At 44.3% G+C, this 144,179-nt stretch overlaps 2 protein-coding genes across 4 annotated transcripts; one reads left to right on the top strand and one right to left on the bottom strand.

The window, feature by feature from the left end:
- Window positions 1-38,962: 38,962 nt before the first annotated feature.
- On the bottom strand, window positions 38,963-103,948 carry UFL1 (UFM1 specific ligase 1). 3 transcript variants are annotated; one of them, XM_044288845.1, is made up of 20 exons: window positions 103,828-103,948; window positions 96,226-96,390; window positions 88,517-88,662; window positions 88,403-88,431; window positions 84,433-84,530; window positions 81,842-81,956; window positions 79,328-79,458; window positions 78,169-78,227; window positions 72,275-72,421; window positions 66,583-66,758; window positions 63,299-63,478; window positions 61,495-61,612; window positions 60,242-60,367; window positions 59,727-59,847; window positions 58,528-58,694; window positions 57,792-57,922; window positions 54,972-55,052; window positions 46,732-46,817; window positions 45,848-46,028; window positions 38,963-40,798 (listed from the first exon to the last, which is right to left on the bottom strand). In XM_044288845.1, exons 2-20 carry the CDS (start codon window positions 96,300-96,302, stop codon window positions 40,580-40,582), a joined length of 2,388 nt encoding a protein of 795 aa, XP_044144780.1. In that variant the 5' UTR covers window positions 96,303-96,390; window positions 103,828-103,948; the 3' UTR covers window positions 38,963-40,579. The 3 variants fall into 3 exon arrangements, with proteins under 3 accessions (XP_044144780.1, XP_044144781.1, XP_044144782.1); XM_044288846.1 differs by lacking the exon at window positions 103,828-103,948 and adding an exon at window positions 96,479-96,551; XM_044288847.1 differs by lacking the exon at window positions 45,848-46,028 and having other exon boundaries at window positions 40,612-40,798.
- A 117-nt stretch (window positions 103,949-104,065) lies between these two features.
- Window positions 104,066-115,640, top strand: LOC122933811 (cystatin-like). The gene is made up of 3 exons (XM_044288848.1): window positions 104,066-104,324; window positions 106,755-106,868; window positions 115,386-115,640. The coding sequence occupies exons 1-3, from the start codon at window positions 104,118-104,120 to the stop codon at window positions 115,461-115,463; spliced, it is 399 nt and encodes a 132-aa protein (XP_044144783.1). The 5' UTR covers window positions 104,066-104,117; the 3' UTR covers window positions 115,464-115,640.
- Window positions 115,641-144,179: the final 28,539 nt, after the last annotated feature.

Here is a 144,179-nt window from a genome sequence, read left to right as displayed (position 1 = left end):
CTAATTCATTAAAGATTTTGCAGATGTATTTAATGAGGTTGCTAGGGAGTTGATTCTGCCCCATAAACCATAGGACAGGACTGTGCTATTGAGCGTCTTCCGATGCTAAGTAGCCCAAGAAGTGGATTTATAATCTTTCTGTTCCAGAAAGAGAGACCACGAAAATGATAACAAGGTTAGCCTTCGTAAGGGTCGTTTTTGACCACTTGTTTCCCTGGTGTGTTTGTTTGTTTTTTCCGTAGGAAAGAAAAATAGTGGCTTAAGAACCTGCATAGATTATTGATATTAAAATTCTCCTCCTTCCTGTACCGATGGTATGGCTTTACATACAGGGCAGGAAATCAGAACAGAGGGCACAGTGAGGGAACCGAACAGAGTATAGGATAAAAAAGCTATATCACATGTGATCAATATGTCCTACACTGCCAGGTATTTATATGGTAATGTCAGAACCCTCTTTAAGCACAGTTTAGTATCATCAACAGACATTTATATTTTACTATGCAAGCATACAAGATCATTTATAAATATATTGAAAAGAATAGGGCCCAATACTGACCCCTGCGGTACCCCATTAGTGATCAGTACTAGGTCATACTCTCTAATATATCTACCGTATTTTTCGCCGTATAAGACGCACTTTTCCCCCCCCAAAAGTGGGGGGAAAATAGCAGTGTGTCTTATACGGCGAATGCTGCTGATTTTGCCTTGTTTTCAATGATACACCCACCGCGATGCCGCGCGGCGGGTGTATCAGCTGTGAGGGAGGAGGGGCTGGGGGCCTGCATCTGCTTTTATAATGACAGCGGGGCCCGTGCAATGACTATTCTACTACACAGGCCCCGCTCACTGTATAATTGTATCTCTAATAGTTAATGGTTACCATATGTATATAATCGCATAAGGAGCGCTGCGCCGCTGTGTATTACTGGTACTTACAACTACAAGCGCTCACCGAGAGGAGGGACGAGGCAGGAGGCAGGCTGGGACGACAGGCGCTGGCAGTGTGAGTCATACGTCACGCGCCTGCGCCGCCCACTTTATGAATGAAGCAGGCGGCGTGGGCGCATGACGTATGACTCACGCTCCTGTCCTCCCGGCCTGCCTCCTGCCTCCTCCCGGCGAGCGCTTGTAGTTGTAAGTACCGGTAATACATTAACTATTAGAGATACAATTATACAGTGAGCGGGGCCCGTGTAGTAGAATAGTCACTGCACGGGCCTGCTGTCATTATAAAAGCAGATGCCGGCCCCGAGCCCGTGTATTGAGGGTCATTCACTACAGGGACACTGTTATGGAGGGGATCTTTGGATGACACATAGCATAAGATGCTATATATGTGTCATCCACAGATCCCCCCATAACTGTCATACACAGATCCCCCCCATAACTGTCATACACAGATCCCCCCCATAACTGTCACCCACAGAACCCCCATAAGTGTCACCCACAGAACCCCCATAAGTGTCACCCACAGAACCCCCATAAGTGTCACCCACAGATCCCCCATAAGTGTCACCCACAGATCCCCCATAAGTGTCACCCACAGATCCCCCATAAGTGTCACCCACAGATCCCCCATAAGTGTCACCCACAGATCCCCCATAAGTGTCACCCACAGATCCCCCATAAGTGTCACCCACAGATCCCCCATAAGTGTCACCCACAGATCCCCCATAAGTGTCACCCACAGATCCCCCATAAGTGTCACCCACAGATCCCCCATAAGTGTCACCCACAGATCCCCCATAAGTGTCACCCACAGATCCCCCATAAGTGTCACCCACAGATCCCCCATAAGTGTCACCCACAGATCCCCCATAAGTGTCACCCACAGATCCCCCATAAGTGTCACCCACAGATCCCCCATAAGTGTCACCCACAGATCCCCCATAAGTGTCACCCACAGATCCCCCATAAGTGTCACCCACAGATCCCCCATAAGTGTCACCCACAGATCCCCCATAAGTGTCACCCACAGATCCCCCATAAGTGTCACCCACAGATCCCCCATAACAGTGCCACCCACAGACCACAATTAGTTCAAAACCCACCAAAAGCACACCTTTTGGTTCAAAATATTTTTTATTTCTTATTTTCCTCCTCAAAAACCTAGGTGCGTCTTATGGGCCGGTGCGTCTTATAGGGCGAAAAATACGGTAATTATCTTGTAGAGGAGTTGCACAGTAAAATATTTTTTAAATACTTTCTGCTGTCCTTTGACCTTGTGGTTAAGGCTGCAACCTGCAAACTTGCACCTGTTTTCTGTCAGCTTACCTTGCACTGTCTATTATCTGATGTAGACTACTTTATAACTAGTATCTCACACTTCCATAACAATAAGACAATTGGCCAAAGAGTTGCAGCACATACATACAGTGAAATTAATTTATATCATAGTGCAGCCCTATATCAGTAGTGTATTTCTCATTGTCCACAGTGTCGTTCACCTGAAATGTTTATCGCATTCTGCCCAAGGCAACATGACTCCCCTAGAGTAGCAATATGCCATCACTGGCTGCCTGTGACATTTCCCACCAGTATTTAGTTATGCCCAGGGCCTGTGCACACAAGGCATTTCACCCCCTTTAGTGCGATATGTTTTTATTGTACCCTCACTGGTGTTCTCAGCAGTACAAGGCCCATATTAACACACTGTCCTGCTGGTGTCAGCTTAAAGGCATAATACACATGGAGTATTAAACTTTGATGCAGCTTACATGGCACACTGAGGGGGGTTGTGCCAATACAAGAACTTATCCCCTATACAAAGGATAGGGCAAAAGTGTCTGATCAATGGGAGTCCAACTGCGGGGGCCCCACTGGCTATGTTTGAGTTGAGGGCAAGACACATTCTGTATGTGTCCGCCACTCCATTCAACTCTTTGGGACTGCTTGGAGATAGCTGTGCACAAGTGCCCCCCCAGTGCAACCTTCTGATCTGACACCCATTAATCAGACACATCCCCTATCCAGCATGCAATCTGATTAGTTTAGTTAGCTGATAGTCCAACTCGTCTCTGAAGACACACTTAGCAGAGAATGTTAGTTTAGGAGGAGATAGGAGGCATTTTTCTCTGAAAAGATATATTACAAAGTTTTTATATTAACTTGTACTATTGATTTATAGAAACTTTGTTGAATGCACAGTGACCATTTAAGTGTGGGGAAATAGAATGCAATAAGAAAATAGGATACACATTACTGCATATTTGGCATGTTTTAGCCATATAGCAGGTCAACTCGGGTGGAGTGGCAACCGCAACAAGGTCAAAAGTTAACCCATAGCAACAAGTTAACTAGTAAAGGGTACATAGTTTTCTTTAAAGAGGGGTAAGGCTACTTTCACACTAGCGTTCGGGTTTCCGTTCGTGAGCTCCGTTTGAAGGAGCTCACGAGCGGACCCGAACGCAGCCGTCCAGCCCTGATGCAGTCTGAATGGAGGCGGATCCGCTCAGACTGCATCAGTCTGGCGGCGTTCAGCCTCCGCTCCGCTCGCCTCCGCACGGACAGGCGGACAGCTGAACGCTGCTTGCAGCGTTCGGGTGTCCGCCTGGCCGTTCGGAGGCGTGCGGATCCGTGCGGATCCGTCCAGACTTTCAATGTAAGTCAATGGGGACGGATCCGTTTGAAGATGCCACAATGTGGCTCAATCTTCAAGCGGATCCGTCCCCCATTGACTTTACATTGAAAGTCTGAACGGATCCGCGCAGGCTACTTTCGCACTTGCGCACTTGCGAATTTTTTTAAAGTTATTAATGCAGACGGATCCGTACTGAACGGAGCCTCCGTCTGCATTAATATGAGCGGATCCGTTCAGAACGGATCCGCCCGAACGCTAGTGTGAAAGTAGCCTAAGTCTGTTTTCAACCTCTTACAAATTCATCAGATATTAAATATGTTCTGACATGTGACAGTACTTATTCTATTTTCATCATGTGCATCTACTCCTGGTTATATGCAGCACATGTGTGAGAGTAACTGAATAAGTTACCTGATACTCAATACTGTTATTTATCTTACTGTCTCCTAGCATACTTAAATCCTTCCTCATATTAGTTTTCTCCACTTGCCTTCTGGTTAAAGTGTAACTGTTATCACTGGTACATAATCATACTTACTTTACACCTGCAATAAAGGTTACCCTGATGTCCTTGCCCACTTCTTGATTTGGCTACATTCGTCTTCAGCATGGTTCTATAAATCCTCTGGTTTAGTCATTTGGTGTCATGAACACAAATGCATTTTTTGGAATGTTGGAGCTGACAGTATGGGAGAACTGAACACTTGTGTATTTCCAAACCCAAGGACAAGGGTCAAAATTTTGTTTTGTCATTCTTCAGATGGCTTCAACAAGCTCTTAAAGCAGTGATGGCGAACTTTTTACAGACTGAGTGCCCAAACTGTAACCCAAAACCCACATATTCATCGCAAAGTGCCAACACAGCAATTTAACCTGAATACTACAGTCCAATATAGTATATCTCCCATGTACTTTATCATTTAGCTATAATAACCTACCTACATTTAATGTGCCGCCCGTGCATTCATGGTGCACCCTGCGTTAATGAATGGCAGGAAAAGTCTAAGACACATTGGTACGATTTTTTCTATGGCGTGGGTGCCGCCCCTGGCACCCGTGCAATAGGTTCGTCACCACTGTCTTAAAGTATATTGATTAAAATTTGATTTTTTGTCTTTCTCTATTGCTCCTCTTCTGTAAATTGGGGGAGAGGGGTTGTCAATAATACTGTACATGACTGCAAAGTGATTTACATCCTTATTTTAATTTTATAAAATAAATAATTAATTAAAAAAAATAAGGATTATAATAAATGTCCTACAAACATTTAGGGTTTGTTAGGATTTAGCACTAAATAAAGAAAACCTGTCATCAGTCATTCTTAAGCTTGAATGCAAGGCACACTACATTTTCTGTTTTAGTATGTTTTTATCATGGTGGTCAACAGATGAAAAAATGAAACAAAAACACCACAACCAAGGCATGCTGCATCTCTTTTAAAAAAAAATGTAACATGCCTTAAAAACAACTCTAAAATGCATTGTAGAAAAATGTATCATGTGAACAGTCATTTATATTTTTTATTGTAATCACAGTGTGATGGTAGGAATTTCCCATTGCTTTTAACTGCGAATATATCTCCGTAATACAGTGATGTATGGAGGCACCATATGGTGGCATGCAGAGGATGAAAATGCACCATCTCTATGTGTATATACTTTGCAGAATTAAAGGGGTTATGCCATGAAAAATATTTAATGTTTTCCAAACCAGCAACTGGATCTGGATCTTTTATAGTTGCATGTATTTAAAAATTATATAGTCACTGAGCTATTCAATAAAATGTGTGTAGCGCCACCTGCTGTTTGTGCTCTTCCTTATTTCTCAGTTGTGGCACATGCTTAGTTTAAATCTTTAAAAGCAACCAGTCATATCTTCTGTAAGAAGCTGTGGCAGTTACAGAGAAAGAGCTACAGCAGAAAGAACATGCCCTCTGTGTTACCAGCGTGAAATAAATCTAGCAGAATAATTGGAACAATGAATAGGGAGATTTTATTAAATTTTTTACATCATGGCATATTTTTTAACTGCTGATTTTGCTTCTTTTCTAATATATCTGGCTGTTACCGCATGGTGGCTCAGTGGTTAGCACTTGTGCCTTGCAGCGCTGGGGTTCTTAGGTTTGAATCCAACCAAAGACAACATCTGCATGGAGTTTGTATGTTCTCCCCGTGTTTGCATGGGTTTCCTCCGGGTACTCTGGTTTCCTCCCACAATCTAGAAGACATACTGATAGGGACGTTAGATTATGAGCCCCATTGGTGACAGTTGGTTGCTAATGTCTGTAAAGCGCTGCGGAATACATAAGTGCATTAAATAAATAATATTGTGCTAATATAATGGAGAAATGCAAACAGTGGCGTAAATAGAGCAGTAAGGGCCCCATAGCAAGGATCAAACCAGGCCCCCCACACAGGACAGAAGGGTTTCTGCCTAAACCTTTTTCAATGACCCTTAGGCCATCTTTTCACTGCTTTATTTGCTAAAAGTTGTTCCTTTAGAGGGTAGAGTCCTGACCAAGTTTTCACCTCAAGTAGAAGAGGAGATAATCCCCACTAACACTGGGCCCCCTCTTGCCCTGGGCCCCATAGCAGTCGCATGGTCTGCCACTATGCTGCTAGTTACGCCCCTGAATGCAAGGCAACTTATATAGTTTACAGTACATGAAAAATGTAATAAATATTTTTAATGTTACCTTTTTTGAAAGTTATTAATACCTAACGTTATAGGCATAATGCTAAGTCGACCAAGTGCTCTAGTGTCCCCAGAACCATACCTACTGCTCTGTATTTTGAAAATGTATGGTTACTATAAGGACACTGGAGTACATTTATCAAATTGTGTCCGTTGTTACAATTTTGCCATTTTGATTTTGCTCAAAATATCTGATACCTATTGGGAGAATGAGAGTCCATGCTATATAAATGACATGTTACCTTTATTCGGTGAGATGATACCATTACGGTGATACCAAATTTATATTGTTTTTTTTATGGTTCACTACTTTTACACAATATTTGTTTTACGTTTTTGTGTTGCCAAAACACCTACAGGAACTTTTAAGAAACCCATAGGCATTAATAAGCAGTTGGTTCCACACGTACAGCTAACATGGCTTTACCACTCTTCTGGGAAGGCTTTCTACAAGATTTTGGAGTTTCTCTGTAGGAATATTTGTCCTTTTATCCAAAAGAGCATTTTTGTGTGGTCAGACATCGAGGTTGAACTAGAGTGCCTGGCTCATAATCTGTGTTCCAAATGTGTTCTATAAGGTTGTAGTCAGGGCTCTGTGTGGACCAGTCAAGTATTTCCACACCAAATTCATCCAACCATGCCTTTATGGAAACTTGGGCATTGGAGCACAGTCATGCAGGAAACAGAAAAGGGCCTTCTCCAAAATGCTTCCACTAAGTTGGAAACATTTATTTGTCCAAAATGTCTTGGTATGCTGAAGCATTAAGATTTCCCTTCCCTAGAACAAAGTGTTTTAAAGGAGTATTCTGGTTGCTTAAAGTTATTCCCCATCCACATATGCGACCATTCATTTAACGGAGGCTACGCGGGTATAGGGCCACTGTCCTTGTGATCAGTGTGGGTCCCAGTGGTAGGACCCCCTCCAATCTAATAGTTATCCCCTATCCTATAGAATACTTGAACCAACTGGAATACTCCTTTAAGCTACTTTGTACTAGGGAAGGGAAATCTCCACCCATAGTTAACCTAACCAGGCTTGAAGGCAAAACAGTTGCATATCAACTTCTTCACCAAAGCTAATAAATAGATAAACATGAAGCAACAGAGAAATTCCCATTTCTTGTAACGTTATATGGGTATTAGTAATCATTTGCCTGTGCCTAAGTATCCATATACGTTTAAATGAGAGTATTCTTGTGCCTGCCTATCTGTATAAGATTTAGATACCATATGCCTGTCTGACCTTCCATACGAGTGTTAATGACTGTATTCATGTCTTTAAAATGTCCTTGTACCTTCCAAACATTTTTTACATGTCATAGAGACATATCAAAGGCTTTCATCAATTGGGGTCTGAGACCCCTGGTGATGGCTATAAAGAGGAGAAAGAAGTGTTCACACAAAGTGTGCTCTCTTCTCAAAACCTCTGATATGGTGCTAAGACATATCAAATGTTTTTTGAAACTACAGGAATGCTTTAATTATGTGTTAGTCATTGCACTGTATGCCTTTCTCTTACAGTCCGTATAGTACGCTCCCTGCATGTTCTGCTCTAATCAGCCAAGAATAGTGGTGGGGAAACTAGACAGTGCTGGCCTACATGGGTAAGTAAATGACTCTAAGATGTGACCATTAACTCTTTATTACTATAAATCGACAAGGATGTTCCTGTTAACCCCTTTGTACTTCCAACGGCCAACAGAGATATTATCATATGCAGCAGAAAGGAGCCAATGAGCCCTTGGATTTCTGCCATGGTACCACAGTTTGAATGTGGCCAATCTGTTAGGCTAAATGGGCTAATCCACAAGAGTACGTCCACAAGAGGAACTCCCACAAAAAAATGGATAGCAGTCTCTGCATGGGTTTCCTCTGGGTACTGTGGCTTACTCCTACACTCCAAAGAACTGAGCAGGCAACTAATAATAATGTCTGTAAAGCGCAGCAGAATATGTCAGCGCTATAATAGTGAGTACAATAACTAACTTTTTTTTCTACTTATTGTATTAAACACCAGTTTACAACTGTATATTTTTGGAAAACAACTATTAATTGTGTTCTAAAATTTCTGGCAAAATAACAATACCTTTTACAAAGACAGGTGCACTCTGCGGTCTTACTAAACCCTCATACTGATGTAAAATTGAGAGATTAGCCAACATATCCTACTGTGGAGGACATGTCTGATCCTGAGCACCGCGCCAAGGTTTCTCAAGTAGCTCGGGACCTAACGCTAAACCTACCTGTGCTGTATGGGCAATACCAGGAGCCAGTGGACAAAATACAGGAGCGCAAGGTCTGACTCACAGGAAGCTCCCAGTTACCTCCAGCATGCAGCCATGCTTACAATGGGAGGAGGGAGAGAGTTCTGAGCCCCACCCAAGACTGGCTGATATAGCCCAGGCCTCACCCGAGCTACTTGAGAAAACTTGGCATGGTGCTCAGGCTCAGAAATGTCCTCCACAGTAGGATATTTTGGCTAATCTCTCAATTTTACATCATTATGAGGGTTTAGTAAGACCGCAGAGTGCACCTGTCTTTGTAAAAGTTATTGTTCTTTTGTTTTATTGTTTATCACATCCACACATTTGCTATCCTGTGTAGGATGTCTATTGTGGTACTTGTGGTCCGCTGCGGGCATCCTCCATTGTATGCATTTTTGCTGGGGATTGCCATTAGCAGCGGACCACAAGTGCAGGATCTGCCCCCCCTCCTCCCCCGGTATAGATGCGCCACTGCATATGGGGTTCAGCACTTCCTGCTTTTCATTACCACGCCAATTTGTAGTTTATATCTAAAATTTCTGGGCCAAACATTAAATTGTTTCATGACTGGAGATGTTAATATAAAGGTTCTTTTGGGCCAAACAATACATGGAAACTATTTGTATAAACAACAAAGTAAATATCAAAATAATAATATTATCATTAATAAATTTGTTTTTCTAAAATAGATCTCATGCTGATTATTTTCCCTGTGACTTTCGTATCCTTCCTTCCTTCTTTGGCCTTACAAATTCTCAAATGTTCGGGAACTAATTGCATGTCTCTTTTCCTGATCTTTATTTATCTTGAAAGCATTCATGGGAAATGAGTAGGCTCATATTAATCTTTGAAGACGATATATTGTATGGCTGGACTTCTGGGGATCAGGTTGTTCATGGGGCAGGCATTCGCTAAGGACTGCTGCCCAAATGTTTATAGACCATTCTGTGTGCATGGTAACAGGAATTACACTTTGTTCCTTCAATTCTCTTTATACACTGGAACAGCTGTTGAAGAGAGGTCACAGTTTCACAGCTATGGATGGTGATCTCACAGTCTGTTAAATGGAAGTGTACTCATTTGGGAATAATGTTTGTCTCTATTAAATAAGTATGGGCTATTCAATTTCAGTGCACTTGTTTATGCATTTATGAATGCATGTGTCACCCACTATAACAGTTATTCAATATGCAGTTGTAGACCTAAGAATACCAAAGTAGTTGACCTATGACAGTGAAAGTATGTGGCCTAGTAAAATGAAAAGTACAAATGTACAAAGTAAGAGATCATTTCTCATATGCACATTTATCTGAATATAGCACTTCCCATCACCGAATATATTTTAGGTTCTAAATCTGTGAGTCTACATGGAGCTTTTTCAGCACCAAATGTGCAATGTGCAAGTCACAACATACGAAGAAATACCAACCAGGATGCCCCGTGCCCCGACTGGGGATCCCCTGATGAAGTGTTAGGCGAAACGCGCGTCGGGGCGTGGGGCATCCTCGTTGGTATTTTTTCTTATGCTTTGTCTTTGCACATTCGGCTATACTTGTAAACTCTAGATGATTACCTTTTTAGCATGTTTATTGGAAGGCACTTGGACTTTATTTTGAGCTGCTAATTTGATTTTGGAATGATGTGCAGTAATTATGTACACATATACTGAATCCAACTGGGGTTTGCACTGGTCTATTCGTTACTTCAAGACATCCCTGATACTACCATTATCAACTTTTTTAACTGTATGTTATTTTAGAATATTGAATAAAGTTTCAATTATTTGTGATCCCGATGTCAATTGTTTTTTATCATTCTTATATCAGGTTGTTGATTTCTATCTGCACAGTAGAATGTTATAGCCCATGAATCAGTCAGTCTTGTGTAATTCACCCACAACTTAAAGCCAAGTTCACACTTCGGTTATGTGGTCAGTTAATGTGAGCCAAAACACAGAACAGGTGCAAATCTTTCCATTACACCTGATCTCTGAGTAGGCTTCGCTACTGGTTTTGGCTAACAATAACTGATGGAAATAACTGACATGAGAACTCAGCATAAATGAAACATGACATCAGTTAAGGGATATCCCCATAACATTCAGTAAGCAACAGTGTCACATGACATATGTGCTGGGTAAGCACATGGGACACTTCCATGGGATTACTACATAGAACTAATGGTGAAAACCACTGTGGCTATTAAGACTAATTTACTGTATGTGTGTTTACATGGCTGCCTGTTTTCAGGTGATATGTAAAATGGCTGCCTGTCTCTAGGTGATGTCTCGTTGTTAATAAAGTTAACTGTAAAATAAAATTACAAACACAACCAGTACGGGAAAGACAGGGATGTTAGATGCACTTCTGCACTGATACTGAGAGAGATGCTGCTACAGGCAGTAATGCTGTATATACTGTATACATATGTGCGGCATCTCAATAAACTACTATTCACCTATTAGATATGTGGATAGTTAACTGAATGCCAGAGGTCACATGAATGACGCCATCATCAGTTCTATTCAGATCTCTAATTGACGCATTTTACAAGACTAAAATGGGCCGTATTATTTATTTTCTTTAAAGAGAGAGACTAAATGTGCAGATATAATTTTAAAAACACATGTATTAGAAAATTGTATAACTACCTTTTCTCTAAACAAGTAAATGTAATCATTAAAACTGAACTACCGCCTTTATGTAAGGTTATGCATATGGGTTAAAAAAACAAGTTCTACTATTACGTATTAAATAGAAAAATGCCATGCAAAACTGTCACTGAAAAATACATGGTGTTAGGGTACTTTCACAAGACCGCAAATGGGTCCGCAATCCGTTACGCAATTTTGCAGAACGGGTGCGGACCCATGCATTTTATATGGGGACGGAATGAATGCGGACAGCCCACAGTGTGCTGTCCGCATCCGTATTTGCGGAGCGTGGCCCCGATCTTCGGGTCCGCAGCTCCGCAAAAGATAGAACATGTCCTATTCTTGTCCGCAGCTTGCGGACAAGAATAGGCATTTCTATAGGGGTGCCGGGCGGGTGTGTTGCAGATCCACAATTTGGGGGTCCGCAACACACCACGGCCGTGTGAATGTACCCTTACTGGTAGACTGTTGAAAGTAACATTATTGATAGTGAAAAGTGAAACTAATGGTGGGGTTACATTGGCTGAGGAACAGACGATTCTTACCGACAACTGGCTGCTCGTTAATTGGGGGTGAAGTGTTGCATTTACATGCAGTGATCACCTCCACAGCATGGGAATTAGCGATCACTTTTCGATCGCTCGTCCTCATATAGCTGCATTGTTTCTGGAAAGCCAAACACTGTTTAGATAGAATGATATTGTCACGGTGGGCATGCACTCAGACTCACAGATAACCCACCAACCAGGCTCTAGGCGAGAGACAGGGGAAGGGTCACCTCCTAGCTAATCCCTGACATCTTTCCCTGCACTGCTCAGCCCACATGCAGACCTTAAGGGTAGGTATGATGTGTCCCCGTGCCTGGGCTGAAAAAAACCTAAATTCCCTGAGATGGTGAAGAGGGGAAATAGGAGCAGCCTGCTCGCACAGAACCTGGATGGGAGAGATGACACAAAACAACCAAACTTGAAATCACACTTATCTTTCTGAGCTGGAACAGACAACCTTCCTTCCTACCTTCCAAGACCACAATGATTTCTATAATCCGCTCAGAGCACTGGACTGGTGTGCTATTTAAACTAATGACCCCACCCAGTGCACCTGATGAGAGGCGGATCCAGCACGGCTCCAAAACAAACACTAAACTTGTGCTGCTATCCTGGCCGACCTCCGCACATCGTCAGAGTGGGGCATGACAGATATGCTGCCCAGAAACGATAATTTAGGTGCATGCATGAATGACAGTTACACCGGATAGACAAGCGTTTTGCACGTTTATCGGGTGATCGGCTGCACCTTTAGATGGGCAGATTATAAGGAAAGAGCATTTACAGGAATGTAGTTATTTAAGTTTTTGTAACCATATTTTGTATGATTAGTGATGAATGAACATCGGCAAGGTCGATTCGCGAAGGTTGAGTCTAATCAAACCACAAGTTCGCGGCGGGCCTATTCACTTTAATGGCAGGCGAACCTGAAAAACCTTCAGGTCATATTTGCAGCCACCAAATACTAACTAGAAGTGCACAAATAGTCCCACAACATGGACAGTAACATACTAGAGGGGGATCAATGACAAAAATTCCCACAAAAAATATGTATTTTAATCATGGGCCATTTTTATGTGTCTTAAAGAGGACCTTTCACTAGTTTAAAAACTAAAAACGAACTATATCAGTGGGCACTTACTAGTATGTCTGGGCGCCGCTCCGTTCGCACGGTATAGGCTCCGGTGTCTGCATCTCCCTCTGTTATACTGGGCAGAGTTTTTGTATTAGGGTTGTCCCTTGCTGCAGCGCTGGCCAATCGTAGCGCACAGCTCATAGCCTGGGAGTCCCAGTGATATAGTTAGTTTTTAAACTAGTGAAAGGTCCTCTTTAAAGGGAAATTCTCAAAAATGTGCCCTGTTGAAGCCTAGAAATTTTTTATTTTAGGCCACGGGAGTACGGGCCCTAAAAATTAGGCATTCACCTGACAAAAGAAATTGTGATTATGTGGCTCGAGGAACATTATGCGGTCACTGAATAACTATTTTACTGTACCCACTGGAGTACAGGCCCCATACATTAGGCATTTGCTGTACAGAGAATATCAAGTGATTATGTGGCTGGAGGTATATTAGACAGTCATTGGATATCAATTTTACTGCAGGCTATTACAAATACATGTCAAATACATATGTTTAAAAGAACTCAAAATATAAAAAACTGGATTAAAAACATGGCTAACGAAATCCCCCCTCTTGAATAAACCCCAAATAATAATAATAGGTGAAATTCGATAACACATGGTCGTCACAGGTGTTGAATTCCTCTGAGGCCCCAACAATTAGGAATTCACTGTACAGAAAACATCAAGTGATTATGTGGCTGGAGGTACATTAGGCGGTCACCATATAACAATTTTATTGTTGGCCAGTTAGATTACAGGCCCTAAAAATTATGCATTCACCATACAGAAAAGATCAAGTGATTATGTGGCTGGAGGTATATTAGACGGTTATTGGATAACAATTTTACTGCAGGCCAGTGGAGTATAGGGCCCAAACATTAGGCATTCACCGTACAGAAAAGAAAAAGTGATTATGTGGCTGGAGGTACATTAAGCGGTCACCGCATAACAATTTTACTGTTGGCCAGTAATATTATATGCTCCAAAAATTATGCATTCATCGTACAGAAAAGATCAAGTGATTATGTAGCTGGAGGTATATTAGACGGTCATTGGATAACAATTTTACTGTAGGCCAGTACAAATACATGTCAAATACATATGTTTAAAAGAACTAAAAATATAAAAATGGATTAAAAACATTGCTAACGAAATCCCCCTCTTGAATAAACCCCAAATGATAATAAGTGAAATTCGATAACACGTGGTCGTCACAGGTGTTGAATTCCTCCGAGGCCCCAACAATTAGGCATTCACATAAGACACAGACCATTCTTTGTTCTGGGTGGTTGCATATACGGTATGTGTGGGCTGGCATGAGGAAATTCAATTAAACATGGTCGTCACAGGTGTTGAATTCCTCTGAGATCCATGCTTTATTCATTGTTAGAAATGTGAGGTAGTCCACACCGTTGTGAGCTAGGCGAGTGCGCTTATCGGTCACGACCCCCCCCCCCTGCTGTGCTGAACATCCTTTCGGACAGGACGTTCGACGAGGGGCAAGCAAAGAGTTCCATGGCAAATTGTGCCAACTCTGGCCACAGGTCAAGCCTGCACACCCAGTAGTTCAGGTGTTCCTTGCTTCTCAGAGTGTCCACATCGGCGCTCTGAGAAGCGAGGAACACCTTGGTGTACAGACTTGACCTGTGGCCAGAGCTGGCACAATTTGCCATGGAACTCTTGGCTTGCCCCTCGTCAAGTGTCCTGTCTGAAAGGACGTTCTACACGTTCACTTAGGCTGGATCAGGAGGGCACCTGTCGATGGGTTGGCTTCAAGAATGATCTCATATCCAAAGTGACCAACACATCTTCACACCGCCCTCTTCTTGCATGCGCGGTAGGATTGGTACCCGCAACTGTTTCTATGTGGGTGGAAATTCCTCTGCAAGCGTCCACAACAGCAGAATGCAGCATCTCTCGCAGCAAGGCCTGGAAATGCTGCATTCTGACAGCCCTCTGTGATGCTGGTAACATGTCCGCTATTTTGTGTTTGTACCGGGGGTCTGAGTACGTTGCCACCCAGTACTGGTCCTGACCCTTTATGCTTTGTATACGGAGGTCCCTCTTTAACCCCTTAAGGACTCAGCCCTATTTCACCTTAAGGACTTTGTTTTGTTTTTTGCAAATCTGACCAGCGTCACTTTAAGTGCTGATCGCTTTAAAACGTTGTGACTTATCCAGGCCATTCTGAGATAGTTTTTTCGTCACATATTGTACTTCATTACACTGGTAAAATGAAGTAAAAAATTAATAAAAATGTTATTTAAAAAAAAATACCAAATTTACCAAAAAAAATTAAAAATTGCAAATTTCCAAGTTTCAATTTCTCTACTTCTATAATATATAGTAATACCTCCAAAAAGAGTTATTACTTTACATTCCCCATATGTCTACTTCATGTTTGGATCATTTTGGGAATATTTTATTTTTTGGGGATGTTACAAGGCTTAGAAGTTTAGACGCAAATCTTGTAATTTTTCAGAAATTTTCAAAAACCCAATTTTTAGGGACCAGTTCAGGTCTGAAGTCACTTTGCGAGGCTTACATAATAGAAACCACCCAAAAATGACCCCATTTTATAAACTAAACCCCTCAAGGTATATAAAACTGATTTTACAAACTTTGTTAACTCTTTAGGTATTCCACAAGAATTATTGGAAAATAGAGTAAACATTTCACTTTTTTGGCAGATTTTCCATTTTAATAATTTTTTTCCAGTTACAAAGCAAGGGTTAACAGCCAAACCAAAATCAATATTTATGGCCCTGATTCTGTAGTTTACAGAAACACCCCATATGTGGTCATAAACCGCTGTACGGGCACACGGCAGGGCGCAGAAGGAAAGGAACGCCATACGGTTTTTGGAAGGCAGGCTTTGCTGGACTGGTTTTTTGGACACCGTGTCCCATTTGAAGCCCCCCTGATGCACCCCTAAAATAGAAACTCCATAAAAGTGACCCCATCTAAGAAAATACACCCCTCAAGGTATTCAAAACTGATTTTACAAGCATTATTAACCCTTTAGGTGTTCCACAAGAATTAATGGAAAATAGAGATACAATTTCAAAATTTCACTTTTTTGGCAGATTTTCCATTTTAATAATTTTTTTCCAGTTACAAAACAAGGGTTAACAGCCAAACCAAATTCAATATTTATGGCCCTGATTCTGTCATTTACAGAAACACCCCATATGTGGTCATAAACCGCTGTATGGGCACAAGGCAGGGCGCAGAAGGAAAGGAATGCCATACGGTTTTTGGAAGGCAGATTTTGCTGGACTGTTTTCTTTTTACACCATGTCGCATTTGAAGCCCCCCTGATGCAACCCTAGAGTAGAAACTCCAAAAAAGTGGCCCCATTTTAGAAACTACGGGATAGGGTGGCAGTATTGTTGGTACTAGTTTAGGGTACATATGATCTTTGGTTGCTCTATATTACACTTTTTGTAAGGCAAGATAACAAGAAATAGCTGTTTTGGCACCGTTTTTATTTTTTGTTATTTACAACATTCATCTGACAGGTTAGATCATGTGATATTTTCATAGATCAGGTTGTCACGGATGCGGCGATACCTAATTTGTATACTTTTTTTATTTATGTAAGTTTTACACAATGATTACACTTTTTGTGATGTAAGGTGCCAAAAATTGTTTATTTAACACAGTTTTTATTTTTCAAATTTTTGACGGTCTTCATCTGAGGGGTTAGGTAATGTAATATTTTTATAGAGCCGGTCGATACGGATGCGGCGATACCTAATATGTATACTTTTTTTTTATTTATGTAAGTTTTACACAATGATTTCATTTTTTAAGCAAAAAAAATAATGTTTTAGTGTTTCCATAGTCTGAGAGCCATAATTTTTTCAGTTTTTGGGCGATTACCTTGGGTAGGGTATGATTTTTGCAGGATGAGATGACGGTTTTATTGGCACTATTTTTGGGTGCATATGACATTTTGATCGCTTGCTATTACACTTTTTGTGATGGAAGGTGAAAAAAAATGGTTTATTTAGCACAGTTTTTATTTTTTATGGTATTCATCTGAGGGGTTAGTTCATGTGATATTTTTATAGAGCCAGTCGATAAGGACGTGAGATACCTAATATGTATAATTTTTTTTATTTATGTAAGTGTCTCCATATTCTGAGCCATAGTTTTTTTTTTTTTTTTGGGCAATTGTCTCAGGTAGGGGCTCAATTTTTTGCGGGATGAGGTGACGGTTAGATTGGTACTATTTTGGTGGACAAACGCCTTTTTGATCGCTTGCTGTTGTACTTTTTGTGATGTAAGGTGACAAAAAATGGTTTATTTAGCACAGTTTTTATTTTTTATTTTTTACGGTGTTCATCTGAGGGGTTAGATAATGTGATATATTTTTAGAGCCAGTCTATACGGACACGGCGATACCTAATATGTATACTTTTTTTGCCCCCTATTTTTTTCCAATTTTTCTTTTACTTTATTTGGCTAAAATGAAGTTTTTGTTTATTTTTACTTGAAACTTAAAAATTTTTGGGGGGGAAACTTTTTTACAACTTTTTTTTCACTTTATTTTTTGTCCCACTTTGGGACTTGAACTTTTGGGGGTCTAATCCTTTACAAAGCATTCCAATACTTCTGTATTGGAACGAATTGGCTGTATGAGTAATACAGTGAACATTACTCATACAGCTTCCGGCCTGTGAGATCCAGGGGGCTGGATCTCACAGGCTCGTCACCGGATGGCACCGCCGCATGGCACCGCCACACGACGCCGCAAACCGCAGGTAAAGCCGCAAACCGCAGGTCTAAATTGACCTGCAGCTTGCGGCGATTGCCTGATTTGAGCAGGCACCGAGTTACGATCACCGCCCACCGGGCGGCGGTGATTGGAAATAAATACACATGACGTACTGGTACATGACTCGGGAAACATGCCATACCGGTATGTCATAAGTCCTTAAGGGGTTAAACACTGGAGCAGGAAGGCCCCCATTTGCACTAAATTGGAAGCAGTGGAGCCCCCTGGCTCCTGCTCATCGCCCAGGAAAATGCATCCTCAGTCTCATCCACCCATCCACCCATCCACGGACAACACCAGGGATCCCCGAAAAGTTTAAAGCCTGCTCTTCTTGCTCCCCCTCCTCCTCCTTCCCCCCCAGACACCATCCTCCTTTGAACCCTCTTCAGACTCCTGCTGACTTGTCTCAGATGGAGTAGCCCCCCCTTGGAATTCATTCAGCATTGCCACTTTATCTTCCTGCTCCTACTCCTCGACGGCTTGATCAATGACACAACGCAATGCATGCTCCAGAAAGAAAGCGTAAGGTACAATTTCACTGATAACACCCTGGCTGCGACTGACCAGTTTGGTTATCTCATCAAATGGCCGCAGAAGTCTGCATGCGTTGCGCATGAGCAGCCACTGGCGCGGTGAAAAGAAACCAAGCTCCCCAGAACCTGTCCTGCCGCAGAATTTGTACAGGAAGTCATTAACGACACGTTGCTGCTGGAGCAGCCAATCAAGCATATACAAGTTGTAGTTCCAGCGTGTCGGGCTGTCACAAATCAGACGCCTGACGGACAGGTGGTGTCGCAGCTGAACATCAGCAAGGTGAGCTATGGACGTGTCATATCTTCTAAAATGGCCAGATATTTTCCTGCCTGCCGCAAGACGTCTGCAATCTCTGCACGACTAAGTTCAGGACGTGTGCCATGCGCGGCACGTATGTTATTTTGCCCTGTTTCAGTCCGCTCAGAAGATTGGCACCGTTGTCGCACACCACTTTACCAACTGCCGCAGCACAGCATGGTCTCAACTCGCACGTCGAATAAGTTCCGGGGAGCTTGGGGGTGCAGTGGAAGAGGCAGTAGCAGTGGAATAGGAGGAGTCAGTCGAGGAGGAGACGGAGGATGGAGTAGGAGGAGGAGAAGAAGAGGCAAGCCTGCATGCAATCAGTGGCAGTAACACCAAATTCACACGGGTGCCACGGGTTGCATGCTTGACAGCAGTCAGAAGGTTCACCCAGTGGGCAGTAAAAGTTATGTACCTTCCCTGCCCGTGTTTGCTAGACCACGTGTCTGTGGTCAGATGTATCTTGGCACCGACACTGTGTGCCAGAGATACATTCACTTGCCACTGAACGTGGCTATATAGCTCTGGGATGCCCTTCTGGGAGAAATATTTCCTTCTGGGGATCTTCCATTGCGGTGTACAAATGGCCACAAATTTTCTAAAGGCCTCCGAGTCCACTAGTTTATATGGCAGTAGTTAGCGGGCTAGCAGTTCTGACAAGCCAATGGTCAGCCGTTGGGCAAGAGGGTTATCCGGCATCATCAACTTTTTACGTTCGAACATTTGGGCCACCGAAGCCTGCCTTTTGCCAGATGAATGCGACAACGGCATGGTGGAAGGTGGAGGACAAATGGTTGGAGAGAGGAGAAGGAAAAGAGGCAGGACGTGGAGAGTCGGGAGTGTGGCTTTGTGGGTTATGACGGTGTTGCTCCCACTGGGCTCGGTGATGGGAGGCCAGATGCCTTCTTAAGGCGGTCGTCTCTAGGTGAATGTTGGGCTTACCGCGACTTATGCGTTGACAGCACAGGCTGCAGATGGTAACACAATTGTCAGCAGCTGACACGTTAAAAAAAAAAAGCCCACACTGTGGAGCCATGCGCCAGATGTGACCGTGCATGGTGGATGGCTCGCTCCAGATACATCTGCAGTCTGCTTTTTGCCTCCTGTGCACTGCGAGTTCTGCCTGCTTCTACCCCCTATCTGCTGCTCTGTCTTTCCTTCTGAACTCCCCTCCTCTTCCTTTCTTGTGGGCACCTACATCATCATCGTCACCTTCACCACCACTGACATTAGAGATCCCACAGTAGGCAGCAACAGCGGGGACTTCTGTCCTTGGGCTGATCTGGTTACTGTCGTAAGACCACTGGGTGGTGTCCGTTGCTACCTCTCCTCTTCCTGATCCGATGCCAAGAATGGATGCACATCGTTAAGGTCTGGGAATGGATGGGAAAATAATTCCTCTGACTCGAGTGGAGGGACTATGGTGGTGGTGGTGTCTCTGGAGGTGCACACAGCAGAGAGTGAGGAGGGTGCAGAAGCGGAAGGCTGAGTGAGCCACTGAACCAACTCTGGTGCGTCCTTTGACATAATTGCACACACCTTCTCCAACTTCCCACTTAGGCTCCAGCCTGGTGCACCTGCCTGACCCCTACCACCACTGCGGAATGGCCTGCCTCTTCTTCTGCCTGTCATTTTCGAAAGGACCCTGTGACAAAGTCCCTATAGAAGAGCAGTATTTGTTCAAGCAGGTATATTGCAGGCCTCAATCAATATTTGGTGGAAGCCGGTATATCAATCCCCTCTATCAGTATTTTGTGGAACAGGTATATAGAACCCCTTAATAAGTATTTGCTGTAAGCTGGTATATCAAACCCCTTAATCAATATTTTGTGGAAGTCGGTGAATCGCAGGCCTCAATCAATATTTGGTGGAAGCTGGTATATCAATCCCCTCTATCAGTATTTTGTGGAAACAGGTATATAGAACCCAATAATGAGTATTTGCTGGAAGCAGGTATATCACTCCCCTTAATCAGTTTTTTTGGGGGCAACAGGTATATCACAACAGTTGCAATTAATTATTCCAATAGCATTTGTCCCTCCATCTAGCTGCGGTATCTCAGCAGAACCGCACACAACTGCTGCACTATACAAATGCCTATAATATACTTTTTATGTTAGAAGGTATATTATAGGTATATCACACCCCTCAATCAGTTTTTTTTGGGGGGGAAACAGGTATATCACAACAATTACAATTAGTTATTCCAATTCTGTTTGTCCCTCTGTATAGCTGCGGTATCACAGCAGAACCGCATACAACTGCTGCACAATACAAATGCACTATATACTTTCTATGTTAGAAGGTATATTTTAGGTATCTCAAACCCCTTAATAATTTTTTGGGGGAGCAACAGGTATATCACACCAGTTGCAAGTAGTTACTTCACATAGCGTTTGTCCCTCTATCTAGCTGCGGTATCTCAACAGAACCACACACAGCTGCTGCACAATACAAATTCACTATAATATACTTTCTATGTTATCAAGTATATTTTAAGTGTATTACACCCCTCAGTATGTCACACCTATCGATAGCACACCTATACCAGTCCTTAAAAGGACTTTTGTGTTCCTATTAGCTAGCGTTTGGTGTCCCTAACAGTCTGTCCCTGCTCCACACAGCAACCTCTCCCTACACTGGCAAAACACTGAATGTAAAATGGCTGCCAGATCAGGTTTATTTATAGGGTAGGGGGTGTGTCCATGTGCTGAAACGTCTCAATTGGCTTTCCTGTACCACCTGATGGATGTGTCATGGGTCAAAGTTAGGCGCTATGTAAAACAATATGGTGCGTGCGAATATCGCCATATATTCGCATGTTTGGCGAATCATGAACAAGCAAACTTCGCCGAGAAACGACCATCGGGCGAACTGCAAGGCCATCTCTAAGTATGATATCTGGCTTGCATTTGTCATTAACATATTCATGTGTTTTACTTAAAGGGGTATTCCGGTAAAGTAACTTAATTTTTGAAAAACTGAACTACAGCTGCAAGCTGTGACCCAACCAGAACCCATACCCATAAATTTAACCAGAGTTTCCATTTACCTTGCAATCCATTTGTCTAGCTCCTGTGTGAGCCTGCAACACACAGAGTATCATGGTGCCTGATCTTCCCTCACAAAACTTCAAAGACTACAATATCCAAAATCCCTAGCTTTCCTGTTGTGAGTTTAGGGTATATTTCCACTGGACCGGGGGTCGAGTGGAGGGGTGGACCGTAGGCGCAAAAACGCAACCAGAGTATTTTTAAAAAATAATGTTTTTTTATTATTGTTATAGTAACAACGCGTTTTGGGGTTCTGTGGACCCCTTTTTCAAGTCAGTGGATGGAACCGCAGCAGTTCAATCCACCGACTTGAAAAAGGGGTCCGCAGAACCCCGAAATGCGTTGTCACTATAACAATAATAAAAAAAACATTGGTTTTTAAAAATACTCTGGTTGCGTTTTTGCGACTACGGTCCACCCCTCCACTCGACCCCCGGTCCAGTGGAAATATACCCTATTTATCGACCCAGACGGCGGCTTGGCCCCCGCCAAAGGGGAACGCGGACGGAATCGGCAGCATCAACCAGTGAGACGTAATCACTCCTATTCACCTCCAGTTCAGTTGCACCGAACAATAGGTGCATCAACAACAGGTGAGCAGTACCACTCTTCCTGTTACTTTGGAAGCTCGGCTTTTAACTTATTTACCCTATGAGCGCCTTTTTCTCTCCTTGGCCATTTTTCACTGTTGTGAGTTTTTGCTTGTTAACCACTTCCCATCTGGGCCATTTGCCCCCTTTGCCCCCATTTTCCCCATTTGCCCCCATTTTCCCCATTTGCCCCCTTCATGACCAGGCCTAAATTTCTATTTCTCTGCTTTTAAAACAAAGTGATACCTCATAAAATATTTATTACTTAACATTCCCCATATGTCTACTTTATGTTGGCATCATTTTGGAAATGTCATTTTATTTTTTTAGGACGTTAGAAGACTTAGAAGTTTAGAAGCAAGTCTTCAGATTTTTAAGAAAATTGCCAAAACCCACTTTTTAAGGACCAGTTCAGGTGTGAAGTCACTTTGTGGGGCCTACATAGTGGATACCCCCATAAATGACCCCATTGTAGAAACTACACCCCTCAAGTTACTTAAAACCTATTTTACAAACTTTGTTAACCCTTTAGGCGTTCCACAAGAATTAAAGGAAAATGGAGATCAAATTTTTAAATTTCACTTTTTTGGCCGATTTTCCATTTTAATCCTATTTTTTCTTTAACACATCGATGGTTAACAGCCAAACAAAACTCAATATTTATTACCCAGATTCTGTGGTTTACAGAAACACCCCACATGTGGTCATAAACTGCTGTATGGGCACACGGCAGGGCGCAGAAGAAAAGGAACTCTGCATGGTTTTTAGATGCCATGTCCCATTTGAAGCCCCCTGATGCATCCTTACAGTAGAAACTCCCAAGAAGTGACCCCATTTTGGAAACTAGGGGATAAGGTGCCAGTTTTATTGGTATTATTTTGAGGTACATATGATTTTTTGATCATTCATTATAACACTTTATGGGGCAAGGTGACCAAAATTTTTTATTTATTTTTACAGCGTTCACCTGAGGGGTTCAGTCAAGTGACATTTTTAGTAGATTGCTACGGACGTGGCGATACCTAATATGTATACTTTTTCTTATTTATTAAAGTTTTACACAATAATAGCATTTTTGAAACAAAAAAAAAATGTTTTAATGTGTCCATGTTCTGAGAGCTATAGTTTTTTAATTTTTTGAGAGATTTTCTTATGTAGGGGCTCTTTTCTTGCGGGATGAGGTGACTGTTTTATGGGTACCATTTTGTTGGGACATACGCCTTTATGATCACTTGGTGTTGCACTTTTTGTGATGTAAGGTGACAAAAATTGCTTGTTTTGACATTTTTTTTTTTTTGTGTTTATTGGACTGAGTCGATTATGTGATATATTTATAGAGCCAACCGTCACGGACGCAGCAATACCAAATATGTATATTTTATTTTTTCTATTTTTAACTTTTTTTTTTTGCATGTGAAACCTTTTTTTTTTTTTTTAACACTTTATTTTTGTATTTATTATTTTACACTTTTCATCCCCCATAAAGTCCCATACAAAACCTCTGGGGGACATTTACTTCACTTTTTCTTTTTTTTTTTCACTGTTGATTTCTCCTGTAACTGGGGCTGACATAGTAGCCCCAGTTACAGGAGAAATGCACCCCCCAGAGAGGCTGTACAGCGCAATAAAGCGCTGTACAGCCTCAGTGCAGGGCTGATCGAGGTCTCTGAAAGACCTCACACAGCTCCTGCTCCGGTCACATGACCGCCGGGCCGGAACAGGAAGCGCATATGCAGCGATCCAGAAGGCAGGGACACCTAGGCACTGTCCCTGCCTTCTCTCTGGGTTGCCCTGCTGTCACTGACAGCGGGCAACCCGATCAGCAGCTGCACGATTAGTTCCGAGAACTGCCTACTCCTGGTGACCGCATGTGTTTCAGAGCGGCTCACGGCGCAGGCACAGGTAAGGACTTACCTCTGCATCGCCGGACTTGGGAATAAAGATGGCAGATCGCATGTGTTTGTCGGCGAACTGGCCATCACTGTTAATAAGTGTTGATGTTTATTGATTGGCTGCCTGATATACAGTCTGGTCACACCCCCTCTACTCAGTAATCACCAGCACACTGACACTCCCTTTGTTTCACAAGATATTTAGCTACAGAATTGATAGCAGCAAACTGAGCATGCTCGACCTAACAAAGGCTCAGAACTACAGGTCGATGCCATGGTAATTTATAAGGGAAACAGAGGTAGCAGAGGAAGAAAACTACTTTTATAACTACTGAACTGTAAATATGTGAAATTTACATTATATTAGGTAATTATTGATGATGAATTAATCTACAACACAAGCTATATTTATGGTAACCGGAATATCCCTTTAAGTTTGATAGTTGATAACGCACAAACTTCTCCAAACTATACAAACAATGTACAATCTCATGTTAAACCCTCCTATTATGTTGATCCCTTCATTTCCAAAGGAGCCCTGAAAACTGAAAGGTGGAATCCAGCTGGTTGTTATTAGCTGTTTCCTTTGCACCAGTTTTGATAAATCTTCCCCAAAGAGTGACAAAAAGTTTGTGAAAAATGCCCTTTGAGCCAAATTATGTGAGTTTTTTTGGCATAAAAAGTTGCACAAAGTCTTAAAGTCATAAAGTGTGTGTAGAGAATAGAAGAAAAAATAATACAATTTCAACATATTACAAAAAAAAATGTGTGTCACTATTTGGTTCTAATTAGTAGAAACATATGTAGATGACACAGTCCCTTTAAACCTATCAAGATGTTGTGGCATGAGGCTCTTTACTAAAGGAATCCCAAAAATTACCGACCAGTCATAAATTGACCTTTGGTCCGAAGGTCCTTCAAGCTGTGGTCCCTCCCTAATAGATTAATTTGGTAAATCTCCCATGTGCTGTCATAGGGGGACGGCCTGGAAATCAGTAATTAGACTTACCGGTAATAGTTTTTCCAGTAGTAAAACATGACAGGACTCCTATTACCCACCCATGTTATTTGATTTTGCAGTGTGAAGTTAACATTGTAACATGTGACAAAGAATAAATAAATCTAAGTGGCATCTATCCAGTGTAGGGATTTGTAAAACACTGGTGAATGGGGTGGGTGGGGGGGACCTTTTAAACTTGTCTCACTTCTTGTCCCTACAGAGATGGGGATGGACATCCTCCCATGTGCTGTCATGTTGGACTCCTGGAAAAACTATTACCGGTAAGTCTAATTACTGATTTCCAGGCTGTCCCCCTATGACAGCAAATGGGAGATTTACCAAATTAATCTATTAGGGAGGGACCACAGCTTGAAGGACCTTCCGACCAAAGGTCAATTTATGACTGGTTGGTAAGTCCATCCTGTAGTGTCTACAAAAAGTGCCATAGCTAGAGCAAGTTGCTGCTTGGAAAATTTGGTCTACTGTAGCGCATGCCCTTTCTGCCCAGGAGGTAGATATTGCCATGGTAGAATGAGCCCTAATAGAGAACGGACAGGGTTTGTTCTGAAGACGATAGGCCTCTTGAATAGTCTGCTTGATCCATCTGGTTAATGTCCTTTAGGTGACTTTTTTCCCTCTACTGCCTTCTCCAAAGTGGACAAAAAAGTCCTTTCTTTCTGTCTCTGTTTCCTGTAGATATTTAAGAACAGTTCTCCATACGACTAGGCAGTGAAACCGCGCCTCTCGTGGATTTCTAGGGGAGGCACAGAAAGAGGGCAGTATTATTTCTTGTTCCCTATGAAAAGATGTTACCACTTTAGGTAGAAAGGCTGGATCTAGTTTTTAAATTAATCTATCATCCAAAATTCTCAAGTACGGTTCTCCTATATATAGGGCCTGAATCTCCCCTATTCTACGGGCTGAAGTGATTGCTACCAAAAAAGCAGCTTTCCATGATAAGTGTTTTAGGGATATAGAATCTATCGGTTCAAAGGGAGCTTCACAAAGGGCATTTAGTACTAGCAAAAGATCCTAAGGTGGAATAGTCTGTCTCAAGGTGGGCCTCAATCTTCTTATAGCTTTTATGAATCTCTTAATCCACTGATGTTCGGCTAAAGGGTAGTCGAAAAAGGCGGATAAGACTGAAATCTGTGCTTTCAGAGTGCTAGGTCTTAGCTCTAGATCAAATCCCTTCTGTAAAAGGATCCATGCTTTTAGATTCAATTTCTTTAGATCTGGATGAAGTAGAGGTTCCTGGGAAAGAAGGTTCGGTATCAACGGTAGTGATACTGGCTCCTCTAGGGCAATCTTTTTTAGGAGCGGATGCTAACTACTTTTTGGCCATGCTGGTCCTATGAATATGATTTTCCCTGGGCTCTCGTTGATCTTTCGCAGAACCGCCGGGATGAGAGGAATTGGTGGAAAGGCATATTGCATCCACCCCTAACAGGCTTTCTTTGGGGTTTAGAGAAAATAAGTTGTCTGTATTAGTATTCTTCCTGGAAGCAAATAGATCCACCTGAGGATATACCCATTTGTGGCACAGCTACGGAAAAACCTGTTTGTTCAACATTCATTCTCCTGGTAAAAATTTTTTCCTACTTAGGAAATTTGCCGTAATGTATTCACCTCAGGTGAGGTAAGGCCGAGAATGATAGTACATTGTTCTGAGCCCAGATGAAAATCTGATTCGCAAGCCTCATATACTGTGAGGTCATATACTGTGGTCATATCGTCTGACAAGATTTTTAGATGTCTCCCCCTCAGGCTCTGGCTTGCTACTTTTAATGTTTTCAGAACATTAGTTAGTTAGTTCTCTTGCATTCGAGGATCTTTGTTTTCTATCAAGGACCGTTCTCCTTGAAAAAACTGGTCTTCTAACTTAGTCACTACCGTGAAGGGATTTTTGTTCCAGAGTACCCCTTTTTCAAGATTTACTGGATCTATCCACCAGTTTAGGGCATTTTTTTTTTTCGTTGGCATTTAAATCCTCCTGTCTAAGGACTTTGGGTTTCTGTCCTATCTAGAGAGGATCAGATTTTGTAGAGGTCTGGAACAAAACTGAGCCCAAGTAACCATAGGGATACAGGATGTCGTTATTCCTAACACATGCTGTAACAATAGCGGTTGGCAGCCGCCAGCGTGCAGCGCATCCTGCTATGTACCTCAGTCGAACTGCACACAAGGATCCTCCTCTCCGCTGCAGGCTCCGGACCCGCTTTCCTGCACTGTCACAGGCGGTGACAGCTTCAGTTGCACCTTGTAGGAGCAGCATGCATCCTGTTTCTTTAAGGGTTCGTGCACGCCCCTGATTCCGCATTCTCTCCAATCCCGGCCAGGCACCAACTTTATAAGGGTGCTTCCCCCTTCCTTTAATGCCTGAGCAATATTGTAGTTTTCTACAGCGAATGTTCCAGCCCGCAGTTCCTGTGTTATTATCCTGCTTCTCACCTCAGCCTGTATCCTGACCTCGTCTCTGCCTGATCCTCCTGTACCTTGCTGCTCTAAAGTGTATGATTCGGATTGTCGACCACGCCTCTGTCTGCTGTTCAGCTTGTTGCACCTGCTGCACCTGAGCTATTCAGCTCTACTGTTCTAACAGCTCCAGCTTCGCTTAATCACTAACTCAGCTCTGCTTCATCTGACTCTGCTGCTGCGCTTCTTCCATCCAGTGACAGCTCACTCCACCTGCCTGTATCCCCAGTACTTGCACCGGGGCGTTCTGGCCTTCTCGGCCAGCTGCCACTTAACCGGGACCACTCTTGTGGTAGCAACCTGGTGTCTCCCCTGCAGCTAAGACCAGCTTCCGCATCTTGGAGCGGGATAAAGGGTGACGACCAGGGGAACACTTAGATTCCGCTCCCAAGTTTGGCCCAAAGCCAAACCGGTAAGTGGCACAGTGGGTCCACACCCGTTGGAGCGTTACACATGCATCGCCTCCCTGATGGAATAACTTCTTTTCTTTTGGAAGTAGGATATTTCTGTTATGAATGCCTCTCGTTTGGGTGATGGAAGGAAGGAAGCCTGTTTTACAGAATCCAGAAGCGTCCCCAGAAAAAAAAAAATCTGTAATCCATCTGGAGATCTGATTTTTTTTTTTTTTAAGATTGACCAGCCACCCCAGGTCATAAAGTAGATTCAGAGTTGTCTGAAGATATTCTGTCAAGACTTCCTGCAATTTTGCTGCCAAAAGAAAATTATCTAGATGTGGGATAAGAATTATGTTCAGTTATCTCAAATAGGCCATTACTATCTCAGTAAAAATTTGTGGGGCTGATTAAATCCCGAAGGGTAGACACTGAAATTGGTAGCGATATGCTATGTCGTCTATCTTTACTGCAAACCTGAGATATTGATGATAATCCGGATGTATGGGAATGTGGTAGTAAGTGTCCATAAGGTCTATTGTGCCCATTAACTCCCCTGGTGTGATGAGAGGGGCTGCTGTCTGGATTGATTCCATCTTGAACCTGTAGTAACTGATCTACCTGTTTAGAAACGTAAGATTTATGATAGTCCTAAATGATCCATCCGTTTATTTTTATCAGAAATAGTTTTGAGTAATGGCCCTTGAATTGTTGGGACTGTGGAACTGGAATTATGGCTTTCATGCTGGATCATTTTTGTATATCATGTACCATCTGGTATTGCAGCAAGGTTGTTTGAGGTATCGTTACACTAAATTTTTGAGGAGGAAAGGATCTGAACTCTAACTTGTAGCCCTCTTGAATCGTTTGGATTACCCAGGGGTTTTGTGTGATCAGAGTCCATTTGTGACTAAAGAATTACAGCGGTCCTCCTACTGGTCTGGCGTCATTGCTTCTCTGTGTTATTGGAGGTACTCAGATTGAGTAGGAACCCTCTGCATTTTCTACCTTTTAGGGTAGCTCCATCTTCCGGTCTTACCATTTCCTCGTCCAGAAAAATGTTGCGCTTGTCTTGGCGTTCTCTGAAAGGACTGGGTCTTCCTAGGTTTTTCTTCTGGGAAACCTTTTTTCCTGTCAGCCGCCTTTTCTAGAATCGTGTCTAATACTGGCCCGAACACATAGGAACCCAAAAATGGAACATAACTTGTTTTTTGAAGCAATGTCGCCAGACCAGTTTTCTAGCCATAGAGCCCTCCTGGAAGTATTTGCTAATATATCATTTTTGGCTGCGAACTGAATAGACTTGGCTGAGGCATCTGCTAAAAAAGCTGTAGCCATCTTTAAGAGCGGGACAAGAATCTCTTCCCTGGCTGTTTTTAGTCAAAGATGGCCTTCCAACTGATTTAACCACAGCCCCATCGCTCTGGCTACAGATGTAGCCGCAATATTAGTGTTGATCAGAGCTGAAGAACATTCCCAAGCTCTTTTAAGAAGACCTCCGGTTTTCCTATCTATAGGATCCTTTAAATGCGAGGAGTTCTCAAAGGTAATGGATGTCTTTTTTGCCACTTTGGCCACCTGAACATCTATTTTTGGGATGTCGTCCCATAGCTTCGTGTCTGGATTGAATACAAGACGGTCTTTCAATTCTCTTGGGATAATTTTCTTTTTGTATCTTCCCAATCTTCCAAAATCATTTCTTTTAAATTGGAATGAGCAGGGAATAATTTTCTCCTCTTAGCCCTCAAGCCCCTGAACATTTCATCTTGTATTGATTTAGTTTGCTGCACCTCCATAGTCTCTTTTACTACTGATAGCATGGAGTCTAAGTCCTCTAAGGCAAATAAATATTTTTTCAAGTTGTCCAAAGCAACTGAAGGCAGACATTCATCATCTACCTCGCCTTCAGAAAATTACAGCCCTTCCAAATGCTTATCTGAATCTGACTCTATTTGAGGGCCTCAATGGTAGGGTTTGTAGACCTATCTAAGAGCGGTTTCGCCCTTTTTATGTGGCTTACTTTTCTTGCCCAGCCTCTGCAGCAGTGACGCTTCTACCTCTGTATTCAGGGCACTCAACCCCCCAAAGGGGAAAGTCAACCCCGTATGAAAGACCGCATCTGCTGTGTCTCCAGCGTATTAGCTGGGCGCCACCATCTTGTTTCCATGACTTCCAGTACACGTGTCGACGCCAGAAGTGACTTCAGACGCCTCCGTCACTTGTGCCGCCTGGGTAAAGGCGTCCACCGAGCTGAGAACCCCCGGAGGGGATGCGGCCTCAGTCTCTCATCTACCGTGTTTCCGAGCTGTGAGGGGAGACTGGACATCCCCCGACCAGCTTGAGCTCATAATCGTTAATTTCTAACAATAATTTGTTTTCCCTTAGTCCTAACAGCAGCACAGATGGGGTTAACTGCCCCTGTGGACTGGTAGGACCGGCGGAATTTTAATGAGCCCAAGAACCAATAAACGATCTTCAGCTCCCTGAAAGGGAGGAGATCACCCCCCAGCCCACCGTGTTTTTAACAAGCATAATGTATCTAGGGTGGGATATTTGTGTGCTGCTGTTAGGACTAAGGGAAAACAAATTATCGTTAGAAATTAAAGATTCCCTTACGTCCTACCAGCAGCACAGATGGGGAGATAGCAAGAAGAATCCCCTAGGGAGGGTCCTCATGCCTGGCAGAACTAAGAACAGTCTGCCCAAAAGCCGAAAACTCTGCCATCCTAGCATCTATCCTATAATGGGAGATGAAGGTTGACTCAGAGCTCCAGGAGGCCGCCTTGCAGATCAACTCTAAGGGGAGAAGGCTTCTTTCCGCAACCGAGGTGGAGACCGCCCTCGTAGAATGGGCTCTCACAAACTCGGGAGGATCTAAGGATTGGGAGACAAAGGCTTCCCTAATGGCCTCCTTGATCCAGCGACTAATGGTGGCTTTAGACGCTTTACGGCCTTTAGACTTACCGGCAAACAGGATAAGGAGATTCTCATCTATCCTGAACTCTCTGGATCTATCCACATAGATCTGGAGGCATCTTGAAATATCCAGCGGGTCTCTAGCTGGAGTATCAGAGGAGGAGGTTGTAAACAAAACTGGTACAGAGATTACCTGGTTGATGTTTTGAAAGGTAGGCACCTTAGGTCTGAAGTATGGTAAAAACTTCAGGAGCACTCTATCCTGTAGGAAGATGATGTATGGATGAATTGCAGAGAAAGCCTGCAATTCAGAGACTCTTTTGGCTGAAGCTATAGCCAGAAGAAAGACCATCTTTAAAGTTAAAAATTTGAAATCTACCTCCTCCAAAGGCTCGAAGGGGGGAGATGCTAGCCCCCTGAGCACTACTGAAAGATCCCACTGGGGAATAGGTTTCAGTATAGTAGGCTTTAGTCTCTCAGCTCCCTTCAGGAAGCGTTTGATGAGTGGGTCCCGAGAATGTGGCCTGTTCCGGGGGGAGTCTCCAATATTGTCCCCGACTCATCTGAATGAGCTGGGTAAACCAGGATCTCCTGGGCCAAAACGGTATGATGGCTATTACCAAGGCCTGATCCTGACGGATTTTCATCAATACCCTCGGTATCATGGAAAACGGAGGGAAGATGTAAGCCAGCCTGAACCTCCACGGTATCGACAGAGCATCTATCGCCAGGGGGTTGTCTTCCCTGTACAGGGAACAGAACCTCAGCACCTTGGCGTTGAACCTGGTTGCCATGAGATCCACCTCTGGCATACCCCAACTGTGAACTAGCTGCCTGAAGATCTCCGGATGCAGAGACCTCTCCATGGTCGGTAAACCTCGACTTAAGCGGTCCGCTATCATATTGAGGGAGCCTCGAATATGAACGGCAGATAAATGGGAAAGGTTCAACTCTGCCCACCGAAGGATCACCCCGATCTCTGATAGAAGGGGCAATGACCTTGTGCCTCCCTGTTTGTTTATATAGAGAACCGCATTCATATTGTCTGACTGGACTTTCACCGCTTTGCCCCGAATCTGAGGGGCGAAGTGAAGGAGGGCTAGCCGGATAGCTCGCATCTCGCGAAGATTGGAAGAAAGACGCCGATCCAGAGGGGACCAAGATCCCTGTATTGGGGATCCATCCAGGTGAGCGCCCCAGCCTACAAGGGACGCGTCTGTAGTCAATATGACCCAAGCTGGTTGGGTCATAGACTTCCCTGCTGGTAGCCGAAACCACCATCTGAGGAAATTCCGGGTTTGACCGGACAGGGAGCACAGGGAATCTAGCCCCGCAGGGCTGCCGTTCCATAAGTGTAAGACCTCCGACTGAAGAGGACGGAGGTGCCATAGTGCCCAAGGGACTGCGTCCGCAGCCGCTGACATGAGCCCCAGCATCTTCATGAGAGTCCGGATAGAGACTCGACGAGGGACATAAAGGACCTTTGCCAGGTCCTGAATCCGCGTTTTCCTTTCTAGAGTCAACCGGAGGGACATCTCCACAGAGTCGACCACGAATCCTAAATAATGGATTGAAGTCGATGGGCTCACATTCGACTTCTGCCAGTTGATAATCCAGCCCAGGCGGAGGAGAAAGGAAATTGCGATCTGAAGATGGTGGGTAAGGACCGGAACTGAAGAGGCTTTGAAAAGCCAATCGTCCAGATAAGGAATAATGGTCAGTCCTTGAAGTCTCAAGGCTGCCACCACCGACACCACCACCTTGGTGAAGATAAGGGTGGCAGAAGAGATTCCGAAGGGAAGCGCGGCAAACTGAAAGTGCCTGCGGACCCCTGAAATCTGGACCGCGATCCTAAGGAGTTTCCGGGACGCAGAATGGATCGGGATGTGAAGGTACGCATCCTTGAGGTCCAGAGTAGCCATGACGTCCCCAGAGTTGAGGATATGGCTGACTGACCTTATGGTTTCCATGCGAAACCTTGTTTTTCTTATAAATCGATTGAGAAATCTCAAGTCGATAATCATCCGGAGATCTCCCGTCCTTTTGGGAACCAGGAACACTGGTGAATAAATCCCTAGACCCCTCTCCCCTGCCGGCACCTCCTCTAGGGCTCCCTTGGAGATATAGTCCTGAATGTAAGATTCTAGGACCACTTGTTTGGCAGACCCGAAATTTCGTGTGGCGATGAATCTCTCTGGGGGGAGAGAGATGAGATCTACCCGGTACCCGACGGAAACTATGTCCTGGACCCAGGGGTCTGCAATCAACCGGCTCCAAGAGTCTTTGAAATGGGTAAGACGGCCCCCCACGGGAATCTGGGGGAGGGGTACGGGAAAATCTAGAGGAGACACGGCAGGGGCAGCAGGGCTTATCCAAGAGCCTCGAGGAGGCCCATAGTCAGGAGGGTTTTGCATCCCTGGTGGGTTTCCGGGAGCGTCTTGAATATTTACGAGACGGCCCCCCCCCCCAATCTCTGCGCCTAGACTGCTGCCCCGGACGACCTTCGCGCTTCTTCTCCTGTCTGGGGCGTCCCCGAAAGGGCTGCTGGGGGAGGCTCTTCCCCTTTTTATCGGAGAGCCCCTCCATTATCTTGTCCAATTCGGACCCGAACAGCCTATCCGGTTCGAAGGGGAGCCCACAAAGGTTGAACTTGGACGCGTTGTCAGCGATCCATGGTTTCAGCCAAAGTGGCCTGCGGGCAGCTGAAACTAGGGCCATAGTTTTGGCGGCCAGCTTCAACTGCATCTGGGTGGAATCGACCAGAAAGTCCATAGCCAGATTGGCTGACTTGAAGGCTGCCAGAATGTCATCTCTTGATACGCTCTGATCCACGTCCGTCTGGATTTGGTTGAGCCTGGAGCGTAAATAGGCGGCTACCTCCGTGGCCGCAATTGAAGTTGTTGCGGAGGCAGCAGCCGCTGCATAACTCTTTCTAAGGGTGCACTCTGCCCTCCGGTCTAGATCGTTCGTCTGCAGGAAGTAGAGTGCGCCGGGACAACTTGGCTATAGCCATGTCCACCTTGGGAACGGAACCCCATGATTCCACCAAGGGTTTAGCCATCGGGTACATAAGTTTGAATTTTCTGGCGAGTACTGGACCTTTCTCAGGCTTTCTCCACTCTGTGCGCATCACAGAGAGGAGGGTCTCATCCGCTCTAAAGACACGCTGTGTCCGTCCGGCGGGATCGGAAGACTCCCCCATGTCAACATCCTGGTCCCCCGACCTGATGGACTTGAGTAACTTCTGCGTCTTTTCTGGAGGGAAAAAGCAAGAAGTAAATTCTTCTTCCTCGGAAGAAGACCCCACAGAACAGGGGGTAGGTCTTTCGACCGGTGCGACCACCTCCATGGGAGTCTGAGAGGGACCTGGTAGCCTCTCATTAAGCAGCCGTACCACTCCCTTAATGGAATCATCCACGTACTGGGAGTGCAGAATTATTAGGCAAGTTGTATTTTTGAGGAATAATTTTATTATTGAACAACAACCATGTTCTCAATGAACCCAAAAAACTCATTAAAATCAAAAGCTGAATATTTTTGGAAGTAGTTTTTAGTTTTAGCTATTTTAGGGGGATATCTGTGGGTGCAGGTGACTATTACTGTACATAATTATTAGGCAACTTAACAAAAAACAAATATATACCCATTTCAATTATTTATTTTTACCAGTGAAACCAATATAACATCTCAACATTCACAAATATACATTTCTGACATTCAAAAACAAAACAAAAACAAATCAGTGACCAATATAGCCACCTTTCTTTGCAAGGACACTCAAAAGCCTGCCATCCATGGATTCTGTCAGTGTTTTGATCTGTTCACATCAACATTGCGTGCAGCAGCAACCACAGCCTCCCAGACACTGTTCAGAGAGGTGTACTGTTTTCCCTCCTTGTAAATCTCACATTTGATGATGGACCACAGGTTCTCAATGGGGTTCAGATCAGGTGAACAAGGAGGCCATGTCATTAGATTTTCTTCTTTTATACCCTTTCTTGCCAGCCACGTTGTGGAGTACTTGGACGCGTGTGATGGAGCATTGTCCTGCATGAAAATCATGTTTTTCTTACCTTGCAGACTTCTTCCTGTACCACTGCTTGAAGAAGGTGTCTTCCAGAAACTGGCAGTAGGACTGGGAGTTGAGCTTGACTCCATCCTCAACCCAAAAAGGCCCCACAAGCTCATCTTTGATGATACCAGCCCAAACCAGTACTCCACCTCCACCTTGCTGGCATCTGAGTCGGACTGGAGCTCTCTGCCCTTTACCAATCCAGCCATCTGGCCCATCAAGACTCACTCTCATTTCATCAGTCCATAAAACCTTAGAAAAATCAGTCTTGAGATATTTCTTGGCCCAGTCTTGACGTTTCAGCTTGTGTGTCTTGTTCAGTGGTGGTCGTCTTTCAGCCTTTCTTACCTTGGCCATGTCTCTGAGTATTGCACACCTTGTGCTTTTGGGCACTCCAGTGATGTTGCAGCTCTGAAATATGGCCAAACTGGTGGCAAGTGGCATCTTGGCAGCTGCACGCTTGACTTTTCTCAGTTCATGGGCAGTTATATTTCGCTTTGGGTTTTCCACACGCTTCTTGCGACCCTGTTGACTATTTTGAATGAAACGCTTGATTGTTCGATGATCACGCTTCAGAAGCTTTGCAATTTTAAGAGTGCTGCATCCCTCTGCAAGATATCTCACTATTTTTGACTTTTCTGAGCCTGTCAAGTCCTTCTTTTGACCCATTTTGCCAAAGGAAAGGAAGTTGCCTATAGATGCACATCACCTAATATGCTTAATTGGTAGTAGGCTTTCGAGCCTATACAGCTTGGAGTAAGACAACATGCATAAAGAGGATGATGTGGTCAAAATACTAATTTGCCTAATAATTCTGCACGTAGTGTATGTCTTTGTCCACTGGAACATCTCCTGCATCGTGGGTTCCGTGGATGCCGTGCGACAATTCTCACATCTAGAGTAAGGACAGCCGTCATCTAAGGGTGTGTTACATTCGTAACACGCCAAATGCTTCCTCTTGGCCCCAGCCTTCCGCTGATCCGGATCCTTAGGGGAAGCCATAGTCTGTAATTGGAAAGAAAAAAACAGGTCATAACACCTACAATACCTGGAGGTGGAGAAACAAGACCTTAAGGGGGCCCACCAGCACTAGAAGAAATTAGAGCTGTGAAAAAGAGGAACAACAAACCCCAAGCCAAGCAATATAAAAATATCTCAAGGCAAAGGGAACTCTGGAGCTAACTTGTGAAAGCGACGCAACCAGAGCACTAACTGACAGGCTCTTGGGTGCTTTAAAGGAGGAAGCCCCGCCCCCTGGGCGGTTCCTTGATCGTAATTAGCCCAGAAAAATAACAGAGCCTATAATGGCTCAGCTTGTTCTACATGTCTCCCTAGATTAATCCTGGGTCCCAGGATGTCTTTTATAAGGAGACAGTTAATAGAAATGGTGAGTTTTACAACCTCACCGCATCGCTCCGGAAAACCGGAAGTGACGTAGCGCACCCAGTGCGTGTCACTTCCGGAAGATGGTGGCGCCCATAGCGCCACACACATGCGGTTGGAGAGACGGGACACCGCATACTGAGATGAAAGAAGAGGGGAGGGGACACCCCCTTCCCCGATGGTACCCCAGCGACAAAAATCGCAGTGATCAGGCCTAAAATAAAGGCACTGAAAGCAGGAAAAAAGCGATGCTTTAGCTTAAGGAAAAAAAGAGCCCCATAGCACTCTTCAGCTCCCTGAGAGGGAGCGATACGCCAGTCCACCTGTCCAGAGGACAGAAAAAAACACGGTGGGCTGATCTCCTCCCTTTCAGGGAGCTGAAGATCGTTTATTGGTTCTTGGGCTCATTAAAATTCTGCCTGTCCTACCAGTCCACAGTGGCAGTTAATGCCATCTGTGCTGCTGGTAGGACGTAAGGGAACTATGTTTTCTTTATTCTTGTTTCGTCCCCCTGCATGGGAGCTCATTCCCTATCGCTGTAGGGACAGGAAGACACTGGTGAATGGGGGTGGGGGGACCTTTTAAACTTGTCTCACTTCCTGTCCCTACAGAGATGGGGAAGGACATCCTCCCATGTGCTGTCATGGGGTTCGTCCTGGAAATATTGACGAATTAAAACAACTTTGCAGGGTGGAATGGTCCAAAATAGAACGTCTAGGGCAAAATGTAAATGCTCACGTGAGGTCCGATTAGACACTGGGTTTTGGCACAAGAGGATATAAAAGTGCTTCCCAGCTGCCCTAAAAAAAGGGCTCTCATGGGCTACTTTTGGGTAGTGTACCACTTGGTGAGAGATAGTTAACTGGTAGACATGCCTTTACTAAGCACTCAAATACATTTTGCCCATGTCACGCCCTGCCCTGTGAGAGGCCTGAGAAGATCTGACAGACTTGCTGCACGTGAGTCTATCTGACAGATTGTTCTGTTTCTCTTTGTTGTGGTTTTGGGCACGATCCCACCTCCCCACAGGTTCTGCAAATTAGCTATTTATACCCACCTCTCACTATAACCCTTGCGGTTTATATTTGCTTCTGGAGTTCTCAGCTGGTGTTTGGTGGATCTCCTGCTCTCTGTCCGTCTTAGGCTAAGTCCTTCTCTTTTGTTGTGTGTTCTGGCTAGGCCTCAGAAAGATGCTGGTTCCTGCACCTAGCGCTAGGAATCGGTCATCTTATCTCCAGCTCTGTAGCTGAGGGTTTGATAGTTTCAGCTAGGCTTAGGTTCCAGCGCATGAGCACTTCCACCTTAAGGATTTGCTCATGTTGTCAGCAGTCAGGGAAAGGCTAAGGCATTGTCACGTGGTGACCTTTCCCTGTTCCCTAGCTTTTGGGCCTAGCCTGGTGATTTGTTGCTTATATTGTATTTGGTTTGCTTCCCTTCCCTCACCTACCGTGACAGCCCAGTTGCCAGATTTTGAGAGGGGCTGTATAAATGGACTGAGAGAAGCAGGATGGTCATTTCGACAAACTGTCCACCATCTAGACCAGTCTAACTGTTGGGAGGTGTTGGGTGCAGTGGTTAAGTGAAGGCATAGATACATGGTGAACAGACTCCAGAAGGCCCAGACACCAATAGAAGTTCATTTGATATGTCACGCATGAGCTGATCCCAATTGTCCACCAGACACAGGCGAAACCCACATTACACACCTTTGTTTCTTTGCCCGGACCATATGCAAGTGCTTGGCAGAAGGAAATTTGGTGACATGGTGCCCATTACAGGTTCTGCTATTGACAGCCAGCCACCATTGCCTTCTGGAGGGGTATGGCATTGTCTTTAGCAACAAATGCAGGTTCGGTTTCGTATTCAACACTAGAGTAAGGAGGCCTGGTGGTTTGCGCTTGAAATCTGCCTTTGCTGTGGAGTGACATACTGCTTCAAAAGCGGTCGGTCACCCCTAGTAGTGATACGAAGGACATTGAGCACACGTAACAATAAGTACAGGGCATCCTGCAACCACAGGTGTTCCCACCCGTGGTAGGGCTTCCAACTAGTATTTTTCAGCCGGATAATGCTCACTCTCACAGCAAGGGTTCCCTAGAAATGTCTCCACCAGATTGCAACACTTCCCTGGACTACCAAGTCACCACATGTATTGTCAATCAAGCAGATATGGAACCAGATGGGATGCCAGCTTTATCAACCTATGAGTGTGCAGGATCTACAGGCCCAGCTGTAACATCTGGTGGCAAATGTACTGCAGGAAACTATATGGAACCTGTATGCCTGCATGCTCAACTGTATCTCATCTGGTATCCAGGCTAGAGCTGGACCAACAGGCTATGAAGTCTAGTTCGAATATTGTAATCACTGATGTATATCATCATTACATTCACACAAATAAAGTTTCATTCGATTCCAATAACTTCTCAGTGTGTTATTGTTTTGTACCTCCTCAATGTTGTACGATACATATTTGCTGCTAGAGGGGGTGGGGTCTACAATTATTCAGTTCAGGGGTTCAGCAAGTTGTTTTTCCTGCACTGTGGATGTTTACGTGCTCAATACAAGTCATGAATAGTACAACTTTTTGTGTGTTATTAGTTTAGTTAGTTTGTCTATAATTGTGACTAATTTTTGTTAGCACTGCATCGATATCTTAATGTGTTTGCAATCCAAGTGACTAAAAGTATTTCCATTCATCAAAAGATGATATAAGCTTAATTTATTGAAAAACGACCATGGCCAAGAGACAAAAATAAAATACAGAACATGTATTTAGTACTTATTTTTGTAATCATGTTCTACTAAATGGGTTGAAGGGACAACAGAATAAAATTTCTTTAATTTGAGAATATATTTTATACGAATATTTTCTAAATTAAAGAAAACATCTCTTAGAGATAGTTAAATGAAATATGATGCTTGGTAAAGTCAAGCAAGCACTTTTCAATCTGTAGTAATAAGTAGTCAATAAATGGCAATGGTAGCTTATTATGCTAGTTTCACTTTAGCATTAGACATCTTCGGCAGGCTGTACCGGTAGGGAGCAGCATGCCGGGAATGTCTGGATCAGACGTTGCCAGATGCTACCCGATACCCGCTGGGCCCATTAAATATAATTGAGACCGGCCGAGATCCGGCCGAAACGTGTCAAGTATGCCGAGAATTGGCCAGACGAAAACTGCTGCATGGTATGTAGTGCCGGAATGCAGAGAGATCCTAGAAAGCCCTAGTTTGAAATTAACCTTTTGGATTAAGTGTCATTTCAAACTGACAAATTATACAAAATTATTCAAATTTTAAACTCAACTTTGGGTAGCATTGGCTAGAATTTTCCAGATAAGTATATAGCAGTACTAATTAATACTACTGTCGGGCAGTTCCTTCAAACTCGTCAGTGTCAGTATGTGCTTCTTTCAAACTATATGTTGTAGAGAAAGAAGTATTAACCAACCTGTGACTCTCCGACTGTTACAAACCTCCAAATCCGAGCCTGCTGAAGTCAAGGGTCTCCACCTGTTGCAAAACATGCTAATTGTAGTTTTGCAATAGCTTTAGAGCCACAGGTTGCCAAACAGTGCTGAGGATTATTTAGCATACAGTATACCTATTGTATGTGTTCCAGGGTTGATTCCAGTATAAGGCTCTGTGCACACTGCATCTGAGCACTGTTTGGTGTATACGCCATGAAAAGATTGCAAGATATACATCAAACGTATCTATAAGGCTCACTCCACAGAATACTTTAAGCCACTATTTGGCCAGCTTCCTGCACAGCAGACTGCACTAGCATATAAAATTGTCTACCACCAAAGAAAATTATATTGCGTCATATACATATTGTTTGAAAGCTGACAGACTAGGCTTAAAGAGACAAAACCAGAAGGGCAGCATTATCCTCTATAAATTAGGAAGTATAGCTGTTAAAATTCGGATCAGGATTGAAAAAAGCTGAAACCTGCTGGTTAAATTAGCTCCCCCCACCACCCACCCCTACTGCCTGAGCTCTGAGGAACTGTTAGTATCATTTCTCAAAGCCCAAGCACAGTACTGGCAAAACTATTAAGGGGTTAATTTCTTGCTGGAGCATCTGTTAAAACGATTTTGTAATGTTTCGTTGGACATACAAAACTGCACAGACCCGCTCTGCAAAGAGGGTGGCATATATTCTTATTGTTGTATTTAATTACAGGTAGATTTTTCCCCAACATAGCATTTATTTCTTTAGATTCCCATTTGCTGTCATTAAAACAATCTGATAAGTGTTCATTGGAGCTTAGCAGAAATAAAGCTTTTAGGTCTAAAAATGATTCAATCAGTCTGGTTACTCTTCTGATGCTGAGGACTTTCTGGGTCGAAGAACAAGATCTTTGATTGCAGCAGACAGGTCTTGAAGTTCTTTTCTAATACTATCTGAAGCTTTTCCAGATTCATCCGCTACATCTCCAGTCATGTCTACATCATCACCATCCTTCTGCTTTGTCTGACCTATTAACTGTTTCACCACAAGGCTTTGGTACTTAACCAACAAGCTGTACTGTTCCTAAGTAAAAGAAAAACAACATCATGATGAAATTAGTATAAAAAAAGTCTTATACAGCGTGTATATATATGTGTGTGTGTGTGTGATATATATATATATAATTTTTTTTTTTATCACTTTATTTCTGTCCCACTCTGGGACTTTAACTTTTGGGGGTCTGATCCCCTCTGCAATGCATTACAATACATCTGTATTGTAATTCATTGCCTGTTAGTGTATTACACTGAGTAATATACTGACAGTTGCTTAGGAGATGGATCTCCTTAGTTTCTGTAGAAGGCAGGTCCTGATGCCTCAGCAAGGCATCAGGCTGCCTTCTCACCCATTGGGTCCCCGTCACCGCAAAGCGGGGACCCGATGGGATTACTCACTGACTGCAAACACTTTCTATGCCGCGGTCAGCATAGAAGGGGTTAATCCGCCAGCATCGCTGTAAAAGCGGATCACAGCATGGGCTCAGCTATCAGTGACTGCCGGGCCCCTGCAGTGATCGAGCGCGCGTGCAATGTTTCGGTGCCCGCCCAATCACCATGACGTAATAGTACGTCAAATTGCATCAAGTCACCTGCCGCCATGATGTACTAGAACGTCATGTGTCAGGAAGGGGTTAAATGAATAGGTCTCAGACACTTCTTTTCAAAATGTGACAACGGTAGCCATGGCCAGAAAGGTATTTCCCCCTGCAATTGTTATGGAATATAATGGACACTTGCTTGTCACTTACAAAATGGTGTCTGTCCGAGAGACAACCCCCAGTATGCATTCTATGATTTAAACTGCTGCAGGGAAAAATAAGTAGTATATGATGGCGGCTACTCAGATGAATGCCTGTCTTTGTAATAAAAAGATGGCTTGCATCTACCAGAATGTGAGCCTCACATACAGGCCACCTTTTGAATGTGGCTCATAAAGACATAGGGGTATCTCACGTCAGGATAGGGGTTGTCTTCATGAGACAATCCCTTTAACTCAAGGGTGCACAACCTATTTTGGTCGGAGGGCTGCATTGTCACATCGCCCTATTTCAAGGGGCAGCAAATAAAATAAAATAAAAGTATTGGCGCTCACTTGAATCGGCCTATTACACAAGCCAATGCAAAGTGACTGGGGAGGAATGATCACTACCACAGTCATTCCTCCTTCATTTAGTTATATTGAGTATCGATAGCACATCCCTGATTACACAGGGAGATGTACTGACAATAATTGTACATCTTTCATCCTAATAACATATATAAATCAGCCGACAAATGAGTGATTCCTTGTTTATCGGCTGATCAGCAGCACGATTATACAGGCCAGATATCAGGAATGAGAGCTCCTATAAACACATGTTCCCAGTAATTGTCCCGCATGTCATGCAGTGTATTAGAGGCTTAAAGGGATTTCCCAGTAAAAATTATTTTTTTTAACAAGTTCCTGCAGCATGGCCTCCCAAAAAGTTATAAGTACCTGCTCCCGGTCCTCTGCACTGCCCCTACTGCCTACATCTTCCAGTCCAAGCGCTGTTTACATCCGGCTGGCTCTGGGCATGGTCACATGTACTGCTCCAGCCAATGACTGGCTTCAGAGGTGATGTGGCAAAAAGAAGCATGTCAACACTGAAGCCAATCATTAAAGGGGTTCTTCACTTTTATTTAACTGATGATCTATCCTCTGGATAGATCATCAGCTTCTGATCGGCGGGGGTCCGACACCCGGGACCCCCGCCGATCAGCTGTTTGAGAAGGCAGCGGCGTTCCAGCAGCGCCGCGGCCTTCTCACTGTTTACCGCCGGGCCGCCCGCCCACTGACGTCACGACTTGTATCAACTAGAGTGGGCGCGGCTAAGCTCTGTTCACTTGAATGGAGCTTAGCCGCGCCCACTCTAGTTGATACAAGTCGTGACGTCAGTGGGCGGGCGGCCCGGCGGTAAACAGTGAGAAGGCCGCGGCGCTGCTGGAGCGCCGCTGCCTTCTCAAACAGCTGATCGGCAGGGGTCCCGGGTGTCGGACCCCCGCCGATCAGAAGCTGATGATCTATCCAGAGGATAGATCATCAGTTAAATGAAAGTGCAGAACCCCTTTAACTGGTGCGGTGTGACCATGCCCATGCACTGCCCGGTGTAGGCAGCAGGGGCAGTGCAGAGGACTGAAGCGGCGTGGAGCAGGTAAGTATGAATCTTCTATTTCAGGAGCCATGCTGCAGGAACTTGTTAAAGAAAATCATTATTACTGGAAAAAAAAAAAAGAAAAATTGTGACATTTCCTTCTATCCAGCCTCCTATTAATAAATCAGAGCTTTCCTTCAATGCAGAGGACAGTGCTCACTGGTTATTACCACCTCCTGCCAATCCAGTTACAGGCACCTTGCAATAACCAGTGAGCACTTTACCTTACTAGCGGGGAAATCGCTGATTGGTTAACATTTTAATGACCGGACACTTTTTGTGATTTAGTGCACATGGTGGTTCAAACTTTATTTGTTGGAGTACCAAAATAATTTTTGCAACAATTTTTCACGTGACACAAAGGGCTTTATAATTTATTTTTTGGCTTTATTTGTTGGAAACTGCTGAACAAAAATTTTTTTTTTTTTAAGTCTTTTTTTTTTACAAACTATAGTTCCTTATTCTTTAAATATGCAAACTGATTCCAAAATAAATTATTATAACTAACTGTTTCCCCATTTTGTGTCGGTCGTTTTGTTATAGAATATGTATAGTTTCAAGTGAATGAGGTGATAATGCTGATGGTTTTGTTTGGTGTGGGTGTTTTTTTCTTTTATGCATTTTATTATAACATTTTTTAACTTAATTTTTAATATATTTCTGCTACATAATATGTACCCAAAGAGTTCATAAAAAGACCATTGGGGGAGGGGACGGGACACTGACACTTTTATTTTGATCTTTATAAATTATTATTTTTTGGATAGATATATAGATATATAGATATATATAGATAGATAAAGAAGTGTGGGCAGCACACTTAAATGGACCTTTATAAATTTGCCCCTGGAATCCAGAGGATGATCCCGAGTCTGCTATGTTGGATTTCCAGGAATGGTATCCGATGTACAGGGGGGATACTTTAGCCTGTGGCTCTATGATGACAGTATGAGCCACATGAGCTGAACTCCTCGTTTAGACTAGGGGGCCATTTGATAATAACCATGTTGAGTCCAACATTAAATAAGAAAAGTGGCGGTACTACCGCACATTACATATATCCTTTCTTCTCTTTATAGTAACGGTACTTCCGTCTATACAGTCACCTTTATCTCTCAGATTGATCATTGACCCATTTGCCTTCTTTTTCACATGTGAACTGGTACCGTGCGGATCACAATGGGACTCTACTTAGAGCCGTTGCAAGCCTGTGTATTATGTCAAGCTTCATACGTATATCTACAGTTTTTATCTCGATGATTTTACATTTTGATATGTGTGAGGTATTTTAGTAAAACTACAATGCTCCAGATATGGTATGTGGAGCATTTGGAATCTTACATTGCCCTTCTGACGATGTGATATATCTAAGCACATGATCGGAGGTGCGATCACATGTTCTAAGGTCCTTGGACATGCGCATTCTAATGATCGGTCTGAATGGGTGATCATGTGATCTGAGTATTCAGGAAGGTCCTTTGACATGCGCAATGTAATGCCAGAGACGCCGGGACCCACGTGTATTGACCCCATTGTGCGCTCCTGCGACCCAGCTCATCACTTCACTGAAGGTACACCTGTACACTTTGGGTTTTGAAGAAGACCTACACCTGTGTTGATGATTGTCACAATTAGAGTATTTTGTATTATGTATGGTTATGCTGAAACTGTCATGAGAAGGATCGACACTATATCACTATATTCAGATCTGAGACAGGATGTGATCGTACCAGCATACTGATAATACTGTTTGTATTAATATTTTTGAATATATTGTCTCTAATGAATGTACTTAATTTGTTGATTGTTTAATGATGTGAAGTTGCTTAAATATGTACACTGCACTGCCCTGCCCACTGTCACTGCTTGAGAAAAATCCCATTGAGAGGATTGAAACGTCGCATGTCTGGTGAATAAAGCCTTTTTCTACTTTTTTACGATTTGGATGTGCTGCGGAATTCTTTATTATATATATATATATATATATATATATATATATATATATATATATATATATATATATATATATATATATATGTTAAAAATTGCTACATAACACGCCCCCCCAAGAGGTCATAAAAAGACTTTTGGAGGACAGTGAACACTCTTATTTTGCACTTTCCTTTTTATTTTATTACTTGTATTTTATTATTATTTTTTTTATAATTTTCTATTTTTTAAATAATTTTTTTGCCAAATAACGTCTCCCAAGAGGTCATGAAAAGACTGTTGCAGGACAGTGAACACTCTTATTTCGCAGTTTTTTTTTTTCTTTTCTATATTTTATTTCTTTATTTTTTCAAAATTTCATCTATTTTGCCACATGTCCCCAGAGAACTTTTTTTTTATTTGTATTTTATTATATTTCTTATTTTATGGTGTTCGTTATTTTTATTTTTTTTATAATTAAACTTTTTTTTTTTATATATTTTTTCCACCTACCTTAATTTGTCCCCTAGAGGTCACAGACTTTTTTTTTTGCACGACTTCCAAAAAGGAGCCCAAGTTACAGGGGAAACCAACCTGCTGTGGGAGTTTTGTACAAGACAAAGCTGAGCAGAGTCTACTGACACTACAGCTCCGCGCTCCTCTGCCTCCGAGATGACCGCCAATCATGTGATCGCCGGGTCCAAACTGCATAGCGCTCCTATCTGAGAAGAAGCAGGAGCAGGTCGGGTCCCTAACTGTCAGTGAGAGCAGGGGAGCTGAGGAGAAGGCAGAAGTGGTTTATCAGTGCTTGTGCCTTCTCCTCAGCTCCCCCACAGTTAAGGACCCGACCTGCTCCTGATAGAGCACAGGAGCAGGAACTGAAATCCTGCGTTGTGTGCGGTGCTCGGGGTAGATCATGATTTATTGTGCTACTGTGTAACGAAGACAAAAAGGTTCATGTATGACAATACCTCAGGGATCTTTGTGCTTAGGAATGAAATTATCTGTGGGACACATCTTCCTGGTGCATGAAGCATACAATGTGTAGTCAACTGAAACAATAGAACGGACGTCAGATGCAGAACCAGCGCTGCATCTTCTGTGACTTTAAGCTGCTCTATAAGGGCTTGCCTGTGCTGAAACAAAACTTGCCTGAAAACAAAGAAAATACAGCAGCAGTTGTAATTTAATGTGTCAGTGAACTGGTTAAGCTCCAAGGCAAATTTAACAAATTTACACAGTTGTAGCAGGCACCAGCTTGACTGGCGTGGTGTGCTAGGTTATCGTTTGCAGTAGCACCGGTATCTGAAGTGCAGCTCCATCCAATGTGTGAAGTGGATAGAGCTGGTAACTCCTGCAGTGCTGCTCCCATTCACGTCAATGGAAGCAGTGCTACAACCACACACAGTGGACAGCTCGGTAGTTCTTGCCATGCTGGAGCTAGTGCAGAACAGCTGATCTGTGGAGGTGTCGGACCATCACAAATACTGAGGATAGGTCAATGATTTAAAAAAAGGACAGGAAAACTCCTGTAAGTTATAAAATATCTGCAGAAGCCACTAGAGGGTGTTTACTGTATACTGGGACTACTCAGACCTGGATTTCTATTTTCTAACACACTACTGCCTGCCATCAATGGTTTAATTATGTCAGACAATACCTTTCAGTTCTATTTCTATTTAAAGGATTTAGAGCTCTGTATCAGAAAAGCTGAATTTTGGACTTATCTATATTTAAAATAACAATGGGAAATTTTAGTCTATGTAAACCTTCCATTCCATTCTTTTCTGCGATGAAGAAACCTAACACCACCCTACAGCAAATTAAAGTACGATGAAAAAAAAACTGTATGTACCTCTCTTTCTTCTTATCACCTTTTTTAACTAAAATGCTACATGCATCGGCTGCTGCATCCAGGCAAGAAAGAAATTCTTCGATACTCTGTAATAGCAAACACAATTGTAACTTTATGGGAAAAAACAAAAAAACAAAAATTGCATTCTATTCAGTTGTAAAATATGTTATTTTGACAACTAGGAAAGCATCTATCAAACACACTATTAAAGGGAAGCTGTCATGTTGAACATGGTGTCTGAGCTGAAAGCAGCAGGTTATAGAGCAGGAGGAGCTGAGCAGATTGATGTACAGTTTATGGGAAAAGATTCAGTATAACTTGTAATATAAACATTTATATTCCTGCTCGTTCTGGGCTTTGACAGCAAGGAGGCGGTGCTATCAGTGATTGACAGCTATCTCTGCATACACAGTCACAGAGGGCAGGCTGTCAATCACTGATCGAACCGCCTCCAGGACTTCAAAGCCCGGAACGAGCAGGAATATAAATGCAAAAACTACATGTTATACGGAACATTTTTACACAAAACCATATATCGATCTGTTCATCTCCTCCTGCCCAGAGCTAAAACACCACATTCGTGACATGTTCCATTTAACCCTTTTAAAACCTGGTGGTTTTCCATTTTTTCACTCCTAGGCCTCCCAAAGCCACAACTTTCTTATTTTTTTCATTCACATAGCTGTATGAGGGCTTGATTTTTGTGGGACAAGATGCGCTTTCTAATGGCACCATTTAGAATTGCATAAAATCTGGTGGGAAGCCGGGGAAAAAAAAAAATCCAAATGGAGTGGAGTTATAAAAAAAAAAAAGGAGATTTTTGTATAACTTACCAGTTAAATCTCTTTCTCGCTCTTCCTTGGGGGACACAGACCTTGGGTATAGCTCAGCTCCCTAGGAGGCGTGACACTAAGTAAAACTGTTAAGCCCCTCCTCCATCAGCTATACCCTCAGCCTGGAGATAGAGGCTACCAGTTGCGTGTCCAAGTAGTGAAAGGATAACAACCAATAACGGAAACAACCAGCCAGCAACCCAACGGGGCGCCAGACCATAACCCTGTAACCAAACACAGAAGGGTGGGTGCTGTGTCCCCCAAGGAAGAGCGAGAAAGAGATTTAACTGGTAAGTTATACAAAAATCTCCTTTTCTCGCCCATTTTCCTTGGGGGACACAGACCTTGGGACGTTCAAGAGCAGTCCAAGAAGGGAGGGGCCACAAACCCAAGGCGGAACACCACCAGAGCATCAGGAAACCGCTGCCTGCAAAACCAGGCGGCCCAAAGCAGCATCCGCTGATGCATGCGTATGCACCCTATAGAACTTTGTGAAAGTGTGCAGAGAGGACCAAGTGGCTGCTTTGCACAACTGTTCAGCCGAGGCCCGATGCCTCTGCGCCCAGGAAGCTCCGACTGCTCTGGTGGAATGAGCAGTGACGCCGAAAGGCGGAGGTCTGCCCTTGGCTCGATAAGCCTCAGACACCGCCAGCTTAATGAAACGGGCAATAGCCACCTTGGAGACCGCCAACCCTTTGCGCGAACCCTCCGGAACCACAAACAGGGAGTCCGTGCGCCGAAAGGACCCGGTGACCTCCAAGTAAATCCTCAACGCCCTGACCACATCCAGACGGTGCAGTTCCCGTTCTCTGGGGTGGGAAGGAGAGGGACAGAGCGACGGAAGGACGATGTCCTCATTGATGTGAAAGGCGGAGACCACCTTTGGCAGGAAAGTCGGGACAGGCCAAAGCACAACCTTATCCTGGTGGAAGACCAGGAAAGGCTCGGAGCAAGAAAGAGCCGCTAACTCCGACACCCGTCGGAGAGACGTGACGGCCACAAGAAAGATGACCTTGCAGGACAGAAGGCGAAGGGAGACCTCCCGTAAAGGCTCGAAGGGGGCTGATTGGAGCGCCGAGAGCACCACATTCAGGTCCCAGGAAGGAACTGGAGGGCGGTACAGCGGAACAGAGTGAGCCACCCCTTGTAAAAGGTCTTAATTGGCCCTAGAGGGGCCAGGGGACGCTGGAGAAGAATAGACAGCGCCGAAATCTGACCCTTCAGAGAACTGAGGCACAGCCCCAGGTCCAGACCCGACTGGAGGAAGGACAGGATTGTGGGAAGAGAAAACCGGAGAGGTGGGATGCTCCGGGACTCACAGAACCCCAGATAGGACCTCCAAACCCGATAGCAGATCCTAGAGGATACGGGCTTACGAGCCCGGATCATGGTGCGGACTACGTCCGCGGAGAAACCCCGTCGCGTTAAGACGGCGGTCTCAATAGCCACGCCGTCAAACGTAGCGAGCCTAAATGCTCGTGGAAGATCGGTCCCTGAGAGAGAAGGTCTTCCCTGGAGGGCAGTGGCCACGGTGCGTCTGCCAACAGCAACATTAGGTCGGCGTACCAAGACCGGCGGGGCCAATCCGGGGCGATTAGAATCGCGGGGACGCCCTCTGCCGCGATCCTCCGAAGAACCCGTGGCAGGAGGGGAAAAGGAGGAAAGACGTACAGAAGGGAGAATTCGCGCCACGGAAGGACGAGCGCGTCGGCGCCGTATGCCTTCGGGTCCCGTGCCCTGGCCAGGTATAGGGGGACCTTGTGGTTGAATTTGGAGGCCATGAGGTCCACGTCGGGGCGACCCCAGCGAAGACAAAGGGCTTCGAACACCTCTGGGTGCAGGGACCATTCTCCCGGGTCGATGGTGGACCGGCTGAGGAAATCCGCCGCCCAGTTATCCACCCCCGGGATGTAAATCGCAGATAAGGCCGGCACGTGCGTCTCCGCCCAGAGGAGAATGAGGGTCACCTCTTGCATCGCTGCAGCGCTGCGAGTGCCTCCCTGATGGTTTATGTATGCCACAGCCGTGGCATTGTCCGATTGGATCCGAACAGGGTGGCCCCTCAGCAGATGGGTCCAGTGTCTGAGGGACAGAAGAATCGCCCTCAGTTCCAGAATATTGATTGGAAGTCTGGACTCCGATAGAGACCAAACGCCCTGGACGGACCGGGGAGGGAAAACCCCCCCCCACCCCCGTAAGCTGGCATCTGTGGTAATCACCAGCCAGTTCAGTGGAAGGAAGGACTTCCCCCTTAGAGGGATATGCAACCACCAGCCGAGGGAAGCCCGAGCCAGGGGAGGCAGAAGAAAGGTCCTGTCCAGACTCCTCGGTGATTTGTCCCAGGCCGACAGAATTGCCCTCTGAAAGGTGCGGGATCGGAATTGTGCGAACGGCACCACTTCGAAAGGGAAGGGCGGTGATGACGGAGGAGACTGCGAACCGACCCGCGAAGGGCCAGACGCTTGTCCGACGGAAGGCGGACCTCCGCCAACTCTGTATCCAGGAGCATCCCCAGGAAGATCAGCCGTCTGGAGGGGGTAAGGGAAGATTTGGGGTGGTTGATAATCCAACCGAACCGCGTCAGGGTCTCCAGAGTGAGTTCCACACTGCGGGATGTCTGAGAGAAGGAGGGTGCCTTGACCAGGATATCGTCCAAGTATGGGAGAAGAAAAACACTTCTTGAACGTAGAAGGGCCAAGACAGGGGCCAGGACCTTGGTGAACACTCGAGGAGCCGTCGCCAGACCAAAGGGAAGAGCGACGAATTGGAAGTGATCGTCCCCCACCGCGAAGCGCAGGAAGCGGTGATGACATGGAGCAACCGGAACGTGGAGGTATGCATCCTGAATGTTGATTGAGGCCATGAAATCCCCTCTTTCCAGGGAGGCCACTGCGGACCTGAGAGACTCCATCCAGAATCTCTGCAGTCAGAGAAAACGGTTCAGGCGTTTTAGGTCCAAGATCGGACGCACTGAGCCTTCCTTCTTGGGAACCACAAAGAGGTTCGAGTAGAACCCCCTGAACCTTTCCGTCGGAGGCACGGGGGCGACGACACCCTTGTCCATTAGAGAGTGAATGGCCGCGAAGAAGGCGGCCACTCGTACGGGATCTCGCGGAGGACGGGATCGGAAGAAACGGTCTGGCGGAATGGACGCAAATTCGATTTTGTATCCGCAAGATACAATCTCGAGCGCCCATGCGTCTGAGATGTGGGCCCGCCATACGTTCCTGAATAGGAGAAGGCGGCCCCCCACCCGGGTGGGTGGGGGCGCACCTTCAGGCAGAGGGCTGCTGGCCTGTGGGAGCCCGTGCAGGCTGGGACTTGCGCCAGGTAGGTTGCGTCCGAAAAAACGGCTTCTTGCGTCTATCCTGGGCTGGGCCAGAGGAAGAAGAACTGGCCGCGGGTCTAGACCCGGTGGGCTTGCGAAAGGACCGAAAACGGGACGAACCAGCGCGACCACGGGGGGCGCCCATTGGCCTGGACTGGGGGAGGTGAGTACTCTTCCCACCCGTGGCCTCTGATATAAGTTCGTCCAGACGGGTTCCGAACAGGCGGGAACCCGTGAATGGTAGGCCGGCCAAAGAGCGTTTGGAAGCGGCGTCCGCCGCCCAAACCTTCAGCCAGAGTTCCCTCCTGACAGAAACTGCCAGGGCAGAGGAACGGGCAATGAGGGCACCCGCATCAAGGGAGGCCTCACAGACGAATTTTCCGGCCTGAACAATTAGTTGGGCTAAGGAACGGAGGTCCTGAACAGGGACGTCCGAACCTAACTCCCGTTCCAGTTGCAACCCCATTCAGAGACCGCTTTGCCAACCCAGGCGGAGGCAAAGACCGGTCTAAGGGCCGAACCAGAGGCAGTAAATATGGCCTTGGAGAGGGATTCCGTACGACGGTCCTCAACAGACTGGAGGGAAGATCCGTCCTGTACAGGAATAGTAGTGCTTTTGGACAGGCGAGCCACGGGAGGATCAACCTTAGGCGGGGATGTCCACGTGGTCACAGAATCCGCTGGAAAGGGATAACAAATGTCCAGCTTTTTGGGTGTAATAAAGCGGACGTTAGGCCGAGTCCAAGCCTTGGATACCACAGAAGAAAAATCAGCGTGTATGGGAAAAACCTTGGAGGCCTGTTTGGGGCGGAGAAAGGACACGCCGGCCTGTTCAGAGCTGGGGGGGGTCATCGTGTAGCTGAAAGGTATCACGGATGCTAGTGACAAGATGCCCCACCGCGGACGCCAATTTGGACGGAAGCTCTGAGTCCATGTCCACGTCCGAATCCGCCAGTTCTCCCTCAGAAAGCGTATCCCTTTGAGAGGATAGACTTGACTGAGCTCGCACGCATGGCGGAGAGAGCGAAGCATCTGGAGAAGATGTGCGCTCAACCCTTGAACGTTTCTGAGTATGCCGGGCCCTGGAAGATTCGCTGGGAGGCAGGGAACCAGTGGGGGCGGCAGAAACGGTAGTCCCAGCGGGTGCGACAGGGATTGTGGCAGCCTGCGGGAGAGGCGGTCTATCCACGAGACGGCCCACTACGTGTGTAAGGCTTTCCACCGCCTGAGACAGAGACCTAGCCCAGTCAGGGGGTTCAGAGGCACCGGGGGGCGCAGCGGGAAGCGGGCCCTGCACCGGGGCCTGACATGCAAGGCAATGCGGCTCAGATTGCCCACGCGGAAAAAGTTCCTTACAGGCGGTACAGGCATGGTACCAGGGTTTGGGGGCACCTGTGGGATCTGACATGCTGAAGTGTGGTTGTACTCTAATATAGAGACCACAAAGGGTTATAGCAGCTATGACCAGGAGGGTTAGGAGAGGGTTAACTGTCCTACCAGTGCCTCAGAAGAACGTCAGGAGATGGCCCAGATCAGCAGCAGCAGAGAAGCAGTGAACAGCAGTGAGCAGCAGAGAGCAGCAGAGAGCGCCCACAGAAGCCGAGCGATGTACACAGGAGGTTAGAGTCCCCCACCGTGTCCCAGCTTCCTGTCAGGAGTGAGGAAGCGCGGGAAACCTCAGCAGAAAGCGCGGGGAACAAGCTCCGCCCCCTCCAGCGCTTGAAATGTCTCCTGTGAAGGAGAACGTAGCTCCGCCCCCAAAATGATGCGCGCGTAAGCCCCGCCCCCTGCCGGGACCGCTAAGCCCCGCCCCCCGTTCTTGGCGGGAAGGGGGAGAGAGAGAAGAGAAAAATGGAGTCAGCCCCGAATGAGGGGGAGGGGGGGGAGAAAGATAGCAGCGTGGGGGGGGGGAACGGCGTGGGGGTGCTGAGGATGCTGCTGTGCTGCATTGTCCTGCAGATGAGCGCTCAGAATGAGCGACCACGGGTGCCCCCCTTACCCAGAGGGGTAGATGCTGCAGATAGGGACGGGGTATGGGCTGGAATAGCCATCTCACCGTCCGACGTCTTCACCCTCAGTCCTTTCCAGCAGGGTCGCCCCTTCAGCCACTGGCACCGCAGTGGCAGGAAGCTGGAAGAGGGGCTTGGCGTGCGGGCGACCCCCTAGCTGGCGGGATGTAGGGGAGCCATTGCTGCCCAGATCCTCCTATTGCTTCTGTGGGGGAGGCAGCAGTGCAGATAAGTTGGCACTGGCGCAGCTCAACCCCGGGAGAGCAGAGAGGTCTAATGCGTCTCTGGTATCCCTAGGAAAAAATAAAATAACAAAATTAGAAGAAAAAGTAAAAATAACAAGGAGAAAACAGCCCTGCAGTAGCAGGGAGTGTCTTGCCTCCTTGGACACTAAGCTAAAACTGGTAGCCTCTATCTCCAGGCTGAGGGTATAGCTGATGGAGGAGGGGCTTAACAGTTTTACTTAGTGTCACGCCTCCTAGGGAGCTGAGCTATACCCAAGGTCTGTGTCCCCCAAGGAAAATGGGCGAGAAAAAACTCCATTCCGCCACAGCTTTATAGTTTTTTTTTTTTGTTTTTTTTACACAGTTTCCTATGTGGTAAAACTGAGCTGTTACTTTTATTCTTCGGGTCATTATGATTACAATGATACCACATAGTATATAGTTTTTCTTACATTTAAAACTGTATTTTTTTTTAAAAAAAACTTTGGAAAAAAAAATCATTGTTCAGAGCTGTGTGGGGCTAATTTTTTGTGGGTTGATCTGTACTTTTCAGGGATACCATTCTGGGGTGTGTATGAGTTTTTGATCACTTTTTGTGGGAGATAAAGTAACGGAAAAAAACAGCACATTGGCCATTTTGATTTTTCTCCGTTTCACCATATGGGATAACTATTTCTATATTTTAATAGTATGGGCGTTTTTGCACTCTCAAACAGGTGCCCATTTGTAAATGACTGACATTAATTTCACGTTGGGCAGTCAAAATGGGGTTAAACAAAAGAGGTTTCTTCTGCGCAATACAGGGACATGGGGCATTATCAATGTGGGCTACCTGTACTGCTGCAGAGTGGCAGAGATACTAACCATCAACAGGAGCAGTCACTTGCTAGACGACTGTCTAGTAAGCCAATGGCATTTGTAGCAGTTGTTAGTGACAGTCTGGAGTCCGTTAGTGGGATCCTGACTACACACTGCTAGACAGTTTGAGGGGAAAAAAAAGATTCTGAAAAAGGAGGGATTTTATTAGCATTACATTCAAAGTTACCTGAAAAGCTTGCCAATTGGACTGTAGTACACAGATTTGTATCATACTGCAATAAGGCAATTCATTTTTTTTCTATTGCTACCAGTCCAGTGTCTGACTGGGGTACCTAGGGCCCACCAGTTACATTTATTTTGGGGCCCACCGTACAGATACATTTGAATATAATAAATAATTTAACAAATGTATTTATATGAACATAGGCTGGTTGAGGTGCTGTACATTGAATATATGAATGTAGTGCAGTAAGTCTACTGTGTTATGTGCCACTTGTGCAGGGGTGGGAGACTAGAGGCCCACCGGGGGATTCCCATGTACTGTTGTGGGCCAGTCCAAGCCTGGCTACCACTGTTATGTGGACAATCCATACTTCCTTGAAGGGTTCCTTAACAATAAATGGATCACAAAGTGTCTCCCAGTGAGCCGAGGTGGGAAAACCTGGCAGTGGTTCTCTGCCGCACTACCACAGGAAAAGCATTGAACAGTGCCCATACAAATCAATGGGCTGTCTGTGTAATGCAGGACGGGTCCTCCAGAGCCAGAGTTGCTCATTCTAACTGCTCTCAACTTTGGCCAAGAAATGAGGATCCTGAACAGGGCACCCCCACCTTCCTCCGACTATTAACCCAGAATTCCATAATAGTCTATATGAAAATGGGTTTTCTAAAATGGATAACCACATTTAAAAAGGATCGCAATGCTTGTAAAATAATTTATGAAAGATACAGATTTGAAAAACAAACTAAATGTGGCAAATGAGGACAGTTCCAAAAGATTCAGGTATAAAAGATTCTCCAGATTTACCTTCCCAGCCAATGAACTGATCAGCTTTGACAGAGGGGCTTTTGCTTCCTCCTGGAACTTATTCAACATCTTTTTCCTTACCTAAAAAAAATACAAAATAAAAATACATATATACGTGAATAAAATCTATCTACATATTCAGAGGTCTCACTTTAGATTGCTGTAAATGGACATGTCCATCACATGGTGGAAAACTGCTGCTCTATTATTTAAAAAGCCAATGTCCTCTCATCTTCCTTAACCCTTTACCCTACATGTACGGCATAATGCACCCGCAATTGTATAAAATCAGGCTGCTGCAGTAAGCCTGCTCCATACGCAGCGGGTGCCAGCTCTATATTACAGCAGACCCCCAGCCACAGTGACGAGGAATGGCGATCATGCCGAACCCTGTCATTTAACCCCTTTTCCAATACAAAACAGGATAAATAAAATGGTTATTTTAAAAAAAATCAACTCGTCCTGCCAAAAATAAGCCCAAATATGGCTATGTGAATGGAACATGGAAAAAGTTATGCCTCTTGGAATGTGAGGAGGAAAAAACAAAAATGGGCTTGGACTTGATGGAGTGGTGGGAAAAACATCAGCAAATTCCCATTCAGTGCTAACCAATCCTAGGCATGCTTTTTGCCCCCACATTAGTCATATTTGAGATGACAGAAGTGATTTCATTATGGCCTATAATGGGACAAGGTTTGTAGATTTTATCACTCGGATGGGGTAGGATTTGTGCGTGTGAGAAGTCGGGAAAGTGACCATTTTGTCAGTGCATGATGTCATGTGTTCAGGTAATGTCCATGTAATTGAGGGAGTATTCACCTGTGTGTGGTTGACGTTAATATCCTCAACACGTTCTTCGTACAGTGACACTAGATGTTGTGTGAAGGGTAAACGATCTATTGCCTGCTCCATAATAAACTGTTGTAATACTGATATCGCCCAGAGAAGAATGTATACAGGCATGCAGGTAATGTCACTGCTCAACGGTACAGTAGTTAGGGTCCATTCACACGTCCGTTGTTTCTTTCCTGATCTGTTCCGTTTTTTTGCGGAACAGATCTGGACCAGTTCTGTACCCATTCATTTTCAATGGGTCATGAAAAATAAAATCTGACATTGAGCGGTCCGTTTTTTTTAGGACCCATTGAAAATGAATGGGTACAGAACTGGTCCAGATCTGTTCCGCAAAAAACGGAACAGATCAGGAAAGAAACAACGGACGTGTGAATGGACCCTTATAGAGTGCACTGAACCAGGTCATATAACTGTCAGCAGAACAAGCTGACCGTACACGTGAGATAAGTCACTTATAATGGTCAGCTCTCTCTCAGTCTCCCCATACACGCGTGTGCTCACTTCAGCGGAGCAGGAGTTGAAAAATCAGCCGGCAGACACCTATGGTGGGCAGCTTATCTCCCCGAGAACAAAAGGATCAGGCATGTTGAAATCCCTGAAATCTGCTGTTAAATGAGTCAAGATGGTCAGTCTATGCTGCTGACATCAGGATATCTTCTAAACTAATTTTTAGCAGCAGGTATGTCAGCAGTCTAATATTCCAGAACGATCTGACAGGAACCAGACCTTTTATTATACAGCACTGTTTTATAATATTCAAAGTTAGTTACAATAAATTAAGGGGCTAAATTAGGATACCAATCCATGGACCCCCTCTTTTTTCTGCTCTCTCCGACTTGTTATCCTATCCCCCAGTTGGTTTCGCTCTTCTGGCATTCATCCAAGCAGCCATACATTCCCTCCTCTCCGCTCTTTTCTATGTCTGGTATCATGTGCCCATCCTTCTTGATGGATTTTACAATATCATTTCATTTTTTGATGCACACAGTATTGGTTCTTTTATATGAACCAGCAATCTGGCCAATATGAAATTAAATCAGGCTCATTCCTGCCCTGTGTAAGGCCTTATTCACACAGTCAGTGTTCGGTCATTGATTTTAATCAGTGACTGTGAGCCAAAACTAACTGCGGGTCTACAGGTGCAAATCTTTCCATTATACCTTATCTCTGTATAGGCTTCACTCCTGGTTTTGGCTCACAATCACTGTTGTAAGTCACTGACCAAACACTGACTCTGTGAATAAGGCCTAAAAGGTGCTGCCTATCACCGGATGAACGAGTAAATGCTTGCTCATCAGGTGATCGTTTCTTTTTGCCAACACCTAAATTACTGTTTCTGGGAAGAAGATTGTGCTGTGTAAACTGGTATCTGCTGCCCTGAAACTGAATCTCTATGGGGATGAGATTACAGTAAAAGCACTTGTCCCTATACAGAGGAGATGATTACTGCATGTAAATGCAGCTGTCATCTCCCTTGTCATCAGGCAATTATCGTGAACGTTTTTGCTTATTTCAGATACTTGCCTAAATCGCTCCTTCAGACCTGGATCACCCTATTTGTTTAAGGGCTCATTCAGATGAACATAAAGGCTCTGTATCCATGCTGCAGACCTCAAAGAGCAGTCTGCAATGTACAGGCACCAGTCGTGTGCTCTCTGTGATGCGGATGCAGACCCATTGACTTGAATGGGTTTGCGGTCCGCAAGATAGGACATGTCGGATCTTTTGTGGTGCAGAAGCACAGACCCAAAAGCCCCTGGAAGTGCTTCATAGTGCTTCCATGGGCTTTTAGGTCCGTACCTCCTCACCGCAAAAGATCGGACAAGTCCTATCTTTGCCTGTATCTTGCGGATTGCGGACCCATTGAAGTTAATGGATTTGCATCCGCACCACAGAGTGCACACGGCTGGTGTGATTAGGTGAAATAAGGAAAAACAAGCAAGATCTCAAACTAAGACATAGTACCTCACTGGTAATTGCTGAATAGTCTTCCACTGCCATCATTATATCGCCAGCCAGGAAATTGAAGATGAGATTGGTAATATCTGTACACACGGTCTTCAGCAAATGCTTGGCAAGATTACTTTGAGTTTCATCTGCACAACACAGAAATCCAATTTATCTGGCAAGCAATTTAAGAATACAAGACAAATTTACGTTAAGCACAGGCTGTACCAGGCGGGTGACACATCAATCCTCACAATCTTAAAGTTATGGGGTCACCCACATTCACTGCTTTCTGTCAAGTGAAGTGTTTGAAATACTTAAAGAGGATTTTTACCTATAATACAAAAATTGTCAAAGTAGAATTCAAAGCTAAAACCAAAAGTTAGTAAATTTGGCTTACAGATATGTACCCATTTTTGGCAGAACTTTGTTACTTTTGCAAAAAACAGCCACTGCAACTTAACAGGAAAAGGCCAATTTCTCTGTAACTTGGAATAATACGCAACATACTTTGGCTGTGTTTTGGTTGAAAATCCTCTAAGTGAGCTAGGATGTAGATATTTTCATTGAATTCTATGAACCTAGCCTAAAGATCTGCTGACTCAACATGCCACGGTTTAGTTGTGGGTGCACTCATGAGAGTAGATGCGCCCTCTAGTGGTCATATTTTCCATGGTTGACTCAACAATGTTAGACGATTGAAAACATATTTAATTCAAATGAAAATAAATTTGAATTAAAATATCTGACAGACCTGTAAAACTTTTTATCCCCTTTTCAAACAGCCGAATATTGTTATAAAGGGCAGACACTTCTTCTTGGAAGTCTTTCATAGTCTGCTTCCTGCTGGCTCCGGATGAGGATGATGTGGACGACATGAAAACAGACCGCACCACCTCTTGGTAATTTTTAGTAAGGGGTCTGCAACACATTACATTTCATATTGAAGCTTATGATATTTCACATCAGATCCTGTATTACATTAAAATAAAAACATTTGCTCTGCACCTTTAATCTGCAGATTATGGCTGCATACAAAAATACCAACTGTCAAATACTAATTTCTAAAGTGTTGCGCTTATAGTATAGCCAACCATATAACATTTCCATTGTGTAGATTACTCAAATCTACCAGACACCGCGCACTTATAAAAACAATTGACAGAGTTTTCTGTATTATCTCTTGTGCTTTATAATGTGAGTAGTAGAGATGACGAATTTCCACTCATCTCTACTCCCCTGCATAACGGGAACGGGACGGATCCGTTTTGCATCCCATAGACTTCTATTATGACAGAATGAATAATGGAATGCCTCTAAAAGCATTCTGTTATGCATTCCGTCATAGAATTGCGTTATGGTCCATGGTAACGGAATCCTAACGCAATTCACCTTTTACCAACAAACCAAGTGTGAACGAATTTCAAAATATGAAATTCGCTTATCTCTAGTAAGTAGTATTTTTTTAAGGCCAGATTTTTTTTGTTTAACACTTTTTTATGTGGGCCTACAGCTTCCAGTGTTATAGCCTTGTACATAGAAGCAAGAGTGCCCCCTAACAAAGAATAAAATAGGTCCTCTTCTGACACTTTACACTACCATACCATGACACTCTAACCACCTTTCTGTGATCCATTCCCTACACAGGTTCTCAGCACCGCTCTACAGTGGCCCCACAGAATCTGCATGCTATGGTATATATCATAAATAGAAAGTAAATACATTATCTGCACTAGCCACATGTTACCTGAAGTACAAACTACCTAACGATGCATCTCCCTTAGCAATAAGAGGTGGAGAGGAAGCTGTTATGGGGCTCTGTAATTCTAGTTACACACTGAACAAAGATAAAAAGCAAATGAAATCAGTGTATTACTCATCATACCCACTATGGGTTGTGGTATTCAGTGTCTCGCCCTGGTACATAGGCAAATGTAAAACAGAATGACTGACCTGATTAAGTTTTCAGAGAGCTCAATAACCAGTTCATCTGGAGCATCTGGATCGTGTTTTCTTAAAACATCTTGAATTTCTTCCAGGGACATAAATGGGACCTCTCGTACCCTTGGTTTATCTGATGTAAATCAGCAATAAACACACAAGATACAATATCATTAAGGTGTCACCTCTTACTAGACTAGTACAATCAGGATTTATCAAGTTGATGACTCTCCAAATTTAAGGACTCCTGATTAAGGAATCATTTGAATCTTGAGCAAAAGGGTATGTAAACTGGCAAAACAAGGTCTAAAATGGAAGCAATTGGATCCAGTCTTTTATTAAATGTATGAGATATATACACACACATATACATACACACACATACCGTACACACAGACATATAATATAGACAGACACACATTATATATATCTGAGCTGCATTAGGGTCCAACAATGTCTCATGGAAAATCTAGAACTATTTCTTAGTTTACAGGTTGATTCCCAAGTCTCCATGCCCTGCAACATACTCGTGCTAGCAGTCTGTGACTCATCGTCGCTGTCTTCATCTTTCCTTGATTTTTTCTTTGTCTTTTTTATCTTTATCTCTCTGGCATTGCTGCTGCCACCGCCTCCTCTGGTGCTTCCGCTGCCTTCTGCAGGACAAAGTTCATTAAAGGAGGTTATAAAATACAGCAGCACAATGAGTAGTTCACAATGGCATGCCACCTTTACCATCCTGTGTAAAATAACTTGATGGTCCATAATACGTGGCAAATGAGAAATGAGTGCTCAGGAAGATGGAAATTTGCTGTATTTCAGCTCCATGCAGGAACTGGATGGGACCAGATCCTGTCCTGTCAGATTTGGATATGGTAGAGAAATTCAATGGTAGCAAGTTTGACCTTTTTCTAATTTTATCTTTTTTCCACTCCTTGATCGCTCTTCATTCTCCACAATTTTTTCTATGCTCTGCCACCTGAAGTGTAGAACTGGCAGTAGGAGATGCATGGGCAACCATCGGACTCCGAGGCATCACCTGCAAAGCTCCAGTGAGGTGCCAGCATTAGACAATTCAGAAGACAGCCATAACTGAGACTTTTAAACCGCTACCCTATCCATACAGATTATCCCTTCAGCCGCATCATATTCATCCAGAACAGAGATGCACACAGGAGACCAAAAATGAAATAATTTCAGGGCCTCTGTGGACCGTTAACACTCACTATCCATCTGATCACGAGCTTAGAGACCGTTCTATACAATCCATTTCATCATAACTGGGAATAGACTTAAATTCAATGAAACGAAACGCCCTATTTTAAGCATATCCATTAAAAGTAAAAGCTTGGCACTAGAAGATGATTCCACATCAGAACCACTTATTTTAATTGGAGTTCTGATTGAATCAGTCTCATGGTAAAATTGCTCGAACCTCCTGGAGATACATTTTCCTGTTTCAGCCAGACTAGATGATAATAAGAGTCCTACATTTGCATCCAAATTGCACAGGTTATCTTTGGCCTCCAATTTATTCCAGGTCATCACACTGCTTACGCATCTTCAAAAGAAAATGAACATGGTTATGGACATCTAGGTTTAAACTAGAAGTATCTGACCATCTCATTGTCTCTCAGAGGAGGCTTTTGGACTCCTGTTGTGTCACACTCATTCCGTGGATTGTTCTGCTGGAACAATCCACTGTGGAAGAAATCTGGGGCTAACCCTCGGATTTTCATTAAGAACGGCCCTAGATCCGCAGTGTAAGAAATGTAATAGTAACCTGTGGCCTTCTTCTTCCTCTCATCCTTTTTCTCCTTCCTGCCTAGTGCGTTTTCCAATAAAGAGGCTTGCTTAAGATCTTCTTCTGTTACCAGAAATACAGGGTTGTGCTTCATTTCCTGGAAAATAAAACATTTGGGTCACTAGTACATCAGGTTCATGAGAGTCTGAAAATTACTGTATCCAAGATATAACTGTACTACACAGACTCTCGTGGTCCATGCTGCAAGGTTTTCAAATCTACTACTCTATATCTTCCATATTGAGGTGAATAACTCCCTACAAAAAGGGAACATATCCAGGTTAAAAGTGCTTTAAGGAATTGTTCCAAATTAATACAGAGAAAGAAGAAAAAAGACAAAAAAATGCAGTCAGAGCCTCTATAAGAATAAACATTTAATACTGCTTAAAGGGGTTCTCCACATTTCTAACCCATACATACGGCATTTTAAAATTCCATTACTACTGATTGCATATGCCTGAAAAGTACTCCTCAGAAGGAGCTGGACATGGCTGGGTGGAATCAGATCTACACAGGACTAACAAAAAACCTGTTCTATGTTCCCAGTATATGTTTAAAGGAGTTGTCTCACTTCAGCAAGTGGCATTTATCATGTAGAGAAAGTTAATACAAGGCACTTACTTAGGTGTTGTTATTCTCCATATTGCCTCCTTTACTGGCCTAATTTATTTTTCCATCACATTATACATTGCTCGTTTCCATGGTTATAGCCATCCTGCAATCCAGCAGAGGTGGCTGTGCTTGTACACTATAGGAAAAAGCACCTGCCTAAGCGTGCTCCCACAGTCAGGGCCACCAGAGAGGCCGGCACTCTTTTCTAAAGTGTGCAAGCATGACCACTTCTGTTGGATTGCAAGGTGGTCATAACCATGGAAACAAGCAGTGTATAATGTGATGGAAAATTAAATCCAGCCAGTAAAGGAAGCAATATGGATAATAACAATACATTAGTAAGTGCCTTGTAATAACTTTCTCTACATGATAAATGCCAATTGCTAAAGGGCGACAACCTGTTTAAGATCCATTATGCCGTAGGTCCAACATGCCACGCTAACTTGTTTTGGTATGATGAAATACTGAATGATAAACAGCATTGGGTTTAAAGCACTAAAGAGCGATTTGGAAGCTCACAATATTGTACAGGGTGAATTAAAGGAGTTTGTCATGTGTGATTTTCATGGCATATCACTAGGATATGTCACCAATGTCAGATCGATGCGGGTCTCATGCACAGCATACTCATTTCTATAGGAGTTCTGGAAATAGCCGAGCCCATACAAATTAATGGAGCCACTGCTCAATTCACTTCTATGGGAATGGTGGAGATAGCAGAGCCAGTGCGAGGCTGTTTTCGGCAGTCCCTTACAAATGAATGGAGGATGGCTGTATAGGCAATGCTGCTCTCTGCTCACTTCAGGAGTCCTGCTTTGGAGACTCATATTGGGGACTATTATTTGACAAAATATGTCAAATACTCACTTATGTATTCAGTGGGCATAATAATACTTAAACATGAAAAGTAGTATGAAAACTAGGAACACCGGGTTCTTGGACTCAAATAATGTACTTTGTACTCTTCATATCAGTTTGTCACATTTTTCATGATGGGGTCAGTAAACTGGAACCTTTTCTGGTTATGTCCTACCCATGTGATAATCACCCAGGCATGTGGCTCTGCCAAATTACCATACAGTTTCCATTGCACAACATTAACCAGGACAGATTTACACGGGTTGCAATTAAATGACAGCAAGCAGAGATCATCCACTGAAATCACCCATACCTTCTCAGCTTTGTGTTGCATGAGATCATTAAAAATATCGGTGCATTCATTTATAAACTTTTCACTGACGACAACGTTGTCTCCAAAGATTCGAGCAGAAGAATTTTTATTTAATGTTCTCATAACTTGCTGAAGCAAGATGGAGGCATCTTCCACAGAAAAACAGCTCGGCAACAGAGGCTGGGAAGTCACAGATCAAGAATAAGACAAGTAAGTATCTGAGAGAGCATACAAGTAGGGCTGTGTACATCTCGTCAGGCAGAGGCCATACAGTAAGAAAAACGTACACACACGTAGGCAATTTTGTGGTTATCTAGCTTTTTTTAACGTTATACATTTCATGGATGTGCATATGTGTCAATACATTTCTTTTTTAAACAAAATATGTACTTTTTTTTAACCACTTCATTACCGGAGCGTACCAGGCCAGTTTTTCAGTTGTAGCAATGGGTCCATCTAACCAGCCTACATGCATTTGGTATTATTTTTCACGGCACGCCTTAGACCTTTCTTTTGTGCCATTAGTTGATGGATATAATATATATTTTTTTTTTATTTAAGGAAAAACTTAAAATTATGAAAAAAAACAAAATTTTTCCTTTCTTATAATTTTTTTTCTTCTAACTATTACAAAAAGTTTAAAGACAAAACATTTCTAAAACCATTTCTCTACGCTTGTACCCTGAAAATGGACGCCATTTATGTAATTTATCTGCTGGCTGGGCCCACCGCAAGACATTAAAGACTGGAGCGCATTTTGGCGGCTTATTTTTCTATTGCTGGTTCTATGGCACTGTACTGCCAGAAAACTGTTGTACAGCGGCAAAACGTTACAAGCTCCATCAAAGTGACTTTTTTTTTAAAGTTATTCACCTAAGGTAATTATCTTGGGGAAATTTGGACACATCAGCAAAACAGATTCCGTTATTGATAATACAATCATCTGCATCTGTTAGGGTCCATTCACACGTCCGTTTTTTCTTTCCTGATCTGTTCCGTTTAAATATAAAACATGTCCTATTCTTTTCCGCAAAATTCGGATCCTGGTACAATACAAAGTCAATGGATCCGCAAAAAACGGAAGACATTCGGATGTCATTCCGTATGTCATCCGTTTTTTGCGGAATCCGTTCCTGGAAACACATAGCAAATTTATTATTTTTTATTTTTTTCAAAGAAATCCAAACAACTTTATTTGATTATTGAAATGTATACATGTTTCCGTTTTTTGCGGATCCGCAAAAAACGGATGACATACGGAAACATTTTCAGGAACAACGGATCCGCAAAAAACGGACCGAAATTCGGATTATAGAAAAATACTGACGTGTGAATGTAGCCTTAGTGTGAGATGCAGAGCAAGACGGATCCGCCATGACCCACAATGCAAGTCAATGGGGACGGATCCGTCTTGCTCCACATTTCATGACAGAAAGAAAACTGCAGCTTGCTGCAGTTTGCCCTCCGGTCTGAGAACGCAACCAAATGGAATAAATGCATTTTGGTGTATTCCGTTCTGTTCAGTTACGTTTTGTCGCCATTGACAATAAATGGGGACAAAACAGAAGTGTTTTTTTCCGGTATTGAGACCCTATGACAGATCTCAATACTGGAAAATAGAAACGCTAGAGTGAAAGTAGCCTAAAACAAATGCACACATTTGTTTATTAAAAAGAAAAAAAAAAAAAAAAGGGATGTTTGTATACTTTACAGCTACAAATTCCACTATCCTATTGCTAACACTAATAAATATACATAAATATAAAATATATTTTTTTTACTTTATTTTTAATGAACGAAAAAAGGTCAGGATGTTTGTATGGGTGTGTACGTAGTCTAATTGCCATTGCTAATACTAGTAACTATTGCTATATCTTAAAAAAAAAAAAAAAAAAAAATAACTAAGTGAATTAACCCTTTTCTGCCACAGTCAAGGCAGGAAGAGGTTAATGCCCAGCCTGCAGGTTGACATTTCATTTTAAAGCCAGCAGGTGGCGCTCTTACATAAGAACAGGCTCTCCCTGCCGGCTTTCAGCTTCTTCAATGTAATACACGCTGGTAGCAGAGTGCTACAGGCATGTATTGAAACCTTGCAGTCATAGCGATCTGCGGCAGCAGGGGCTGCCAGTAGATCGCGCTGTAACCAGATGCTTTTATACGTCGGGTTACAGATAAGAGCCTACTGCTGCGACTTGAAAGTCGTGCAGGCGGTAGGCAAGTGGTTAAAATAAAGATTTGAAGGCATTATCAGAAGAAAAAAATAAATAAATAATGAAACTGAATGGATGGAGAACACATTGTCTTACGTTTCCATCCACCTCCCATTCACTGCAATGTAAAAAAAAAATATATATATATATATATATATATACACGATTTCATTTTTTTTTTGCAGGACAGAAATGTGTGGTATGCCACAATATTTAGTCCTGCAAAAAAAAAAATTTAATCTAATTTACAGAAAAACTGTCTTTTGAACTATGTTTACCCAATTATGTTGTATGGATACATAGTCATACGTTTCTATACGATTTTCGTGTTTGCAGAACGTATCTACTTGACAGACAACTAACGTGAGTCCTATAGGCTCTGTTTACAACAAGTTTACTTCCTCTGTATAATGTATTCATCAGAAGATATATGTTAAGAACATGCCTTTGACAGAATGCATACCCAACCTATAGTGTCCCATTGTATATCCTGGCATATACGTAAAAAAAATTGTATGGCATAGTGTAGTCTAGTGTGCTAGTCCGTAATATTTTTTTGCATAATGACATAAACAAGCTAGACAGAGGACAAAAGCCTTTTGGCCTCTGTCAGGCTAATGTAGCCTTATGGATATTAACATCTCTACTCTAATAAAAAGTTCAGTTCAATTTTCATTAAAAGACAAATATCATTACACACCACTACCCCCAGCAGTTTATACCAGACACATTACTGTTAAACAGCACAGTTTTTTTTAATTATTTGGGACTTTATCTTGTTAAAGAGGTCCACAATGACTCATGAGACAAATGAAACCATCACCTGATTTGGGGCCAATAAGCCACCACTATAACGTTACCTGTCCCTGCAAATGAACTTACATAAAATGCAAATTTACCAGAAGAGTCCAGGACTCCCTCCCTTGCCAGTGGCATCGGTTGCATAAGCGCTGCGACAATGAAGCTGAGAACAGTACACCTTGCTTCACTGCGCATGTGCCCAATGTACAGCACATAATGGCATGCTGGTGGTTTAGTCCCAAACCCGGTGGCAGGTTCCCTTTAAACACTTACCTCAATATCCAGCCATGATCCTGAGCTTATAGCTTCTTCAACTGAAGCTTCCACTTGATCCACTATACTCTGACCAACACAAACAGACTTCAAATAAATCAATGGGGCAGACTTGTATTTTTTTCTGATATATCCGATTGGGTCTGGGATCCCCAGCCTTGATAAGGAATCATATTCTTAGAAAATATAAGAAAAAATATGTATGGATTAAAAAGAGTGGGAGAAGCAGTGTATTGATAGACAGTACTGTAATGGACAGTTTCAGCATCTCACTACCCATGCCAAGCATGGCCGAATAAACACCTGCATGAACTGTATTATGGCGTACATCCATTCTTTTAAGCAAAATCAGCAAAAGAAAAGGAAAATCTTCCCTTTTTTCTATTAGCTCTGCATGGATCCACTTGGTTTTGGCTTAAATAAAACAGATGAAATACTGAGTATATGCCCAAGTGTGAGTGAGACCTTCTATTATATCTTGTACTAATGGCCCTGTACTTTACCCTAGGCAAAGTACAGAAATCTGATGTTGGAGGAACCACCCTACTTGTCATTGCATAAAAAAATAATAATAATCCAATAGCAACTAGCAGAATTGTGATTACAGCTCTGGGTTTTAATTAGGGATGAGTGAATCGACTTCGGATGAAACATCCGAAGTAGATTTGCATAAAACTTTGTTCCAATACTGTACAGAGCAGGAGCTCCTTACAGTATTAGAATGTATTGGCTCCGATGAGCCGGTTATTACTTTGCAAAGTCTCGCGTAATGACTTCATAAATTAATTTGTACTGTAATAAACCATTTCTCGGGTTCAGGAAATGTTTTTTTACAGTACAATTTATAAGGTTATTACGCAAAGTTTCGCGTGACTTTGCGAAATAATAACTTTGGCTCATTGGAGCCAATACATTCTAATACTGTGCGGAGCTCCTGCTTCATCCAGTATTGGAACAAAGTTTTATGCAAATCGACTTTGGATGTTTCATCTGAAGTCTATTCGCTCATCCCTAACTTTAATAAAGGCTGTAACTCAGGATCAGTACAAGATATTGCAATGCACTTAGAAAGTTACTCAAATGTTTATGTAGATTAAATTTAATGTCAAGAAAAATCACACAGCTCACCAACGTCTATAACAGCGGAGTAGGCCGAGCTCCCTGAGGGATGCAAACCGTAGACTTGGAAATTCAGTAAACAATATTCAAGCTTTACTGAAGATTTAAAATCCACATGAACACTTACACGTTTCACACCTTAAATGCATCCTTATTCATAGCCATGTCTTCAATAAAGCTTGAATTTCAGTTACCGAGGAGCCGCACTGAATTTCCAACTCTGCATCACATTGATATCTAAACTATGGGGTACATTTCTTAAGTCTAAAACGCTGGTCTTAATAAGGTCCTGCTGAAGTTATGAAGAAGCGCTGGCCTCTACATAAATTTGGTGGAGCCACAGCTGCTTCTAAAGCTTCCTAGCCAGCCCGACCTGGCTTGAGTGGGGAGAAGTTGCAGATTGCGGTGTAAAAGTCCTTTGTGCCACAATCTGCCTAATATAGGCTTATTTCTGTTTAATAAATGACCCCCTATATCTTCCCCTTTTTTAACTCTATTCTTAAACCTATGGTGGGCGGCAGTGCAGGGCAGAGTGAAAGGCTGATGATAACTTCTGAAAGTGTTAGAATGTGGTAATATAAAGTGACCTGAACTAAAAGTCTTGAATACACAGAAGTGGAAGGAAAAAGATGATTTTTCTAAGCCATTTCAATATTGTATAACAAAGAGCATTACATAAACTACAAGTCGTCATAATACCGGCAGGACGGCCACAGCTTGAAAAGTCAAGAAAAAAGGACTACATAGCAATACCATATTCTAACACCCATAGTGGGAGATTTATCAAAACCGTTAAAAGGAGAACTGGCTTAGTTTCCCCTAGCAACCAGATTCAACCTTTCATTTTCCAAAGGAGCTCTGAAAAATGAAAGGTTGGTTCTGATAGGTGGCTATGGCCAACTAAACTAGAGTATGAAAGCGGCTTAGGCAGAGTGGAGATTCAGCACCCTGCCTATGCTGCTGCCAGCCAGAATCCGGTTCTGTACTGATGAGAGACAAGCACGCTGAAACAACTGTCTAAGGGTCCATTCACACGTCCGCAAAATGGATCCGCATCCGTTCTGCAATTTTGCGGAACGGGTGCAGACCCATTCATTTTCAAAGGGGCCGAAATGTGCTGTCCGCATCCACATTAGCGGATCCGCACTTCCGCATCCGTGCTTCTGTTTCCGCAAGAAAATAGAACATGACCTATTTTTGTCCGCAATTGCGGACAAGAACAGGCATATTCTATTAGTGCCGGCAATGTGCGGTCCGCAAAATGCGGAAAGCACATTGCCGCTTTCCGTGTTTTGCGGATCCGTGGCTCCGTGTATCCGCAAAACACGTTGCGGATGTGTGAATGGAGCCTAAGGCCTCATGCACACGGCTGTTGTGCGGCCATTCAACTTGAATGGGTCCGTGATCTGCCCATATTCTATTTATTTGCGGTGCGGAGGCATGGACAGAAACACCACGGAAGCACTGTGCAGTCCTGGGGTTCCGTGCCTCTGTTCCACACCGCAGCTCTGGATTGCGGACTAATTCAAGTGAATGGGTCCGCATCCATGATGCTGGGAGCACACGGACGGTGCCTGCATATTTAGGACGCGCTGTTTGTGGGCCAGGCCATGTGCATAAGGCCTAAAGATGGATATCTTGGCTATATTGTCAAATCCCAAGGCTTGTTAGAAAGTTGGACCTTGACTCAAAGGGAGCCACTACCAATAGGTGGCGCTGTTGAGAGGGTTCTCTTTCTTGGGAGATACCTCGTGGCATATCAGGGGAGGGGGGTAAAGTGAAGCAAAAATGGGAAAATCAGAAATTTTTATTTTTTTTACTGTACAGGATAATACTTTTATAATTTAATAGTTTGGAGATTTTTCAACGCAGCAATACCAATTATGTTCACATTAAATGCTAAATTGAGAAAGGGAGGCAATTGGAATTTAATATTTATCATTTTTTGTTTTATATTTTTAAAAGTTTTTTTTATTTTTTTTTAACTTTAACTTTTGCTCACCCGAGGGTGCTGTCTATGTAAATTCTTCAATTTTGAACAATCAGATAGGAGGACAGAACAGAGGCAGACATTTCAGTCTGCCTATCTGCTCAGATATCATGGTCACTACGAACCATGGAATTGAAGGGGTTAAATGACAGGGATTGGAGTTGTCTCTTACCCTGGTCATTGCTGGCAAGTGTCAGCTGTGTCATACAGCAGTGTACCAAAGAGGCCAGTGATTGGCTGCAGTGGTCACGTGACATTACCAACCTTTTTAATCAACAATATGAGGCTACGTTGTTGCTTGGACAACAAAGATGCTTTGCCCTTCACCTGAGTGGTGAAGACACGGGATGGGAAGTACCATGCTGAGCGTCACATCTTCTGTTGGTTGCCATTAGAATGAGACAATACACTGTGCTGTTCCTGGGATGTAAGGACAATCAGGGTGCCCATTTTTTCTTCTAGCAGTGTAAGTTTGGGATTGGAGGTCCCCTACTGTACACTGCTATTTTACATGATTCCAGAGATGCTGATGTAGCAAAATGTTATAGAGGACCTGTAACCACAAAATACAACACAATCTGCAGTCAACATGTTATAGACCAGGAGGAGATGAGCAGATTGACATATAGTTTCATGGGAAAAGATTCAGTAAAACTTGTCATTTATACATTTAAATCTCTATGTCTGATTTCATTGTCCATGTGGGAAGTGTTATCAGTGACTGACAGCTATACCTGTATACACACACAGAGAATGCCATCAATAACTGATAACACTTCCACTGTGCACAACTATCAATGACTGACGGCTATCTATGTATACACACTTACACAGAGAATGCTATCAATCACTGCGATCTGGATAGACTGGAGGCTTGGGCAGATAAGTGGCAGATGAGGTTTAACACTGACAAATGTAAAGTTATGCACATGGGAAGGAATAATGCAAGTCACCCGTACATACTAAATGGTAAAACACTCGGTAACACTGACATGGAAAAGGATCTAGGAATTTTAATAAACAGCAAACTAAGCTGCAAAAACCAGTGTCAGGCAGCTGCTGCCAAGGCCAATAAGATAATGGGTTGCATCAAAAGGGGCATAGATGCCCGTGATGAGAAGATAGTCTTACCACTTTACAAATCATTAGTCAGACCACACATGGAGTACTGTGTACAGTTCTGGGCTCCTGTGAACAAGGCAGACATAGCAGAGCTAGAGAGGGTCCAGAGGAGGGCAACTAAAGTAATAACTGGAATGGGGCAACTACAGTACCCTGAAAGATTATCAACATTAGGGTTATTCACTTTAGAAAAATAGACGACTGAGGGTAGATCTAATTACTATGTATAAATATATCAGGGGTCAGTACAGAGATCTCTCCCATCATCTATTTATCCCCAGGACGGTGACTGTGACGAGGGGACATCCTCTGCTTCTGGAGGAAAGAAGGTTTGTACACAAACATAGAAGAGGATTCTTTACGGTAAGAGCAGTGAGAATATGGAACTCTCTGCCTGAGGAGGTGGTGATGGTGAGTACACTAAAAGAGTTCAAGAGGGGCCTGGATGTATTTCTGGAGTGTAATATTACAGGCTATAGCTACTAGAGAGAGATCGTTGATCCAGGGAGTTATTCTGATTGGAGTCGGGAAGGAATTTTTTATTCCCCTAAAGTGGAAAAATTGGCTTCTACCTCACAGTTTTTTTTTGCCATCCTCTGGATCAACTTGCAGGATGACAGGCCGAACTGGATAGACAAATGTCTGTTTTCGGCCTTATGTACTATGTTACTGCTAACATTTCCACTGTGTACAACTATCAGTGACTGACAGCTATCTATGAATACATACTTACACAGAGAATGCTATCAAATCACTGCCAACACCTCCATTGTGTACAACAGAAGTCAGAAAGAGGAGAGACTTAAATGTCTCAATTACAAAGGTCATTGAATCTTCACCCATAAAAGTAGATATCAATCTGCTCAGCTCCTCCTGCTCTATAACATGCTGCAGTCAGATTGCGCTGCATTCTGTGGTGACAGGTTCTCTTTAACAGTATTCTTTTAGGGGATCATGTGTATATATGCTGTGTGTTTTAACATGTCTTCTCTTTCTTTACAATGTCTCTTCCCCTTTGTCTGAAAGGCAGGGGTTATTGATATAAATATAATTATTTTCGGTGTTATGGTCATAATCTGACCTGATGAAGGGAGCAGCTCACTCCCAAAATGTGGCTATATTGCCTGGGACTTTGTCTGAGACACCCAGCGCAGCTCCATTCCATGTGTCATTTGTAGTCACACTGTGCATTAATCATTGGGTCTGTTAATTATACATTTCTCCCTGTTGGTACTTAATTAGAAGGTGGTTGGAAAACAGTCCATTTTGTGTGCATTACGGCTGGTCTCAGTAAACCCCCTCCAATTGTTATTTAGTCCCCACACACAAGCCACCGTACAGACGTTGTATTATACAGAAAATAAAGGACGAAGCTTGCAGATCTGGAGGCAGAAAGTGAAAAGCCAGAAGCTGCCTTCACAAAGAGCTCCTTGTTTCTTGAACAGAGGAGAAGCGTGTTACCTAGGTAACCGTTTTGCTTGAGAAAGGCGTCTATCCAGTTGCTCTGTGTTCTGGCGTAGATGTCAGGAATAAACACAGCCTTATCCTGTCTTCCGCCGACCACTGTGCCCTTTAAACGTCCACGGTTAACAAGTTCCTCCAACAGTGCTGCAAGAAAGGATTAAAGCAGGCATTTCTTAAAGAATCTCTAAATGGCACGTCTTAATTGTCAGAGGAGCCTGGAATACATGGCGCTGCATACAAATGTAGACTGTACTGCAGAGGTGCCGTATTCTTTCGTATTGTACATCAGGGAAAACCCTGTCCATATGCCCATTACCTCTACAGATAGGGGTCCCCCGCCTGTAACCCCCACCCCTCTTTTAGACAATAGGTGGAACTTACGAAAGCTTCTGCTCCAGTTTTCTGGTGTAGAAAAGTCACAAGCCCTGTTTTTGAGTCAAAATTTCAGATTTTTCACCATTTTATGCCAGGCTCTCTGAGTCTCTGTTTTAGATTATCAAATACTGACTTGAAATGAGGGGCCTTGTAATACTGTTCCCCAGGGGCGGATTAAGTGCATGATAGGGCCGGGGCTGTCTACCCAATTCGGGCCCCCCTCTCCACCCCCCTCCATTTTAGTTTTAGTTTTTTTTTCTATATGAAGAGGCTGCGGTGCTTCATCAGCGCCAACGTCTCTTCCTAGGCAATATGACATCGTCCACATGGTCTAGGTGCAGCTCTGTCTCATCTGAGTGATTGCGGCTGAGCTGTAATACCGAGCGCAGGGCTATCAAATGCACAGCGCTGTGCTTGGTAACGAGCAAAGAGGCTGCGGCGCTCACTGGGACATCGCAGTCTCCTCAAACAGCTGATTGGTGGGGGTGCCAGGAGTCAGACCCCCACCATCTCATAACTCTCTGTGTACAGATGTCATAGATGTTACCTGCAGTCCTATGTAACACCCCACATAACACAGTGAACTATTGTGTTATGTGGGGTGTTACATAGGACTGCATGGAACATCTACTACATCTGTACACAGAAAGTAATCACTGTTATCTAGGCTGTTACATAGGACTGCAGGTGACAAATACAAATTTTAGTTGCCAAATTTAAAACACATACGATTATGATAAAAAAAAGACTTGGAGGAGAAGATGAGACGCAGGTCACAGTAGTGAGTTAGCTCTATATATAGGAGAATACAGCACCACATACTTGTTACATCCAGTGACATCTCCTGTCATGTAGATCCTCTCTTTCATCTTCTCCTCCGTTTGACCAAGACCGCCATGACAAATTCTTTCAGCCGCATCTCGTCTCTACAGAGTTTGTTACACAGACACGTTAGATTTCTCATAATTGGGGTCATTTATCAAACTGGTGTAAATTACAACTGGCTTAGGTGCCCACAGCAACCAATCCGATTCCACCTTTAATTTTCCAAAGGAACTGTGAAAAATGAAAGCTGGAATCTGATTGGCTGCTATGGGTAACGAACCCAGTTATACTTTACACCAGTTTGATACATTACCCCAAAGGTCCCTATAGTGTCTACAGCAATTATAATGTCCCCTAGAGTGCCCCCAGTAATAGTAACACCCTATATTGTGTTCCAGGTAATAATACCTGTATAGTGTCCCCAAAAATAATGTCCCCTAATAGAAAGGCCCCCACACTACCCCCATATAGTAATTTCCCCCACACTGCCCCATATAGTAATTTCCCCCACACTGCTCCCATATAGTAGTTTCCCCACACTGCCCCATATAGTAATTTCCCCCACACTGCCCCCACACAGTAATTCCCCCACACTGCCCCCACACAGTAATTCCCCCACACTGATCCATATAGTAATTTCCCCCACACTGCCCCATATAATAATTTCCCCCACACTGCCCCATATAATAATTTCCCCCACACTGCCCCAATATAGTAATTTCCCCCACACTGCCCCCAAATAGTAATTTCCCCCACACTGCCCCCAAATAGTAATTTCCTCCCACACTGCCCCAAATAGTAATTTCCCCCACACTGCCCCAAATAGTAATTTCCCCCACACTGCCCCCATAATAGTAATTTCCCCCACACTGCCCCCAAATAGTAATTTCCCCCACACTGCCCCATATAGTAATTTCCCCCCACACTGCCCCCATATAGTAGTTTCCTTCCACACTGCCTCCCATATATTCCTAATTCCCTCCACACTGATCCATATAGTAATTTCCCCCACACTGCCCCATATAAGTAATTTCCCCCACACAACTGCCCCAATAGTAATTTTACCCCACACTGCCCCTAAATAGTAATTTCCCCCACACTGCCCCTAATAGTAATTTCCCCCACACTGCCCCTAAATAGTAATTTCCCCCACACTGCCCCCAAATAGTAATTTTCCCTCCACACTGCCCCAAATAGTAATTTCCCCCACACTGCCCCATATAGTAATTTCCCCCACACTGCCCCATATAGTAATTTCCCCCACACTGCCCCCATAATAGTAATTTCCCCCACACTGCCCCCATATAGTAATTTATTCCCACACTGCCTCCATATAGTAATTTCCCCAAACACTGCCCCCATATAGTAATTTCCCCATCACTGCCCCAATATAGTAAGTATTCTTCCACCACTGCCTCCCATATAAGTAATTCCTCCACACTGCCCTATATAGTAATTTCTCCCACACTGAGCCCCCATATAGTAAATTTGGCCCCACACTGCCCCAAGATAGTAATTTCCCCCACACTGCCTCCCATATAGGTAATTTCCCCCCACCTGCCCCAAATAGTATGTACATTGCCCCCACATCTGCCCCATATAGTAAATTTCCCCCACAATGCCCCATAATAGTAATTTCCCCACACTGCCGCCATATAGTAATTTCCTCCCCACACTGCCCGCAATATAGTAATTTCCCCTGCCCCATAGCAGAGTTTCTTCCACACTGCCTCCCATAGAGTAAATTCCTCCACCATAGCCCCATATAGTAATTTCCCCCACACTGCCCCAATAGTAATTTCCCCACACTGCCCCCATATAGTAATTTGCTCTCCACAACACGGCCTCCCATATAGTAATTGCCTCCACACTGCCCTATATAGTAATTTCCCCCACACTGCCCCTATACGTATTCTCACACTGCTCCCATATAGGAATTTCCTCCACACTGCCCTTATAGTATTTCTCCCACACTTGCCCCCAATAGTAATTTCCCCCCACATCTGCCCCCATATAGTAATTTCTCCACACTGCCCCCATATAGTAATTTCCTCCACACTGCCCCTATATAGTAATTTCTCCCACACTGCCCCCCAAATAGTAATTTCCCCCCACACTGCCCCCAAATAGTAATTTCCCCCACAATGCCCCCAAATAGTAATTTCCCCCACACTGCCCATATAGTAATTTCCCCCCACACTGCCCCAATAGTAATTTCCCCCACACTGCCCCCATATAGTAATTTCCCCCACACTGCCCCCATATAGTAGTTCTTCCCACACTGCCTCCCATATAGTAATTTCTCCACACTGCCTCCATATAGTAATTTCCCCACACTGCCCCCATAAAGTAATTTCCCTCACACTGCCCCATAAAGTAATTTCCCCCACACTGCCCCCAAATAGTAATTTCCACCACATTGCCCTCAATAGTAATTTCCCCCACACTGCTCCATACAGTAATTTCTTCCACACTGCCCCAAATAGTAATTTCCCCCACACTGCCCCATATAATAATTTCTTCCACACTGCCCCCAAATAGTAATTTCCCTCACACTGCCCCCAAATAGTAATTTCCCCCACACTGCCCCATATAGTAATTTCCCCCACACTGCCCCATATAGTAATTTCCCCCACACTGCCCCATATAGTAATTTCCCCCACACTGCCCCATATAGTAATTTCCCCCACACTGCCCCATATAGTAATTTCCCCCACACTGCCCCATATAGTAATTTCCCCCATATAGTAAGTTCCCCCACACTGCTTCATACAGTAATTTCCCCCACACTGCCTCCCATGTAGTAATTTCACCCACAAAGTAATTTGCTGCCCACACTGCCCCCATCAAGTAATAACCCCACACACTGCCCCCCATTAGATCATTTTACCTGACACTGCCATCCATTAAGTAATTTGCCCCCACACTGACATCCATTAAGTAATTTGACCCCACACTGCCCCATCATTAAGTAATTTGCCCCCACACTGCCCCCCATTAGATAATTTGCCCCCACACTGCCATCCATTAAGTAAATAGCCCCCCACAGTATTCATTTCTCCACACTGCCCTCACAGTATTAATTCCCCCCATGGTAGTAATTTGCCCCTACAGTATTAATTGTCTCCCACACTACCCCCACAGTATTAATTTCCCCATACTAGTAATTTGCCCCCACGTAGTAGTTTGCCCCCCCTGTTCCTTCAGTAATGTCCCCCAAAGTCGGCAGTTGGCACACAAAAAAATTAAAAAATAAAAGCTAATACTTACCTGTGTCCCAGCCGGCGCTCACTCGTAGATGGTGTAGGCGTGCGCACACACGTCAGAGTGCTGCGTCCGGGCACAGGCGCGGCGCGATGACGTCATCACGCCCGCCTGCACCGGGATTTTACTACCGCATAGGCTTCAGGCCTGCTAGGCCTGAAGGCTATGGCGGTGATCGGCGGCGGGGCAGGGAACTATGCGCTCCCGTGCCCCGCCGTAGTTTGTGGGCGTTTGGGTCGTTGGGCCCCCCAGCGATGCCGGGCCCGGGGCTACCGACCCAAACGCCCCAATTATAATCTGCCACTGCTGTTCCCTGACAGCCTTTGTGGCTCGGTGGTTAATGTGCATACCACGCTGCGATCTGTTGGGGTTCTTGTAGTTTTGACAACAAAAACAATGTCGTTTTTAACATTACAGTTGCTGTCAATGCCCCAGAAACCTGATGAATTGGCTGTTTCTGTAGCCATGCACATGTCTGGATGGATGAGCTGGTATAGCCATCCATTGCAGTGGAGCTGGGTTGGTGTGAGACAGGTTTATTCATTTCCCACAGATGTATGCAGTCAGATTATTGTGGGAAAATACACCCTGGATCAGTCAGGCCCATGTATTGACTGGTGATCCGAATCTTAACTATTCATCTGGGTCTTACGAGGAATTTGGATATTTATTCTAGTAGGAAACATTTTCTGCTTAAAGGTAATTAAGGTCCTTACAATTTCTACATATTCAGATGTAAGGAACCATCTGACCATGATGGTAAGGTCAGGATATTATGGCTTTAGCAGCTGTGTCACACATTATAATAAATGCTTGTTATTATTATCAACCCATTTAATTTTCACCCTTCTCTCACGTCTACTTAAAGGGGGTTATCCCATGACTAATGTAAGAAAATCAAAATCAGATATCATTTTGTACATGACTATCTCTTTCTAACAAACTTAGAACCAACCCTGTACCTCACATGGATCCAGAGATCTCCTCATTTATTGCTCCAATTGCTTTGTTAGATTTATTTCGAGGAGGCAGCTTAGGAGGCGTGTCCCTTCTCAGGGGGTGTGTCCTGTCTGCTGCAGCTAAAGGATGGAACGGAGCATGTGCTTCTCTCTCAGTGAGCAGGACAGAAAAAAAAAAAAAAAGGAGCAATAACCAGGTGGAGCTAAACAGACAGATTTCATGAAAAAAAAAAAAATCTGTGGCTATTCACTGGCAATTTTCATGGGATAACCCCTTTTATAGTTTGTTTAAAGAAAGGACCCTCAATTATATCATTACTACCTGCGATGTCCTCAGGTTTGTATTACTGCTCAATAGTGATAATTTAGAAAAAATCATACAAAAAATTGCTTGGTTGATCCCTTTTAGTATTTTTTTAATGAATGTAACAGATATAATGAATACATGACTCATGATGAAACACTTACAGTACAGAAGATGCTCAGGAAAACCATACTGAGAAATCAAACCAATTACTGGTATGGGTCTAAAACAGAACAAAAAGAAGAACACCGGTCACTACAGCCACTGCATGAGACCCATGTTAAGGCCCCTTTACACTGCTCCTCATTTACATGCAGAGATCTTCTCCACAGTATAGGAAGCAGCAATCCCTAATGTAATGAGGTTTCCCCATACGGACTCATTGTTTGCCGTTTAGATGGCACTTTCTACTGCCGGGAAACAATGTTTTAGGTGTCTGCATGAAATATCACATTACCTGAACGAGCTGTAAATCAGTAAGGGCTAGTTCCCAAATAATTTTTTGCCTGCGGAATTTAGTGCAGATTCTGTGCCAAAATAGGCCTAAGGCAGTCATGTGAACTGGCCCTTATTCTTTTCCCTATACTCACGCTAGTTCTGATGTGTACCTGCATGGGTGTGCTCAGGAGTCTTCTCTATGTATTACAAGTCTAGTCTGTGAGCTTACAGTGGGAGAACCAGAGAGACTATAAGAGTAAGAGTACAAGAGAGATAAGAACCGGACATTAGCACTGGTGCCTTGCAGCCATGACCAAGGTCACCACCTGCATGGAGTTTGTATGTTCTCCCTGTGCTTGCGTGGGTTTCCTCCACTTTTCTCCCGCACTCCAAAGACATACTGTCTGTAAAGCGTTACAAATATGTGCTCACACAGGGGCAGACAGCAACAAGACACTACAAGATGATTGATTACAGGGGTCTCTGCAACGACATGGAGAGGGCAGGTCCCTGATGAAAGAGGATACTCGGCTGACTCTGTGCCTAGAAGCCCATAGGCTGGGAGAGATGCGGTCCACTGCCTAGCTATATGTACTAATGTGCCACTGTGAGCCAGTCTGAGTCTGCACAGATCCCTTTTTCCTAATAAAGTACATTAGAAAAGGTCTAACATCCTGGTCCCTACATAATATTAAATCTAGACTGAAACTAAAGTTAACTTTAAGCATTAAAACTGACACTCTGCTCTGGACTCTTCAGCAGGTCTTCCCTGTACATTATTGCCCCTAGGATCCTGTATACGCTGCTGTGTTTATTACAGAGTGGAGAACATGATAGAGTCTCTTAAAATCTTATTATAGGATCAAGTGCGCAAAATAGTCTTACCTCGTAATTGCTGTGAAAAGTCCTCGGATGCGTGCCCTATGGCGGGCTACAAACGCCTCAGTATAAATGACACCCTTGTTGTTCTGATCAATCTCCCCATGAATAATGCTTCCAAGTCTTAGTGCCAATGACTGCAGGTAAACAAGGATTGAAAATGCCTCCAATGAGAAAACGTCACTTCTCAGCTGCTGGACTATTACTGACTGAGCAATGCCGCAGCCACCATGCTGGATCCACGGACATGCCCAGCCATCACCAGAATCAGACATCTGTAAATAATGCCTCCAGTATTTCCATGTTATTTAGTAAATGGGGGAGAGAACATACAAGTTTCCCTTTTAGAAGAATAGAGAAGGTATTCAGACCAGCAAGAGGAGGAGACCACTTTATTAGTGGCATCCCCATTACTTTTGGGTTGAATCTCCGTCAAGATTTGACTTACCAGTATTATAACTATAAATCATCGATTCGTTACATACATTAGTTACGACACTTGTATTACGAGATTCCTCCTTCATTACTGTGGTGTATATGGGGTTAAATTACCACATGTATTCAACCCACCCAGTTAGCGGTGAGTGTGTTAACACGCCATATGGTATTTCGGGGGAAATAGGTATTCAGCAATATGCTATGACTAAGGTTACTTTCACACTTGCGGCAGAGAGATCCGGCAAGCAGTTCCGTCGCCGGAACTGCCTGCCGGATCAGGCAAAATGTATGCCAACTGATGGCATTTTTAAGACTGATCAGGATCCTGATCAGTCTTACTAACGCCATATCAGTCGAAAAAATGCATTGAAATGCCGGATCCGTCTTTCCGGTGTCATCTGGCAAAACGGATCAATTTTTTTTTTTCCCACCTTTTTTTCATACATTCCTATGGGAAAAAATGCCGGATCCGGCATTCAGGCAAGTCTTTAGTTTTTTTCGCCGGAGATAAAACCGTAGCATGCTGTGGTTTTCTCTTTTGCCTGATCAGTCAAAACAACTGAACTGAAGACAACGGATTACTCTCCATTCAGAATGCATGGGGATAAAACTGATCAGTTCTTTTCCGGTATAGAGCCCCTGTGATGGAACCTTTATGCCGGAAAAGAAAAACGCTAGTGTGAAAGTACCCTAAGGATTTGTATATTTGAAACGTGTAAGCCAAGTTATGTTACTATTGGATTAGTGTTGAGGCGATCACTGGAGTGCTGGATTTTATTTCCTGACTGTGCGCCATTTATAATAAACCACTGATCGGCCGCTCTGCAGTTTAGAGTCAGTGCTGCAATAACCAGCATCCTTCATTACACAATGGAGGGAGCTAACTGATCTAAATTTGGGGTAGAGGGTGTCAGATCCGCACCAATCTGACCTTGATGGCCTATCAGCTTTAGCTTGTAAAATCCTGGACAACCCATTTAAACATCTGTTCACCTGCTATATGAGGAAATATGGGTGAAGCTGAGCAGTCACGTAAGCGATTGACATCGCTTACATTGGCATCTTCACTTCTGGTCTGACAAGGACAGGACCCACAGCACTGGAATGGAAGGACCTTTAGTAGATGAGCTAACATTATTTTCCCTTCTAAGCCCGTCTGCTCCACTGAGGATTTTAAAACCTATTAGGCAGGAATATGATCCAATGAAAACATCCCGTGTCGGGGGGGCAGCCAATGGCAGGCGGTGACGAGCCTCCAGAGTCACCCACAATGCTAGGGAGGCACATTCCCGTCACCTCCAGCCAATGGCTATTCCCCCCCGACACAGGATGTTTCTATCCGCGCGGGGAAAAGCAGGGACCAGGAGCGGTGCAGGGAACCAGGTAAGTAGACTCAGTGTGAGGGGCTCGGCATTTGTTAGTCTCGGACAACCTCTTTAAGTCTCTTTCAGACAGCAGTAAAGTGGGCGCATTTCAGCATCTGTAATACAAGCTGCAAATCCCAGTCTGACCTTGAGTCTAATGACCCAAACTAAAATGCACACATTATGGCCATCTGCATGACGGCACTTAGATCAATTTGTGGCACAGGTTATGTGTTAAAGCGGCTCTGTCAAACGGATCAACCCTACCAGGAATACAGACTGGTAGGGTTGATGACACCGATTAAAACTATACCTGTCTTAGGTCTGTTGGTGGGATTATTCCGGGGGGAAATTAACGTTTAAAATTATGCAAATGCATTATTCCATAATGATGCCCCTGTTTTTCATCCCCCCCCCCCCCCCCCCGCCTTTAGATAGACAGCGATAGACCGCACATATTAAGAAGGGCACGTGCGCACAATATCTTCGCTCGTCGAGATGAAGTTAAATGATCCAGATGACAGAGCAGCTTTAAGTACATCTGTACAGACTAGAGACCAACACTGAAGAGGTTAAGAATTGGCTTATGTTTACCCCAAAAAAGAGATTCCAATAAATGTCAGCAATGAGTAGTATCCGATTTATGCCCTGATGCAGTGGTAATAATATAAGAAATACAGAGCTGGTGAAATACGGCTCTGGCGCAGTCCTTTATCACCTCTGTCAGGAAGTCTCCAGGAAGGTCGTATGTCTTGCACAGTTCTGATATAGTCACTTGGCCGGCTTCCTGCAATTTATCATTAACTTCTTCAGCAATCTGGTCCAGATAGTTGCTAATAAAAACAAGAAATATACATAGATGCATGTCATGCCTAAAAAACGCATAGAAAAACACACACTTAGGGTCCAGTCACACGTCCGTAGTGTATTGCGGATTCGCTATTGCGGACAAGAATAGGACATGTTCTATTTTTTTCCGGAGCCGCGGACCGGAAGTTCAGGGCCGCACTCCGGAAATGCGGATGCGGACAGCACACTGTGTGCTGTCCGCATCCATTTCTGCCCCATAGAGAATGAATAGGTCCGCACCTGTTCCGGATAATTGCGGAACAGGTGCGGACACATTCTACGGACGTCTGAATGGAGCCTTTTAAGCTATTCCAACCAAAGATTTTGAAAGCCAATTAAAATAAATGTAAACCTTTGCAAATGATGGCATTTAGCTCTAGAAAGTGTATTTTCCATAGGAAGAATCCCTATAATACATCATCATCATCTATTTTCATGGCACTAATTATGTCTTAAAGGCGTTCTCTGGATTTTTATACCGATGGCCTATCCTGTGCACAGTTAGAAATGTAGAGGAGGCGGCAGGTTGCGGGCTTCCGGAGATCCTGTTTTCTCGCTGAAGCCTGGGTTCTCTTTAAAGAGGACCTTTCACTAGTTTAAAAACTAAAAACTAACTATATCAGTGGGCAGAGCGGCACCCAGGGGTCCCCATGCACTTACTAGTATGTCTGGGCGCCGCTCCGTTCGCCCGGTATAGGCTCCGGTGTCTGCAGCTCCCTCTGTTGTACTGGGCAGAGTTTTTGTATTAGGGTTGTCCCTTGCTGCAGCGCTGGGAGTCCCAGGCTATGAGCTGTGCGCTACGATTGGCCAGCGCTGCAGCAAGGGACAACCCTAATACAAAAACTCTGCCCAGTACAACAGAGGGAGCTGCTGTTTTTTTTTTTTTTTTTTTTAACATTGAAGTCATTGTAAAAGAGATGCAAATCGCTGAATCCCTTTTTTAGGCATTTTTAAATGGATCTTCAGTGGATAACAGAAACATGTACCCAGCCTTAGCTGGAAGATTTTATTTGTGTGTGTTTTTTGTGCTTTTTTGTTTTTACGACTCTAAAAACTGTTACTCAAATTAGGACAGTGATTCCCAACCAGGGATTCCTGGGCTCCATGGAACCTTGTCAAAGGCTTCCCAGAAGACAACGGAAGGCAAACTCAGCCTGCCTGTAGGTGCTTGGCAAACAAAGCAGTCAACAAACGCGGCCCCATTAATTATAACAGGGACAGGCGGAGATCAGGCCGCAACTGCGCACACTGGTTTTAGTCCAGCCGATTCTCAGCATATTTGCTGGGTTGCAGCCGGATCTTCACCAGTCCCCATCATCGTCAATGGAGCCGGCCGGCATTCAGGCAGCTTCTGGCAATACCAGATCCAAAGAGCTCCAGAAGGTTGTTCCCTGCCAGAGCTCTTAGCCGCTAGTGAGGAACCAGCCTTAGGCCTCTATCATACCATTGTGTAAGGAATAAAGGCCAGGCTAATATGTTTTCTACATTTAGTCTCCATAGCTGTGGCTTCATTGTACATAGTCTAGATTACAGTAAAATATGGCTGCCCTATCAAACATGCACCTTTATAAGGCTGTGTTCTCACACATAAGAGGCTGCAGCTAAAATCAATTGCATTGTTAATGGTCAAGCAGTAAATTGCTGTTTAGCTGCAAAATCTATTGCCCATTAACAATGAAACTGCTTCAGTTTAGCTGCAATCGATTTAAAAACAGTGTCAGGTCGGTGCGGTTTCAGCCGTGTATAGGCGTCACATTTTCATATGTGTTTTGTCATACAGTTAAAGGGGTATTCCCATCTTAGACAATCTGGCACCCGCACCTATATCGAGAACGGAGCGGGGAGCGCTGTGGCTGGAGGACCCCAGTCCGTCCAGCACCAGGCGCTAATCCCCGCTTCTACCATAGAAGTGAAGGAGAGCGCACTGCGCATGCGTGGCCCATGCTCCCATTAATTTCAATGGAGCAGACGGCAATTGCCGAGCCAGCGCTTTGCTATTTTCGGCGGCCCCATAGAAATTAATGGAGGGGGGCTGCGCATGCGCTCTCCTTCACTTTCGGGGCTCCGTTCTCGATATAGGTGCAGGTCCCCGCGGTGGGACCCACACCTATAAGACAATGGGGGCATATCCTAGAGATATGCCCCCATTGTCCGAGATGAGAACACCCCTTTACCAGAACACGTATGAATCTATGATAGTTTAAGGCTGATGTCAGACCCAGAGTTTGTGGCTGCTTTTGGTGCATTTTTTGAGCCAGAAGTGGATCCAGCAGGAAGGAGACGAACAAGTCCTTTTTTTCAGATTTCTCATTTCCCTTCCATACTACGCCTGGCTGTGGCTCAAAAAGCTGGGTGCGATACCACTGGAAGTAATAATTTGGGTTGTCTTCTAGGCGACAAACACAAGGCCTTACTCCTATCACACCGTGATATAGTATTGTGTAGGAAGAAAGTACTTACTTATCCACAAGCTGTCCAAGCACCAGCTGAACACTCTTATCCACTCTCACCAGTTCATTGGCTCTACTTTCAATGTGAGTCAGGTCGACATTGACAATCTGTTAATGAGAAAACACAATAGAAATGTGTGTGCCAAAAACACACAGACTCTATGAACATCTGCCCACAGACCATTATCCAGGATGTAAGTGGTTAAAGGGGTTTTCCAGTTACACAAAAAATAACCTCCAGCATTCAATCTTATTGCATTATATAGTTCAGATGATGAATTTTGACCCCTCCAGTGTAAACTGCGACCCCCATCCTGTGTTCACATTCCGTAACATCACATCTCTGCCTCTCCTTCCCCTACCAGCTCGACCATCACAGATCCAAGCCTGCTTGAAGACCTGCTGGAGAAACGCTGCCCCAAGACACATCACCATTGCTGACATCACATCTACAGGGCAGGATCCAGGAGAATGAGCAGACCACAGCCCTGAGAGGTCACGGATGATGTTGTGTCGATAGGACAGAGCCTTACAAGCCTTGCCACACCTCAGATGTGACGTGAGGTTATCTGGATAGGGAACCAGCACAGCGGAAAATGTCATTTAACTACAAATGAGTGCAGGAAAACGGGGCATTACAGATAATCATAGTGATAATGTGTTGTTTCCGGTCAACTGATGACAAGAATTGCAAAACTGGACTACCCCTTTAAATACAAACCTGACATTTTTATTCCAGTAGAAATCATGGCTGCATATAAAAGCCACATGCGTGGTTACAGCTGTAGTCACGGCAACAGATGTCACTATAACACAGTACAACATATCTACATAGAATATAGGGAACACATAAGCTACAAGTTATAAAAACTATTAAAAAAAAATAAAAATGGCAGAATCTGTAGAGAGGTGTCTACACCCAGGTAAAGGCGGCAGCAGGTCCTGACAAGACAGGTCCTTTTACCACCTTTAAGAATGGACTGCATTTTTAAGGTTTTTTTTTTTCTGTTGAAAGAACAATCTTGTTCAAAGCAAGAAAAGTCAGACTGTAGTTGACCCTCATATGTCATTGCACCTATGTCCGCCTCTTAGGCCTCATGCACACAGTCATATTACAGCTACTGTTTGGAAAGAACTGTAAAAAGGCTTGAACTGCACCAGTATGTCTCTCTGTCTGTAAGCCTTAGGAATACTAGACAACACAGATAATCTTCACCAGAGAACTGGCCGTCAATTGTGACATTCCTTCTCATAGTATAACTGTCTCTGAATGACTACAAACTTAAAAACAGAGTTTTGTACCCTGTAGGGCTTTAATATATGTCTCATCCGCTGTGACTTTGCCGCTGTGCAGCCAAACATGAAGAGAATGGGATTTTATGAAATTCCATTTACATAGTGCGATTGTAAACTGCACCGTCTCTTTTTAAAGGGCATCTGTCAGCGCATTTGTACTTATGAAGCTGACTCACCTGTTGCATGTGCACTTGGCAGCTGAAGGCATCTGTGTTGGTTCCATGTTCATATGTGGCCACATTGCTGAGAAAGATGAGGTTTTATTATGTGCAAATAAGCCTTTAGGAGCAACGGGGGCGTTGCCCTTACTCCTAGTAGCTCTTCTTTCACTTCAACTGCCGCGCCCTCTGCACTCTGACTGGATCAGGTGTGATCCTTGCAGAGAGAGCAGAGCCTCCAACGGTAAAGCCCCCAAGGCTCATTTGCATATATTACAACATCATTTTTCTCAGCAATGTGATCACATATGAACATGGGACCAACACAGATGCCTTCAGCTGCCAAGCGCACATGTAACAGGTCAGCCAGTGTCATAGGTACAAATCTGCTGACAGATGCCCTTTACCTGCAACAGGATTTATTGGAGGTTTTGACATATTTTCACAATAACTTAATGTACAAAACATGATTGCAGCTTTTTTCTTTTACATGTACGGTATTATTACATTAGCTGTTTTCCATATAACAAGTCTATTTCAGTGGCTTTTGTGGTGCAGCTCTCTGCCACACACAACCCCTGTGTGAATATATCCTCAATCTACAATTGTATTAGTGAGGGAATAGGGCGTAAGGACAAAGAATATCTGTATCTTAGCTTCTTGGACTCTGGAAAATGTGACATGGAAGGAAATGGGATATTGAGGTTAAAGGGGTTGTCCTGAACCCGGATATCACCTCTTCTGTATTCTCTATGTATGAGAGGAGCACTGGAGCAATTCCTTGCTCCAATGCTCCCCTTTGCCTGGCTGCAGCACGAGCTACTGTTTGTCAGGAACCGGTGACATACCGGGCTAGGCAGAGGCTTCCGTCTAGCAGTGAGCGCGGTGACGTTACCGGCACAGATGGACGGTGCATAGCGCTGCTGTAAGGCTCTTATGAAAGCACATACTATGCTGCTTTGCATAGTACCTGCCTCCAAAAGAGCCTAGGGCAGCGCTGTACACCGCCCCAAGGAATTGCTCCAGTGCCCCTCTCATACATAGCAAGTGAATACAGAAGAGGTGATATCCGGGTTCAGGACAACCCTTTTAAACTGCAAATCTCTCACTTAAAAGGACACCTTTTTTAGAATGAAATGGCCGGCACTGCTCACCTTGCTTGTTCGGCGGTGCACGTGTCAATGGGCAGGCATCCCAGTAATAGCGCTGTAAAGGAATGACCGACACTTGCAACTTAATTTTCAGATGCAGAAATTTAATTCAAGTCACTTCTTATTTCATTAGTGATGCGTTTCAGCACTCACACATGCTTTCATCAGACTATGTTCACATAACCTCAAACATGTCTTAAATAGCAAAAAAGTGAAAAAAAAACACAAAGGAACTGACAGGGATACACTCAGACAGGGAAGCTTTCACTTGTTTCAAATGAAAAAAGTCCCATAATTAATTCCGCTGAAAGAATTAATTAATTATGGGACTTTTTTCATTTGAAACAAGTGGAAACAAGTGAAAGCTTCCCTGTCTGAGTGTATCTGATCAGGGGTAGGAGTCAGTGGTATGACGTCAGTTCCTTTGTGTTTTTTTCACTTTTTTGCTATTTAAGACATGTTTGAGGTTATGTGAACATAGTCTGATGAAAGCATGTGTGAGTGCTGAAACGCATCACTAATGAAATAAGAAGTGACTTGAATTAAATTTCTGCATCTGAAAATTAAGTGCGAGTGCCGGTCATTCCTTTACAGCGTTATTAAAGGACACCTGTCATGTGTGTATTTGATTATTACAATTATTAACTATTAAAAAGTACCTTAGATTTATTCACTTAGTGGTGTGGCAACCAGTTAGCCTCATAATATACACGCAAAAAAGCCACGCGCCGCATGCTAATGAGCTGATTTGAGTCCAGGGTGACACATAACTTTGCTTTGAATCCAGAATTTAATTCCATTCAGCCCTATAGCCACTGCCCTATTCACTTGTTCAGACGCTCAAAATCCGCCGCATGCGCGCTGTCTGACTAATGTAATGACGCCCATTCAATCATCATAAAGTAAACGGCGCATGCGTCGGGTATATTTTGGCACTGCCTATCCTCACTTCCGGTAAACCAGTAGAAGCGGGAGTTATTTGGCGTGACGAAACAACAACTTGAAGCTTCTGGAAGAAAAATAATTGGGGCATGCACGTTGTATAAGAAAGAAGGCTGGGAGAGTGGCGTTACTGCGCGCATGCGCCGGATTTGAAACGAGACTGTAGATAAGAGCTGTAGATAATAAGATGATAAAAAAAAAACGGGGCGTGATTTGTGACGTTATCCGTTCATTTTAATAATTGGCGGGAAAATTAATAACAAGGAATGCAAAGGTACTATATTACTAAAGTGAAAAAAGGGGGAAATTAGTCATCATAATAAGGGCTAGTTTGATCATGGGGTGATAAGAACATGACAGGTTCCCTTTAAGACATGACTTTCTTCAATCTGATACATGATGGGAGTGACAGATCGTGTAACGCTCAGCTTACCTGTTGAAGGTCAACTATATTCACCCTCCCTAAAAAGAAAAAAAAAAGAAAAAAGATTTTCACTATTTGGTCTTATTGGAAAGTAATGTGAATTGCTCTGTCCGGCATACTCACCTCCATGGACATGAAGCTCATCCCTGATCTCCTTGGAGATTTGTGACGGTGTAATGTACTCTTTCCCATCAAGAGTGTGCACTACATCCAACTGTCTCTCAGTAATGAGCTTGGAAACTATCTCAATGCAGTTACGCTCCGATAACCTAAAAAATTAATAAAAATAAAAGACACAAGGTCAATTTTACAAAAGCATATTATTGCCACAAGTCCCAGCCTGAACATGATTCCCATGAGTCAAACTGAACTGCTGTTGAATCAGGACCTGTGCCTGTACAATAGGTGCAGAAGAGCTCCTGTATTATGCTGGTGTGTATGTATTATGGCCTTAAAGGGGTTTTCATACTGCTGGCCTATCCTGAGATCGGTGGGGGTCCGACTTCAGGCACCCCACGATTATCTGTATGAAGAGACCAGGCACTCTGAAAACATAGGCCATGTGACATCACGTTCATCAGTCACATTCAAGTGAATGGGTGTGAGATGCAATACCAAGCATGGCCGCTGTGCTTGATAAGCTGCAAGACGGCTGCAGCGCTCACCAGAGCCCCCGCGAGTGCCACGGCTTCCTCGATCAGTGGGTGTGCCGGGAGTCGGACATGGCTGATCCTGTGATGGCTGCTCACATGTGGCTTCTTTGTCAGAGATAGCTGCATGTAGTGGGGAACAGTGCTTCATACTAACAGGGGCCTTGTGTGGTTGGCACTACCATGGCCAGAGCCCAGTGTGAGGCAGGCATTTGTGTGGCTGGCGCTCTTAATGGGGGGCACAGTAAGGACAAATGCAGGCACAAGTGTGTGATGTCAAGCAGTGCCCCCTCATGCTTGTACAGACATTACATAGTGCCCTATAAACTATGCCTGTGGGGATCGTGGAGAAAAGTCTGCCAAAGGATCCATGGTTTTGCATGCCGCGCATCTGCATCTCCAAGTAGTTTCCGGGCATTTTCCACATGGAAACTGAGCAGAGAAAGGAGGAGATGTTGGGTCTTGATGCCAATCTGAAATCTACTGACAGATGATAGAAAAATAGTTTCCGATTGCAATCTTCAGGAAGATTTCAGTGCGGAATACACGGCAAAATCCACATTAAAAAAATCCTTTGCGAACAAGCCCTAAGGGTGAATTCACACGCAGCAGATTTGCACAGTTAAACTCTGCAATGAACTGTCATGTCACACAAATGATGGATGCTATTGCGGAAATGCACAATGCTCTACAAAATCCACAAAAAAACAGGTAAGATCTGCACCAGATGTCCCTAATGGAGCATAGGGGAAATCTGCCTTCTTTGGACCATTATCTACAGCAGGCATGCTCAACCTGCGGCCCTTCAGCTGTTGTAAAACTACAACTCCCACAATGCCCTGCTGTAGGCTGATCGGGCATGCTGGGAGTTATATTTTTGCAACAGCTGGAGGGCCGCAGGTTGATCATGCCTGATCTACAGTAATACATGAGTAGCACTACTGATCATTACACCGCGGTCAAAATTATTATGCAAATCGGATCGAAGTGTCATAAAGAAGATTTTTTGTTTTCCAATTAAACTCATTGGTGGTATCGTGTCTCACAGCTCTGAATCGCTGAAGTCAATCTCAAACACCTGTGGTAATTAGTTTGCCAGGTGAGCCCAATTAAAGGGAAACTACAAACCGGATTCCCAAAAAGTTGGGACACTATACAAATCGTGAATAAAAACTGAATGCAATGATGTGGAGGTGCCAACTTCTAATATTTTATTCAGAATAGAACATAAATCACGGAACAAAAGTTTAAACTGAGAAAATGTACCATTTTAAGGGAAAAATATGTTGAATCAGAATTTCATGGTGTCACCAAATCCCCAAAAAGTTGGGACAAGGCCATTTTCACCACTGTGTGGCATCTCCCCTTCTTCTTACAATACTCAACAGACGTCTGGGGCCGAGGAGACCAGTTTCTCAAGTTTAGAAATAGGAATGCTCTCCCATTCTTGTCTAACTGTTCAATCGTCTTGGGCCTTCTTTGTTGCACCTTCCTCTTTATGATGCGCCAAATGTTCTCTATAGGTGAAAGATCTGGACTGCAGACTGGCCATTTCAGTACCCGGATCCTTCTCCTACGCAGCCATGATGTTGTGATTGATGCAGAATGTGGTCTGGCATTATCTTGTGGAAAAATGCAGGGTCTTCCCTGAAAGAGACCTGAAAGAGATGACGTCTGGATGGGAGCATATGTTGTTCTAGATTCTAGAACCTGAATATATTTTTCTGCATTGATGGTGCCTTTCCAGACATGCAAGCTGCCCATGCCACACGCACTCATGCAACCCCATACCATCAGAGATGCAGGCTTCTGAACTGAGCGTTGATAACAACTTGGGTTGTCCTTGTCCTCTTTGGTTCAGGATGACATGGCGTCCCAGATTTCCAGAAAGAACTTTGAATCGTGACTCGTCTGACCACAGAACAGTCTTCCATTTTGCCACACTCCATTTTAAATGATCCCTGGCCCAGTGAAAACGCCTGAGCTTGTGGATATTGCTTAGAAATGGCTTCTTCTTTGCACTGTAGAGTTTCAGCTGGCAACAGCGGATGGCACGGTGGATTGTGTTCACTGACAATGGTTTCTGGAAGTATTCCTGAGCCCATTCTGTGATTTCCCTTTACAGTAGCATTCCTGTTTGTGGTGCAGTGTCGTTTAAGGGCCCGGAGATCACGGGCATCCAGTATGGTTTTACGGCCTTGACCCTTACGCACAGAGATTGTTCCAGATTCTCTGAATCTTCGGATGATGTTATGCACAGTTGATGATGATAGATGCAAAGTCTTTGCAATTTTTCGCTGGGTAACACCTTTCTGATATTGCTCCACTATCTTTCTGCGCAACATTGTGGGAATTGGTGATCCTCTACCCATCTTGGCTTCTGAGAGACACTGCCACTCTGAAAAGCTCTTTTTATACCCAATCATGTTGGCAATTGACCTAATTAGTGTTAATTGGTCTTCCAGCTCTTCGTTATGCTCAAATTTACTTTTTCCAGCCTCTTATTGCTACTTGTCCCAACTTTTTGGGGATTTGTTGACAAAATTTGAATCAACTTATTTTTCCTTTAAAATTATACATTTACTCGGATTAAACGATTGATCTGTCATCTACGTTCTATTACAAATAAAATATTGACATTTGCCATCTCCACATCATTGCATTCAGTTTTTATTCACAATTTGTTTAGTGTCCCAACTTTTTTGGAATCCGGTTTGTACTTAAAAGGGGTTTTCCAGGCTTTAAAGGGACTCTGTCACCACTTTCTAACCCCCCTTTTAAAACTATTGTTCTCTCCATGCCGCCCTTGTGATTACAAAGGTGTTGTTATAACATAAATTCGCCGTCTCGTTTTGATAAAAATACCTTTTATCTAACCTGTCAATCTCTTTGGATAAGGTGCCCAGGGCGTTTCTGAGGGTCTGAAGCTGCCGCCCGCCGCCGCCGTTGGTGCCCAGCTCCTCCCCTGATCCTTTCAGCGCCGCCTGAAAGTAAAGAAATCTGCCTCCGCGCGCGCACTTCGCTCAATGAGGCTGATTCTAAATGTCCGCACCGGCGCATCAGGCACAGGCCTGTGCGCACGCGCGCGATCTTTGAAAAGGAGGAGGGGGCACTGACTGAACGAGAGCCGGAGGCGGATTTCTTTACTTTCAGGCGGCGCTGAAAGGATCAGGGGAGGAGCTGGGCACCAACGGCGGCGGCGGCGGGAGGCAGCTTCAGACCCTCAGAAACGCCCTGGGCACCTTATCCAAAGAGATTGACAGGTTAGATAAAAGGTATTTTTATCAAAACGAGACGGCGAATTTATGTTATAACAACACCTTTGTAATCACAAGGCCGGCATGGAGAGAACAATAGTTTTAAAAGGGGGGGTTAGAAAGTGGTGACAGAGTCCCTTTAACTATTGATGACCTGTCCTCAGGATAGGTCATCAATATCAGATCGGTAGGGGCACTCCCGGCACACCCACCAATCAGCTGTACAAGGAGACGGCGCACGCAGTGCACACGTCCCATCTCTCTTCCTGTTCACCACTGCTGTCTATGGTAAAGATCATGGACAGGAAGAGAGAAGAGCGGCGGCACGTGCACGCAGTCTCCTCATACAGCTGATCAGCTTAGGTCCGACACCAGGGAACCGATATTGATTACCTATCCTGAGGATAGGACATCAATAGGAACAGCCCGAACAACCCCTTTAAGAAGGATGTTCCACATTATTAAGCAGGCCACAGGCTTCAAGCAATTTGAGAAAGAAAAAAGGATTCATTGGTGGTGAAGTCCTGGGGCTCCGATCGGTTACCATGGCAGCCAGGACGCTATTGAAGTCCTGGCTGCCATAGTCTGCTCCATGCTGCTGTGTGTACTATGCACAGGGCACAGAGCAGCAGGGAGAGTGCAAGATCCTATTCACCCTGATAGAGATCTATCGGGGTGAATAGGACAAGGGATGAAAGATCCCAGGTTCTAGCCCCCAAGGGGGAAATAGGTATAAAAAAAAAATATATATATTAAGTTTAAAATTACCCCCTTGTCCAATTTTACATATAAAATATATAAACAATAAAAAAAATTACATATCAACACGCCCGAAAAGATGTGAACTATTAAAATTTTAAAAAATATCTCCTATGCGGTGAACGCCATAACAGGAAAAAAAAAAAAAAAAAAATGTGCAATTTTCCATTTGTTAGTCACCTTGTCCAAACAAAAATTAGGTTAGGACTGTTCTATTATGGTCCAGACGTTCCATAAAATCTGGAATGCACGCACGTAGCTTTTTTGGCGTTTTATTTTTTTCACGTGGTATTGAGTATCGCAATACTTTTTTATGGTATCAAAATAGAGTCAAAATTTTGGTATCGTGACAACCCTAGGTAGGACGTGTGTTTTTTTTTTTTTTATTATACCGTAATTATATGTATTTTAAGTTTGGCGACTAAAAATTTTAGTTTGGCTCCTAAATTTTTCAGGTTAGGAGCCAATGGCTCCTTGATATTTTTTTTAGTCTGGAGCCCTGCAGTGTTTAGTCAGTGATTTCCATCAGTGATTGTAAGCCCAAACCAGGTGCGGCTCTAAACACAGAACAGGTGCAGATCTTTCCCTTACACCTTATGTCTGTGGGGGCGCCAATCCTGGTTTTGGCTCACAATCACTGAGCTACTAAAATGCCATTACAAAGCAGCAAACAGGTATTTGGAGTCCCGCCAACCTCAAGGTGTAGGATGCTCCAGAGGCTTGCAGTTGTGCATAAACCTACTAGTCGGCCACCCCTAACCAGTGCTCACAAGCAGAAATGGTTGCAGTGGGCACAGAGATACAGGAAGACTCATTTTCAAACAGTCTTGTTTCCTGATGAGTGCCAGACAACGCTGGATGGTGGAGATGGATGGAGTAGTCCCAACAATCCTGCAACATCAGCAAGGAGGTGGCGGAGTCATGTTTTGGGCCAGAATCATGGAGAGAGAGCTGGTAGCCCCTTTAGGGTGCCTGAAGGTGTGAAAATGACCTTGGGAAAGTATATAGAGTTTCTGACCACTTTATTCCATGGTACAAAATGAAGATCCAAGCTTTCCGTAGCAAATTCATCTTCATGCATGAGAATGCACCATCTCATGCTGCAAAGAATACCTCCGAGTCATTGGCTGCTATGGGGATAAAAGGAGAGAAACTCATGGTGTTACCACCATCCTCTCCTGACCTCAACCCTATTGAGAACCTTTGGCTCAGGGCTCGTTCACACGAACGTGCCGTGTTTTGCGGTCCGCAAAACACACACAGATGCCGCCTGTGTGCCTTCCGCAATTTGCCGAATGGAACGGGTGGCCCATTATAGAAATGCCTATTCTTGTCTGCAAAACAAATAGAACACGATTTATAATTTTTGCGGGGCCACGGAAGGGAGCAATGGATTGCTATCCGCATCTTTTGGGGACCCATTGAAGTCAATGGGTCCGCATCCAAGCCGCAAAAAAAGGCTGCTCGGATGCGAAACCAAACCACGTTGTGTGAATGAGACCTTAGGCTACATTCACACAAACGTATTTTGTTTTCATGTCAGTTTCATTTTGCGGATAGGATGCAGGCCCATTCATTTCACAGTGCGCTATCCGCATCCGTATGTCCGTTCCGTAGCCCCACAAAAAAGATTGAACATGTCCTATTCTTGTCAGTTTTGCTGACAAAAGATAGCCACAAAAAAAAAAAAAAAAAAAAACACACAAAACTGATGCCATACGAAATGTCTTTCGTTTTTATTGCGGATCCGCAATTTGCAGAACACAAAACACATACAGTCGTGTGAATGTAGCCTTATCCTCAAGCAAAAGATCTACGAGGGTGGGAAGCAGTTCACATCAAACCAGCAGCTCCGGGAGGCTTTTCTGATATCCTGCAAAGAAATTCAAGCAGAAACTCTCCAAAAACTCACAAGTTCCACAGATGCAAGGCCATTTAGGGGGGAAAAAAAATCTGAGAGAAATATCATTTGCCTAATAAATTTGGAAAGCAATGTACTGTTTATTTTCCTACTGCCCAATTCCTCCGCTGTCAGTGCTCAGAGCTGCGTTGAAATACATTGTCATGAGACCCCTCCATTGGTAGAACAGCACAGCCGTCCAGACCGTGTATTTCACTGCTGACAACAGGGGAACAGTCCGAAATCGGGGTGACAGATTCCCTTTAAAGGGGTTGCATTAGACTCCATCTATGGCTCACGTCTGGTACTGAAGCTCTGCCCTAACTCCATGCATTAGAATAAGGGCTCATGTACACAACCGTATGTATTTTGCGGAACGGAGCAGACTAGGCCCCTGATAGAACAGTACTAGCCTTGTCCGTAGTGCGGACAATAATAGGACAGGTTCTATTTTTTGCAGAACAGACATACGGAAACTGAATGCACTTTTTTTTACGGACACATTGAAATGAATGGTTCAGCATATGGTCCGCAAAAAAATAAAATAAACAGACACAGGAAGAAAATACGTTGTGTGTGCGCGCATGAGCCCTAAGCCATATGGAAAGGACATTCCTTCAATAGAGAGTATATACGGGACATTTGTTTACCAGGTAAGGCCTCATGAACACAAACACCTGCCGGCCGTTTCGTACACTGCAGTTTACCGTCCCCAACGCACGGCTAACATCCGTGCGGCTGCCACAGATGGATCCAGAACCATTCAACTTGAATGGGTCCGTGATTTGTCTGCACCGCGAAAAAAAAATAGAACAAGTTATAATTTTTTTTCTGATGTAAAGGCACAGAGAGAGACTCCACGGAAGCACTCCGCACCGCATCGTCTGGATTGTGGACCCATTCAAGTGAATGGTTCCGCATCCGCAGGGCCTGTATATTGCGGACCCGCTGTTTGGGAGCTGCAATATGGGCACCGCCGGGTGCACGAGGCCTGAGGTTGTGGATACCACACTGCAGACAGCAGGATTACCAGAGGGGACAGGAAAGGCTGGCACTCATGGCAGTAATGGGGCCTGTATTCTGCAGGCAGTGCCCACAGGGCAATGACAAGGGACCTGATATGACCCTTCATGTATTAGGGGGTTGTTACTTGAGCAATTATCTGCCATACTGAGTAACTTACAGTGTATGCCTCCACTGCAAAGTTCGAGTCCAGGCTCAGAAGCTGCAGCACAGCTGACTTCTGTCACACAGGGGGCCACTTACCTCTGCACGCTATCGCTGAGCTGGGCTCTCTGGAAGTCGGCCGCAAGCCGCCGGATCTCTTCCCAGTCGGCAGACATGTCTGTGGTGCTGAAGAGTCACATACACGTCACGCTACGGCGCGCAGAAGAGGCCAAGACAGCACGGCCAGGAACTTCGCGTTCGGCACTGCAGAGGAAAGAGAAGGAGATATCGGAATTCAGTATCATATTATGTCTCAGCGATTATATCCTGAGTACTACATACTACGACCTACCGCCAGCGGGACGCGAACACCCCACTATGTGAGCGGCCTAGATACAGGCGCCCCCGCTATACAGCACTTCTACACTGCGCCCCCTGCTGGCAGTGCTACAGCATCTTTTCTCATCAGAAAAGTTGTACAATTACAAATACATTTATTGATTTATCCTAAAAATATGCACATTATCCAGTTAAAAGAGAGAAGGGTACATTTACTGCAGCAATCCAAGCGTGCCCGCACACCTGGCATAAAACCATGCCATACAATCTGCAACGGTGAGGCGTTGGCGTCATTTAACGCCTACAGTACAGACGAGGCCTAGAGCCATGGATGGGTTCCGCGGCAAACAACTGGCAGCCACCACGTGGCGTCTGCCTCCCATTGTTTTCCATGGAAGCCAGGCTGCTGTTCTTGTGGCCAGTGGACCAAAGCCGCGAATGTGCCAAGGAAATCCGCGACGATGAGGGTTTGTCACTGTGGTTGTGAGTGCTGCAAATCCACAGCGGTTTACATTGTCAGCAAAATGGACGCAAAAAAAAAAAAAAAAATCCATATGGTAAACTGACCTGCAGTGCAGACTAAGGCCCCTTTCACAAGGGCGAGTATTCCGCGCGGGTGCAATGCGTGAGTTGAACGCATTGCCCCCGCACTGAATCCCGACCCATTCATTTCTATGTGGCTGTGCACACGAGCGGTGATTTTCATGCATCACTTGTGAGTTGCGTGAAAATCACAGCATGCTCTTCTTTGTGCGTTTTTCACGTAACGCAGGCCCCATAGAAATGAATGAGGTTGCGTGAAAATCGCAAGCAAGTGAGGATGCGGTGTGATTTTCACGCACGGTTGCTAGGTGACGATCAGGCTGGGGACCCGATCATTATTATTTTCCCTTATAACATGGTTATAAGGGAAAATAATAGCATTCTGAATACAGAATGCAAAGTAAAATAGTGATGGAGGGGTTAAAAATTAAAAATAAATTACTCACCGAATCCACTTGATCGCGTAGTTGTGGATCTCTGTCTTCTTCTGTAATGTTGAGCTGCCGGCTAAGGACCTGTGGTGACGTCACATCACATGATCCAGTCACATGGTCCCTCACCATGGTGATGAACCATGTGATTGGACCATGTGATGAGCACAGTGACATCATCAAAGGTCCTATTCCTGTGCACAGCAAAGAAGAAGACAGAAGAGATGCCGGCTGCGCGATCAAGTGGATTAAGGTGAGTTAATTTTTTTTATTTATTTTTTTAACCCCTCCAGCGCTATTGTACTATGCATTCTGTATTAGGAATGCTATTATTTTCCCTTATAACCATGTTATAAGGGAAAATAATACAATCTACAGAACACCGAACCTGAACTTCTGTGAAGAAGTTCGGGTCTGGGTACCAAACATGCCGATTTTTCTCACGCGCATGCAAAGCGCATTAGAATGTTTTCGCAACGCACCAGCACCTTTTCCCGCAACGCCCGTGTGAAACTAGCCTAAGGCTGAGTTCACACGGGCAAGATTTCCGCGCGGGTGCAATGCGGGAGGTGAACGCATTGCACCCGCACTGAATCTGGACCCATTCATTTCTATGGGGCTGTGTACATGAGCTGTGATTTTCACGCATCACTTATGTGCTGCGTGAAAATCGCAGCATGCTCTATATTGTGCGTTTATCACGCAACGCAGGCCCCATAGAACTGAATGGGGCTGAGTGAAAATCACAAGCATCAATCAAGTGCGGATGCGGTGCGATTTTCACGCATGGTTGCTAGGTGACAGTCTATTCACTGTATTATTTTCCCTTATAACATGGTTATAAGGGAAAATAATAGCATTCTTTAATACAGAATTCTTGGTAGGTGGTCAATTGAGGGTTAAAAAATAAAAAATAATTAACTCACCTTCTCCTCTTGATCGCGTAGATGCCAAGTCTCTTCTTACTTCTTTAATCATGAGCTGCTGGCTAAAGGACCTGTGGTGACGTCATATAACATGGTCCAATCACATGGTGATGGACCATGTGATTGGACCATGTAATCTGACGTCACCACAGATTCTTTAGCCAGCAGCTCATGATTAAAGAAGTAAGAAGAGACCGGCAGCTACGCGATCAAGAGGAGAAGGTGAGTTAATTATTTTTTAACCCTCAATTGACCACCTACTAAGCATTCTGTTTTAAAGAATGCTATTATTTTCCCTTATAACCATGTTATAAGGGAAAATAATATCTACACAACCTTGAACCCAGACCTGAACTTCAGTGAAGAAGGTCGGGTCTGGGTACCACATTCAGTTTTTTATCACGCGTGTGCAAAACGCATTGCACCTGCGCAATAAAAACTGAACAACGGAACGCAATCGCAGTCCAAACTGACTGCAATTGGGTACCTACTCACACGGGTTTGCCGCAACGCATCCGGACACGCTCATGTGAACTCAGCCTAAGTGTCAGTGCGCGTCCACATAACTTCTGATATGTCATAGAGATGTATCAACGGTTCTGATCGATGGTGCTGTGGACCCCACCAGTCACTATCAGGGAGAAAGCAGTGCTCTCCCCATTGTTCCCCATAGTTTTTCCTTAGTATGAGTCATCAAAATCAGATCGGGGGGGGGAGGGGAGTTCTGACTTCAGCCACCCCCGATGAATAGCTGAAGGGATAACGGCAGTCATGCGAGTGCTGCTTCCTTGTAAAAAAAAAGTGTATTGCTGACAGTTCAATGTAGTACAATACAGCATGTATTACTCTCGCCCAGTCAAGCTAGTACTCTCTGCTCTGCACTGATGAGGGGAAATCACCCCGAAACAGCTGTCTGCAGATAAGATGCTGGCTTATTTAATATCCAAGTCATGTCTCAAGGCTTATTTTAAGAGCTGAATATTGACTTATAGGATAGCCACCTTACATCTGGTGGCATCAGAGGCAGAGCTTGCTAAGAGCTCATTTGCAGTCCTTGTCCTGCATTGAAACAGAGATCAGACCCTAAAAACATCATATTTAAAAAAAAAAAATGTATTGTTCAAAACGTAAACAAATAAAACAAATAGACATATTAGGTAGCGATCAGCTGTGTAAAAATATCACATGATCTACCCCAAAAAAATTAACGGTGCCAAAACAGCAATTTTTTGGTCACCTTGCCTCACAAAATGTGTAATATCAATCAAAAAACTATATGTACCCCAACATAGTACCAATAAAAATGTCAACTCTTCCAGCAGAAAAGGAGCCTGCACACAAGACAATCGCCCAAAAAATAAAAAATAAATTATAAAAGTTTACTAACCAGAAATACACCTATATTAGGTGTATTTCTGGCGCAGATTGTGGCGCAAAGGTCCTTTGCACCGCAATCTGTGACTTTTCTCTTATCATGCCAGGACTAAGTGGGCATGGCATAGGCAGGGAAGGGGACGGGGCAGGAAGCCCGACTCATTCATCACTTTCTACACCTGTTTTTGGAGTATAAATTATTCTAAGTATAAGACAGCAATGAAGCTGTCTTACATTTAGAAGTTACGCTGGATCTGCTGAAGTTATTTTGGGCCGATGCCTCTTCATACCACCGCCAGTTATAAGGGGATATTAAGACCGGCGTCTAAAACTACAAAACTTTTTTGTAATGATTTTGAAGCTCGTATTTGAGCCTACAAAAAACTTTTATTTTTATTCTGAACAATCGTGGATTTTTAAAATCCAGTTATTGCTCAGGATTGCCCATTTCTTATGTTGGCCACCTGGTGGCCAAAATAAGAATTGCAGCTTCAATGTCCTCAGCCTCTTCAGTGAGGCTGAGTGTATTGAAATCAATTACCGGCATCCTCTTCCGCAGAGGATGCTGGTAAGAAGCCCAGTCTTTCACACTTTAGATGCCGCGATCTTACTTGATCACGCCATCTTAAAGAGGACCTTTTATCAGTTTTGACATAGGCTAATTATGGTATTACCTTGTAGGGCGGCCCCCACTGATGCCATCGTTGTATTTTTTTTTCAAACCCTCCCCCCTCCGCTGTGGCCCCCTGATTATTTGGCATGCTGTATTATAATGAGTATTAAGCTCGCAATGGGGAGGATACGCAGTCTGTGGGCGTCTCCTTCTCCCTGGCTGTGAGCGCTATACAATCAGAGCGGACCGCTCCCAGTCAGGGAGAAGGAATCTTGGGGGGCCACAGCGGACAAGCGGGAAGGGGGGGGGTTGAAAAAAAATACACATTGGCATCAGTGGGGGCCGCCCTACAAGGTAATACCATAATTAGCCTATGTTAAAACAGAAGAAAGGTCCTCTTTAAGGCTTTAATTACCGCGATCGGCATTAGCCACGGGTCTCTGCTGTTTGAAACAGCAGAGACCCACAGGCCATGACACCCCCCGGTGCACGTGCAAGTGGGCGCCATGTTTGCCTATTGCTCCAGCGGCGTACATGTAGTAAAAGGGTTAATAAATGACACCCAATGTGTAGTTATTCCAGCACAGTGCACGCTGCAATAACATAACCCAAAAATCAATGGTAGAGCTGCCTCTGTTTCTTTACTCTGCTTCCCAAAAAGCAATCAACAAATAAAAAAGTCGTATGTACCGCAAAATAGAACCAATGATAACGGCAACTCATTCCGCAAAAAATAAGCCCTCACACAGCTCCATGAAGAGAAATATAAACGTGTGGTTGTCAGAAATTACTGTACTGGTTCCTGGAGGCTGTTCAAAAGCAACATGGCGCCTGTAAACCAATCCATCAAAATTGGCGCTGCAAAAGCCAAATGGTGTTCTTTCCCTTCTAAACCCTGCAGGGTAAACAGCGGTTCACAACCCCCATTTATGGCTTTTCGGCATGCAGTAGAACCCGCCTAACAATTTAAAGGGTGTGGTTTGTTTCCGATGGCACAAGCTGGGCATAACATATTGGGCAAACGTGTGTGGAAAACTTGCAATTTTAATTGTACTCCAGTTGTTAGAAGTTATCCCTTATCCACAGTATAGGGATAACTATTAGATTGGTGGGGACCTTTGTGTCCACTTCTGATCACGAGAATGGGGGCCACGTATTCCCTGCAGCCCCCCTGAAATGAAGTGGCCGGTTACACATGCGCATGGCCGCTCCATTTATTTGTATGGGAGTACAGCACTCGGCGATCTCTGGAATTCCCATAGAAATGAATGCAGTGGCTGCACTCATACCCAACCGGACACTCCATTAATTTCAGGGGGGCTGCAGTGGTATGGGGCCCCAGTTCTCATGATCAATGGGGAGTCCCAGAGGTATGACCCCCACCAATTTAGTAGTAAACATCTAAGAATCGGAATACCCCTTTAATAAATACCTTGAGGGGTGGAGTTTCCAATATAGGGTCACTTCTCAGGGGTTACATGTATTATTTCACTGAGCCCTATGGTATGTCCAGGCAACAGATTAGAGCCAGATGTAGAGTGTTTATAAAACCAGAAAGCCCAGCATAATAAGGGTACTTTCACACTTGCGTTATTCTTTTCCGGCATAGAGCTCCGTCCTAGCGGCTCTATACCGGAAAAGAACTGATCAGTTTTATCCCCATGCATTCTGAATGGAGAGTAATCCGTTCAGGATGCATCAGGAGGATGTCTTCAGTTCAGTCTTTTTGATCAGGAAAAAGATAAAACTGCAGCATGCTACGGTTTTATCTCCGGCCCAAAAAACTGAAGACTTGCCTGAATGCCGGACCTGGCATTTTTTCCATAGGAATGTATTAGTGCCGGAATCCGTCCTTCCGGTGTGCGCATAAAAAAGGTGAAAAAAATAAATGCCAGATCTGTTTTTCCAGATGACACCGGAAAGACGGATCCGGCATTTCAATGCATTTTTCTGACTGATCAGGTATTTTTCTGACTGATCAGGATTCTGATCAGTCTTACAAATGCCATCAGTTGGCGGCGACGGAACTGCTTGCTGGATTACTCTGCCGCAAGTGTGAAAGTAGCCTTAGAAGAGGCCTGAGCTTTCACACTGGCATACAATGGGCACAACATATTGGGCACTGAGATGGCATATCTGTGTAAAAATTGCAATTTTCACTTTGCACCACCTACTGTGAATAGATTTTTGCAAAACACATGTTGGGTCAAAATGCTCACGGCACCCCTTGGTAAAGTCTCTGAGGGGTGTGGTTTCTAAAATGGGGCCACTTCTTGGGGTGTCTTTTTTTATTTTCACCTCAGAGCCTCTGCAGTTGTCAACCAGTGCTGTGTAAACCCCCATACTAGGCCTCCAATGCACATGATGCTCTTTCTCTTCTGACCCCTGTGTTGTGCCCATACAGCACTTTACGACCGCATATGGGGTGTTGCTGTACTCAGGAGATAATAAGTAACAAATTGGGGGTGCATTTTCTTCTGTTACCCTTTGTAAAAATGAAAAACGTTGGCATAAAGCAACATTTTCTTGTAAAAAAAATTGTAATTTTTCATTTTCCCAGCCATGGGTTTCTAAATTCCATGAAATGCCTGTTGGGCCAAGGTGCTCGCTGCACCCCTTTAAAAAATCCTTGGCGGATGTAGTTTCTGAAATGGGGTGATTTTTGGGGTTTCCGCTGTAGGGCTATCTCATGGTGTCTTCAAATGCGACATGACGCCTGAAAATTATTTCAGTGATATTTGCCCTCCAAAACCCATATTGTGTTCCTTCCATTCTGAGCCCTGCTGTGTGCCCATATATCAGTGTACGAACACATATAGGTGTTGCCGTATTCAGAAGAATGGGTAACAAATTGTGTACAGCTTTTTCTTCTGTAACCCTTGTGAAAATAATATTTTTATTTTTAATAATAAAGTTTGGGTATTTTCTTGTAAAAAAAATTAACTTTTAAATGTTCACAGCCGAGTGTTTCTAAATTCTATGTAATGCAAGCTGGGCCAAGATGCTCACTACACCCCTTTAAACATTCCATAAGGGGAGTAGTTTCCAAAATGGATCTCTTTTTGGGGGTTTCCACTGTAGGGGTACCTCAGAGTATCTTCAAATGTGACATGGTACCTGATAATTATTCCAGTTAAATCTGCCCTCCCAAAACCATATGGTGCCCCTTCCCTTCTAAGCCCTGCCTTGTGCCCATAAAGTAGTTTACGAGCACATATGGGGTGTTTCAGTAAAAAACAAAACCCATAAAACTGTGGCAGAATTGCATTTTGTTTGTTTTTTTCATTTCCACCGCATTCGGAATATGTTTTCCAGCTTCCCACTACATCGTATAAAAAACGTGAAATGGTGCAAACATAAAGTACAACTTGTGCCCCAAATAAAACAAACCCTCACACCGCTACCTGGACAGAAAAACCCAGAAAGGCAAGGGGTTAAAAACTGACAACAAAACCCTCCAGGGCTCAACACTGACCAATCCGTCCATGTAGTCCAGTCATGTGACCCTGAATTGTCCTTTTTTTGTCCAAGACATCTTGGATTTGGGCAAAGTGGTTTCCTTGCCGTTCTATAATCCCTGGCTAGAAATGACCGCTAGGGCAGGCAATGAATAGATGAGAAATGGGTATGGCAGAAGTAACTGTGTGGCCACCCCCTGTGACTAAACTCTAAAGGACCCTGTGTGCCCACAGTAAACATGGCGCCTGCTTCCGGTGAGCGCCCCCTTCCCATTGTAAACAAGCCCCCTGCCGCCCCCTAGCAGTCATGGCGCAGCTGTGGATGATGGCGGCGGCGCTCCTCTGTCTGGCTGCGGTCGCACAGGCGAGCACATTGCTGGGTGGTCGCGAGAAGGCCAGGGCGGACTCTGCAGGGGTGAAGCAGGCTCTGGCGTTCGCCTTATACCAGTACAACAAGGGCAGCAATGACGAGTTCGAGGCCCGGGTGGTGAAGGTGCACAATGTGGAGACGCAGGTGAGCGAGGGATGTAGCAGAGCTGAAGCGGTGGGTGTGCTGCCATCTAGTCCCTGCATAGGTCACCATTGTGGGCTTTTTTTTCTTCTTTCTGTTGCTTACATAGCGCTGCCATCTTCCATAGTGCTGTACAAGGATGATCATTCACAGCATCCCATGTCGGCAATGCTGCTTACAATCTGGTAGCCCCCCTATATAATCTAAATGGGGGGCGGACATGGCGCGCCACTTGGTGACGATGGTTCATCATGGCGTCCGTTAGGCTATGCTCACATCACTGCTCCATAACCGCAAGAGAAATGGAAGTGCCATTGCCATCAAATAATGGGAATGAACGGCGCTCAGCAGACCGCGTTTACTACAGTGGGGCAGCCGTACGTACGGCCTCTGTCAGCGGATTTGTACCTATGACACTGATTGACCTGTAGTGTGTTGGTCCCATGGCCGTGTTTGTCTGCATTGCTGAGAAAAATGAGGTTTTAATATATGCAAATGAGCCTGTAGGAGCAACGGGGGCGTTACTGTTACACCTAGAGGCTCTGCTCTCTCTGCAACTGCCGCGTCCTCTGCACTTTGACAGGGCCAGGCAGTGTAGAAGTGATGATGTTTACACTGTCTGGTTCTGTCAAAGTGGATTATTTTTTTCTTTTGCACAATAAGGCTAGTTTCACACTAGCGTTCGGCTGTCCGCTCGTGAGCTCCGTTTGAAGGAGCTCACGAGCGGACCCGAACGCTTCCGTCCAGCCCTGATGCAGTCTGAATGGATGCGGATCCGCTCAGACTGCATCAGTCTGGCGGCGTTCAGCCTCCGCTCCGCTCAGCAGGCGGACACCTGAACGCTGCTTGCAACGTTCGGGTGTCCGCCTGGCCGTGCGGAGGCGAGCGGATCCGTCCAGACTTACAATGTAAGGCTAGTTTCACACTAGCGTTCGTCGGTCCGCTCGTGAGCTCCGTTTGAAGGAGCTCACGAGCGGACCCGAACGCCTCTGTCCAGCCCTGATGCAGTCTGAATGGAGCGGATCCGCTCAGACTGCATCAGTCTGGCGGCGTTCAGCCTCCGCTCCGCTCGCCTCCGCACGTCCAGGCGGACAGCTGAACGCTGCTTGCAGCGTTCAGCTGTCCGCCTGGCAGTGCGGAGGCGAGCGGATCCGTTCAGACTTACAATGTAAGTCAATGGGAACGGATCCGCTTGAAGATGACACCATATGGCTCAATCTTCAAGTGGATCCGTCCCCCATTGACTTTACATTGAAAGTCTGAACGGATCCGCTCAGGCTACTTGCGAACTTAGAAATTTTTCTAAGTTATTAATGCAGACGGATCCGTACTGAACGGAGCCTCCGTCTGCATTAATATGATCGGATCCGTTCAGAACAGATCCGATCAAGCGCTAGTGTGAAAGTAGCCTAAGTCAATGGGGACGGATCCGTTTGAAGATGACACACTGTGGCTCAATCTTCAAACGGATCCGTCCCCCATTGACTTTCAATGTAAAAGTCTGGACGGATCCGCTCAGGCTACTTTCACACTTAGCTTTTTTTTGCCAATATAAGGCCCCATGCACACGGCCGTTGTTCACAGCCGTGTGCGGGCCGTGGAACCGCGGCCTGGATCCCTCCTGAGAGCAGGAGCGCACGGCGTCACTGGTTGCTATGACGCCGTGCGCTCCCTGCTGCCGGCACAATACAGTAATACACTGGTATGATCTATACCAGTGTATTACTGTACTGTGCCGGCAGCAGGGGGCGCACGGCGTCATAGCAACCAGTGACGCCGTGCGCTCCTGCTCTCAGGAGGGATCCAGGCCGCGGTTCCACGGCCCGCACACGGCTGTGAACAACGGCCGTGTGCATGGGGCCTAATGCAGACGGATCCGTTCAGAACGGATCCGATCGAATGCTAGTGTGAAAGTAGCCTAAGAGCATTTTAAGAAAAAAAGTATTTTTTTTTTTGTTAATTTTAATTTGGCTATGGTCTTGTGTGAGGGCTTGTTTTTTGCAGGATGAGGTGTGTTTTTTTTTTTTTTTTTATAGGTACCATTTTGGGGTACATATTTGATCAACTGATATTATGTTTTTTTTCTGGGTTGAGGTGACAAAAATAAAAATTACGCCAAAACACTTTACTTTTTTTTTTATTTTAATTTTTTTAATTTTTTTAACTGTTCATCTGATGGGGTAGATCATGTGATAATTTTATAGCGGCGGTTGTTACGGACGTGGCGATATCGCCAAATATGTTTTTTCTATTTTTTTCATAATTTTTCAATTACTTAACAAGAAAAAAAAAAAAGGGAAAACTGGTCTGATCCTCTAGGCCAAAATTAGCCTGGTTCTCATGGGGTTAAAGGAGTGGTCAGCATCTACTGTATGTCTTTTACTATAATGCACACTTCATCTCTTTAATTTTTTTTTCGTTTCTCTTTAAAAGCTTGTGTCTGGGGTACTGTACTTTATGGATGTCGATATTGGGCGAACACAGTGTAAGAAGCCAACCGCAGATGTAAAGAGCTGTAAACTCCACACAGATCCGGCCTTCGTTAAGGTACTGTCAGTCTCCAGCTTAAAAGTACCGTATTTTTCGCCCTATAAGACGCACCTAGGTTTTAGAGACGGACTATAAGAAAAATATATTTTTCATTAGACCTCAGGTCAGACCACCCCCCAATGTTAATCATACCTTAGCTCTGACCTAGGGTTGGACGATATAAAAAATATTCCCACAATATTAAGAAATATATCGCGATAAATGCCCATTTAAAAGAAAAAAACCACTTGGGGCCACAAGGAGACGTTATACTGTATGGGGGGCGGCCACAGGGAGGCGTTACACTGTATATGGGGGGCGGCCACAGGGAGGCGTTACACTGTATATGGGGGGCGGCCACAGGGAGGCGTTATTTGTTATACTTTTATATTTCATTTTTCACCATTTCAGGTATCTGTAACTAGTCAATTGACTTCTAGTCAACAACAAAAACATTACAGGGTTAATTCTGTACCAGAACGAGTGGTTTATAGTAGGGATGTCCCAATACCGATACTCTTATTTAAGTACTCACCGATACCAATTATAACAAATGAATAACACATTTATTTTGTGACCACTGACCAACCAAAAGTCCAAAAAACAGCACCCAGCCTCTGATCAGCCCCCCCAGCCTCTCCCTCTTAAGCCCCCTCTGGTAACTCAACCCCCCCCCCCCATCATTGGTGGCAGTGCGCCCCCGCCATCATTGGTGGCAGTGGGCAGTGCGCCCCCTCCCTCCCCAGTATTAATCATTGGAGGCCACAGGGTCGTCCGTCCCCCCCATCATTGGTGGCAGTGGCCAGTTCCGATCGGAGTCCCAGCAGTGTAATGCTAGGGCTCCGATCGGTTACCATGGTAGCCAGGACGCTACTGAAGCCCTGGCTGCCATGGTATGTTAGTGAGCAGCATTATACTCGCGTGCGCCGTGGCCGCCGGGCGCTCCTTCTTCTGTCTGTGCGGCGCATTGCTAATGCTTATAGCATTAGCAATGTGCCGCACAGACTTATGAGAAGGAGCGGCCACGGCGCACGTGAGTATAATGCTGATCACTAACATACCATGGCAGCCAGGGCTTCAGTAGCGTCCTGGCTACCATGGTAACCGATCGGAGCCCCAGCATTGCACTGCTGGGACTACGATCGGAACTGCCACCAATGATGGGGGGACGACCCTGTGGCCTCCAATGATTAATACTAGGGAGGGAGGGGGGGCGCACTGCCCACTGCCACCAATGCAGAGACTGAAGAACATTCCTGGCACCCGACCTCTGAGAGGAAGCTGTGATCCGCCCAATTAACCCCTCAGGTGCCACACCTGAGGGGTTAATTACACGGATCACAGTGTCCTCTCAGACGTCGGGTGCCGGGAATGCGAGTCACATAATTCCTTCCCCCACGCCGGACAAACTGCTAAGAGCGCCGCCGCAAGCGACCAGCAGGTATCGGGGACATTTGCAGGAGTACAAGTACTCTGCAAATGTCCCGTATCGGTTCATGCTGGGGCGGGCGGACGCAGATTTAGAAGCGGTCAGCGCACATGACCGCTTCTATGACGTCACGAAATACAGCGGTATTTAGGAAACGGCGATATCGCCATATCGCATTTTTTTTAATACCGCGGTATATCGTGATACCGGTATATCGCCAACCCTACTCTGACCTCAGATAAGAGCCCTATATGCCTTTGTCAGCCCCCATGCCACGAAACACATAAAATAAAAAACACTTACCTCTTCTTCTCCAGACGCCACCAATTCTAACCTCCAGCGATCCACCTGCTCTTTCTGCCGTCGGCTGTACTTTGACCTGACGTGCACAGCGTGAGGACACAGAGCGCCCTCATGCTGTGCACAGCCGACAGCCGAGGACCACTTCCCGGTTGTCCGTAACTAATGAGTGCTTCCATAATGGAAGTGCTCATTAATATTCACCCAATAAGGCCCCTTTCAGACAAGCTAGTGTCTCGCTGTGGATGTGCAGCAAGGCACTTGGCCTGAACTCCCAGTGCTGCCGGGGTCACATAGCATTATATTGATTTATGATGCTATATAACCCTTACAGTTCTGGAATGTATTAGATAGGGGTGCACCGAAATGAAAATTCTGGTCCGAAACCGAAAATTCAGGATGCCCTTGACCGAAAACCGAAACCGAAACTGCCTTTTTGCCCAAATACTTTTAAAATACTTTTTTTAAGTAAAAAAAAAAAGGAAAGTGATTTAAGATATAAAGTTAAACAGATACATAGATATTATACACACAATGCCACCCAAAGTGGTTATTTAAAAAAAAAGTCACCACCCCCCTCCCTTGTCACTATCACTCTCCCCCCCCCCCCTCCCTCCCTTGTCACTCTCATTCTACCCCCCCTCCCTTGTCACTCTCATTCGACCCCCCCTCCCTTTCACTCTCATTCTACCCCCCCTCCCTTGTCACTCTCATTCTACCCCCCCCTCCCTTGTCACTCTCATTCTACCCCCCCTCCTTGTCACTCTCATTCTACCCCCCCCCTCCCTGTCACTCTCATTCTACCCCCCCCCCCTCCCTTGTCACTCTCATTCTATTCTACTACCCCCCCCCTCCTTGTCACTCTCATTCTAACCCCCCCCCCCTCCTCTTGTCACTCTCATTCTACCACTACCCCCTCCTTGTCACTCTCATCTACCACTACCCCCCCCCCTCCCCTGGTCACGCTCATTCTACATCAACCACACCCCCCCCTCCCTTGTCACTCTCTTCTATCTACCCACCCCCACTTGTCACATCTCATTCTACACCCCCCGCCTCTTGTCACGCTCATTCTACTACGCAACCCCCCCCATCCCTGACAATCTCATTCTACATTCTACCCCCCTCCCTTGTCACTGCTCATTCTAACCCCCCCCCCCCTCCCTTGTCACTTCTCAGTCTACCACCCCCCCCCCTCCTTGTCATTCTCATTCTAAACCGCCCCCCTCCCTTGTCATTCTCATTCTACCCACCCCCCACCCTCCCTTGTCATTCTCATTCTACCACCCCCCCCTCCCCTTGTCATTCTCATTCTAACAAACCCCCCCCCTCCCTTGGTCATTCTCATATCTAAACCCCCCCCCCTCCCTTGTCCGATTCTCATTCCCCCCCTTAATTCTATCTACCCCCCCCCCCTCCCTTGTCATTCTCATTCTAACCCCCCCCCCTCCCTTGTCATTCTCAATCTATACCAATTCTAACCCCCCCCCCTCCCTTGTCATTCTCATTCTACCAACCCCCCCCCCCCCCTCCTTGGCAATTCGCATTCTACACCCCCCCTCCCTTGTCATTCGCATTCTACTACCCCCCCTCCCGTGGCATTCTCATTCTACTACCCCCCCTCCCTTGATCATTCTCATTCTACTACCCCCCCTCCCTTGTCATTCTCATTCTACTACCCCCCCTCCCTTGTCATTCTCATTCTACCCCCCCCCCTCCCTTGTCATTCTCATTCTACCCCCCCCCCTCCCTTGTCATTCTCATTCTACCCCCCCCCCCTCCCTTGTCACTCTCATTCTACCCCTCCCTTGTCACCTCTAGTGTAGCCTGTGTAGCGTGGCCGAGCTCTGTTCGGTCCGCGGTACATGAGCATTTGTTTCTTGTACCCGGCCGAACTGAAAGGAAGTGCACACTAAGTGAGCACTTCCTGTCAGTCCGGCCGGGTACAGGAAACAAAAGCTCCTGTACCGCGGAACGAACAGAGCTCGGCCACGCTACACTAACAGCAGTAGCACAAAGCAGACACAGCAGGCTGCGCAGCACTGAGCCGGAGATTCTTTAGAGCGGCAAGCGTTTAGGAGGCACAGCATGAGGGGCGCCGCCGGCCGGCCGCCCGAACGTATATAACCAACCATATTTTCTGCCGATATGTACCAATATCGGCCGAAATGGATTAGGCTCATTTTTGGCCGCCGGAATTTCGGTGCACCCCTAGTATTAGATGACACTGACCTAATTCTCGTCTGCAAGGGGCCTAAGACTCTTTTGGGGGGGGGGGGGGGGAATGCATCTTATGGGGCAAAAACGGTATGCTTAAACACTATGTACACCTTTGGGGGATACAATTATTATTATTTTTATTTTTGCATTGTACTAGTTTTAAGTTAAAAATTACTTTTTCAATCGGTCTTTATTTAAAATGTTGAGCCCTTTTCTCTGTATAGCCTTGAGATTCTCTAATAGCAGGCTGATTATCTGATCTCTGACCTCCTAAACACTCATTATAGCTCAATTCTTATCTTACTGATAAGAATGTGGCCTAAATAAGTGTTTATGACCTTTTTAATAATTTAGTAGTAGATTGGAAGAAAAACAGGACCTTTTCCCGGCGCTGATGTAGAAGACGTGGGACCAGATTAGTATCGGCAAAACAGTAACAATTCTTTATTACAGGTCTACTCGTTTCGGGGGCGAACAGCCCCCTTCATCAGGTAAATGTTTTATTGTCCTGATGAAGGGGGCTGTTCGCCCCGAGACGCGTAGACCTGTAATAAAGAATTGTTACTGTTTTGCCGATACTAATCTGATCCCACGTCTTCTGCATCAGCGCCGGGAAAAGGTCCTGTTTTTCTTCCTTTCTACTACTGTTTCTCATCCCTGAAACCGCTGCAGCGATAAGGGTAAAGACCTTGGCAGCAGAACAGGTGCCCCGCAAGCAGGACGGGAAAATACCAGCAAGGCAGAATAAAGTTGTGACTCATCACAACATCATATGGTAAGCGCAACTTAGTCATGGCCGTAAATGTTGGCATCCCTGAAATTTTTCAAGAAAATAAAGTATTTCTCACAGAAAAGTATTGCAGTAACACATGTTTTGCTATATTTATACTTATTCCCTTTGTGTGTATTGGAACAAAACCAAAAAAGTAAGGAAAAAAAGCAAATTGGACATAATGTCCCACCAAACTCCAAAAATGGGCTGGACAAAATTATTGGCACCCTTTCAAGATTGTGGATAAATAAGATTGTTTCAAGCATGTGATGCTCCTTTTAAACTTACCTGGGGCAAGTAGCAGGTGTGGGCAATATAAAAATCACACATGAAAGGAGAGAAGTTCACTAAGTCTTTGCATTTTGTGTCTGTGTACGCCACACTAAGCATGGACAACAGAAAGAGGAGAGAACTGTCTGAGGACTTGAGAACCAAAATTGTGGAAAAAATCAACAATCTCAAGGTTACAATTCCATCTCCAGAGATCTAGATTTGCCTTTGTCCACAGTGCGCAACATTATCAAGAAGTTTGCAACCCATGGCACTGTAGCTAATCTCCCTGGGTGTGGACGGAAGAGAAAAATTTATGAAAGGTGTCAACGCAGGATAGTCCAAATGGTGGATAAGCAGCCCCAAACAAGTTCCAAAGATATTCTAGCTGTCCTGCAGGCTAAGGGAGCATCAGTGTCAGCGCGAACTATCCGTCGACATTTAAATGAAATTAACCGCTATGGCAGGAGACCCAGCTGGACCCCACTGCTGACACAGAGACATAAAAAGACTACATTTTGCAAAAATGAACTTGAGTAAGCCAAAATCCTTCTGGGAAAACAACTTGTGGACAAATGAGACCAAGATAGAGCTTTTTGGTAAAGCACATCATTCTACTGTTCACCGGAAATGGAATGAGGCCTACAAAGAAAAGAACACAGTACCTTCAGTGAAATATGGTGGAGGTTCATTTATGTTTTGGGGTTGTTTTGCTACCTCTGGCACTGGGTGCCTTAAATGTGTGTAAGTCATCATGAAATCTGAGGATTACCAACGGATTTTGGGTCGCACTGTAGAGCCCAGTGTCAGAAAGCTGGGTTTGCGTCCGAGATCTTGGGTCTTCCAGCAGGACAATGACCCCAAACATACGTCAAAAAGCACCCAGAAATTGATGGCAACAATGCGCTGGAGAGTTCTGAAGTGGCCAGCAATGAGTCCAGATCTAAATCCCATTGAACACCTGTGGAGAGATCTTAAAATTGCTGTTGGGAAAAGGCGCCCTTCCAATAAGAGAAACCTGGAGCAGTTTGCTAAGGAAGAGTGGTCCAAAATTACGAGTGAGAAGTGTCAGAAGCTTATTGACGGTTGTATAAAGCGTCTGATTTAAATTTTTTTTTTTTTTTTTTTTTTTTTTTTTTTTCCTATCCAAAGGGTGTGCAACCAAATATTAAGTTAAGGGTGCCAATAATTTTGGAGTTTGGTGTGACATTTTGTCCAATTAGCTTTATTTCCTCCCTTTTTTTTGTTTTGTTCCAATACACACAAAGGGAATAAACATGTGTATAGCAAAACATGTGTTACTGCAATAGTTTTCTATGAGAAATACTTAATTTTCTTTAAAAAAAAAATTCAGGGGTTCCAACATTTACAGCCATGACTGTATTATCTGTTGCAACTTTGTGGCAAACAGTAACACACACGAGGCGCTGCCTCCGGTCTCTCTATCCTATATCTTTTTAATAATTTAGAGATGAGGTTTATTAGATGATGACGGCACAAAGTGAAAGTAGGAATCGCACAGCTAGACAAACTGTTAACCATTTATGACTAAGCTGCTGAGTATTCTTAATAAAGGCCAATTGAAAAATATTTAATTTTTTGGCCCAAATTGAGTAAAATGCAATCATAAAAAAAAATAATTAAGGTTGACCACTTTCTTATAATTATATTGTGTTAGACATACTGGCCCCAGAATCTAAACAATCAGATTTCCTTTGGACAAGCACCGCACAGTATCCAAGTGACGTTGGGACCTGAGTGTCACCTGACCAACCTAGCCATGGCTGTGGGCATGCTCTGGTCCCTCGTTTTCTCTTGCTATTGTATACATAGTTTACGGTCTTTTCATGGGACAACACTGAAGATATGACACTTTGATGCAATGTAGAGTAGTCGGTGCACAGCTTCTATAACAGTGTAAATTTGGTGTGCCCTCAAAATAACTCAACACACAGTCTTTAATGTCTAAACCGCTGGCAACAAAACTGAGTACACCCCTAAGTGAATATGGCCAAATTGTTAATATTTTGTGTGGCCACCATTATTTTCCAGCACTGCCTTAACTCTTTTGGGCATGGAGTTCACTAGAGCTTCACAGGTTGCCCTAGAATCCTCTTCCACTCCTCCATGATGACATTACGGAAATGGTGGATGTGAGCGACCTTGCGCTCCTCCACCTTCCGTTTAAGGATGACCCACAGATACTCAATAGGGTTTAGGTCTGGAGACATGCTTGGCCAGTCCAGCACCTTTACCCACAGTTTCTTTTGCAAGGCAGTGGTCATCTTGGAGGTGTTTTCGGGGTCGTTATGTTGGAATACTGCCTATGGCCCAGTTTCCGAAGAGAGGGGATCATGCTCTGCTTCAGTATGTCACAGTACACGTTGGCATTCCCTCAATTAACTTTGGCTCCCCACAGCCAGCAGCACTCATGTAGCCCCAAACCATGACACTCCCACGACCATGCTTGACCGTAGGCAAGACACTCTTGTCTTTGTACTCCTCACTTAGTTGCCGCCACACATGCTTGACACCATCTGAACCAAATAAGTTTAACTTGGTCTCCATCAGACCACAGGACAGTAATATCAATGTCATTGGTCTGCTTGTCTTCAGCAAACTGTTTGCGGGCTTTCTTGTGCATCATCTTTAAAAGAGGCCTCCTTCTGGGATGACAGCCATGCAGATCAATGTGATACAGTGTATGGCTTATAGTCTGAGGACTGACAGGCTGCCCCCCACCTCTTTAACCTCTGCAGCAATGCTGGCAGCACTCGTAAGTCTATTTGAAAAGACAACCTCTGGATATGACACTGAGCACATGCACTTAACTTCTTTGGTCGACCATGGCTAGGCCTGTTCTGAGTGGAACCTGAAATAAATTTCAGGATGTTCTCTCATTTCTGGTAATAAATGTATAATCTCTGCAGTTCTAACAGGGACCCTTAGGCTCCATTCACACGTCCGCAGAATGTGTCTGGTGCGGACCCATTCATTCTCTATGGGGACGGAATGGATGCGGACAGCACACAGTGTGCTGTCTGCATCCGCAATTGCGGAGCGCGTCCCCGATCTTCGGGTCCGCAGCTCCGCAAAAGATAGAACATGTACTATTCTTGTCCGCAGCTTGCGGACAAGAATAGGCATTTCTATGGGGGTGCCGGGCTGGTGTGTTGCGGACCCGCAATTTGCGGGTCCGCAACACATCACAGACGTGTGAATGGAGCCTTAGAAAACACAAGAATGGAGTATCTCTGTGGATAAAGCGTATGCATGGATGAGCTCCATTCCCTTCTGAGAAAATTAAGCACTGGACTCGCCAGTTCCATAATCGGTGAATGGAGTGGCAATCACATAGGAGAACTAGTGCCTCACACATGAGGTTCAGAGACCCCCTTTCTTGTAATCAGTGGGGGCCTCAAAGTGTCCCAGTAGTTGGACCTGCGAGTGATCAAAAAATTCTCATCTATCTTGTGGACAAGTGAAAAACGTTTATGGGAAATGAAAAGTGCTTGTTCTTACCAGTTCTGTTTTTTTCTTGTAGGTTTCTACTTGCCACCTTGAAGTATTAAAGGTTCCTTGGAAATCCATCACTGAGGTGAAGAAATTTGACTGCCATTAGTTTTTTCGGTTTCGGCATATTCAAGCTTTTAGCAACCATTTTAGCTTGCTTGTTACAGCATAGAGTGTGATAAGAATTGAATGCCTGTAGTTTGTAACATTAGTATTATACACAATGGATAACAGCCGCAAATAAAATGTATTCTTTTTAAGAGTAATAAAGTACATTGTGCAGGTCTCATTTTTTGATTGATTCCAGCCTGACCAAAGCTAGACTTGCACAGCAGTAATTATACAGAACAGTGTAAACTCCCCAGTGCCCCCACAATGTCACTAACTGGAGAGGACTTCCCACTGTTTCTTGTCTCACGTACCCTGTTCTCACACAGCCTTGGCCTACAATCACCCAGGGATAGGAGGGCTGTTCACGGGGACGTGTCTGCCTCCCTTTTAAGCCCTTCATCTTAAGGCAGCCCCGAACTTCTCCATGTGGGTCTGGGATGACTGCGCGGAATGGTGAGACTTCAGACGGGATTCTCCTTCGTACTTTGTTTTGTCACGTACGGAGCATGAGTTATAAGGAGATTGGCTGTTCACTTGTAATGCTGGCATTACACCGATAGTGCTGTGACTAACCATGTCTTCACCTGGTGATGCCGCTGACCTTTTCCACAACTCTGGGGATTCCTGTCTAGCCCTCAGCCCGGTAAGGCTAGTTTCACACACTAGCTTGCAGATGCTCTTAGTCCCTGGCAGTGCCGGACGCTACCAGAATGCCATCCAGCCCCTTTAACTATAATGGGGATCGGTGGAGATCCAGCAGCCTGGCAAATATGACAAGAATAAGCTGTATTTGGCTGATTCTCTGCATATTTGCCAGATTGTGGCTGGATCTCCACCAGTATTGATTAAAGTGAACGCTGCCAGATGACATCCCTATTGCTTCTGGCAGCACTGGATACATAGAGATCTAGCAGGCAGTTCCCTGTAGGAACCTCTGATAATCACTTTGCACAAAGTGAAGTCCTTAAAGAAATTGTTTAATTTGGAGGAACCTGAGTAGCCCTAACAGAGCCATGACTTTAATCCCATTGAACACCTTTGAGATTAACTGAAACACTGAGTGTGAATGCTACCTTTTGTCAAATATATTCAGTGCACTCGCATTCTTACAGGCATAGAGTACGCCAGAGTCTCGTGGAAAGCCTTCTCAGAAGAGTGGAAGCCACAAAAGTCTATAGTAAAACCCAAGGTTTTAGAATAGGATGTCCAACAAGGTGTAATGGTTAAGTGCCAGCATACTTTTCACCATGCTATATGCCTGTGATGGCTAACCCCTGGCACTCCAGCTGTGGTAAAACTACGACTCCCAAGATGTACACTTGCTTGGCTCTTCTCAGAACTCAATAGAAATGAATGGAGCATGCTGGGAGTCGTAGTTTCACCACAGCTGGAGTTCTGGAGGTTAGCCATCACTGATATGCTATGGTCACAAACATTAAACACTCTATATTGAATGGCATGTGGCTCCCTAGCTGTTGGCAGATCCAGATACTATTGTTTTCTAGTGTTACTGGGGCGGTGACAGCACTACTAGAAGTACAGTGTCATTTGCACTTAACCCAAGGGTCAGAGCTATATTATCTGTTACCAGCCAATTTTGAAAATTGTCTTGCTGCCTACAAAAAGGACATCTGCTTGAGAATCTACTGCCACCATTAGACCATAAGAAATAAAACAATATATTGCAGACCTTTTAACTAAACAATGAAATGGCCGTGTTTGGTTAGCAAAAGAAATGGTTGTGTACTGATTCTTATTGGCTGGTGTGCAAGAGAATGGTAGGGCTGAGCTACTAAGCATTCGTGATAACAAAGGGTTATTCCCATCACGCTGTTTCATACTTACCTGCTCCTGGCGCGCTGTCCACTTCCTGGTTTCGGCAGGGGGTGGGCTCCATCTTGATTGAGGGCTTCTCCCGGGCAGGCCGTGTGCTGGACTAAGGCAAGTATACTATACTGGCAAGGAAGAAATCACCATAGCGCATGAGCGGCGTCGGCGTGCACTTTCGGGACTGCGCACGGCCGGCAGGGAGAGAAGAAGTCGTCTGCGCAAGCGCGGCCACCGCGATTCCGGAGAAGAGCGGTGGCCGTAACCAGGGGAGATTGAAGACAACAGTCAGATAAGTATATGTTCATTTTCTTCTAAGGGGTGGAAATTAGTTAAATATATTTAGAAAAATGATCACTGTTAAATCTTTAACAGTGATCATTAAGATGGGGAATACCCCTTTAAGTGATGGTTATGAGACAAAATTAAAAGAACAGCAGTGTGAACAACTACTGTAACACAATTAACGATATCTGCACATGTATCCGAATATGTACGGGGAAAGAAAGCATGTTACAGTCCCAGCAAAGTGTATGAGTTTACAAATGAATTACTACCAGGTTGATATTAAGGTCCAGATTAGTGTTACCAGTATAGAGTGTGTTTCTGCATAGTCTGGCACTATCCAATAAGTGTCACACTGTGCAGGGATCCCCCAACTGGTCACAGTCATAACTTCTAGCAGTAATAAAGTATGGCACCACAAAGAGTCATAAAAATAGAAGCTCCAGAATTATTAAATGGGAATTACAAGTAGTTAATAAAACAGATACATCAAGAGGTGTGTGTATGTGAAAAAAAAAAAAAAATATATATATATATATATATATATATACACATACATATACACACACACGCGCGCACACACACTGGTGAAAATAAGTATTTGATACACAAGCAATTTTTCACGTTTTCCCACCTACAATGAATGGAGAGGTCTGTAATTTTTATCGTAGGTAGACTTCAACGGTGAGAGACAAAATTAAAAAAAAATCCCGAAAATTACATTGTATGATTTTAAAATAATTTTCATCTTATTGCATGAAGTAAGTATTTAATCACCCACCAACCAGCAACAATTCTGTCTCTCACAGACCTGTTAGTTTTTCTTTAAGAAGTTCTCCTACCCTGCACTCCTTACCTGTATTAGATGCACCAGTTTGAGGTCGTTACCTGTATAAAAGACACTTGTCCACACATTCAATTACATTCCAGTCTCTCTACCATGTCCAAGACCAAAGAGCCTGTCTAAGGACACGAGGGACGAAATTGTAGACTTGCACAAGACTGGGATGGGCTACAGGACAATAGGCAAGCAGCTTGGTTAGAAGGCAACTGTTATAAGAAAATGGAAGAAACACAATAGGACTGTCAATCTTCCTTGGTCTGGGGCTCCATTTTAAATCTCGCCTCGTGGGGTAAGGATGATTCTGAAAAAGGTCAGGAATCAGCCCAGAAATCACTACACGGGAGGACCTGTCAGTGACCTGAAGAGAGCGGGACCATTCAAGGTCACCCAGCACATGTGCAGGCCTGTTTGAAGTCCACCAATGACCATCTGGATGATCCAGGGGAGGCATGGGAGCAGGTCATGTGGTCAGATGAGAACAAAATAGAACTTTTTGGTATTAAATCCACTCGCCAAGTTTGTAGTAAGAAGGAGTACAACCCCAAGAACACCATCCCAACCATGAAGCATGGGGGTGGAAACATCATACCTTGGGGGTGCTTTTCTGCAAAGGCAACAGTACGACTGGAGCATATGGAAGGGCGAATGGATGGAGCCATGTATCATGAGATTTTGTCCAACAACCTCCTTCCCTCAGTTTTTCTGTCTCTCACAGTTGAAGTGTACCTACGATAAAAATTACAGACCTTCCATTCTTTGTAGGTGGGAAAACTTGCAAAATCACCAGTTTTTCAAATACTTATTTTGAGATTATTCTAAGATTATTTTCTGGTGACATATTGTAATTTATGTTAGTGGTAAATATGAGTAGATATGTTTCACCTTTATATATAAAAACAAAATCCCAGATTTACAGAAAATTAGGAAAAATTCTCAATTTTTGAAATTTGAATTTCTCTAGTTCTAAAGCAGATAGTGATATCTCATAAAATAGTTGTTAAATTACATTTCCCATATGTCTACTTTATGTTGGCATCATTTTGAAAGTGTCATTTTATTTTTTAGGATGTTAGAAGGCTTAGAATTTTAGAAGCAATTTTTTAAACAAAAATTTGAAACTTTCCAAAACCCATTCAGTTATGAAGTCACTTTGTTGGGCTTACATAGTAGAAACCATATATGACCCTATTTTAGAAACTGCACCCTTCAAGTTCAAAACCAATTTTACAAACTTTGTGTTTAGGTGTTCACCAAGAATGAAAGGAAAATAGAGGTGACATTTCAAAATTTCACATTTTTTTTGTACATTTTCCATTTTAATCTATTTTTTCCTATAAGACAGCAAGGGTTAACAGCCAAACAAAACTCTGTTTATTACCCTGATTCTGTTGTTTACATAAACACCACATGTGTGGTCGTAAACTGCTGTATGGGCACACGGCAGGGCGCAGAAGGAAAATGGAAGCTATAGTAGCCACATTTCTAACTGTAATTAGTGCAGTTCTCTCCTAGACAGTGATGCATGGATTTAGGCAAGGATGGGAGTTATAGTTCTCTTTGTACACTATCTTGGTAAAGTCTCTCTCAGTAGAATACATGGCAGACAATAGTACTCGTTCAATGATTGCTGCAGTGCCCACTGTGGGATACAAGGTTTGAAGTTACAGTGTTATGCAAGTGGGTGGGGAACCAATGCGCCACTGACCGGCTATACCCTCGAGGGGCATGGCTAAGTAACTACCTGGTCTTCACTAGAGCCTCTCATGGTGAGGATAGGCTTAGGCTATTAGGGTAGTTACCAGGTACCACTCCAGAGCAGTCCCCAGGTAAGTGACAGATGACCAGGGGGTCAGAGATACCAGTGAAGCATCGGGGGGAAAGATGTAGTCAGGAAGTCCAGAGTCAGGGCAGGCAGAGATCAAGCAAAGTCTAAGGTCAGAGGCAGGCGGCAAACAAGCAAAATCCGTTAAATCAAGAAGCAGGGTCCTGTACATAGAAAAGCAGAAGCTTCCAAAACACCTTCACGAAAGGAACTAGACTAGCTAGTGACCAAGATTGCTCACACATCTTCCTGCAACCCAGCTATAGGCTGGGGAGGTAGAGGGTGTGTACATGCTGCCTCACAAGGGAGGAGAGACACGCCTGTGCACGCGCTAACAACAGTGCAGCACTGAAGCAGGAAGTAAACTCTGGCACGAAGCACAGATACAAAAGTTAAGCTACCTGCTGCCCGTACTTGTCAGAACGGCAGCAGGGGGGAATGAGTGAGCCTGGGCCGAGTAGGACCAGCAGCGCAGGTACGGAGCACTGGGCTAACAGCCAGGACAAGTCCAAGTGTGAAGAGTATCTTAATGATGTTCTTCACAGCAGCAAAGTCTGAATCTCTGTAGTAGCAGGTTACCTTGCTGACTCCTATGCTTGGCCATCTAGATTCATTTATCCTCTTTCTCTTCTCTTTCTCTCTTTCTGTAGATCAAGCAGAGATCTGTTAGTCTGAAGCTTTCTGGGCCAAAGGGAGCATGAGGCAACAGCTTCCTCTCCCTAGAACAACCTCAAGCAAGGGCTGAGCCAGGATTGTTAACCCTGGCTGTGTCATCCATACATAGCTATGCTAGTTTCAATACATAACATAACATTACATAACTATATACGTAACAATATAATACATTAAATAAGAAATCATTTGCAGATACCCCCTGTTCTGGGGCACTGCACATCCGCCAGTTCAACCACCAAACCTTTCCATTCCCTAATAATTCCCTAATATCACGTCACACCCTCAGCCTCAGCCAGCATAGATGGAGCAGACAGTCATTCATTGTGTGAGCGACTGTTAATGTTTTCATACACTGTTTGGCCCCCTCCCCTACACATTGCAGCACATTAACAGTAACTCCTACAATGAATGACTGTGCCGGCTGAGGCTGGGATTCGGGAATGGGACCTTTACTTTTGCATACTCTCTTTCTGTGCTGTCTCCAGAGTCCAGTTTCCAGGCCAGTGGCTCTCCAGGTCAAAGTGGTCAGAAAGTCAGGAGAAGTGATCAGACCACGTAAGTGCTGCCGATTGCCGAACTCTCTCCCACAGTGCTCCCCTGCTTGTCTTACTCACTGTAATGGCACCTCTATGGGCGGTATGCCAGTAGTAGCAGTGACACCTTCATTCCCACAGTGGATGGCATTCAACAATATTTGATTTCTGTTTGTAAGAAATAGCAGAAGTGTCATCACTATGACAAATAACCTCATCTAATTACCAGATTGCTGTTGTTCAAACCCCTTTCCTTAAATTCATCTATTTATCTCAACAAAGATATGTCTGTAGTCTCCATAGAAAGGGGTATAATAAAGGTCATACAGTATGTCCCTTCTGTAAATGAAAACGTTTGCTGAGAGATCATGAATAGGTTGGGAGAGAAGACTTCACCTGATGCAGTCTCTCTGCATAAAGATCACAGATTGCAGCTTTAATGAATTTAGGAAAAAAAGACTGTGAGAAGAGCGCGAATCTAGGCTTCCAAACTCAGGGACAGCATATAGGAAAAAGGCTGGAAACATGCAGTGACAAATCAGAAGCACCCCATTAAAAATGTTCTTCTTTGACCTGACACATTATTACTTAAAGGGGTTGCCCAAGGTACGTAAATTTAAAAATCCCCACGGCAACAGTAAATTTGCTAAATCAACAGCAGTGATACTTAGCATTTTCCACTCCTGCCACTTTTAGCATCTCACTCCAGTCCTTCAGCGCTGACGTCATGTTCCTGGCTGCAGTGGTGACATCATGTATACACCAGGTCAGCGTGTAGCCAGTCACCGTCCTCAGCCGTATACTGCTAAAGCAAGTGTTTGGTGGCATGGTGTGTATGGGACGATACTATTGCACCAAGGGAAACATCGGCAGGGAAGACCAGAGCATGGCACGGGGGAGAAAAGGAGTAAGTATGACTTCTTTTGTTATTTTTTCACATTTACTGTTGCTATGGGGGTTTAATTTCACTTAGATAACATCTTTAAAGATTACTGTTATGTCTGTTATATGACACTACTAATGTTTTGGTACTGCACAAAAAAGGAGTTCTGCTGCAGTTTGCATTATACTGTACAGTCTGGTATACACCCATGTTGGATGGAGGAAGGGCACATCTGACTATTCTATAGGGCTCCATTGACTCTAGACCTCAAAACGCAAAGCCGGGAATTAGCTGAACGTTAGCCAGTCTAGCACAAATTTCTGTAAGTGAACATCCGACTTGATGTTTTAGGCCTCCTTCCCATGACATCTGTGACAGGATGGTCAGTGGGTCATCCATAAACATGTACGTGAAGGATCTATGTTTCGTCCATGTGTCCGTTCTTTTTTGCCCCCCTGTGTATTATGTGTATTCCATGTGCGCTGAAATTTAGTTTCCAAAATGGACAGAGAAGATCTCTGACAGGACCTGGCTGCCATCCGATTTGTGTCAGTGATTTTCTCTGACCCATAGACTTTATTGGGCGTGCTTGGTCTGCATCACAGACCACAGTACTGCATGTCTCAGTAGTTTTTCCACTGGTGCTCAGTGGAAAATCACTGATGTGTAAATAAACACATCCAAATCAATGGGCATGCGTGTTATCCGAGGAGAACACATCCTTGATTCACTGACGTGTGAAGGAGACCTGGCAAAGGGTTGCCTAAATTGGATGAATTTGTGGCAAATTGTTGCTTTTGATAAGCGTTAGGTCTGTAGTATGTTTGGCCTGAATTGTCCTGATAATCGGTGTTGGACTGGGTTCCCTAGGGTCCATTAGTAAAATTCATTTTGGGGGCCCAATGCACAACTAACTTGCCACACAATGGCAGCAGCATCAAGATGCTCAAGATGACTGATTAAGGGGTCCCTGCAGCAATTTCAAAATAGCAGGGCAAATGGGTCCCTGGAGAAAGAGTATACTGACTGCCATGCGTCTGTGCCTAGAAGTCTTCTCTGCTACCCAATACATCTATAATAATACCATGGGAAGTCTCCACAAGTCTTCACACTAGTGTTTTTCTTTTCAGGTATTGAGTTCCGTCCTAGGGGCTCAATACTGGAAAAGAACTGATCAGTTTTATCCTAATGCATTCTGAATGGAGAGCATTCTGTTCAGGAAGCATCAGGATGCATCAGTTCAGTCCCTCTTATGTTTTTTGGACAGAGAAAGTACCGCAGCATGCTGCATTTTTCTCTCCGGCCCAAAATCCCGAACACTTAATTTCCATTGAAATGTATTAGTATTAGCAATAAAATTGCCGCATTGACGTATCCGCTTTAAAAATGAAAAAATAAATAAAAAATACCAGATCCGTTTTTCCGGATGACACCAGAGAGACGGATCCGGTATTTCAATGCATTTGTCAGACGGATCCGGATCTGTCTGACAAATGCCATCCTTTTGAGTCCGGATTGCCGGATCCAGCAGGCAGTTCCAGCGACGGAACTGCCTGCCGGAATCGTCTGCCGCAGGTGTGAAAGTACTGTTATTTATGAGTAACTGTCTCTTCCTGTGCCTGTGTCTACATATCAAAAAATAAAACTGATAACAGATGCAGTACTCTTATTAAAAAAAAAAGAAAAATGAAATATTTCTAACTTCTAGCTAGATGCACCTAATCTGTCACACTGTGTGCACCCCTGTGATAAATCTGGCAGATCTTGCGACTATGAGGTCTCATTTTTAATAGCACTAGACAAAAAGTGAAAGGTCCTTATACAATAACATTTCCTTGAGTGAACTATGCACTACTGGACTGTGAATCTTGCAAAAGAAGAAAAACCGTTTTGAAGGTATGACACCAATGGTTTGTCACCTCATCATCTGAAATACTAATGCACAAATACCGCGTGTTGCTGATGAAAATTATAGTGGCGGTGACACTTTCATTCCCACAGTGGACGACATTCAACTAAATTTGATTCCTGCCTGTAAGAAGAAGCAGAAGTGTCATCACTGTGACAGATGACCTCATCTGATTACCAGATTGCTGCTGTTCAAATCGCTTTTTCCTAAATTCATCTATTTATCTTAACAAAGATGTCTGTAGTCTCCATGGAAGGAAGTTGTAACTTATGAGTAACTGTCTCTTCCTGTGCCTGTGTCTACATATCAAAAAATAAAACTGATAATAGATGCAGTACTCTTATAAAAAAAACACATATGCACATTACCACAGGACCGGAGCACGCCCTTGTAAACCATCCAAGAAATACCAAAAGACTTCAACGAGTATTGACTGAGTGTTCATGCACCATTTTGGGTCTGTCTGACTAAACAGGTACCGTGTTTCTCCGAAAATAAGACAGGGTCTTATATTATTTTTTTTCTCCGAAAAAAGGGTTAGGGCATATTTTTCCATTTTGGTACCGTATATTGCCCCTGAGCTGTCCTTGCCCAAGGGACCTAGACAGCAATGTACGGTACCAAGGAGAGCAGATACGGCCCGAGAGAGATGTAGGGAGCAGGACACGCTCACCACCAATCAGCACCTCCAGGCAGCAGAGAGGAGATCCTCCTGCTGCCTCCTTCATGTAAGTGAGAACATGCGGGCTGGCGGCAGTACAGGGCATACAGAGAAGCCGCCAGCCCGCCCAACTTTATAGTGAAGGGAAACGCGGCTGCTGGCATCATTTAGCATTTAGTGAAGCCGCCAGGTGCTGCTTAGTGCCGCGATGTATGCGCGGGCTGGCAGCTTCACTGAAGGCTAGTTCACTGAAGCCTGCTCACAGTTTCATGGCAGCTCAGGGGCCATTAGTAAGTGCTCCTGAGCTGCCGCATCCCTCATATTTCCCCCACCTTCCCTTTATATAAAATAAAACATAGCTGTATCTAGGGCTTATTTTTGTAGTAGGGCTTATATTTTAAGCCTACTCCAAAAACCCTGCAAAATAGCACTAGGGCTTATTATCGGGGTAGGGCTCTGCACACATTTCACCCACCATCATCAGGACGCCTTCTGACAATTAGCTTTTTTTTCCTCTTAGTTATAACACCTTTTTATAAATCACAATTAAAAGGGTTATCTAAGACTAATAAAGACCTCCCAGAGTTGTGATCACAATTACCTGGTCTCTGCTGCTGGGTCTGGGCTCTGTCGCTCCTGGGTCAACTCTTCCTTTTCCAGCAGTGCTTAAATCAACATCTGTCGATTGGTGGACATGTGAATGCTGCAGCCAATCACAAGCAGCAACGGCGACCTGCTCCCCTTGCAACACAAGGCAACTGGTCACATGACACAAGAGATTGGGATTGACTGCAGCAGTCACTTGTGACATCGACGGATGTTGATTTCAGTGCTGCAGGGCGAGGAAGAGCCGGACAGGGGAGGACAGAGACCAAAGCCAGGGGTGGGGCGGCCACTCTGAGAGGTCTTTATTATTAGTCTTGGATAACCCCTTTAAAGACTGATATGTCTATATAAGTTAACAATGAAAAACTTGACATGGGGTGTTATTTGGGTAGAGTGGCTCTTTTTTCTTTGCTTGATAAAAGGCTGGATTTACACATCGAGTATTTGTGGCAGAATTTAGGTTGAGGAATTGGCAGTGAAATTCAGCAATGAAGTGCAACACAGTGGCTAACAAAATAAAGCGAATACTGATGAATTGAAAATGTCCCTACTGTACCTCTTGCGGAAATACTGCTGATAGTTGAAGCGGATTTCATTTATTTCTATGCAAAGACTAAAATTCATGGCTATTTCCGCACCAATATCCACATGTAACATTGTGCATTTTGTTGTGGATTTTTAGCTTGGTGCCACGGTGTTATTTTTCCGCCTAATCCTAATAAACTATTGGGAACAGAGGGATGTGAATCTAGTCCACTTGCCGGCCCTGTGTATACACAGCGTCGTGTTTTATGCATTATGCTTATGATTTTTGTTTACTGAACTAAATTGTTTTCTCTGGAATGGAATAAAATCTGAGCAACAAAGCATCACAAGTGCCATAAAATTAATGTACCTGTTGGAAATTGTTTATATAGGCTAATTATAATCAGTTATTGCATGTTTTATGTAAACTAGAACTACAGATGTAAATAGTATCTTGCGTGCTCAGTGAGAATGTAATTGCTCATTTCTATTCACAGGTGTCATTGTAAACCAGCCATGAATAATAACATACTAGTAAAAGAGCACCTCAGACAAATGTCTAAAACAGCTATAATAATATTAGTTTTTTAATATTATTATTGTTATGACAGTAATTATCACAATTGAGTGTAAATAAACTGGTGCAAATCTGCAAAAAAATAAACTTATTTATGTACCCTTTTGTGACGACCGCCGTATACTGTAGCAGACCTGCGCCTGCAGTGTCTGTGATCAGAGACAACTCTGATCACAGACATTTAACCTCTAAGACGGGGATCAGCAACCTTCGGCACTCCAGCTGCTTAGGAAACTACAACTCCCAGCATGCAAACTTACTCAGCTGCTCTTGTAAGATCCACAGAAGTGGAAGGAGGATTCTGGGAGTTGTAGTTTCAGAACAGCTGGAGTGCCGGAGGTTGCTAATCCCTGCTCTAAGATCTCATTCAGAGAACCTATGTATGCCCATAACAATTGGGCAGGAAGATAGTGGGAACGACATGTTATATGAAGTGGAACCATATGTCCACACTGTGTAGTAGCGTTGTATGTTCATTGGCGTTATTTTCAGATTTGACTCTTTCACTTTTACATCTGAAAAGTTTTGAATTCGTAAGAAATCAAATTGATAGAATAAAGAGGTCATGTGACTTTCAAGGGACCGTCACATAAGTGGCAATTACTGGTAACTACCTGGCACCTGTACACTCTTGGCATTTTATGATTTGAATTTAAAGCTCAAACGACTGATCTTTTGAGAGAGAGAGAGACGACTGCAGCAACCGGACGTATTGATAGTTGTAAGAGCTAAATGAAAAGCACATGGCTACGGTACCCTCTCCACAAAATAAATACTGAACGCTGTGCTCTACTACATATATGTGATTACACAAAAACTGTGCGCAGTAGACTCTTTTAGAAGATGTCGCAGGACTTATATGAGAATAGCCCGTATACTATATACTATGTTATACATTAAACTGGTTATTTTCTGGACTCTGTAGAGGTGCTAGCTTATATGAAAATGCCCTGTATATTGCAGAGGGCAGAACTTTTCATGTAACAGTGGATTATGCCGTTTCTGTTCAGTTATGGTCTCCCTTTATAATATCTAATATGTAAAGCTGTGTGTATGTATGTCCGCTAATGGAATCCGCACCGTCGCATTTACAATCACGAAATTTGGCACACAGGTACATCAGGTGTCCGGTAAGGTTTTAGACCAGGTCTCAGCTCTCTAGAACGTACCGTTCCTGAGATATTCCCTAAAAATAAAATGCAAATATGGCACATCACATGACCCACATTAGCCAATGGAAGCCTGCAGGTCTTTCTCTTCATATCCCAACTGCCATACACACAGTCACATGACCCTTATAAGCCAATAAAAGCTTGCACTCCACAGCTGACGGGGATTGAAAAAATGAAGGTACAAATCAACTTCTGTCAGCTGCAGGGGTGGGACGGAGGGTGACTTTCTCCCTGCAGCTCACGTTCACTGCTGTCTGAAAGTGAGCTGTTTAAAAAGGACATCCATGTGCCCATCCAGGCCCTGTTCCGGACGGAGGAGAGGGAGTCTGAAAGTTGGATTTTCTGGCCTAAAACCAGACCTCTGGCCACCCTAGGGGCATGCTGCTGTGGAGGTCACAGTTAAGGGGACGGTCCGCTATGTAGGTCAGTGTTAAGGGGCAGATTTCTGTAGAGGCCACTGTTAAGGGGCGGGGTGTTGTGGAAATCACTTTTAAGGAGATGGGGTACTGTTGAGTTCACTAATAAAGGGGCAGCCGCTGTGGAGGTCACTGTTAAAGGGGTGGGCCGCTGTGGAGGTCACTGTTAAGAGGGTGGGATGCTGTGGAGGTCTCTGTTAAGGGGGCAGGGAGCAGTGGAGGTCACAGTTAAGGGGACAGTCCACTATGGAGGTCAGTGTTAAGGGGTGGGGTGCTGTGGAAATCACTGTTAATGAGAAAGAGTACTGTGGAGGTCACTAATAAAGGAATGGCTTCTGTGGAGGTCACAGTTGAAGGGGAGGGCGCTGTGAATGTTGCTGTTAAGGGAGGAGGGGACTGTGGAGGCCACTATTAAAGGGGCAGCGGGGTACTGTGAGGCCACTGTTAAAGGGTCAGTCGCTGTAGAGGTCTCTGTTAAGCGGGCTGGGAATAGTGGAGGTCAGTTAAGGGGACTGTTACCTATGGTCATTGTTAAGGGGCGGGTTCTGTAGAGGTCACTGTTAAGGGGGCAGGCCCCTGTGGAGGTCACTGTCAAGGGGGTGGGGTGCTGTGGAACTTACTGTTAAAGGGGCAGGCTGCTATGAAGGTCAAAGTTAAGGGGGTGGGCTGCTGTGGAGGTTCCATTTTAAGGAGACAGGGCACTGTCGGGGGTCAGTGTTAAGGGGTGGGGGCTGTGGAGGTCACTATTAAGGGGGAGGGGTACTGTAGAGGTCACTATTATAGTTGATACTGTTGATATCTTTTAACAACACACACAAACATGAAATAAAATAGATGAAATATACCCATGCAAAGCTGGGTCCTTCTGCTAGTAATATTATAAAATTAGAGTAGAGTTATTGGAAATTGAGAAGTGACTACATTGGCATGCATTGGTATATGAACCTTTGTTTCTCATATTGTTTCAAATTTTAATAGTTTATCCCTTGCTTTACTATATAGATCCATATGACTTATAGACATTTCTAGAAGCATCTATATAGCTTTTTAACTCTTTAATTGTCATCGGCTCTCTCTTTTCTGGCATCTTCCCCACCTTTTTCAAACATTCTGTCATAGACCAATTACTGAAAAAGCATCTCTTGACCTATCTTGCACAACTAACTACAGACCTATCTCTAATCTCCCCTTCAATCTCTAAATTTCTGAAATCCTTAGTTTAATCTCACCTCATTTGCCATCTCTTTGTAACTCACTCTTTGACCCCTTACAATCTGGTTCTCGCACTGTACACCCTACAGAAACTGCCAAAAGTGACAAATGACCTCTTGACAGCTAAATGCAATGGTGACTACTCTCTACTCATTCTTCTGGATCTCTCTGCAGCATTTGACACTGTAGACCACCTTCTCCTACTCGGCATGCTCTGTCTATTGGCCTTAAAGTGGTGTTCTGAGATGTTTATACTGATGACCTATTCTTTGAATTTGATACCTGGGATCCACGCGATCAGCTTTTTGAGAACGCAATGGTGCTCACAGTAGCGCCACGGCCATCTCGCTGCTTTCCCTAGGCTGAGTCACGACGCGTTCATTGGTCATATGTCCTAGGTGCAGCTCTGCTCCATAGAAGTGAATGGGGCTGAACTGCGATACCAACCACAGCTGGTATACAATGTATGGTGCTGTGCTTGGTGAGCACAGAGAAGGCTGCTGTGCTCATAGGAACGCTGGTGCTTTCTCAAACAGCTGATCAGCTTGATTCCTGGGTGTCAGACCCCCACCGATCAGATACTGATGACCTACCTCAGAATAACACTGTTCTCTCTTTGTTCTCTTCCTATCTCTATGACCACTCTTTCAGTGTATCATCTGGTCTACTTCTTCTCATCTTCCTCTTGCTGTTGGAGTTCCTGGTAGTTCAGTTCTAGTTTCTCTCCTCTTTTCTCTCTACACAGCCCCTATTGGACAGACTATCAGTAGATTTCTATGTTGACAACGCCCAATTATACACTTAATACAATGACATCCCTCCTGCACTACTACAAATCACATGCTGAATTATTCCTCTCCCTCTACTGTACAACTACAAAACACCCGATGATTCTCTTAAATTGAATCTTTTAAACACTGAACTGCTTCATCTACTAATCTACCTAAACCTGATATTCCTCTCAGTGTATGGCACTACCATCACGCCTAGGCAGCATGCTCATTGTCTTGGTGTCATGTTTGACACTCGCCCACGTATGCCACCTACACCTCAAAAACATCCCTAGAATTCACCCTTTTCTTACCATGGAAACAACAAAAACTCTCATCTCTCCCCTTTTTAATCCATTCTGAATGCAGTAGCCACGCTCATTTAACTGTCTAACCACTACTGGACCATTATACAAAACAATCACTTTTTATCTGTTGTGTCACTCTTATAGATTGTAACCTCTTTCCTCTTGTTTTAATTGTTGACTTGTTTGTCATGTAATGTATAATTTTACTATGTAATGTATGAGTTTACTATTTAATGTATGCTTTTGTTTGTACATGAACCCTCTAATTGTAAAGTGTTGCAAAATATGTTGGCACTATATAAATAAAAATTATCATTACTATATTATTATTATTATTATTACTATTATAAATGTATTTTAAGTAGCCTGTCTGCCACCTTCATATGAAGAAATGGACGACCAGCCGCAGGGATTTTATGATGTGATAATGTGTGATGAGGATGATGGCTTCAGCACTGCTGGACTGCTTTACATGTTCTGTCAGTGCCATTTTCATTTTTTTTTCTTTTTGTTACCATTGGCTGCAAGGCATTATGTCTAGAGATAAATCTATTCTGGTGATGTCAGTGGGATCAGAAGCAATGTTTGACTTTGTGAGAGAATGATGTCACTGTGGGAACTTTATCCTTAACCACTTCAACCCCGCTAGCTGAAACCCCCTTAATGACCAGGCCACTTTTTACACTTCTGCACTACATTACTTTCACCGTTTATTGCTCGGTCATGCAACTTACCACCCAAATGAATTTTACCTCCTTTTCTTCTCACTAATAGAGCTTTCATTTGGTGGTATTTCATTGCTGCTGACATTTTTACTTTTTTGTTATTAATCGAACCATTTTTTTCACTTTCAGTTGTAAAATTTTGCAAAAAAAACGACATCCATATATAAAATTTTCGCTAAATTTATTGTTCTACAAGTCTTTGATAAAAAAAAAAAACTTTGGGTAAAAAAAAAATGGTTTGGGTAAAAGTTATAGCGTTTACAAACTATGGTACAAAAATGTGAATTTCCGCTTTTTGAAGCAGCTCTGACTTTCTGAGCACCTGTCATGTTTCCTGAGGTTCTACAATGCCCAGACAGTACAAACACCCCACAAATGACCCCATTTCGGAAAGTAGACACCCTAAGGTATTCACTGATGGGCATAGTGAGTTCATAGAACTTTTTATTTTTTGTCACAAGTTAGCGGAAAATTATGTTTTTTGTTTTTTTTCTTACAAAGTCTCATATTCCACTAACTTGTGACAAAAAATAAAAACTTCCATGAACTCACTATGCCCATCACGAAATACCTTGGGGTGTCTTCTTTCCAAAATGGGGTCACTTGTGGGGTAGTTATACTGCCCTGGCATTTTAATGGCCCAAATGTGTGAGAAGTAGTTTGAAATCAAAATCTGTAAAAAATGACCGGTGAAATCCGAAAGGTGATCTTTGGAATGTGTGCCCCTTTGCCCACCTAGGCTGCAAAAAAGTGTCACACATCTGGTATCGCCGTACTCAGGAGAAGTTGGGGAATGTGTTTTGGGGTGTCATTTTACATATACCCATGCTGGGTGAGAGAAATATCTTGGCAAATGACAACTTTTCCTATTTTTTTATACAAAGTTGGCATTTGACCAAGATATTTATCTTACCCAGCATGGGTGTGTTATATGTAAAATGACACCCCAAAACACATTGCCCAACTTCTCCTGAGTACGGCAATACCAGATGTGTGACACTTTTCTCCAGCCTAGGTGGGCAAAGGGGCACACATTCCTAAGAGCACCTTTAGGATTTCACCGGCCATTTTTTACAGATTTTTTACAGATTTTGATTTCAAACTACTTCGCACACATTAGGGCCCCTAAATTGCCAGGGCAGTATAACTACCCCACAAGTGACCCCATTTTGGAAAGAAGACACCCAAAGGTATTCCGTGAGGGGCATGGCGAGTTCCTAGAATTTGTAATTTTTTGTCACAAGTTAGTGGAATATGAGACTTTGTTAGAAAAAAAAATAAAAAAATAAAATCATCATTTTCCGCTAACTTGTGACAAAAAAAAAAATTCTAGGAACTCGCCATGCCCCTCATGGAATACCTTGGGGTGTCTTCTTTCCAAAATGGGGTCACTTGTGGGGTAGTTATACTGCCCTGGTGGCATTCTAGGGGCCCTAATGTGTGCAAAGTAGTTTGAAATCAAAATGTGTAAAAAATAACCTGTGAAATCCTAAAGGTGCTCTTTGGAATGTGTGCCCCTTTGCCCACCTAGGCGGCAAAAAAGTGTCACACATGTGGTATCGCCGTACTCAGGAGAAGTTGGGGAATGTATTTTGGGATGTCATTTTACATATACCCATGCTGGGTGAGAGAAATATCTTGGCAAAAGACAACTTTTCCCATTTTTTTTATACAAAGTTGTCATTTGACCAAGATATTTATCTCACCCAGCATGGGTATATGTAAAATGACACCCCAAAACACATTCCCCAACTTCTCCTGAGTACGGCGATACCACCTGTGTGACACTTTTTTGCAGCCTAGATGCGCAAAGCGGCCCAAATTCCTTTTAGGAGGGCATTTTTAGACATTTGGATCCCAGACTTCTTCTCACGCTTTAGGGCCCCTAAAAAGCCAGGGCAGTATAAATACCCCACATGTGACCCCATTTTGGAAAGAAGACACCCCAAGGTATTCCGTGAGGGGCATGGCGAGTTCCTAGAATTTTTTTTTGGCACAAGTTAGCGGAAATTGATTTTTTTTGTATTTTCTCACAAAGTCTCCCTTTCCGCTAACTTGGGACAAAAATTTCAATCTTTCATGTACTCAATATGCCCATCACGGAATACCTTGGGGTGTCTTCTTTCCGAAATGGGGTCACATGTGGGGTATTTATACTGCTCTGGCATTTTAGGGGCCCTAAAGCGTGAGAAGAAGTCTGGAATATAAATGTTAAAAAAAAATTACGCATTTGGATTCCGTGAGGGGTATGGTGAGTTCATGTGAGATTTTATTTTTTGACACAAGTTAGTGGAATATGAGACTTTGTAAGAAAAAACAAAAACAAAAACAAAAAAATTTCCGCTAACTTGGGCCCAAAAAAATATGTCTGAATGGAGCCTTACAGGGGGTGATCAATGACAGGGGGGTGATCAGGGAGTCTATATGGGGTGATCACCCTCCTGTCATTGATCACCCCCCTGTAAGGCTCCATTCAGACATCCGTATGTGTTTTGCGGATCCGATCCATGTATCCGTGGATCCGTAAAAATCATACGGACGACTGAATGGAGCCTTACAGGGGGGTGATCAATGGCAGGGGGGTGATCAATGACAGGGGGGTGATCAATGACAGGGAAGTGATCAGGAAGTATATATGCGTGATCACCACCTTGTCATTGATCACCCCCCTGTAAGGCTCCATTCAGATGTCCGTATGTGTTTTGCGGATCCGATCCATGTATCCGTGGATCCGTAAAAATCATACGGACGTCTGAATGGAGCCTTACAGGGGGGTGATCAATGACAGGGGGGTGATCAGGGAATCTATATGGGTAATCACCTCCCTGTCATTGATTACCCCCCTGTAAGGCTCCATTCAGACGTCCGTACGTGTTTTGCGGATCCGATCCATGTATCCGTGGATCCGTAAAAATCATACGGACGTCTGAATGGAGCCTTACAGGGGGGTGATCAATGACAGGGGGGTGATCAATGACAGGGGGGGTGATCAGGGAGTCTATATGGGGTGATCATGGGTGATCAGGGGTTCATAAGGGGTTAATAAGTGACAGGGGGGGGGTGTAGTGTAGTGGTGTTTTGTGGTACTTTACACAGCTACCTGTGTCCTCTGGTGGTCGATCCAAACAAAAGGGACCACCAGAGGACCAGGTAGCAGGTATATTAGACGCTGTTATCAAAACAGCGTCTAATATACCTGTTAGGGGTTAAAAAAATCACATCTCCAGCCTGCCAGCGAACGATCGCCGCTGGCAGGCTGGAGATCCACTCGCGTACCTTCAGTTCCTGTGTGCGCGCGTTCACAGGAAATCACGGCTCTCGCGAGATGACGCATATATGCGCGACTCTGCGCAGAGCTGCCACCTCCGGAACGCGAATCTGCGTTAGGCGGTCCGGAGGTGGTTAATAGCAGTTACGATTAGTATGTTACATTTGTTTTAGAAGACAATACATTGATGTTTATCATTAGAGAAAAACTTTCTAGAACTGTTGTAATTTTCATAACTTCTTTATATAGTGTCCGAAAAAAATGATTTCCTGTTCTGTTGTAGGCTTCACCACTCTTTATTATGGAGCATATCCTAAAGACGGCTGATGATGATGGAAGTGATTAGTGTTGAGCTAATTGAAGTCCACAAAGTGGACAGGAGCGAATTGAAGTCCACAAAGTGGACAGGATAAAGCCGGAAGCCGAATTTCCTTGTGCTTCGTGGTAGTGAATCGATTTAACCTGAAATGCAAAAAAACAATAAAAATCATACCTGCTCCAATTACTCATGACGGGCTGGCCGCCGCCATCTTGCTTGAAGATCTCGCACAAAATCCCAGGCCGCGAGAGATTTTGCCAGATCTTCAAGCCAGGTGGCAGTGGCCGATCCGTGGCAAACAAATGGAGCAGGTAAGTATGATTTTTTTTTTTTTTTTTTACACCGTGTTATGTATATGTCCTGCACACTCGCATGTTTCATAAGCTGGTGTCCCAGTTGGTCCCATAAATTCACGATTAGTGGTAAATTGGGTGACCAGGCAGGATAAAGAAGTGTTGCAATCTGACTGAGACATGTCCAGGCAACCATTGCTGTGTGAATCGTGGGAATACAATAAACTTTTATATGTGTGACTGTAATGATGATATATGTAATTGTTTGCAATATTATAAAGATTAGTTTATTCTGGAAAACTGTACCATTGAAAGGAGGGTCTAGTATCCTGTTGGGCCGCCTCTAGCCTGGATACAAGATGAGATATGTTTGAGCATGGCGGCATACAGGTTCCATTTGGTATACTGCACACATTTGCCCACAGATGTAGTTGGGCCTGTAGATCCTGCACACTCATAGGTTGCCGAAGCTGGTGTTCCAGCTGGTCCTATAAATGCTTGATTGGTGATAAATTGGGCTACCAGGCAGGAAAAGGAAGTGTTTCAATCTGACGGAGACATTCTTGGGAAATCCTTCCTGTTTGTTCTCAATCATTCGCCTGATGAAAAATGCCAGTTGGAAGCCCAGCCATCAGCACATGTGGCTGCCAGGTGTCCTGCACATATTGCTGACCTGTTAGTGTCCCTTGTATCACTACTAGGAGTGACTGACTGTTGTAAGCTCCCTAGATCATCAGGGCAGTATGTCACTCTACAACAAACGCAGGATTGAAGCTCTCTCCACCAGGCCTCCATACTTGAACCCAACCGTCATCAAATCCCAAACAGAAGCTGGATTTGTTGCTATAGAAGATAGGGTTCCAGTCCAGGTTACTCGTTCACTACACCACTGCAAAACTGTGGCTGGCTGTTAATGGCAAGACACATAATGGGCACTATAACACCAAATTTCCTTCTGCTAAGCACCTGGAAATGATCTGAGTAGAGACATCAATGTGTAATGGTGTAATGAAGGTGCCACCTGTGTTTGGATGGTGGACAACAAAACTGTGGGAGATACTCATGCTTGGCAGATCAAACAGTCCACTTTACTATTAGCCTGTCTGGACTGTCCAGAGCCTTTCGCCATGTGTGCGTACACTTACGTCAACATTGCTCCCAACATAGTGGGGCAGTTTTTCCAAACAACCAACCTGCTTCTCTCAGTCCAATGATACCCCCACTCAAAGTTTGTCAATTGGGTGGAATGTCTTTGAATGCATCATAGAAGCATGTTTAGCAGTCAACGATCTCTCCCAAAGAGTTATACTTCTCCAAAGTAGCTTTTCATAGGGCAGACGGGAAAGCACTTTTTTCCCTTTTGTGGCAAGACTCAGTGTCTAATCAGACCACACCTGTAATCATTTACATATCTGCCTGAGACAAAACAGCATGTATAAGAGTGTAAGCTGAAAAGTATTCTTATATTGGTTGTCTGCTGGCTTTTATTCTTCCAAAAATATTTAGAGGGACTAGCGGCTCTATTACACTGCTTGATGTTCAGGTGTGATGAGTGCCGATTGTTAAAAAAATATAGCACTTTCGGTACTTCTGTAAATAAAGGTCTCTTGTCTCACACAGAGCAACGTTTTAAGCTTGGAGGTTGATTATAAGAGATTTTACAAAGATAAAGAGAATTACAGTGAAAAATAGAAATAAGTAGAATATGTGCATGGAGAGCGTTCAACCAGAAATAGAGATGGTTAAGAGCTCTGGCTTCTTGCCCAAACCAAGGAGCTTTAAAGGGATTCTGTCACCTCTTTTTACCCTAGAGATGCGGACATGCACGGCTAGATCGCCGCAATATATATAACATAGCTCTGTGTGGTTTTATTGAGTGTAAAAAATGATTTTATATACGGTATATGTAAATCAGCCTGGTAAGGAGCCCAAGGGGCTGTAATAACCGTTCTGGAGCCCAGCCATGTTCCCCTGTGAAGGAGCCCAGCATCGCCTGTAACCAGGAATCTCCTCCTTGTTCACAAAGTCAGATCGCCGTAATCTCACAAGGAGGAGATTCCTGGTTACAGGCGGTGCTGGGCTCCTTCACAGGGGAACGTGGCTGTAGTACAGCCCCTTGGGCTCCTTACCAGGCTGATTTACACATATATATAAAATCATTTTTTACACTCAATAAAACCACACAGAGCTATATGACAGATATATTGCGGACATGCTAGCGGCGATCTAGCCGTGCATGTCCGCAGCTCTATAGGGTAAAAAGATTTGACAGAATCCCTTCACGTTCTGTACATTTTGCACATTAATATGATTATTTAAATGAATAATTGAGTTCAAAGATAATGTTGTCTAAAATGCTGCCGCTATTTTTGATATTGTATAGGATTGTCCTTTTTCCGGTTGCCTCCCTGCATTAGAGGGGAGCAGTGGATCATATCGCCTCTCAAAGAACCACTGCATCCTTTATTCTGAATAAAATATACAATAATCTGTTTGCTCTTTTGTTGAATGATCTGCAGCACAATATACAACAATTTTTGAGAATAAACATTTCTATGAATGCTTTCAGGGATGAACTTGGGGGGTGTTTCTGCTTGTGATGCTGCTGTACAGACCTGCTCCTCTTCAATGTAGCGCCAGAGAGGTGCAGGGAGGCAGCTTGTGCAGCAGTGCTGCTAAGTTGGAGAGGGGCGAGAAGACTTCAGGAGTCAGTTCATCTTGTGTGTGTGCCATCATGTAACCACTTCTCTTACCCCTCTCCAACTTCCTAGTGACACTGCTGTGCAGTTGCCTCCCTGTCAGCCACAAATACAGACCACTTAGTCCATCTTGTATTGTACCTGGGTAACTGGTTCAACTTTTCGGCAATTAGCAATTCCATGCTATAATTATAGTGTACTTTGGCTACAATTTCGGAGATGGGTGGAAGTTCCCTATGGAAGTTTTCCATCTTTTAGCTATTGCGACTCTCGTGGCTAGGAGACGGCCGCTCCGCCGGCCGCTCCCTCTTTTGCTGTGCGGCTGGCACTGTGTGATCACCGCCTCTTCCTTCGAACTGCACACGTCACTCGCATGACCTTGATTCCATGCGGGGTCTAGGACCTCATCATCATCCACATCATCTTCCACCCATTCTTCACCCCTGCCCTCCTTGCCGGTCTGCACACGGCAGAAAACAGAAGCAGTTGCCACCTGTGTTTTCATCATCATCAGAGACGTGATGCGGTGGTCTTCCCATGTCCACATCCTGAAACATAAGTGGTTGGGCATCAGTGCACTCAATCTCTTCCACTTCTGGGGCAGAGCTATGTGGATGGCCCACAGAAACCTCGCCAGAAGAGTCATCAAAAAACACAAGAGACTGCTGCATGACTTGGGGCTCAGACTGCTTGGCTGATTTGCAAGGGGGTGAGGTGAAAGACTGATGGCCATGGGCTGTAGATGCCAACTCTGATCTTTCAGCAGGGGACCGGGTGGGAGACAATGTGAAGGAACTTGAGGCACTGTCAGCCACCCAATCTACTACCGCCTGTACTTGTTCTGGCCTCACCATTCGTACACCGGTATTCCGGCCTGCAAAATAACGCTGAATGTCCTGTTGCCTGTGTGTTGCAATATGGTTGAAGAAACCCAGCTCCACTTCGGTAAAGGAATATTTATTTTGCTTGCGGTAAAATCACATCCAGTTACAGTTACAAAGTCATTGTCTACATGTTTCGGGCTACTGAAGACAATTCGTGCCCTTACTCATGACACAATACAACATTAAAAAGTGGCAGTATTTATAGAGGGACTGCACCTGTTTTCACTGATTGTGGTCACATGACTGCAGGCAGCCTCTAAAACAGGCATCCTCAAACTGCGGCCCTCCCAGCTGTTGTAAAACTACAACTCCCACAATGCCCTGCTGTAGGCTGATACCTGTAGGCTGTTCGAGCATGCTGGGAGTTGTAGTTTTGTAACAGCTGGAGGGCCGCAGTTTGAGGATGCCTACTCTAAAACATGCCACACCTATGAACAAGACTTCTCATGACAAAAAAAAAGAAAAAAACCCACAATGATTTTTTTTTTCTCATGAGAAGTCTTGTTCATAGGTGTGGCATGTTTTAGAGTAGGCATCCTCAAACTGCGGCCCTCCAGCTGTTACAAAATCAGCCTACAGCAGGGCATTGTGGGAGTTGTAGTTTTACAACAGCTGGAGGGCCGCAGTTTGAGGATGCCTGTTTTAGAGGCTGCCTGCAGTCATGTGACCACAATCAGTGAAAACAGGTGCAGTCCCTCTATAAATACTGCCACTTTTTAATGTTGTATTGTGTCAGTAGCCCGAAACATGTAGACAATGACTTTGTAACTGTAACTGGATGTGATTTTACCGCAATCAAAATGAATTTTTCCTTTACCGAAGTGGAGCTGGATTTCTTCAACCATATTGCAATACGTGCTCACAGTTGAAGGTGGGGCAGGTGAGAGCTGCTGAACTTTCTTTTCTTCTGTTGCCTATGTGCACCCGAGGAAGGTGTTTCATTTGGCCGTGTAGCTGGCACAGATCGACCACGTCCTCTCCCTGTAACAGGAGCTCCACAAACCCCAGCAGCACCACGACCGGGGCCACGTCCCTTATTTGATGCTCTCCTCATTTATTGAGGTCACCCACAGATTAACTATATTAATTTCCCTGTCACGTATGCAGTGCATGTGTACAGGGCCGGTGCAAGGATTTTGCCAACACAAGCGAAGCTACATTTCTCCCCCCTCCATGTCACATTTCTCCCCCTCAATGTCACATTTCTCCCCCTCAATGTCACATTTCTCCCCCCTCCATCCAAATCACATTTAACCCCCTCAATGTCACATTTCTCCCCCTCAAAATCACATTTATCCCCCGTCCATCCATGTCACATTTATCCCCCTCAATGTCACATTTATCCCCCTCCATGTCAAATCACCTATGTGACATCAGCCCTCCATGTCACATTTCACCCCCTCAATGTCAAATTTCTCCCCCCTCCATCCATGTCAAATTTCTCCCCCCCCCTTTTTACATAACCCCCTCTGTCACATCACCCCCCATGTCAGATTTCTCCCCCATGTCAGATTTTTCCCCCTTGTCAGATTTCCCCCATGTCACATCACCCCCCATGTCACATTTCTCCCTCCTCCATGTCACATTTCTCCCCCTCCATCATGTCCTTTTCACCACACACCTCCATGTCACATTTCTCCCCCTCCATCCATGTTACATTTCTCCCCCTCATCCATGTCACATTTCTCCTCCCTCCATCCATGTCACATTTCTTCCCCTCCTTTTTACATAATCCCCTCTGTCACATCACAACCCATGTCATATTTCTCCCCCATGACAGATTCCTCCCATGTCACATCACCCCCCCATGTCACATTTCTCCCTCCTCCATGTCACATTTCTCCCCCTCCATCATGTCCATTTCACTACACCCCACCATGTCACATTTCTCCCCGAGGGCCACACAGACAGACTACAGACATTTGTCCAATTGTCTTGTCCCGTACCCCTCCCATCATGTCACCCCCCCCATTAATGTTCTGTTATGTAAAAACATTATGTGCTCTGCTCTGCGCTCATCACCTACCAGTTCCACCTAGGGGTGGGCAGCCGGCGGTGCTGCGGCGCAAATTCGCAAGTTATTTTTTTTTTTTTAAGTTTTATTTTTCCTCCCCGGCGCCCCCCTTTCTCTATGCCCTCAGGCAGCTGCTTAGTCTGCCTTATTATAGCGCCGGCCCTGCATGTGTACCTCACACCAAATATTCTTTAAAATACACTGCCTATCCACAAAAAAAGTCGCCACATGGATTTAACTAAGCAAATAGTTATGAGCCTCCTATTGGATAATTGCTGCATGGGCGATTATCTTTCAGCTGGCAATAAGTTATTTAACCCCAACTGGTGCAATGAGTTGCTTCTCATTTTTTAAACAACTCTGTCGAAAGACACATCTCGTGGTCGTGGAAAAGATGTTAGTCTGTTTGAGAAGGGTCAAATCATTGGCATGCATCAAGCAGAGAAAACAGAGAAAGGAGATTGCAGAAACAAATAAAATTGGGTTAAGAACTGTCCAACGCATTATTAAAAACTGGAAGGATAGTGGAGACCCATCGTATTCGAGGAAGAAATGTGGCAGGAAAAAAATCCTGAATGATCGTGATCAGCGATCACTTAAACATTTGGTGAAATCAAATCGAAGAAAAACAACAGTAGAACTCAGGGCTATGTTTAATAGTGAAAGTAAGAGCATTTCCACACGTAAAATGCGAAGGAAAGAAAGAAAACCACTATGTCACAAAGAGGGGGATGGGATGGAGCACCACTGACTCCACCCACACCCCTGTGATAAGAAGTAGTTGTAGAGGAGCACAAAATGGACCTTCTGACCTATCCAGAATGCATCAGCCGTGATGGGACCACCAATCCACCGCCGTCCCATGTGTAGTAGTAGATAACAGAAGATTTCACAGCAGCATGTCCAGTGTGACTTTTAGTGTCAATAATTTTTTATTTTATCAGCACCATAAATCAGTATAGAAAAAAGTAAACAAGCGTGGACGCAGCCACTTTAGCCAGGTGATTACACAGGAATAAAGACATCCGAACTGTTATTACGACAAGCATTCAGGTGATAGGATACATCATACAGGGTGGAACTACTTACAATACATGCCTATATCACTGCACATACATCTCCAAAGCAAATGCACCGACAGTGCACACCCCATAATATCACCAGGCATTATCAGACAATAAAGTCAAACAAAGTAAAAGTGAACAAAGCAGTCACTATGTGGTGACCGACAAACATTTTAGTTAAACAAAGAGCTGTGGTGATCCACAGAACAAGATAAGGTGTATAGACACAAAGGATGAGGAGGAGAAGCAGAAAGAAGAAAAGGGAAGAATCAGGGTAAAGGGTAAAGGGGGGCGTACTAATTGTTCCCTCGTTGCCACAGTACAGAATCTTGGTCCATACTCAGGGGGAGTAAAAAGCGCTAGATGCCCATCCACTCCAGGCCGCCTGCCTCAATTTGGTAGGAATAACCGAGAAGGGTAGAGAGTGTTCATATCTGCATGTTTGATTGACCTCTTGTATGACTTCAGAAAGCGAAGGAGGGGTCAATTGTTTCCAGTGTCTGGTGACAACCAGCTTAGCGCTAAGTAAAATATGTCCGGTAATGCGTCTCTGCAGGGGAGGGATTTCCTTAATGCCGAGAAACATCAAGGCCAACTCTGGACAAGGGTTAATTTCATGACCTACCAGAATGGAGACAAGTCGGAAGACTTTCCTCCAATACTCAATGAGGACAGGACAGGACCATAGAATATGGAGCAGAGAACCCTCACCTCCACAACCTCTCCAGCAACAGGGCGCAGTAGTAGGATAGATTTTATGAAGTCTCTGGGGGGTAAAGTACCAGTGAAGAATCGTTTTTAATCCTGCCTCATAATGAGTGACACACTTAAAATTTGATACCATAAACCCCATGGCGTCTATCCAGACGTCAACAGGGAAGGTCTTGTTTAAGTCCCTTTCCCACCTACGGACAGGAGGGGACTTGACAAAAGTAGCCTTATCACCTAGTAAGTCATAGAATTGCCTCGTAGAATGCCTCTTAAAGAGGGAAGGGAATTGGAACAATCTCAGGATAGACGAATTAATCTGGGGAGGAGACTGTAAAATTTTTGAGAGGAAATGACGAAGTCTTAAATAGGTATAGAATTCTGAGTGAGGAATACCAAAGGTACTTTGAATAACGGCAAAGGGGAGAAGGGAGTTATCTACTATTAATTGGGAGATGGTGGCAACACCCCCATCTCGCCATGTCGCTAAGTTTATATCAGGTATGGTCAGTTCAATAGCGCGTGTGGAAGCAATTGTAAATAAGCGGGTAGAGGTATCCTTCGATGCGTTGTGAACTTTGGTCCAGAGGGCACAAGCATGCGATATTGTAAGGAAAGGATGTGTGGGGGGGGAAGGGCCCCATAGCAGATGTATCAAGTAATCCCTAATCGGAACCTGCTTCAGTGTATAAGATTCAATTTGCTGCCATGCCTTTCCACTGTTGGACGCCCACCATTCCCTAGTGAATGAAAGACCTATTGCAATAAAATAATCTTTGATATCAGGAAGGCCCGCACCTCCAACGCGTTTCCTTTTAGTCAGAAGTTCACGAGCTACTCTAGGCTTGGTATTTCCCCAAATATATTTCCCCAGTAGGGCTTGGGCTTTTTGAAAGAATGCAGCGGGAACTGGAATTGGGAGGGCACGAAAGATGTAAATCATTTTCGGTAGGGTCATCATCTGAAAAGAAGCTATCCTACCCACCCAAGAAACCCTCTGCATAGAGAAGCTCGCGAAATCCGAAGAAATGGTGGAAAGAAGAGGTATGTAATTTCGTGAGTAGAGTAGAGAACAGGGTGAAGTAATCTTGATTCCCAAATAGGAAACCTCTGAGCTCTGCCAGTCAAGATCATGTGAAGCTTTTAAGGAGGCTAGATCGGAGAACAAAATGTTGATAGGAAGGGCCTGCGATTTTGAATTGTTAATCTTGTAATATGAGAGGGAACCATAATGGGAGATTACATCGAGAGTGGCTGTAAGGGATTGCAAGGGATTTGTAAGAGTGAGTATAATATCGTCCGCGTACAGGGTAATTGTGTGGGATCTATCACCCACCTCAATCCCAGATATGGTGGGTAAGGCTCTAATATGTTGAGCCAACGGTTCCAACGCAAGGATAAACAGGAGCGGGGATAAAGGGCAACCCTGTCTCGATCCATTAGTTATCCAGAAGGGGTCCGAGAGGATGCCATTAATCCAAACTCTCGCCGAGGGATGGGAGTATAAGCTGCTAATGGCATTAATTATTTGTCCCGAAAAACCCATCCATTTAAGAGTGGAAAAAGCGAAGTTCCAGTGTAAGCGATCAAACGCTTTTTCAGCGTCCAGGGTCACTGCAAGCATCGGAAGAGAATTCACCTCTGCAAAGTTAACCAGGTCTACAATGCGCCTAGTATTGTCAGAGGCTTGTCTACCTGCCACGAAGCCAGTCTGG

Source organism: Bufo gargarizans, chromosome 4 (assembly GCF_014858855.1).
Source record: "Bufo gargarizans isolate SCDJY-AF-19 chromosome 4, ASM1485885v1, whole genome shotgun sequence".
In the NCBI taxonomy this organism is placed as follows: Eukaryota; Metazoa; Chordata; class Amphibia; order Anura; family Bufonidae; genus Bufo; species Bufo gargarizans.
Note: the sequence above shows the minus strand (reverse complement) of the source record. Positions and strands in the feature narration are given on the sequence as shown.

Bases quoted from the DNA above. Each gene is read 5' to 3' on its own strand.
- UFL1 (XM_044288845.1), bottom strand. From the start codon at position 96,302: ATGTCTGCCGACTGGGAAGAGATCCGGCGGCTTGCGGCCGACTTCCAG. The intron at 72,422-78,168 runs GTAAGTGTTTCA...CCTTTCTTGCAG, and splicing joins TCCTGAGCATCTTCTGTACT to CACTGTTGGAGGAACTTGTT. The intron at 46,818-54,971 runs GTAAATCTGGAG...TTGCTATTACAG, and splicing joins TCAGTTCATTGGCTGGGAAG to AGTATCGAAGAATTTCTTTC.
- LOC122933811 (XM_044288848.1), top strand. From the start codon at position 104,118: ATGGCGCAGCTGTGGATGATGGCGGCGGCGCTCCTCTGTCTGGCTGCG. The intron at 104,325-106,754 runs GTGAGCGAGGGA...TCTCTTTAAAAG, and splicing joins TGCACAATGTGGAGACGCAG to CTTGTGTCTGGGGTACTGTA. The intron at 106,869-115,385 runs GTACTGTCAGTC...TTTTTCTTGTAG, and splicing joins CAGATCCGGCCTTCGTTAAG to GTTTCTACTTGCCACCTTGA.